The sequence below is a fragment of the Anomaloglossus baeobatrachus genome, chromosome 5, assembly GCF_048569485.1.
Source record: "Anomaloglossus baeobatrachus isolate aAnoBae1 chromosome 5, aAnoBae1.hap1, whole genome shotgun sequence".
Lineage (NCBI taxonomy): Eukaryota > Metazoa > Chordata > Amphibia > Anura > Aromobatidae > Anomaloglossus > Anomaloglossus baeobatrachus.
The window spans coordinates 10,402,183-10,514,650 of NC_134357.1; the positions used below are offsets into that span (position 1 = coordinate 10,402,183).

General features: G+C 47.2%; 2 protein-coding genes across 5 annotated transcripts in view; one reads left to right on the forward strand and one right to left on the reverse strand.

Annotated features, from left to right (window-relative positions):
• Positions 1–2,501: 2,501 nt before the first annotated feature.
• Positions 2,502–81,029, reverse strand: LOC142313198 (EF-hand calcium-binding domain-containing protein 6-like). 2 transcript variants are annotated; one of them, XM_075352180.1, is made up of 18 exons: positions 80,740–81,029; positions 76,858–76,946; positions 74,080–74,180; positions 73,444–73,521; positions 71,886–72,059; positions 68,696–68,815; positions 68,466–68,605; positions 68,123–68,268; positions 63,224–63,420; positions 60,275–60,382; positions 59,913–59,978; positions 57,831–57,941; positions 57,208–57,325; positions 53,476–53,600; positions 52,960–53,203; positions 24,891–25,060; positions 23,647–23,803; positions 2,502–3,586 (listed from the first exon to the last, which is right to left on the reverse strand). In XM_075352180.1, exons 1-18 carry the CDS (start codon positions 81,005–81,007, stop codon positions 3,365–3,367), a joined length of 2,634 nt encoding a protein of 877 aa, XP_075208295.1. In that variant the 5' UTR covers positions 81,008–81,029; the 3' UTR covers positions 2,502–3,364. The 2 variants fall into 2 exon arrangements, with proteins under 2 accessions (XP_075208295.1, XP_075208296.1); XM_075352181.1 differs by lacking the exons at positions 24,891–25,060; positions 52,960–53,203.
• A 19,118-nt stretch (positions 81,030–100,147) lies between these two features.
• GPAM (glycerol-3-phosphate acyltransferase, mitochondrial) overlaps positions 100,148–112,468 on the forward strand; it is a 57,883-nt gene continuing 45,562 nt past the window's right edge. Inside the window, exons 1-5 of one of the 3 annotated variants that reach the window (XM_075348215.1) lie at positions 100,148–100,198; positions 103,940–104,108; positions 107,275–107,397; positions 109,724–109,797; positions 111,705–111,818. In XM_075348215.1, the coding sequence (XP_075204330.1) occupies positions 104,007–104,108; positions 107,275–107,397; positions 109,724–109,797; positions 111,705–111,818 (413 nt within the window). In that variant the 5' untranslated portion in view covers positions 100,148–100,198; positions 103,940–104,006. Of the gene's footprint in view, positions 100,199–103,423; positions 103,444–103,939; positions 104,109–104,191; positions 104,296–107,274; positions 107,398–109,723; positions 109,798–111,704; positions 111,819–112,468 lie in introns of those variants that run through there. The other 2 variants (XM_075348217.1, XM_075348218.1) reach the window with 2 other exon arrangements.

Here is a 112,468-nt window from a genome sequence, read left to right on the forward strand (position 1 = left end):
GGCATATGGCCATATGACTGTGGCGAACTACGCCGGAAAAGTAAAAACGCCCTACCTACGATAGAATCTGTGGACGTCTAACTCGTCCATACTCATTGGTCTTACCTCTTCCCTTGATTCTTTTTTTTCTTTCTTCTTCCCTTGATTCTTTTTTTTCTTTCTTCTTCCCTTGATTCTTTTCTTTCTTTCTTTCTTTCCTCTTCCCTCGATTTTTTCTTTCTTTCCTCTTCCCTTGATTCTTTTCTTTCTTTTTCTTTCCTCTTCCCTCGATTCTTTTCTTTCTTTCTTTCCTCTTCCCTTGATTCTTTTCTTTTTTTCTTTCCTCTTCCCTTGATTCTTTTCTTTCTTTATTTCATCTTCCCTTGATTCTTTTCTTTCTTTATTTCATCTTCCCTTGATTCTTTTCTTTCTTTCTTTCCTCTTCCCTCGATTCTTTTCTTTCTTTTTCTTTTCTCTTCCCTTGATTCTTTTCTTTCTTTCTTTCCTCTTCCCTTGATTCTTTCTTTCTTTCTTTCTTTCCTCTTCCCTTGATTCTTTTCTTTCTTTCTTTCCTCTTCCCTTGATTCTTTTCTTTCTTTATTTCATCTTCCCTTTATTCTTTTCTTTCTCTCTTTTTTCCTCTTCCCTTGATTAGTCTTTAATATTTCTCTTTCTTTTTTCTTTATTCATCCTTAATCTTTACTTTCTTTCTTTTTTTTTCTTTCCCTTTTCACTTTCCTCTAACATTGCATGATTTCAAAGTAAAACCAAATTTCTTTTTTAAATAAATAATAAAGACACTAATTCTATTGACAGAAGTTTTTCTTTAAAATGACAACAGACTGCGTCTTCAATGTATCAACTTACTTCTCTGAAAAGCATGATTGGAAACAATGGGAATCTGTGATCTGCGTGAATCGCATTGTCTGTAAGTGACTGATCAATGTAATCTTCCCAGATGATCTCGCTGACATAAATACAATGTTATTGCCATCTGTAATCTGATCCGTCATTCAGGCTAAATGTATAAAACAAGCAGATGAATCTAGAATCTGCGCCTTTCAGGAGGTTGGGAGTTTGTATTTCAGCGCAGGTCGTCTATACATGTTACCATCTACATGAGAAAGGGCCAGAAATCGAATTCACTTAGTGCGAGCAGCGAGCGATAGTGAATCTGATAGAAGTGCAGGAATGAGGGACGTCTTTCTCTCTCCCAGGGTAACCGGAGCGGTTATATTCAGCTCATCCCGGACGGTTTTTATGTAACAACTTTTAATTAGATCTTGTGTTTCTTCTTTTCTTAAGTGAAGAAGAATAAAAGGTCCCGGTAAACATTGTATCATTGTCTGATCTCAAGGGTCTGGTCTATTTCTTTGGACCGATATTTGATAATGGATTGGCCACATTGGACTTTATTGACTGTGTATCAGTGATGGTCGGACGCTGCTTGTCCTGTTGATAAATGGAATATGTTCTGGGGGATTTGGTGCAAATAGATTCCCATTCCTGGAGCGACGTAACTTTTCCATTAGGCTGGATAATCAAAGCAAGAGGTGTGGGGCGGATCGCAGGTCCCAGAATACAAACCGGGTCCTGAGAATTGATTTGCACAACCTCTTATTCTGAGTAAACTCTTCTCAGCCACAAACCTTCCGGTATAATTGAGCGGACAGTTTGTGAATGATCTGCAGGGGAGACCTCACTCGCATTCAAGAAGTTCAGACTCTAAAGAGTCTGAGAACTGCCATTGAAGAGATCCTCTGACCGGATGAATTGTCCAGGGTGGAGGACCTGCCCTACATTGCATGAACAGCCCAGTGACCTACTCAGTAATGGTGTCATACCTAATATCTCCTGTGGTGGCGCTGCAGAGAAGCTGAGAACTTGATGTTGGGTTTTTTCTCAGATTGTAGCTGATCACTTGGGATTTTAGCAGCAGGGCAATCAAGTTATTTCAATGGGTGGCTGAAATAAAAAAGTAATTGTCATAAAGGCCAGAAGATGTCATCTGCAGTCTGCAGACAGATGGGTTCTGAGTTCTGACATTTTGAGCCTTCTCAGCACAGAAACCTGTGAAACTATGAGAGTCATTGTGGATATAAACTGACTATGATGTCGGCTTTTCTTAGCGGAACCAAATCCAATGACTATTCCGGATTTAATACGACCCATCTCCTTCTTGCTGCTCCAGTGTCTGCTCAGTGCGGGGTATTTTCAGGCAATGTTGGGCATTAGCTGTCAGTTATGTGTCTGCAATGAGGCAGAAATGTGAGCGCAGCTCTGGATGTGATTAAGACATCATTATTACTAAAGACTATAATAACAACCGTTATGATGTGATTGCAGCAGGTTTTGTTGGATTCCGTCCTGCAGTGCACAGGCAGCTCCGTTCCTGTAGTAGGGTCAGGTCCTTCTCTTTTGGGGATGTTGAGGTCAATGTAATGTCGGTAGTTTGGACACATTCCTCAGTGAACCATCCATAGGACGCAGAAGGCAGAAAAAGAAGCCAACGATTGCGGGTTCATGCTTTGTTTTAATCTGTATTGCATCAGTGTACAAATATAATAGAGACACAGAGCAGAAGAATGTATGTACAATATAAAACCTAAGTACCTCAAGAGCACAGACGTGGAAGGAAGGAAAGGGAAGAAGAGGAGGAAAGGTAAGGGAAGGAAGTGGGATGGAATAGAAAAGAGGGGAAGAAAGGAAAGGGAAGGAGAGGAAGGTAAGGGAAGGAAGTGGGAGGGAACAGAAGATAGGAGACGGAAGGAAAGGGAAGAAGAAAAGGGGAAGGAAAAAAGAGGAGGGGAGGAAAGGGAAAGAAGTCGGAGGCAACAGAAGAGAGGTGAAGGAAGGAGAGTGTTTATTCACAATTATTACCCACAGCAAGAACACACAACAGTCCCCGCTGTCATCATAAAACCACCAATGGCATCCCCAGGAAAGAGAAGAGGCAGGATGGATGGTCCTGTTATAATATGGGGGCACTGGGGCATTCACATGTATGGAGGCACTGTGGTAGTCACTTTTATGGGGGGCACTGTGGCAGCACATATGTGGCGGCACATATATGGGGGCACTATGGCGGTTACATTTATGGGGGTACTGTGGTTACAGTTCTGTGGACACTGTAGCAGTTATTGTTATTGGGGCACTGTGGATGTTGCAGTTATGGGGGTACTGTGCAATACACATTTGTGGGTGTGGTCCACATATAAGGAGTGGAGTTTCAGTGTTACACTGCATTTTCTAAAAGTTGGTAAGTATGGAGCCTGGCCAAAACCGAGACAGACGGGAAAAGTGAGAAATAACACCATCCCCTCCTACGCATACATAGGTAATATACTATGTATCACTCCGCTTCCTTCTCCTTTGTCTTCCCTCCTCACTTGCTCTTTCTGTCGTCTTTCAGCAGCCGGGAGTAGTCAATCTTCCCCACCAGATCCTTGTCGTAGTGAGACATGATGTGATAAATCTCCTCCTCATCCAGCACGATATTACACAGTCTCACCACAGATCTGAACTCTGGGAGGCTGAGGAGGCCGGAGCCGTCCTTGTCCATCTTCACACAGGACTGAAGAAGATTCCTCCACTCTGCGCTGGAGATCTATAGGGTTCAGGAGATACTTAATCAGGATGGTGACAGAATTAGATAGCGTCCTAGTGCTCACACAGTAAAGAACCCACATACTACTGCTTGTATAGTATACACACCACAGTACTACTGCTTGTGCAGTAAAGAACCCACAATACTACTGCTTATACAGTAAAAAACCCACAGTACTACTGCTTGTGCAGTAAAGAACCCACAATACTACTGCTTATACAGTAAAAAACCCACAGTACTACTGCTTTTACAGTAAAGAATCTTTACACTCTATTACACTGTTGTCAAAAGCTTTGTTTTCTGCAGATTTCCCACCTCCGAGGTGTGTAAACCTGAATGCTGATTGGATGAGGAGGTCAGGCGATCTGTATTTAAGTAATTAGGAGGTATGCCCTCAAGATGCCCTTTATCAGGGTGTACAGAATTATTAGCAGTTTGTTCTCAGGCAAAGCTGAGAAGTCACAGATGGTTCTCTGTCTACAGAGGACACAGCTCCCGGCACTGCTCAGATATTGGGGCCATCACACAACAGTAAAAGGTGAGGAGGCCAAGAGAGCAGATGGATGGGCCGTGGCTCGCTCAGTACCGGGTTCCGACCTCCACTTCTACTCAGACCCCAGTGAGGTGTAGGCCGGGTCCTGTAATGGTCCAGGATTATTACAGAGGAGCAAGTTGGAGCCATTCGAGATGAAGATGGATCAGAATCACCTCCCAACCTCCTGTCGGTGATTAGAAGACACTTTCCTCCAGCAGTGGAGCAGGAACAAGTCTGCGTCTCTCCAGAAAACCCCAATTGTTCTGCAGGACAAGACTCTATCGAAGCATCGGACGATTCTCTGCTTGGGGCCATTAAAGGCCTTAAAGATGGAGAATAATAACCCGGCCCCGTTCTCACCAAACCCTCCTGAGATACTTGTGGCCCTGGTTTGTGTGCTCAGATAACTTTGACCAAGGTTTCAGCCTTTCATTAGCCTATTAGGGTTATGGCTCGTTCACTATCATCAGGTGATAAAAATTTCACAGCTTTATAAAACCCTAGCCTCCTCTAACCTTGTGCCAAAAAACAGCAGTCATGAGATCTTCTAAGCAGCTGCCTAGCACTCTGAAAATGAAAATGGTGGAGGACACAAAGCAGGAGAAGGCTTTAAGAATATAGCAAAGTTGCCCTTTCCTGTGTGCGAAATATAAGTAAGAAATCACAGTGACCAGGAACAGTGGAGGCCAAGATAAGGTCTGGAAGACCAAGCAACATTTCTGTCAGAGCTGCTGGTAGGATTGCTAGAGGCAAATCTGAAGCCCTTCCTGACTGCAAAAGACCTTCAGGAACATTCAACAGACTCTGGAGTTGTGGTACATTGTTATACTGTTCAGAGACACCTGAATAAATATGGCCTTCATGGAAGAGTCATCAGAAGAAAACCTCTCCTGCGTCCTCACCATAAAATTCAGCATCAGAAGTCTGCAAAAGAACAGCTAAACAAGCCTCAGGTATTCTCGAAACAAGTCCTGTGGACCGATGAGGTTAAAATAGAAGCATTGGTATGTGTGGAGAATAATGCGGGCGTCACACGATACGATCTTTCGTGCAATCACATGAGCGATCATACCCACACCCGTCGTTTGTGCGTCACGGGCAATTAGTTGCCCGTGGCGTACAAAGTCGTTAAACCCCCGTCACACGTACTTACCTGATGAGCGACTCTGCTGTGGGCGGCGAACATCCACTTCCTGAAGGGGGAGGGACGTTCGGCGTCACAGCGACGTCACACAGCCGCCAGCCAATAGAAGCGGGGGGGCAGAGATGAGCGTGACGTAAACATCCCGCCCACCTTCTTCCTTCAGTATTGCCAGTGGCCGCAGGTAAGCTGCAGTTCATCGTTCCCGGGGTGTCACACGGAGCGATGTGTGCTACCCCGGGTACGATGAACAACCGGCGCAAAGAAGAATAAACGATTTTTTAAAATTAAACGACGTATAAACGATACACGATTTGTAACGGATTTGAGATCGTTCTGAGACGCTCGTAGGTGTCACACGAAATGACTTCGCAAACAATGCCGGATGTGCGTCGCGAAAACCGTGACCCTGACGACATATCGCACGATAGATCGTCTCGTATGACGCCCGCATAAAGGGCACAGAATTTCAGAAAAATAACATCTCGCCAACCATGAAGCATGGGTGTGGCTCAATCATGCTTTGGGGTTGTATTGCAGCCAATGGCAAGGGGAACATTTCACAGGTAGGGAATGAATGGATTCAATTAAATTTCAAAAAATTCTTGATGCAAACATAACACCATCTGTAAAAAAGCTGAAGGAGAAAAGAGGAGAAAAGAGGATTGCGTCTACAAATCGATAATGATCCTAAACACATGTCAAAATCCACTTTAGACGACCTCAAAAGTTGCAGATAAAGGCATGTGGAACATTACACGGGTAGAGGGAAAATGGTTCGGCCACCTGGATAAAAAAAAGCCCAAATAAAGATTAAAGCAGGACAGCTATACTTACCATGTGGCTGTCACACTGCTTCCAAGTCCGTTCATTAAACCTCATGAATATTCCCTGCTTCACTCGCCCACCCTCTGTGGCAGTATCTGTGATTGGTTGCAATCAGACTACCGGCGTGCGAGCGTCTGTGATTGGTTGCCCTCACACTAGCTGCCTAGGGCCCGTAGTGGAGTGTAAAAATTAATAAACAATTTTAAAAAATAGCGTAGGTCCATCGCATTTTGATACCCAGCGTAGATAAATAAAAAAGCTGAAGGCTGCAGCGCCCAGCTGTGTGCGTTATCTTGGCTATGTATCAAAATATGAGGGACCCTATGCTATTTATTTTTTTAATATTTAAATAAATAATTTAAAAAAACAGAATGGGGTTCCCCCCAATTTTTACACCCAGCCAAGCTGGGGCTAGTACTCTCAGGCTGGGGATACCCAAGGTTAATGGGCCCTCCCCAGCCTAAAAATAGCAGCTGCACCAGAATTGACACATACATTAGATGTAAAAATCCTGGGGCTTACCTGGCTCATGCTGACTGCCATCAAGTGTTGGCAATCGGGGTTAAATAAGGGGTTAATGAGAGCTGTGATTTATCTCAAGCCCAAGGTTACTAATCATGTAAGTAAAAAAAAATGAACTGAAAACATCTAGAAAAATACTTTATTTATAACAAAAAACCCCACCATCTTTCCTCAATTTATTAACCCCCAAAACACCCCTGCAGGTCCAACATAATCGACACTACGATGTCCCACAATGATCCCAGTTCTGCTACACATCCTGAGGCCGCAGTGTGCGATCACATAAAAAAAGAGAATTTTGTTGACTTACCGTAAATTCTTTTTCTTATAGTTCCGTCTTGGGAGACCCAGACCTTGAGGTTTAGCTTCTGCCTCCGAAGGACACACAAAGTACTACACCTTAAAAGTGTAGCTCCTCCCTCTGAGCTTATACACCCCCTGGTGAGCCAGTCCCAGCCAGTTTAGTGCAAAAGCTGAAGGCGAATAGCCACCCACAAGTAGAACAGAGCAAGAGCCGGAACAACCGGAGACTCTGTGCACGACAACAGCCGGGAAAAACACGCGGAACAAGGAAATTGCCAACAGGCAACAGGGAGGGTGCTGGGTCTCCCAAGACAGAACTATAAGAAAAAGAATTTACGGTAAGTAAACAAAATTCTCTTTTTCTTTATCGTTCCTTTGGGAGATCCAGACCGTGGGACGTTCCAAAGCAGTCCCTGGGTGGGAATAAACAGAAAAACTAAGAAGTAGGCAAAACCTAACTTCACAAATGGGCGACCGCCGCCTGAAGGATGCGTCTGCCCAGGCTCGCATCTGCCGAAGCATGAGCATGCACTTGGTAGTGCTTCGAGAAGGTATGCAGGCTAGTCCAAGTGGCAGCCTGACAAACTTGTTGAGCCGTTGCCTGGTGCCTAAAAGCCCAAGAGGCACCGACAGCTCTGGTCGAGTGTGCTTTGATCCCCGGCGGGGGAGGCGCCTGCGTTCTCTGGTAGGCGTCCGAAATGGTCGACCTAATCCAACGGGCTAAGGTCGGCTTAGAAGCAGGGAGGCCCTTGCGTCGACCTGTGGTTAGCACAAAAAGAGAGGTGCACCGCCTAAGCGCAGCGGTGCGAGACACATAGATCCGGAGCGCACGCACCAGATCTAAAGTATGCAGCGCTTTTTCAAAGCGATGAACAGGGGCCGGACAGAAGGAAGGTAAGGTAATGTCCTGGTTAAGGTGGAAGGGAGAGACCACCTTAGGAAGAAAGTCCGGAGTCGGACGGAGAGCCACCTTGTCTTGATGAAAGACTAAAAAAGGTGACTCCGAGGAGAGCGCAGCCAAATCAGAGACTCTCCTGAGGGAAGTTATGGCAACCAGAAAGGCCACTTTCTGTGAAAGACGATACAAAGAAACCTCCCTAGGAGGCTCAAAGGGGGGTTTCTGCAAGACTGTGAGAACCAAGTTAAGGTCCCAGGGGTCCAAGGGCCGCCGGTAAGGCGGAATGATGTGAGACGCGCCTTGCATGAAGGTGCGGACCTGAGCCAGCCGGGCGAGACGCCGCTGGAACAGAACTGACAGAGCTGAAACTTGTCCCTTGAGAGAGTTGAGGGACAGTCCCAGCTGCAGACCGTGTAGAGCTGTAGGGGGAAAAAGCGCAATAGGGTCTTACCCGGTATGAGGGTAGAGAGACAGAAAGAGGTACACTCACCTGGTAGGGTTGTGCAAGTCACAACTCCTTATGATCGCATGTGAGTGCCTTTTTGTGGTTTAGCAGCGGCCCCGGAATGCAGTATATAAAATATAGGTCAGGTAAAGAGAAAACCGGTTTAAATACCGCGCTAAAAACCACTGATGTTGTAGATGAAAAAGATTTCCTTTATTTCATAATTCTACGCGTTTCAGAGACATCTCCGTCTCCTTCCTCAGGAAAATAAATCATTACAAAAAAGGGGCAACAGAGCCTATATAAAGGAAGACCAGTAGCCACATATGCATTTGAAAAGTGAACAGCCCATATGACTCAGAGCCGATGACTCAGCGCCGCATGGAGAAGAGAAAAAAAAAAAAAAAAAAAAAAAAAAAAGGGGAAAGCACACATTAAATCAGCACAAATGAACCGAAGGAATTACCGTGAAATAACATGAACATCTCAAGGAGAAAATTAGTGGATCAGTGAAGGATCAATAAAAAACATAAAAATAATAATTATTGCGTGTTATTTAATAAAAGAGTATAAAAAGAAAAAAGTGGGGACGAGGGTAAAAGAAAAGCAGATGGTGTGCGAACCCAGAAAGTGTAGGTGATAGCACGGGGGCCAAACCTCTACACTAAACAGGAATATGGTTACTGTGGATTTGTACTTGGGGAAAGTGAACATAAATAATATGTGGAACAGGCACAAGGTGGTGGAATTAAAATACATAGAAAGTGCATATTTGCTAAAATAAATCTCTCTTATGTGTCTTTTGAATATATAAAAACGGCATATTTACATGTGAGAGGGACAGGAAGAGAAAAAAAAAAAAAAAAAAAAAAAAAACTTTTTTATTATTAAACTTGAGTTGCAAGAAAAAATTATATACATATATATACATATATACACACTTATATATATATATATATATATATATATATATACATACATACACACAAAAAAATATTAGTGGTGTATAGGGAATCGCTAGATTAAAAGTAATTGATATTTAAGGGCAAAGAATCGACTCCACTATGGAGCGGTTCTATAGAAAGGGAAAATTGTTAAAGCGTATGCGTGGGGAAGGTGACAAGAGTTTAATAGACTGAAAGGTAATGAAAAATCATAACCATGGGAAAAAAAGCTCAATACACCTGTGCTCAGCAGGTAGAGAAGAGGAGCGGTTCCCTGTGAAAGAGAGAGGACTGCTAGAGCGTGTGCATGATGGGGTGATGTGAGTTCGAAACAGTAAAACGTAGGTGCAGTAAGTTTATTTTTCACGGGTATGAACTCCTGCACTTCTTACTTGTCACCTTCCCCACGCATACGCTTTAACAATTTTCCCTTTCTATAGAACCGCTCCATAGTGGAGTCGATTCTTTGCCCTTAAATATCAATTACTTTTAATCTAGCGATTCCCTATACACCACTAATATTTTTTTGTGTGTATGTATGTATATATATATATATATATATATATATATATAAGTGTGTATATATGTATATATATGTATATAATTTTTTCTTGCAACTCAAGTTTAATAATAAAAAAGTTTTTTTTTTTTTTTTCTCTTCCTGTCCCTCTCACATGTAAATATGCCGTTTTTATATATTCAAAAGACACATAAGAGAGATTTATTTTAGCAAATATGCACTTTCTATGTATTTTAATTCCACCACCTTGTGCCTGTTCCACATATTATTTATGTTCACTTTCCCCAAGTACAAATCCACAGTAACCATATTCCTGTTTAGTGTAGAGGTTTGGCCCCCGTGCTATCACCTACACTTTCTGGGTTCGCACACCATCTGCTTTTCTTTTACCCTCGTCCCCACTTTTTTCTTTTTATACTCTTTTATTAAATAACACGCAATAATTATTATTTTTATGTTTTTTATTGATCCTTCACTGATCCACTAATTTTCTCCTTGAGATGTTCATGTTATTTCACGGTAATTCCTTCGGTTCATTTGTGCTGATTTAATGTGTGCTTTCCCCTTTTTTTTTTTTTTTTTTTTTTTTTTCTCTTCTCCATGCGGCGCTGAGTCATCGGCTCTGAGTCATATGGGCTGTTCACTTTTCAAATGCATATGTGGCTACTGGTCTTCCTTTATATAGGCTCTGTTGCCCCTTTTTTGTAATGATTTATTTTCCTGAGGAAGGAGACGGAGATGTCTCTGAAACGCGTAGAATTATGAAATAAAGGAAATCTTTTTCATCTACAACATCATTACTAGCTGCAGACCGGACTGTAGAAAAGACAGAAGAGTCGGCAAGGAGAACGGCCAAGGAGGATGGCCGGTAGAGCGACACCAGGACAGGAAACTTTTCCAAGTCCTGTGATAGATCTTGGCGGAGGAAGACTTGCGCGCCCGAGTCATAGTGGAGATGACTTCAGGGGGGATACCAGAAGCCGTCAAAATCCAGGACTCAAGCGCCACGCTGTCAATTTGAGGGCCGCAGAATTCGGGCGGAAAAACGGACCTTGCGAGAGTAGATCTGGACGGTCCGGGAGATGCCACGGCAGCATCTCTACGGACAGTTGGAGCAGATCCGGATACCAAGCTCGCCTGGGCCAGTCCGGTGCAATGAGGATGACTCGACGAACCTCCATTCTGATCTTGCGCAGGACTCTGGGCAAGAGAGCTAGAGGTGGAAACACGTAGGACAGACGAAACTGGGACCAGTCCTGTACCAGAGCGTCCGCGGCGAAGGCCTGAGGATCGTGGGAGCGAGCCACGTAAACAGGAACTTTGTTGTTGTGACGGGATGCCATTAGGTCCACATCTGGAGTGCCCCATTTGCGGCAGATCGACTGAAATACTGCCGGGTGCAGGGACCACTCGCCACCATCCACGCTTTGACGGCTGAGATAATCTGCCTCCCAGTTGTCCACGTCTGGGATGTGGACTGCGGATATGGTGGACCTGTAGTCTTCCGCCCATTGAAGAATGCGTTGTACCTCCATCATTGCCAGGCGGCTGCGTGTCCCGCCTTGATGATTGATGTAGGCAACCGCTGTCGCGTTGTCTGACTGGACTCGAATGTGCCTGCCCGCCAGCAGGTGGTGAAATGCTAGGAGAGCTAGAAGCACTGCTCTGGTTTCCAGCACATTGATTGAAAGGGCTGACTTGGACGGAGTCCAAGTGCCCTGTGCTCTGTGGTGGAGACATACCGCTCCCCAGCCGGATAGACTGGCATCCGTGGTGAGAATCACCCAGGACGGGGTCAGGAAGGAGCGCCCTTGGGACAGGGAGAGGGGCCGAAGCCACCACTGAAGAGAGCTCCTGGTCCGTGGCGACAGAGTCACTAACTTGTGTAAGGAGGAAGGCCGCTTGTCCCAACAGCGGAGAATGTCCAGCTGCAGGGGGCGCAGATGGAACTGGGCAAAGGGAATAGCCTCCACGGACGCCACCATTTGACCCAGCACCTGCATCAGACGCCTGAGGGTATAACGGCGGGGCCTCAGGAGAGAGCGCACCGCCAACTGGAGTGACAGCTGTTTGTTTAAGGGCAACTTCACAAGTGCCGGCAAAGTCTCGAACTGCATCCCTAGGTACGTGAGACTCTGGGTCGGAGTCAGAGTGGATTTGGGAAGATTGACAAGCCACCCGAATTGGGCTAGAGTGGCGAGAGTGAGCGAGACACTCCGCTGACAGTCTGCACTGGATGGAGCCTTGACTAGAAGGTCGTCCAGGTAAGGGAGCACTGCCAACCCCTGGAGGTGCAGAACCGCAATCACTGCTGCCATGACCTTGGTGAATACCCGAGGGGCCGTGGCTAACCCGAAGGGGAGAGCCACGAATTGGAAATGATCTTCTCCTATTGCAAAACGTAGCCAACGCTGGTGTGAAACTGCAATTGGCACATGTTGATAGGCATCTCTGATGTCGATAGACGCCAGAAAATCTCCTTGGGTCATTGAGGCAATGACTGATCGCAGAGACTCCATGTGAAAATGCCGCACCTGAACATGCTTGTTGAGAAGCTTGAGATCCAGGATGGGCCGGAAGGTACCGTCCTTTTTGGGAACTAGAAAGAGGTTTGAGTAAAAACCTCTGAACCGTTCCCGGGCGGGAACTGGTACAATTACTCCGTTGGCCTGCAAGGCTGCCACGGCCTGTGAGAAGGCGGCGGCCTTGGAGCAGGGGGGATTTGAGAAAAAAAATCTGTTTGGCGGGCTGGAAGAGAATTCTATCCTGTAGCCGTGAGATATGATATCTCTCACCCACTGATCGGAGACTTGTTGAAACCAAGCGTCGCCAAAGTGGGAGAGCCTGCCACCGACTAAGGACGTTGCTGGAGCGGGCAGAGAGTCACGAGGAGGCTGCCTTAGTGGCAGAACCTCCTGCGGTCTTCTGTGGACGCGCTTTTGGGCGCCAGTTGGATTTCTGGTCCTTAGCTGAGTTAGCGGACGAGGCGGAGGGCTTAGAGGACGACCAGTTGGAGGAACGAAAGGAACGAAACCTCGACTGAGTCCTACCCTGGGCAGGTTTCCTGGTCTTGGTTTGTGGCATGGAAGTACTCTTCCCGCCAGTAGCTTCTTTAATAATTTCATCCAGCTGTTCACCAAACAGCCGGGAACCAGCAAAAGGGAGCCCAGCAAGGTACTTCTTTGAAGAAACATCTGCCTTCCACTCTTGAAGCCACAAGATTCTGCGAATAACGAGGGAATTAGCCGAAGCCACCGCAGTGCGGTGAGAAGCCTCCAGCATGGCAGACATGGCATAAGATGAAAAAGCTGAAGCTTGAGAAGTTAAGGCAACCATCTTGGGCATAGATTCCCTGGTGAGGGAATGCATCTCCTCTAGAGAAGCAGAGATGGCTTTGAGAGCCCACACTGCTGCAAAAGTCGGGGAAAACGCGGCCCCCGCAGCCTCATACACAGATTTGGCTAGAAGGTCAACCTGGCGGTCAGTGGAATCCTTAAGGGAAGTGCCATCAGCCACCGACACAACGGTCCGAGCTGAGAGCCTAGACACCGGAGGGTCTATTTTTGGGGATTGAGCCCACTCCTTGACCACCTCAGGTGGAAAGGGAAAACGGTCATCAGAACCACGCTTTGGGAAGCGTTTGTCAGGACAGGCCCTGGGTTTGGTCACAGCGGTCTGAAAACTGGAGTGGTTAAAGAACACACTCTTTACTCTCTTAGGCGAGGTAAACTGGTGCTTTTCTGCCAGAGAGGGTTGCTCCTCTGACACTGGCGGATTGAGATCCAGTACAGAATTAATGGAAGCAATCAAGTCACTAAGATCTGAGTCACCCTCGGAAAGATCAATTGGGCACATGGTGTTAGCCTCCGAGCCCCCTATAAAGGCATCCTCCTCATCTTGCGAGTCAGCTCTTGAATCAGAGCCGCGGGATGAGGAGGGAGAGGAAACCCTACGGCTCCTCTTAGGAGGACGGGGTCTGTGCCCCGATGATGAATCCTCTGTGAGCTCCGGTGGACGGAGGTCAGATGATAGGGATCCAAAAGGACCCTTAGTAAGAGTATTAGAGGCACCCTGTGAAGGGGGCTGATGCATATTCATCAAAGTCCTGGACAGAAGTCCCATGGACTCAGCAAAAGACTGGGAGATAGACCTAGAGAAGGACTCTACCCAGGCCGGGGGTTCAATCACAGGTGAAGAAGCAGCCTGAGAGACCACTGGGGGTGAGACTCCAGGCTGTGGCACCTCCAAGTTAGAGCAGACATCACAATGTGGATAGGTGCTCGGTTCAGGCAGCAGGAGCTTACATGCAGCGCATACAGTATAAAGCTTTGGAGCCTTGCTCCTCGTGTGAGACATGCTGCTGGAGTGGGGTCAGCTTCTACAAAGAGAATGAACCCCAGGGAGTATATACAGAGGTCCACAACCAGAGACCGGCTGTGGCTTACCAGACCGCTGGAAGCGGTGTTGTGTGCCCTCCAGATCCCGAAGCCCGGACCTCCAATGCACAGCACCTCAGCAGGGATGCAGAGTGCAGGATGGCCCAGAGAAAATGGCCGCCGGAGCAAAGAGAGGGGGCGGGACGGGGGCGTCCCTATAGGAAAGCGGGATCTGGAGGGCCATAGAGACCTGCAGAGGAGGAGTCACGCCCAAGCAGTGGGGAGTGTCCCTCCCCTGTGCAGGACGGCCGCCGAGAGCAGCCGTGCCCGTCCCTCTGCATGAGTGACATGCGAGGGAATGGCCGCCGGTAACAGAAACTAGGCCTCCGGCAAAGCCGGGGCCTAAATTTGAGCAGCGCGGCCGATGCGCAGGCACCATCGGCGCGGTTCTCGGGCGAAAGCCAGAAAACCGCCGGAAATGCCAAAATAAATACAACAAACCCACTCTCCCCATACAATAAAGAACAGGGACCCTCAACATATTAACGTCTCAGGTACTTAGCTGCTGAGACGCAGGGCCAGGTCCCTGGGGATGAGTGCTCCGGACCAGCAGAATCCTAAAGGGCTGTGGACGGAGACCGGTGTCCAGCCAGGCATGGAGACCGCGCTGGCTCCCACTTCAAGCCAGAGCCCAGGAGGGATGGTGAAGGAGCACGGCATGTAAGGCTCCAGCCTTGGAAATCAACCTTACAACACCACCGACACAGTGGGGTGAGAAGGGACATGCCGGGAGTCCAGACGTGGACCCGCACTTCTTCAATCTCTTTCCAAAAAACAAAAAATCATATGATAATGCATGTGTGGATGTATGCCTCCTGAACACAAAGCGATAAACTGGCTGGGACTGGCTCACCAGGGGGTGTATAAGCTCAGAGGGAGGAGCTACACTTTTAAGGTGTAGTACTTTGTGTGTCCTCCGGAGGCAGAAGCTAAACACCAAGGTCTGGGTCTCCCAAAGGAACGATAAAGAAAAGTGATCAATCACTGTGGCCTGATGGAGCCGTGAGAGCAGTGACCTTAGTGAGTTCCCCTGAGGTCACAGCTGGTGATTCCCATGGACCCAAGCTGTGACCTTAGGTACACTGGCCTGAGGAGAACTCATTGCCGGATTACTGGATTAGGCTATGTACACATGTTGATTATTTAGTTGCAGACATTTATACACCAAATTTGCATCGCCTTGCAAAAGAAGGGAATTTTGTTACTTACCGTAAATTCCTTTTCTTCTAGCTCCTATTGGGAGACCCAGACGATTGGGTGTATAGCTACTGCCTCCGGAGGCCACACAAAGCATTACACTAAAAAGTGTAAGGCCCCTCCCCTTCTGGCTATACACCCCCAGTGGGATCACTGGCTCACCAGTTTTAGTGCAAAAGCAAGAAGGAGGAAAGCCAATAACTGGTTTAAACAAATTCACTCCGAAGTAACATCGGAGAACTGAAAACCATTCAACATGAACAACATGTGTACCCGAAAAACAACCAAAAATCCCGAAGGACAACAGGGCGGGTGCTGGGTCTCCCAATAGGAGCTAGAAGAAAAGGAATTTACGGTAAGTAACAAAATTCCCTTCTTCTTCGGCGCTCCATTGGGAGACCCAGACGATTGGGACGTCCAAAAGCTGTCCCTGGGTGGGTAAAGAAATACCTCATGTTAGAGCTGCAAGACAGCCTTCCCCTACGGGGAGGCAACTGCCGCCTGCAGGACTCTTCTACCTAGGCTGGCGTCCGCCGAAGCATAGGTATGCACCTGATAATGTTTGGTGAAAGTGTGCAGACTCGACCAGGTAGCTGCCTGGCACACCTGTTGAGCCGTACCCTGGTGCCGTAATGCCCAGGACGCACCCACGGCTCTGGTAGAATGGGCCTTCAGCCCTGATGAAACCGGAAGCCCAGTAGAACGGTAGGCTTCAAGGATTGGTTCCTTGATCCATTGAGCCAGGGTGGATGTTGCAGCCTGCGATCCCTTGCGCTGACCAGTGACAAGGACAAAGAGTGCATCCGAGCGGCGCAGGAGCGCCGTGCGGCAATGTAGATTCTGGGTGCTCTACACCAGATCCAACAATGCAAAGCCATTACATATCGATGAAATGGAGAAAAGGAAGGTAAGGAGATATCCTGATTGTGATAAAAAGGGGATACCACCTTAGGGAGAAACTCTGGGATCGGACGCAGCACTACCTTATCTTGGTGAACACCAGGAAGGGAGCTCTGGATGACCGCGCTGCTAGTTCTGACACTCTCCGAAGAGACGTGACCGCTACCAGAAAGGCCACTTTCTGTGAAAGTCGAGAAAGTGAAAACAACCCTCAGAGGCTCGAAGGGCGGCTCCTAGAGAGCAATTAATACCCTGTGCAGATCCCATGGGTCTGACGGCCTCTTGTACGGAGGGACAATGTGATAATCCCCCTGCAGGAACGTGCGTACCTGAGGAAGTCGTACTAGGTGCTTCTGAAAGAATACCGACAGCGCTGCGACTTGTCCTTTAAGGGAGCCGAGCGACAAACCTTTTCCCAATCCAGATGCAGGAAGGGGGGAAAAAGGAGACAATGCAAATGGCCAGGGAGACACTCCCTAAGCAGAGCACCAAGATAAGAATAACTTCCACGTCTTGTGGGAGATTTTGGCAGACGTCGGCTTCCTAGCCCGTCTCATGGTGGCAATGACGTCTTGAGATAATCCTGAAGACGCTAGGATCTCGGACTCGATGGCCACACAGTCCGGATCAGGGCCGTAGAATTCAGTGGAAAAAACGGCCCTTGGGACAGTAAGTCTGGCCGGTCTGAGAGTGCCCACGGTTGGCCGACCGTGAGATGCCACAGGTCCGGGACCACGACCTCCTCGGTCAGTCTGAGACGACGAGGATGGCGCGGCGGCAAGCGGAGCTGAGCTTGCGTAGCACTCTGGGCAACAGTGCCAGAGTAGGAAACACATAGGGTAGCTGGAACTGCGACCAATCCTGAACTAGGGCGCCTGCCGCCAGAGCTCTTTGCTCGTGAGACCGCGCCATGAAAATCGGGACCTTGTTGTTGTGCCGAGACGCCATTAGGTCGACGTCCGGCATCCTCCAGCGGCTACAGATTTCCTGACACCATACTGGGTGCAGAGGCCATTCCCCTGCGTCCATGCCCAGGCGACTGAGGAAGTCTGCTTCCCAATTTTCTACGCCCGGGATGTGAACTGCGGATATGGTGGATGCTCTGTCCCCCACCCACATCAGAATCCGCCGGATTGCCTGGTAGGCTTGGCGATGCGTGTTCCGCCTTGGAGGGCGATGTCTGCCACCGCTGTGGAATTGTCCGACTGAATTCGGATCTGTTTTCCTTCCAGCCACTGCTGGAAGGCTTGCAGGGCAAGATGCACTGCCCAGATTTCCAGAACATTGATCTGAAGGATGGACTCCTCTGGAGAGAGTCCTTGACCGTCTGAGAAGGGAAACGTTCCTTTCTAGGGACGTCGACTCCCCAACCCATTGGCAAAGCATGTCCCATTGAAGTGGACGCAGTGAAACTGCGCGAAAGTGACTGCCTCTGCATGAGGCGTCTTAAGGGGTGTGACTGGCCTTGAAGGAGAGACTGCACCCCCGTCTGTAGTGAGCGCTGCTTGTCCAGCGGAAGCTTCACTATCGCTGAGGGAGTGTGAAACTCCATGCCCAGATATGTCAGCGATTGGGTCGGTGCCCGATTTAACCTTGAAAAGTTGATGATCCACCCGAAACTCTGGAGAGTCTCCAGCGCCACGTTCAGGCTGTGTCGGCATGCCTCTTGAGAGGGTGCCTTGACAAGTGGATCGTCCAGTAAGGATCACAGAGTGACCCTGAGAGTGCAGGACTACTCCCACTGCTGCCCTGAACTTGGTGAAAACCCGTAGGGCTGTCGCCAGACCGAAGGGCAGGGCTACGCACTGAAGATGCTCGTTTTCAATAACGAAACGTAGCAAACGCTGGTGCTCTGGAGCAATCGGCACGAGGGGATAAGCATCCTGATGTCTATTGATGCTAGGAAATCTCCTTGAGACATTGAGGCAATGACGGAGCGGAGGGTTACATCCGGAACCGCCTGGCCTTCACGTGCTTGGTGAGCAGTTTTAGGTCCAGAACGGAACGGAAAAAGCCACCCTTTTTTGGCACCCCAATAAGATTGGAGGAAAAAACCGTGTCTTGTTCCTGAAGAGGAACAGGGATTACCACTCCTTCTGCCTGCAGAAGAGCATCGGCTCGGTGGGGGGGGGGGTGGGGGGGGGGGAAGCTGAAGAATCGAGCCGGAGGACGAGAACAGAGCTCTATCCTGTACACGTGAGACACAATGTCTCTCACCCACCGGTCTGTGACCTGTGGCAGCTAAATGTACCCAGAAGCGGGAGATTCTGCCACCAACCGCGGATGCGGGGAGAGAGAGCTGAAATACATGAGGAGATCGCCTTGGCAGCGGTTCCTCCTGCTGCCTTCCTTGGGCGTGAATGAGCCCGGCCGGAATCTGAGCCCCTCTGAGCCTTTTGAGCCCTTTTAGACGAGTACAATTGGGACTTGCCCAAGCCTGGGAAGGACCAACCTCGACTGTCCCCCTAGGACAGCATTACTAGGGTAAGTCGCAATGCAGACATTGCGAGGTTAAGGACACCACCTGCGGCACAGATGTACATGTGCTCAAGACCAGCTGCGCAAGACCCGCTGAAATAGGTTAGGGTGCCCATACGGCTGCGAATGCCGGAGCAACCGACACGCTGATAGCTTCACAGACAGATTTCAACCCGAGGTCTATCTGTCTGTTAATGGCATCTTTAAGTGAATTCCCATCTCCCCTGCAACTATGGATCTAGCCGCAAGCCTGGAGATTGGGGGATCCACCTTTGGACCCTGGGTCCAGGGCTGTACCACATCAGGGTAAAGGGATAACGTGCATCCTTAATACGTTTGGCGAAAACGTTTATCTGGTAAGCGTGGTGTTTCTGAACTGCGTCTCTGAAGTCAGCGTGGTCAGAAAAAGTACTCAATCTACGCATGAGTACTGAAAAAGGATTTCTCCTGCTGTGAAGCTGACTCCTCCACTGGGGGGGCTGAGGGAGAAATATCCAACATTCCATTGATGGACGCTATAAGATCATTCACTATGGCGTCACCATCCGGTGTATCCGGATTGAGAGCGGTGTCAGGACCAAAGCCCTGATCAGCTACGTCTGCCTCATCATACAGAGAGTCGTCCTGCTGGGACCTTGACCAGTGATGAAGCCTAGTGTCGTACCCAGCGAGCTAGCTTAGGCTGTCTGGGACTGCCGTCCGTGTCAGAGCCTTCACCCTGGAATGCCTGGGACCCCCCCGGAGTACTGAGTACGTTCCAAATGAGGGTGGCCAGGGAGCATTAATCAAGATTGCCCATGGCCTGTCTGGAGTGCAAAGTCTCCATCCCATGACAATCTCCGTCCCTGTCCCTGGACAGGGTTCACAGGTGGTTTCTTTGGCCACTTCTAGTAGAGACCCCGGCTGACCAAGTGCTACAGGGGAGCATTGCCCACAATGGGGGTCAGTGAAACCTGCCGGTGGAACAGTATCTGCAGGAAAAGCAGCATAGAAAGCCTGTGTTGCTTTTTTGCTGCTGTATTCTAGCCATCTATGCAATGTACAACATACAAGCATAAACACTTCAGCACATGCAATACAAGCAGCATAGAAAGCCTGTGCCTTGGCACCCTTGCTTTTTTGCTGCTGTTGTCCAGCCATCTAGGAGAATATAGCCCAGAGTAGCGACCGTACAGTGCAATGTATAGCATACAAGCATATATACAAATGAACACTTCAGCACATGCAGTACAAGCAGCCTATAAAGCCTGTGCCTTGGCACCCATGCTTTTTTGCTGCAGTTGTCCAGCCCTCTAGGAGAATATAGCCCAGAGTAGCGACCGTACAGTGCAATGTATAGCATACAAGCATAAGTACAAATGAACACTTCAGCCATGCACTACAAGCAGCCTAGAAAACCTGTGCCTTGGCACCCTTGCGTTTTTGCTGCTGTTATCTCGCCATCTAGAAGGTCATATAGCCAAAGATAGCGACCTACAGTGCAGTGTATAGCATACAGGCATAAAATACAAATGGACACTTCGGTAGGTAGTGGGGTCAGCACTTCAGGTGCTGCTTACCGCCCGCCTATAACGCGGGTGTGTGGTCGCCAGAGCCCTGTGTTGGTTGCCCAGAGCATGTCTCCGTTCCCCAGCTCGGACTGCGTGCAGGAATGGCTGCCGGCGTCCTTCTCCAGCTCGTGTGACGAGGGGCGGGCCGTGGGCGTGCCCCAGACAAGAGCGGGAAACTGGCGTCCCACTGTGTCCAGTGAAGGGGGCTGGAGAATGCAAAGCAGACTCCAGCCCTCGGCGCTGACTGTCTGTACAGTGTCCCGCCTCTCCCCTGACTGGCAGGGCTGGAGGCGGGAACGAAACGAAAACTAGGCCGCAAAGCCGGGGACTCGAGTAATAAGCGCGGCCGTCCATGTGCACGGCCAGCGCGGAAGTCCCCGGCGCACCACAAGTCCCAGCCGCGCCACAGTGTAAAAAACACCCAGCAACGGCCGGCGCGGCAGTTCCCAATACATAAAGTCACTCAGCAAAGCTGTAGTGACTAATAGCACGAGCGCTCTGCGCTGTTGCCCCCGGCGCACTAACACTCCCAGCAATGCTGGTGTGTGTGTGCGCGCTTGCCCGGGGACATAGAGTACCTTAATGTAGCAGGGCCTGTCCCTGACGATACTCAGCTCCATATCCAGCAGGTTCTCTGGGTCTGTGGATGGAGCCCGGTCTCAGTGCCTGGAGACCTGTAAGATCCCACTTCACCCAGAGCCCTGAGGGGGGATGGGGAAGGAAAACAGCATGTGGGCTCCAGCCTCCGTACCCGCAATGGGTACCTCAACCTTACAAACCGCAAGTGGGGTGAGAAGGGAGCATGCTGGGGACCCCATATGGGCCCACTTTTCTTCCATCCGACATAGTCAGCAGCTGCTGCTGACTAAACAGTGGAGCTATGCGTGGATGTCTGACCTCCTTCGCACAAAGCAGAAAACTGGTGAGCCAGTGATCCCACTGGGGGTGTATAGCCAGAAGGGGAGGGGCCTTACACTTTTTAGTGTAATGCTTTGTGTGGCCTCCGGAGGCAGTAGCTATACACCCAATCGTCTGGGTCTCCCAATGGAGCGCCGAAGAAAAACACACTGAAACCACATCAGAAACACATAGTTTTTGGTGGGTTTTTTTGCCATGAGATGCAGATTTGGTGGATAAATGTCTGCAACCAAATACTCAACATTTGCCCATAACTATTCCGTTAATTTGGCATTGCATTCAATGACTTCAACTGAGATGAGACCACTAAGTTCAATAAGTTCACCACAGATCAGTTTACCTGAGGTCACAGCTGGGGTACCATGGGAACCCCAGCTGTGACCTCAGGTGAAGAGATTGAACTCGATGACAAATTACCGGATCAGTCTATGTGCGCACGTTGAGTATTTAGTTGCAGACATTTAGTTGAGTATTTAGTGCAGCACATCGCCTAATCCGGTAATACGGCATTGAGTTCAATGACTTCACTTGTGGTGAGCTCACTGAGTTCAATGAGTTCACCTCAGGTCAGTTCACCTGAGGTCACAGCTGGGGTACCATGGGAACCACCAGAAAACTGACCAGCACCTTCCACAAATGTGAACAGGCGCCAACTGAAAAATCAACCTAACTACAAAAGGATATCCAATGGCACTCATCTATACTTCACTCATCCAGAGGCCTCCTAAGATGAATTGAGTATCCACTTCATCTAAGGACATCAATACTTCACTCAGGCCTCTTGATGAACCTGAAATGCAGGCGAAATGCGTTGAGGCCGCTTTTTGGATAACTTCTAAAGGAAACTCCTATTTTTTCTTTTCTATTTTGTACCTGCTTGACCTGTATCATATTTATATGACACTCAGAGTTTTTTTTATACATCTAACAGTTAACGCTTATTGGAGCTATTTTTTCTATCCCTCAGTATGGCATCATTTTTAGTGGATATATCAACTGCTATCATTGTTTTTGGTAGTATGGTTATTTTACCTGGCTTCATCAAGCTTGTTGCTTGTGGATAATTTGGTAACAGCAGCCCTTAGCTTATGGATTCGGAGGGTGAGTCGGCGGTGAGCGGGGGCGCCATTTGCGTTATCTAGGGTGCCAGCCTCTGCGGTCAGGTAGGGTCAGCTCTTAGAGGAAGTATTAGGGCAGGTGTTCATTGTATCTTATATCATTGTTTTTCACCTACTCCCCGTGCCTGTTATTTTCTGCATGAGTACCTTTTATGGAGAGTTGTTCATTAGGTGCACCCACTTACTGTGTTTTTAATGCATATCTAATAAATTGTATATTTTAGGAATTTTTATTTGTTAACTTATTCTTTGGAATTCTTCCTGTTTTGTTATATTGTTAGCCAGTGTTTTGGGAGTTAATAAATTGGAGAAAGAGGGTGTTTCTTTTTTTAAATAAAGGATTTTCTCTGTGTTTTGTGTTATTTCTTTTTACATAAACGATTAGTAATGGGGGTCACATAGACCCCTACCCGTTAGTAATCTCGAGCATGATGACGGCTGTGATTTATTGACAAAGCACAGCTGTAATTAACCCCAATAACCATAGACCTCCAACTCTTCAGAATACCAGCCCCTAGCTGTCTGTTTTATCTTGGCTGGGTTTCAAAATTGGGCGGTACAGCAAAATGCTTTTTAAATTATTTATTTATTTTTTTTAAATCCGCATTGGGACCCTCTTATTTTGATACACAGCCAAGATAACGCGCACAGCTAGGGGTTGCAGCCTGTAGCCGTATGCTTTAGCTGTGCTGGGTATCAAAATATGGTGGACCCTATACCATTTTTCCCATTTATTCATTTATTTTTACACTCCACTACTGGGCCCTAGATAGCTAGTGTGAGGGCAACCAATCACAGATGCCAGCAGTTTAACTGCAACCAATCACAAATGCTGTCCCAGAGGGTGGGCGGGGGAAGCAGTGAATATGCATGAGATTTCATGAGTGGACCCGGAAGCAGTGTGACAGCCGTGGAGAAACTCGGTAAATATAACAGTCCTGCTTTAATCCCCATTTTGCTTCCTTTTGCAACCCCTTAACCTTTACTAACTCTATTGTATAACACTTAGGTTTGGGTCCCTGTACACTTGTTTGGGGTTCTGCATCTGGGGTCAAGTTCAGGTTCAAGTTTGGTCCGGAACCAGAATTTTTTTTGTACATTCCAGACGGAGCTGCCGAACCCGATCATCTGCAGATTCATGCATCTCTAGTAGTTACACCAAAAATCCTGCACACAGAGATATTCGCCTAAGACAAAAGGCTTGTTTGGAAATATAATTAAAGAAATTGAGAAATAATCAGCTCCAAATAAATATTCGGCGCTAATAGTGATTAGCAATGATTTGGACATTCTCCAGCATCTTAGTTTTGGTGAATGTTTCCGGTACCTTCTGCCGCAGTTTGGTTGTGATGGCGTTAAGGCCGCAGTCTAGGGGCTGTTTGGGTGATGGCGCCTTTTCTTCGGTCTTCATTGTTTTTCTTCCACTTTGTGTATTCATGTTCCTTCCGGTCTGATAAGGCTGAAGAAACTTCACATAGGAAACTCTGCAAGAAAAAAAAAATCACAAAGAATCTAACAGGTAAAACGGCCAAATCTAAACCCATTTATTGTCCTGATCGCTCCTTATGAGACACAAGACCACAGCCCATATATACAGCCCCCCCCGGTGATGACATCACTGTTAAATTGACAGGTGATCAGACATGAGACCACACCCCTTATATACAGCTCTGCCCCACGGTGATGACATCACTGATATAATGACATGTCATTAGACATGAGACCACACCCCTTATATACAGCCCTGCCCCCTGGTGATGACATCACTGATATAATGACAGGTGATCAGACATGAGACCACACCCCTTGTATACAGCTCTGCCCCACGGTGATGACATCACTGATATAGTGACATGTGATCAGACATGAGACCACACCCCTTATATACAGCTCTGCCCCACGGTGATGACATCACTGATATAGTGACATGTGATCAGACATGAGACCACACCCCTTATATACAGCTCTACCCCACGGTGATGACATCACTGATATAATGACATGTGATCAGACATGAGACCACACCCCTTATATACAGCTCTGCCCCACGGTGATGACATCACTGATATAGTGACATGTGATCAGACATGAGACCACACCCCTTATATACAGCTCTGCCCCACGGTGATGACATCACTGATATAGTGACATGTGATCAGACATGAGACCACACCCCTTATACACAGCTCTGCCCCACGGTGATGACATCACTGATATAATGACATCACTCATCAGACATGATACCACACCCCTTATATACAGTCCCGCCCCCTGATGATGACATCACTGATATGACGTGGTCAGACATGAGACCGCACCCCTTATATACAGCCCCGCCACTGGTAATGAGATAACTGATATAATGAAGTGGCTAGACATGAGACCATACCCTTTATATACAGCCCCGCCCCCCGTGATAACGTCACTGATATAATGACGTGATTAGACATGAGACCACACCCCTTGTATACAGTCCCGCCCCCCGATGATGACATCATTGATTATATAGACTTGCGTCGGATGGATCAGCCCTTCCTTAGGGCTGTATGTCGGCATATACTACGTTCGTACCTGTTCTGCCCCTCACTAAACTTGGCCATGATGGTGTCGCACTGGTGTTTGGTCAGGTCTGGACTCAGATCTTGGATCTTATCAAGAAATTCTTCTCTAGTGACGTATCCAGAATTCTGGGAATCCAACTCTTTGAATTGGACCCAAAGGTCGTCAAGAAGAAGCTTCACCTGGATGAAAAGTAACATGGCCGCATGAGAGGAGGTGATCCGGGAGATGGACAGCCCGCCTCCGGGGACGTGCTCTGCTGCCGTCCTCTCCACATAACTAATCATTAACGGGCTGCTGAACAGTTTACATTACACCATTGTATAAAGTTCTGCATGTCTCCAATAAACGTTGGTCTTAATTCATTATTGCTTTTGTGTCTATTTTTTGTCTCATTTTTCCAGTTTTAAGGCTTCTTTTGCGTTAATTTTGAAGTATATTTTCTACTTTTTCATCTGTTTTTGTGTTGTGGGACGGTTTTTTGTAATAGTAAGGAATTGTAAAACAAATGTCAGAATAGCTCTGCGCCAGTTCTCAGCTATCAAAATGTCACAAATCTGGCACAAGGGTTATTTGCGCTAAATATCTTTGTGCTTGTCACATAAAACTGTTGCAAATTAAGATTTTTTACTAAGTTTTTCACTATGTCTTTAGAAAAATACAGCGGTGGACAAAACGTGACATAGTGTGAATCCGTCCTAGCGCTGCGTGATTTACAGATCGGAGTATAAGATCGGTCCGCGCCCCTCCCCCGCTCCGCGCCGTCTCAGGGCTCATTATTTAACAGTCCCGTCCGTGCCGTCTTCTCCGGTTTCTCGTTATAGATTCCACCTTGACCCCGCTCTGCAGAATAAAAGCTTTCTAATGATTAGAATCGGAGCGTCCCCCCCTTGGAGCGGCGGATCCATTATCTGATTCGTCCATGTCTTTCTTAACACTGCGGCCATTGTCCGCTCGGTGTCCTCCTTTTTGCAGCTCGGAGCAGACACATTGTATTGTAAATGGGGGCAGCGCCTCGGCCTCTCAGCACAAACACTAATGTACAGCTTATCGAGCCCAAGACTCGGAGTCCGATAAACCGTCCCCAACAGACTCATCGTTACAATGTATCACATTTATACCAATATTTACAGAAGATTCTTAAGAACTTTGGGAACTTTCTCATATACTTTTGTGCTTCATTCATCCACCATTATCTGTTTGCTGTCAATGAATGGGAATATTCTACTTCACATATAAACCTGTGCAGACCCAGTACTTCTCACAGCTGAGGGGCTGTTACAATTGTGGAAACAATCTCGAAAAATTCAGCGTCCAAAACTCCGTAAAGAAGGGAATTTTGTTACTTACCGTAAATTCCTTTTCTTCTAGCTCCTATTGGGAGACCCAGACGATTGGGTGTATAGTACTGCCTCCGGAGGCCACACAAAGCATTACACTAAAAAGTGTAAGGCCCCTCCCCTTCTGGCTATACACCCCCAGTGGGATCACTGGCTCACCAGTTTTAGTGCAAAAGCAAGAAGGAGGAAAGCCAATAACTGGTTTAAACAAATTCACTCCGAAGTAAAATCGGAGAACTGAAAACCATTCAACATGAACAACATGTGTACCCGAAAAACAACCAAAAATCCCGAAGGACAACAGGGCGGGTGCTGGGTCTCCCAATAGGAGCTAGAAGAAAAGGAATTTACGGTAAGTAACAAAATTCCCTTCTTCTTCGGCGCTCCATTGGGAGACCCAGACGATTGGGACGTCCAAAAGCTGTCCCTGGGTGGGTAAAGAAATACCTCATGTTAGAGCTGCAAAGACAGCCCTCCCCTACGGGGAGGCAACTGCCGCCTGCAGGACTCTTCTACCTAGACTGGCGTCCGCCGAAGCATAGGTATGCACCTGATAATGTTTGGTGAAAGTGTGCAGACTCGACCAGGTAGCTGCCTGGCACACCTGTTGAGCCGTAGCCTGGTGTCGTAATGCCCAGGACGCACCCACGGCTCTGGTAGAATGGGCCTTCAGCCCTGATGGAACCGGAAGCCCCGCAGAACGGTAGGCTTCAAGAATTGGTTCCTTGATCCATCGAGCCAGGGTGGGTTTTGCAGCCTGCGATCCCTTGCGCTGACCAGTGACAAGGACAAAGAGTGCATCCGAGCGGCGCAGGGGCGCCGTGCGGGAATGTAGATTCTGGGTGCTCTACACCAGATCCAACAATGCAAAGCCATTACATATTGATGAAATGGATAAAAGGAAGGTAAGGAGATATCCTGATTGTGATAAAAAGGGGATACCACCTTAGGGAGAAACTCTGGGATCGGACGCAGCACTACCTTATCTTGGTGAACACCAGGAAGGGAGCTTTGGATGACCGCGCTGCTAGTTCGGACACTCTCCGAAGAGACGTGACCGCTACCAGAAAGGCCACTTTCTGTGAAAGTCGAGAAAGTGAAAACATCCCTCAGAGGCTCGAAGGGCGGCTCCTGGAGAGCAATTAATACCCTGTGCAGATCCCATGGGTCTAACGGCCTCTTGTACGGAGGGACAATGTGATAACCCCCCTGCAGGAACGTGCGTACCTGAGGAAGTCGTACTAGGCGCTTCTGAAAGAATACCGACAGCACTGCGACTTGTCCTTTAAGGGAGCCGAGCGACAAACCTTTTCCCAATCCAGATGCAGGAAGGGAGGAAAAAGGAGACAATGCAAATGGCCAGGGAGACACTCCCGAAGCAGAGCACCAAGATAAGAATAACTTCCACGTCTTGTGGTAGATCTTGGCAGACGTCGGCTTCCTAGCCCGTCTCATGGTGGCAATGACGTCTTGAGATAATCCTGAAGACGCTAGGATCTCGGACTCGATGGCCATACGGTCAGGATCAGGGCCGTAGAATTCAGTGGAAAAAACGGCCCTTGGGACAGTAAGTCTGGCCGGTCTGAGAGTGCCCACGGTTGGCCGACCGTGAGATGCCACAGATCCGGGAACCACGACCTCCTCGGCCAGTCTGGGACGACGAGGATGGCGCGGCGGCAAGCGGAGCTGAGCTTGCGTAGCACTCTGGGCAACAGTGCCAGAGGTGGAAACACATAGGGTAGCTGGAACTGCGACCAATCCTGAACTAGGGCGCCTGCCGCCAGAGCTCTTTGCTCGTGAGACCGCGCCATGAAAATCGGGACCTTGTTGTTGTGCCGAGACGCCATTAGGTCGACGTCCGGCATCCCCCAGCTGTTACAGATTTCCTGACACCATTCTGGGTGCAGAGGCCATTCCCCTGCGTCCATGCCCAGGCGACTGAGGAAGTCTGCTTCCCAATTTTCTACGCCCGGGATGTGAACTGCGGATATGGTGGATGCTCTGTCCCCCACCCACGTCAGAATCCGCCGGATTGCCTGGTAGGCTTGGCGATGCGTGTTCCGCCTTGGTGGGCGATGTCTGCCACCGCTGTGGAATTGTCCGACTGAATTCGGATCTGTTTTCCTTCCAGCCACTGCTGGAAGGCTTGCAGGGCAAGATACACTGCCCAGATTTCCAGAACATTGATCTGAAGGATGGACTCCTCTGAAGAGAGTCCTTGACCGTCTGAGAAGGGAAACGTTCCTGTCTAGGGACGTCGACTCCCCAACCCATTGGCAAAGCATGTCCCATTGAAGTGGACGCAGATGAAACTGCGCGAAAGTGACTGCCTCTGCATGAGGCGTCTTAAGGGGTGTGACTGGCCTTGAAGGAGAGACTGCACCCCCGTCTGTAGTGAACGCTGCTTGTCCAGCGGAAGCTTCACTATCGCTGAGGGAGTGTGAAACTCCATGCCCAGATATGTCAGCGATTGGGTCGGTGCCCGATGTAACCTTGAAAAGTTGATGATCCACCCGAAACTCTGGAGAGTCTCCAGCAACCCGTTCAGGCTGTGTTGGCATGCCTCTTGAGAGGGTGCCTTGACAAGTGGATCGTCCCAGTAAGGATCACAGAGTGACCCTGAGAGTGCAGGACTGCTCCCACTGCTGCCCTGAACTTGGTGAAAACCCGTAGGGCTGTCGCCAGACCGAAGGGCAGGGCTACGCACTGAAGATGCTCGTCTTCAATAACGAAACGTAGCAAACGCTGGTGCTCTGGAGCAATCGGCACGTGGAGATAAGCATCCTGATATCTATTGATGCTAGGAAATCTCCTTGAGACTAGAGTTGAGCGCGGTTCGTGGTTCGTGGTTCTCCAGTTCTAGGCTCGAGTGATTTTGGGGCATGTTCTAGATCGAACTAGAACTCGAGCTTTTTGCAAAAGCTCGATAGTTCTAGAAACGTTCGAGAACGGTTCTAGCAGCCAAAAAACAGCTAAATCCTAGCTTGGTTTCTGCTGTAATAGTGTAAGTCACTCTGTGAATCAAACTATTATCACATTTCAGTGTATAGTGTGCGTGAACAGCGCCTTCAGATCACTGCTGTTTCTATAATGGCGATCGCCATTTTTTTTTTTTTTTTTCTTGTCTTCCTTCCCTAAGCGCGCGCGTCTTGTGGGGCGGGCCAGCATGTCAGCCAATCACAGACACACACACAGCTAAGTGGACTTTGAGCCAGAGAAGCAACGGCATGTGTGATAGGATCTGCATGTCACATGTCCCTGCATTATAAAACCGGACATTTTCTTCACGGACGCCATTATCTGCCTTCTGCGTCTTGGGTGTCAGACATCACTGTCGCAGCTCCGTCATCCTGAGTCCTATAGCCGATACAGCTGTATGCGCTGCATACACAGCGCTGGACAGCTTAGGGAGAGCACTTTATAGCAGTCCTTTTAAGGGCTCAAACCGGCAGGGTCAGAGTTAAGGTGACAGGTCCTGAAAACAGCGCCAGCGTCTGTGCAGCCCAGGTCAGGGATTTCCTCCCTGCATTTCACCATTAGGAGGGAATAGAAAGGCAGGCTTCCATTCCTCTACCCAGAGCACCACAATCCTGCCACTGTACCCTCCTGTCCTCTGCACACTCCAACTCATAACTAAGCCATTATACTAGCAAACACTCAGTGTACCTAGTGGCATCCTAAACGTGGCTATTGTACTTTGCTATAATCCCACTAGTGCAAAGACATTTGCAGAGCGCATCTGCCTGCGTTGCACACTCCAACTAATTATAACGAAGCCATTATACTAGCACACACTCAGTGTACCTAGTGGCATCCTATACGTGGCTATTGGACTTTGCTATAGTCCCACTAGTGCAAAGACATTTGCAGAGCGCATCTGCCTGCGTTGCACACTCCAACTAATTATAACTAAGCCATTATACTAGCAAACACTTAGTGTACCTAGTGGCATCCTATACGTGGCTATTGGACTTTGCTTTAGTCCCACTAGTGCCAAGACATTTGCAGAGCGCATCTGCCTGCGTTGCACACTCCAACTAATTATAACTAAGCCATTATACTAGCAAACACTTAGTGTACCTAGTGGCATCCTATACGTGGCTATTGGACTTTGCTTTAGTCCCACTAGTGCCAAGACATTTGCAGAACGCATCTGCCTGCGTTGCACACTCCAACTAATTATAACTAAGCCATTATACTAGCAAACACTTAGTGTACCTAGTGGCATCCTATACGTGGCTATTGGACTTTGCTTTAGTCCCACTAGTGCCAAGACATTTGCAGAACGCATCTGCCTGCGTTGCACACTCCAACTAATTATAACTAAGCCATTATACTAGCACACACTCAGTGTACCTAGTGGCATCCTAAACGTGGCTATTGGACTTTGCTATAGTCCCACTAGTGCCAAGACATTTGCAGAGCGCCTCTGCCTGCGTTGCACACTCCAACTAATTATAACTAAGCCATTATACTAGCAAACACTTAGTGTACCTAGTGGCATCCTATACGTGGCTATTGGACTTTGCTTTAGTCCCACTAGTGCCAAGACATTTGCAGAACGCATCTGCCTGCGTTGCACACTCCAACTAATTATAACTAAGCCATTATACTAGCACACACTCAGTGTACCTAGTGGCATCCTATACGTGGCTATTGGACTTTGCTTTAGTCCCACTAGTGCCAAGACATTTGCAGAGCGCATCTGCCTGCGTTGCACACTCCAACTAATTATAACTAAGCCATTATACTAGCACACACTCAGTGTACCTAGTGGCATCCTATACGTGGCTATTGGACTTTGCTTTAGTCCCACTAGTGCCAAGACATTTGCAGAACGCATCTGCCTGCGTTGCACACTCCAACTAATTATAACTAAGCCATTATACTAGCACACACTCAGTGTACCTAGTGGCATCCTATACGTGGCTATTGGACTTTGCTATAGTCCCACTAGTGCCAAGACATTTGCAGAGCGCATCTGCCTGCGTTGCACACTCCAACTAATTATAACTAAGCCATTATACTAGCACACACTCAGTGTACCTAGTGGCATCCTATACGTGGCTATTGGACTTTGCTATAGTCCCACTAGTGCCAAGACATTTGCAGAACGCATCTGCCTGCGTTGCACACTCCAACTAATTATAACTAAGCCATTATACTAGCACACACTCAGTGTACCTAGTGGCATCCTATACGTGGCTATTGGACTTTGCTATAGTCCCACTAGTGCCAAGACATTTGCAGAGCGCATCTGCCTGCGTTGCACACTCCAACTAATTATAACTAAGCCATTATACTAGCAAACACTTAGTGTACCTAGTGGCATCCTATACGTGGCTATTGGACTTTGCTATAGTCCCACTAGTGCCAAGACATTTGCAGAACGCATCTGCCTGCGTTGCACACTCCAACTAATTATAACTAAGCCATTATACTAGCACACACTCAGTGTACCTAGTGGCATCCTATACGTGGCTATTGGACTTTGCTATAGTCCCACTAGTGCCAAGACATTTGCAGAGCGCATCTGCCTGCGTTGCACACTCCAACTAATTATAACTAAGCCATTATACTAGCAAACACTTAGTGTACCTAGTGGCATCCTATACGTGGCTATTGGACTTTGCTATAGTCCCACTAGTGCCAAGACATTTGCAGAGCGCATCTGCCTGCGTTGCACACTCCAACTAATTATAACTAAGCCATTATACTAGCAAACACTTAGTGTACCTAGTGGCATCCTATACGTGGCTATTGGACTTTGCTTTAGTCCCACTAGTGCCAAGACATTTGCAGAACGCATCTGCCTGCGTTGCACACTCCAACTAATTATAACTAAGCCATTATACTAGCACACACTCAGTGTACCTAGTGGCATCCTATACGTGGCTATTGGACTTTGCTATAGTCCCACTAGTGCCAAGACATTTGCAGAGCGCATCTGCCTGCGTTGCACACTCCAACTAATTATAACTAAGCCATTATACTAGCACACACTCAGTGTACCTAGTGGCATCCTATACGTGGCTATTGGACTTTGCTATAGTCCCACTAGTGCCAAGACATTTGCAGAGCGCATCTGCCTGCGTTGCACACTCCAACTAATTATAACTAAGCCATTATACTAGCAAACACTTAGTGTACCTAGTGGCATCCTATACGTGGCTATTGGACTTTGCTTTAGTCCCACTAGTGCCAAGACATTTGCAGAACGCATCTGCCTGCGTTGCACACTCCAACTAATTATAACTAAGCCATTATACTAGCACACACTCAGTGTACCTAGTGGCATCCTATACGTGGCTATTGGACTTTGCTATAGTCCCACTAGTGCCAAGACATTTGCAGAGCGCATCTGCCTGCGTTGCACACTCCAACTAATTATAACTAAGCCATTATACTAGCAAACACTTAGTGTACCTAGTGGCATCCTATACGTGGCTATTGGACTTTGCTTTAGTCCCACTAGTGCCAAGACATTTGCAGAACGCATCTGCCTGCGTTGCACACTCCAACTAATTATAACTAAGCCATTATACTAGCACACACTCAGTGTACCTAGTGGCATCCTATACGTGGCTATTGGACTTTGCTATAGTCCCACTAGTGCCAAGACATTTGCAGAGCGCATCTGCCTGCGTTGCACACTCCAACTAATTATAACTAAGCCATTATACTAGCACACACTCAGTGTACCTAGTGGCATCCTATACGTGGCTATTGGACTTTGCTATAGTCCCACTAGTGCCAAGACATTTGCAGAGCGCATCTGCCTGCGTTGCACACTCCAACTAATTATAACTAAGCCATTATACTAGCAAACACTTAGTGTACCTAGTGGCATCCTATACGTGGCTATTGGACTTTGCTATAGTCCCACTAGTGCCAAGACATTTGCAGAGCGCATCTGCCTGCGTTGCACACTCCAACTAATTATAACTAAGCCATTATACTAGCACACACTCAGTGTACCTAGTGGCATCCTATACGTGGCTATTGGACTTTGCTTTAGTCCCACTAGTGCCAAGACATTTGCAGAACGCATCTGCCTGCGTTGCACACTCCAACTAATTATAACTAAGCCATTATACTAGCACACACTCAGTGTACCTAGTGGCATCCTATACGTGGCTATTGGACTTTGCTATAGTCCCACTAGTGCCAAGACATTTGCAGAGCGCATCTGCCTGCGTTGCACACTCCAACTAATTATAACTAAGCCATTATACTAGCACACACTCAGTGTACCTAGTGGCATCCTATACGTGGCTATTGGACTTTGCTATAGTCCCACTAGTGCCAAGACATTTGCAGAACGCATCTGCCTGCGTTGCACACTCCAACTAATTATAACTAAGCCATTATACTAGCACACACTCAGTGTACCTAGTGGCATCCTATACGTGGCTATTGGACTTTGCTATAGTCCCACTAGTGCCAAGACATTTGCAGAGCGCATCTGCCTGCGTTGCACACTCCAACTAATTATAACTAAGCCATTATACTAGCAAACACTTAGTGTACCTAGTGGCATCCTATACGTGGCTATTGGACTTTGCTATAGTCCCACTAGTGCCAAGACATTTGCAGAGCGCATCTGCCTGCGTTGCACACTCCAACTAATTATAACTAAGCCATTATACTAGCACACACTCAGTGTACCTAGTGGCATCCTATACGTGGCTATTGGACTTTGCTATAGTCCCACTAGTGCCAAGACATTTGCAGAGCGCATCTGCCTGCGTTGCACACTCCAACTAATTATAACTAAGCCATTATACTAGCAAACACTTAGTGTACCTAGTGGCATCCTATACGTGGCTATTGGACTTTGCTTTAGTCCCACTAGTGCCAAGACATTTGCAGAACGCATCTGCCTGCGTTGCACACTCCAACTAATTATAACTAAGCCATTATACTAGCACACACTCAGTGTACCTAGTGGCATCCTATACGTGGCTATTGGACTTTGCTATAGTCCCACTAGTGCCAAGACATTTGCAGAGCGCATCTGCCTGCGTTGCACACTCCAACTAATTATAACTAAGCCATTATACTAGCACACACTCAGTGTACCTAGTGGCATCCTATACGTGGCTATTGGACTTTGCTATAGTCCCACTAGTGCCAAGACATTTGCAGAGCGCATCTGCCTGCGTTGCACACTCCAACTAATTATAACTAAGCCATTATACTAGCAAACACTTAGTGTACCTAGTAGCATCCTATACGTGGCTATTGGACTTTGCTTTAGTCCCACTAGTGCCAAGACATTTGCAGAACGCATCTGCCTGCGTTGCACACTCCAACTAATTATAACTAAGCCATTATACTAGCACACACTCAGTGTACCTAGTGGCATCCTATACGTGGCTATTGGACTTTGCTATAGTCCCACTAGTGCCAAGACATTTGCAGAGCGCATCTGCCTGCGTTGCACACTCCAACTAATTATAACTAAGCCATTATACTAGCAAACACTTAGTGTACCTAGTGGCATCCTATACGTGGCTATTGGACTTTGCTTTAGTCCCACTAGTGCCAAGACATTTGCAGAACGCATCTGCCTGCGTTGCACACTCCAACTAATTATAACTAAGCCATTATACTAGCACACACTCAGTGTACCTAGTGGCATCCTATACATGGCTATTGGACTTTGCTATAGTCCCACTAGTGCCAAGACATTTGCAGAGCGCATCTGCCTGCGTTGCACACTCCAACTAATTATAACTAAGCCATTATACTAGCAAACACTCAGTGTATCTAGTGGCATCCTATACGTGGCTATTGGACTTTGCTATAGTCCCACTAGTGCCAAGACATTTGCAGAGCGCATCTGCCTGCGTTGCACACTCCAACTAATTATAACTAAGCCATTATACTAGCAAACACTTAGTGTACCTAGTGGCATCCTATACGTGGCTATTGGACTTTGCTTTAGTCCCACTAGTGCCAAGACATTTGCAGAACGCATCTGCCTGCGTTGCACACTCCAACTAATTATAACTAAGCCATTATACTAGCACACACTCAGTGTACCTAGTGGCATCCTATACGTGGCTATTGGACTTTGCTATAGTCCCACTAGTGCCAAGACATTTGCAGAGCGCATCTGCCTGCGTTGCACACTCCAACTAATTATAACTAAGCCATTATACTAGCAAACACTCAGTGTACCTAGTGGCATCCTATACGTGGCTATTGGACTTTGCTTTAGTCCCACTAGTGCCAAGACATTTGCAGCACGTCTGCCTGCGTTGCACACTCCAACTAATTATAACTAAGTTACATTGTCAGGGATATTTATTCTTTATTATTCTGCTGTTAATAAAGCTAGACCAACACTGCAATCTTCACCACCTCTCAATTTTTACTACCACATTTTCAGTCCACAATCTTGTCGCAATCAACATGAGTGGCAAAATGACAGATGCTGGTGGAAAGGGGAAGAGGCGTGGTGGAAAAGGCAAAAAAGGTTTTGTCAGTGGGGAAGGTGGCAAAGCTCCATTATCATCTGCTGCAGATAGACCATCTACTAGCAAAAGTAAGATGTCTACTACTTATTGTGGACAATCCGATGTGCTCCCTTTTTTACGGACACGAACAAGAGGAACAAAGGTAGATGATGGGCAAAAAAGGAAAATGCTTGAATGGATCTCAAGTGGTCCAACAAGTGCCCTCTCAGCCACTTCAAGTACCGCATCCAAAAAACACCAGTCCTCTGAGTTGTCATCCCAATCAAACTTGATTTCTCCCAGCTCTGAAGTCTCCATCAGCCCTGCACAGTATGGTGGAACTGAGATGGCTGAGTCTGCAGAGCTGTTCAGTCACACTATAGCCTGGGAATCAGAGGTCTGCTCCCAATCTACAGTGAGTACAGAACAGGAAATGGTCTGCAGTGATGCCCAGAACCTTTGTGACTCTGATTCAGGCCGTGAGGACCAAGTTTCTGAGCATAATGTTGACCCTTTGTCACAAACTGTAACACCTGTGGTTATAGACAATGAGGAACATACTGATGAAGATGAGACGCAGATACCCGATTGGGATGACAACTTAAATATTCGGTCAGGGCAAGAAGAGGCTCGGTCTGAGGGGGAGGGGAGTGCAAACACAACAATTGATGATGACGTTCTAGATCCCACCTACTGTCAACCCCCAGTCAGGCACTCGAGGAGGTCAACAGAGGCGGTGGAGGAGGATGCAACCGACGACGAAGTTACCTTGCGCCTTCCTGGACAGAGTCGGAGCACTGGTAGCACGTCTACAACTGCATCCTCAGCCACCACTCTGCCTATGAGCATTATTCGGGGTGGATCAACAGGTCGCATGGCCTCTAAGCCTTGCCTAGCCTGGTCCTTTTTTCACATCGAAAAAGATCGCCCAACTCATGTGATATGTAACATTTGTCATGATTCTGTTAGTAGAGGTCAAAACCTCAGCAGTTTGACAACTTCTTCCATGAATCGTCACATGACTAAATATCATAAGTCCCGGTGGGAAGCTCACCGTGCTGCAATGCGGCCTAGCGGAGCGAACCATCCACCGCCCGCCCCTTCCAGTGCATCCGCGCGCTCTTCATCTTCTAGGACTGTGGGGACAGCTGTCACACCTGTTTTTCCACGCAAAACTTCCACCACTGTAACCGCAACAGGCAGTTTGCTTGTAAGGTCGTCAGTTGGTTTGGAAGGGGAAACAAGTGAGTGTGTACAGCTCTCTCAGACATCGATAGCACCAACGTTGGATGAAGGCAACATCATGTCTCCGCCTGCACTTTCCTCACAAACCTGCATTTTTCCAGGGACACCCTACTCAACACCGTCTACACACAGCAGCCAGATCTCTGTCCCTCAGATGTGGTCAAATAAAAGGCCACTTCCTCCGACCCATGACAAAGCTAAGAGGTTGACTCTATCCCTCTGTAAGCTGTTGGCTACCGAAATGCTGCCTTTCCGCCTAGTGGACACACAGGATTTTAGAGACCTTATGTCTGTCGCTGTGCCCCAGTACCAGATGCCTAGTCGCCACTACTTCTCTAAGAAAGGTGTGCCCGCGCTACACCAGCATGTCGCACACAACATCACCGCTTCCTTGAGAAACTCTGTGTGTGAACGGGTGCATTTCACCACCGATACTTGGACCAGTAAGCATGGACAGGGACGTTACATGTCGCTGACTGGGCACTGGGTAACTATGGTGATAGATGGTGAAGGGTCTGCTGCACAAGTCTTGCCGTCCCCACGACTTGTGTGTCAATCCTCTGTCTGTCCAAGTTCCGCCACTGCTTCTGCATCCTCCACCTCATCTGGGTCCTCCACCTCCGCCCCAAGCCTGCCTGGTCAGGCCACCAGCATTCTCACTGCGCAGAAGGAATCACGCACCCCTCATTACTATGCTGGCAGCAGAGCGCAACGGCATCAGGCGGTCTTTAGCTTGACATGTCTTGGGAATAAGAGTCACACAGCTGAGGAGTTGTGGTCAGCTCTGCGGTCCGAGTTTAATAAATGGTTGTCTCCACTCAACCTGCAGCCTGGTAAGGCCGTGTGCGACAATGCTGCAAACCTGGGTGCGGCCCTTCGCCTGGGCAAGGTGACGCACGTACCTTGTATGGCTCACGTGTTGAACCTTGTCGTGCAGCAATTTTTAACACAGTATCCCGGCCTAGATGGCCTTCTGAACAGGGCACGAAAACTGTCTGCTCACTTCCGCCGTTCAAGCGCCGCAGCTGAGCGACTTGCATCGCTCCAGAAGTCTTTCGGCCTGCCGGTTCATCGCCTGAAATGCGATGTGGCGACACGCTGGAATTCAACTCTCCACATGTTACAGCGACTGTGGCAGCACCGCCGTGCCCTGGTGCAATACGTCATGACGTATAGCCTGGGCCAACGAGATGCAGGGGTGGGGCAGATCACCCTGATGGAGTGGTCTCAGATCAAGGACCTATGCACCCTTCTGCACAGTTTCGACATGGCGACGAATATGTTTAGCGCTGACAATGCCATTATCAGCATGACGATTCCAGTCATTTACATGCTGGAACACACGCTAAACACTATTCGGAGTCAGGGGGTGGGACAACAGGAAGGGGATGAGCTACAGGAGGATTCATATGCGCAAGACACAACAACATCACCAAGGTCCAGACGTTCATCATCACCAAGGCGCCAGGCATGGGAGCATGGGGTACAGGGATCAACAAGGGCGCATGGTAGCAGGCGAGATGTTGAGGAAGGTGCAGGAGGACATGAAGAAATGGAGGACGAACTGTCCATGGACATGGAAGACTCAGCAGATGAGGGAGACCTTGGTCAAATTTCAGTTGAAAGAGGTTGGGGGGAGATGTCAGAGGAAGAAAGAACGGTTAGCACCTCTATGCCACAAACACAGCGTGGACTTGGTCCACATGGCTGCGCAAGACACATGAGTGCCTTCTTGTTGCACTACCTCCAACATGACCCTCGTATTGTCAAAATTAGAAGTGATGATGACTACTGGCTTGCCACACTATTAGATCCCCGGTACAAGTCCAAATTTTGTGACATAATTCCAGCCATAGAAAGGGACGCACGTATGCAGGAGTATCAGCAGAAGCCATAGAAAGGGACGCACGTATGCAGGAGTATCAGCAGAAGCCATAGAAAGGGACGCACGTATGCAGGAGTATCAGCAGAAGCCATAGAAAGGGACGCACGTATGCAGGAGTATTAGCAGAAGCCATAGAAAGGGACGCACGTATGCAAGAGTATCAGCAGAAGCCATAGAAAGGGACGCACGTATGCAGGAGTATCAGCAGAAGCCATAGAAAGGGACGCACGTATGCAGGAGTATCAGCAGAAGCTGTTACTCGATCTTAGATCTGCTTTTCCACCAAACAACCGTGCAGGTGCAGGGAGGGAATCTCCCAGTTGTAACTTGACAAACATGGGACGGTCTCGTCATCTTCAACAGTCTACACGTACCAGTAGGACCGTATCTGGTGCTGGTAACAGCAATTTTATGGAATCTTTTCATAATTTTTTTAGACCCTCCTTTGCAAGGCCACCAGAGACAACAAGTCTGACACATAGTCAACGGCTGGAGAGGATGATACAGGAGTATCTCCAAATGAACATCGATGCCATAACTTTGCAAATGGAGCCTTGCTCCTTTTGGGCTTCAAATCTAGAAAAATGTCCACAGCTCTCCACTTACGCCTTGGAGATTTTGTCGTGTCCAGCTGCCAGCGTTGTCTCTGAACGTGTCTTCAGTGCTGCTGGGTGTGTGCTGACAGATAAGCGCACGCGTCTGTCCAGTGACAATGTGGACAGACTGACGTTCATCAAAATGAACAAGTCATGGATCCAGAAGGAATTTACAACCCCTGTGTCATCCTGGGGAGAGTAAATGCTTGTGGATTTGGAATGTGCTTGATGCAAATCTAGCTGTGAAGTGTACAACTAGGGCACAACTGCTGCCACTGAAGGGGTGGGTGTGTGTGGGGCCCAATTTTTGGAAAAAAAGGGAGACTCCGCTTGGAGTAACCCTTGCTTACATTGTTTTTAAAAGAAGCCAAGATGAACAGAGCTGGGATCAGGAAAGACTTTGCTACCTACCCCGGTGTCATCCTGGGGATGGATAAGAATGGCGTATTTTTGAATGTGCTTGATGCAAATGTAGCTGTGAAGTGTACAACTGGGGCACAACTGCTGCCACTGAATGGGTGGGTGTGTGGGGCCCAATTTTTGGAAAAAAGGGAGACTCCGCTTGGAGTAACCCTTGCTTACATTGTTTTTAAAAGAAGCCAAGATGAACAAGTCATGGGTCAGCAAAGACTTTGCTACCTACCCCGGTGTCATCCTGGGGATGGATAAGAATGGCGTATTTTTGAATGTGCTTGATGCAAATGTAGCTGTGAAGTGTACAACTGGGGCACAACTGCTGCCACTGAATGGGTGGGTGTGTGGGGCCCAATTTTTGGAAAAAAAGGGAGACTCCGCTTGGAGTAACCCTTGCTTGATGTGTTTTTAAAAGAAGCCAAGATGAACAGAGCTGGGATCAGGAAAGACTTAGCTACCTACCCCAGTGTCATCCTGGGGACGGTTAATTATGGCGTATTTTTCAATGTGCTTGATGCAAATGTACAGGGCCGGATTATAGGCGGGGCAGACGGGGCTTCAGCCCAGGGGCCCCCACCACAAGAGCCTCTGAGGGGGCCCCCACCACCATCTGTGTGTCCGCCATTTTATTAATGTTGCAGTGGTTCAAGACTGCACTGTACCTTTAAGGTATTTCAATCCCGGCCATCACTGTGCTGCAGACACGCCCACTGCACGCTGTGTGGGCTGCGCCTGCCAGGATGACGTCACCGCACTGCTGTTTCTTCCTGCCGTAGAGGAGCTTGTGGGAGGACCGGAGGTGTCAGTGGATCCCGGTAAGTATGAGGTCATTAATCATGGTGCCGGCCGGGCAGGAGACTGCAGTGAGGAGGGAGCAGGACGCCGCTGATAACTCCAGACCGGTTCCATAGTGTCAGCACAGCGGCCACTCTGCTCGGGATCAGTGTGAGTTATTGCCGGTCGCCGGAGTCTGAACTGCTGCAGATCAGGTCGGGCTGTCAGTGCCGGGTCATCGGCCTCATCCCTCCCCTGCAATAACTCACACTGATCTCCAGCACAGACATCACTACACAGAATCCTGCACTGATCACATCTGAGCCTGCAGCACACATTACACTATATGGCCCATATTACATATAGAATATGTTACATCCTGTGGGCCCAGGTGTGATCAGTGCAGAGGATTGTATATCTGTGCACATGGTATACCACATCCAGCGTACAGAGAGAGTAGTGTGATACACTGTGTATACACATCAGATGGTATATAATAATGTGTATATTGTATAACCTCTGATGTCTGTATCACAGTATATTGTGCACCAGTCATGTATTCTCCTGTACACTGTACAGGGGCGTACCTTTGGGGGGCATGCGGCATATGTTCCCCTGCACAGCAATCAGGGGGGCACCATTAAAAAGTGTGAGGCAGCAGTATGGTGGAAGACAATTGTAAGTGGAGAGTATTGGTGGAAAAAAGTGTGAGGGACATAGTATAGAGACTGGGTAGTGGGGGGGGGGGTGGGGATAAGAAGTATAGTGAAGGGGCAGCATGGTGGCCAGTGTGAGGGCACATTATGCTGAGGAGGGGGAATGTGAGCTGGTGGTACAGTATAGTGACTGCATAGTGAAGGAGGTAGGCAGTATAGAGAAGGGGCGGCATGGTGGCCAGTGTGAGGGCACAGTATGGAGGGCACAGTATGCTGAGGAGGGGGAATGTGAGCTGGTGGTACAGTATAGTGACTGTATAGTGAAGGAGGTAGGCAGTATAGAGAAGGGGCGGCATGGTGGCCAGTGTGAGGGCACAGTATGGAGGGCACAGTATGCTGAGGAGGGGGAATGTGAGCTGGTGGTACAGTATAGTGACTGTATAGTGAAGGAGGTAGGCAGTATAGAGAAGGGGCGGCATGGTGGCCAGTGTGAGGGCACAGTATGGAGGGCACAGTATGCTGAGGAGGGGGAATGTGAGCTGGTGGTACAGTATAGTGACTGTATAGTGAAGGAGGTAGGCAGTATAGAGAAGGGGCGGCATGGTGGCCAGTGTGAGGGCACAGTATGGAGGGCACAGTATGCTGAGGAGGGGGAATGTGAGCTGGTGGTACAGTATAGTGACTGTATAGTGAAGGAGGTAGGCAGTATAGAGAAGGGGCGGCATGGTGGCCAGTGTGAGGGCACAGTATGGAGGGCACAGTATCCTGAGGAGGGGGAATGTGAGCTGGTGGTACAGTATAGTGACTGTATAGTGAAGGAGGTAGGCAGTATAGAGAAGGGGCGGCATGGTGGCCAGTGTGAGGGCACAGTATGCTGAGGAGGGGGAATGTGAGACTGAGGTGCGGTATATTGACTGTATAGTGAAGGAGGTAGACATTATAGAGAAGGGGTAGTATGGTGGCCAGTGTGAGGGCACAGTATGCTGAGGAGGGGGAATGTGAGACTGAGGTGCAGTATAGTGATTTTGGTACTGAGGGTGAGGGCAGTATAGAGAGGGGCTTGCATGGGGAACAGTGTGAGGGCACAGCTCAGGAGGAGGAGTGTGAGGAGGGGGCACAGTATAGACATTTGGAGGTATAGTGGGTACACAATGTAGAGGCCTGTGTGAAGAGGGGGCCCAGAACTGAACGAATAGGCCATGTACCATAAGAATGACATTGTGTGGGTCATTTTGTGCAGGGAGCACAGTGAAGGGCAATTATTTATTCAGACACACAGTGTAGGTCATATATTTATATTTAGGAGCATTATAATCATTCTGCTATTTATTTTAAGGGCATAATGTCGAGATGTGCTGCAGAAGACCCGGGAGGTCTGCAGAGGGGAGCTGTAGATGTGAAAAGTCATCATGACGTCTGGACAAGATGGAGAAGAAAGAATAAGATGACTCTGATCAGAGAAGATGTCACCTACAAGGTACCTGGATGTAACTGTATGTGTGTGAGGCCCGTTTCACACGTCAGTGAAAAACACTGACGTTTTTCACTGGCGTGTAAAACACGCACATGTCCCTGCGTGTGCTGTGATTCACGGCACACGGGGGTTGTATAAGTGCAATCCGGGCTCCGTTCTCCGTGGCCCGTGATTGCACTTAGAAATCAACTCACCTGCGCCCGCTCCCGCTCTCCGTGGTGCTGAATCCTCCCGCGGTGCAGCATCCGGCCGGCGGTGACCCCCGCAGCAGCTGCTTCCGGGTCGGCTGTGTCGCGCATAATGAATATGCGTGACAGTAATCAGCCGGCTTAGAAGCAGCAGGGAGAACGGGCTGCAGAGGACATCGCTGGACGCCGGGTGAGTAAAAATGTTTTTTATTTTAAATGCACGTTTTTTTCTGGCACGTGTTTCACGGACCACACCACTGCGTAATCCGTGGGACATCAGTGATGCCAGAAAAAAATGGACATGTCTCCGTGCAGCAATCACGCACACGCGGGTACGCCGCACGGAGACACGTGCAGTGAAAAATCACAGACGCGTGAGCAGACCCATTCATTATAATGTGTCTGCGTATGTCAGTGATTCTGGTACGTTTAAAAAAAGCACAAACGTCCCAGAATCACTGACGTGTGAAAGGGGCCTGATACTCAATGCTTCTCATCAGGACTGTGGTTCCTCTATGGTCCAAATTCTGATAAATACTGATAACAACTCCCAGCATTTTCTTACAATTGTTAAGGACATACTGGGAGTTGTTAATTCATGTGATACAAATGTATATGGGGATGTGACACTACAATATATTGTTGTAGTAAATTTGGTACTGTAGTCATGTATTGGTGGTTCTGGTGATATATTCGTTTAGTGATGAGGGTGCTAGTGATGTATTTTGGTATTGCTTTTGGTTCTGGTGCTGTACACTGTGTGCAGAATTATTAGGCAAGTTGTATTTTAGAGGATTTTTTTATTATTGATCAACAACTATGTTCTCAATTAGCCCAAAAAACTCATAAATATCAAATCTTAATATTTTTGGCAGTTGGAGTGGGGTTTTTTAGATTTGGCTATCTTAGGAGGATCTGTTTGTGCAGGTAACTATTACTGTGCAGAATTATTAGGCAACTTAATAAAAAGCAAATCTATTCCCATCTCACTTGTTTATTTTCACCAGGTAAACCAATATAACTGCACAACATTTAGAAATAAACATTTCTGACATGCAAAAACAAAACCCAAAAAAATTAGTGACCAATATAGCCCCCTTTCTTTCTGATGACACTCAGCAGCCGACCATCCATAGATTCTGTCATTGCTTGATCTGTTTACGATCAACATTGCGTGCAGCAGCCACCACAGCCTCCAGACACCACAGCCTCCAGACACCACAGCCTCCAGACACTGCTCCTAGAGGTGGACAGTTTTCCCTCCCTGTAGATCTCACATTTTATGAGGGACCACAGGTTCTCTATGGGGTTCAGATCAGGTGAACAAGGGGGCCATGTCATTATTTTTTCATCTTTTAGACCTTTACTGGCCAGCCACGCTGTGGAGTAGTTGGATGCATGTGATGGAACATTGTCCTGCATGAAAATCATGTTTTTCTTGAACGATACCGATTTCTTCCTGTATCACTGCTTGAAGAAGTTGTCTTCCAGAAACTGGCAGTAGGTCTGGGAGTTGAGCTTCACTCCATCCTCAACGCGAAAAGGTCCCACAAGTTGATCTTTGATGATCCCAGCCCATACCAGTACCCCACCTCCACCTTGCTGGCGTCTGAGTCGGAGTGGAGCTCTCTGCCCTTTACTGATCCAGCCTCTGGCCCATCCATCTGGCCCATCAAGAGTCACTCTCATTTCATCAGTCCATAAAACCTTTGAAAAATCAGTCTTAAGATATTTCTTGGTCCAGTCTTGAGGTTTTATCTTATGTTTCTTGTTCAGAGGTGGTGGTTTTTCAGCCTTCCTTACCTTGGCCTGTCCCTGAGTATGGCACACCTTGTGCTTTTTGATACTCCAGTAACGTTGCAGCTCTGAAATATGGCCAAACTGGTGGCAAATGGCATCTTGGCAGCTTCACGCTTGATTTTCCTCAATTCATGGGCAGTTATTTTGCGCCTTTTTTGCCCAAAACGCTTCTTGCCACCCTGTTGGCTATTTGCCATGAAATGCTTGATTGTTCGGTGATCACGCTTCAAAAGTTTGACAATTTCAAGACTGCTGCATCCCTCTGCAAGACAGCTCACAATATGAACTTTTCAGATCCCGTCACATCTCTCTTCTGACCCATTCTGCCAAAGGAAAGGAAGTTGCCTAATAATTAAGCACACCTTATACAGGGTGTTGATGTCATTACACCGCACCCCTCCTCATTACAGAAATGCACATCACCGGATTTACATAATTGGTAGTTGGCTCTCAGCCTATACAGCTTGGAGTAGGACGACATGTATAAATAGTATCATGTGATCAAAATACTCATTTGTCTAATAATTCTACACACAGTGTATTTATGTACATTTTACTGATTCTGATCCTGTACACATGTAGCAAGCCATAATTTGTAAAATTACATGACCGCAAGGGTTTCTACATTATGTTAGTAGCATTAAAGGGGTTGTCCAGGTTTGTGATGAAAGTTTCTATGTGACTGCAGACTTCTGAATCCTCAGTGTGCACACTGCACACTATCAGGACTCTCCGATGCCAGCAGTGAGAGCTTGAGGGCATGTAACTATTGAGTGAGGCTGCAGACGTCTAATTTGAATGTGGCCGGAAGTAAGCAAATCGCATACTTGCAGTCCCATGACTACTTGCTCATGGCACGGGAAAATCATGACAGTGTGCAGTCCGCAAGCTGTGAGAATTCAGAAGTCTGCAGTCATATAGGATAACAACAAATTTTCCTTGTCGACCTGGACAACCCCTTTAATAATAAAAGTAAGCCCCGTAGCATGCCCAATCCAACAACCTGTAATATACTCAATGTAAGGATTTAGCTCTGCTTGCTAATTCCAGAAGTGGTCACATGACCACTTGCAGGTCATTTTAATACTTTGAGTCACAATTAGCTTCTCTTCCTGCTTCTCTTTATGGGCTGTAGTATTTGACTGAACATTGAGAGAATTAGGAAGAGCAGCTCATCGGCACGTTGCAAGTGTGAAAATAGTGTATGAGCGGTCACCTGACAACTACTCAAACCGCATAAGCCGTGTATAGAAGGGGGCGCCAAACTGACCTCCTACTCCATGGACAGGAAAACCTAGATCCACCTCTGATACAGTGTATGGCATACCGTGTACAGACCTCAGCTGCTATGTACTACTCTAGAGATAATACAATAGAGAGCACATTAGTATTTTTAGCAACCATTGCTGCCAGTGAGAACTTTCCCTTTCTGTATTTTTACTATTACTTGGCTGTCTTAACATTGGGATCAATAAAAAAAAATGTGAGTAACTTTCTATTTATAAGTGTAAATGTGAATGTGGCAGAACAGGATAAAATCCATGCTCAGTGGATTTATTTCTAAATGCTACGGTTCGCACTCTACTGTTATGGCTAAAAATGTTAACGTTATGGGGCCCCCACCAGATTTTCTGCCCAGGGGCCCCCACCAACCTTAATCCGGCCCTGCAAATGTAGCTGTGAAGTGTGCAACTGGGGCACAAGTGCTACCACTGAATGGGTGGGTGTGTGTGGCCCAATTTTTGGAAAAAAGGGAGACTCCGCTTGGAGTAACCCTTGCTTACATTGTTTTTAAAAGAAGCCAAGATGAACAGAGCTGGGATCAGGAAAGACTTTGCTACCTACCCCGGTGTCATCCTGGGGACGGATAAGAATGACGTATTTTTGAATGTGCTTGATGCAAATCTAGCTGTGAAGTGTACAACTGGGGCACAACTGCTGCCACTGAATGGGTGGGTGTGTGGGGCCCAATTTTTGGGAAAAAAAGGGAGACTCCGCTTGGAGTAACCCTTGCTTGATGTGTTTTTAAAAGAAGCCAAGATGAACAGAGCTGGGATCAGGAAAGACTTTGCTACCTACCCCGGTGTCATCCTGGGGACGGATAAGAATGGCGTATTTTTGAATGTGCTTGATGCAAATGTAGCTGTGAAGTGTACAACTGGGGCACAACTGCTGCCACTGAATGGGTGGGTGTGTGGGGCCCAATTTTTGGAAAAAAAGGGAGACTCCACTTGGAGTAACCCTTGCTTGATGTGTTTTTAAAAGAAGCCAAGATGAACAGAGCTGGGATCAGGAAAGACTTTGCTACCTACCCCGGTGTCATCCTGGGGACGGATAAGAATGGCGTATTTTTGAATGTGCTTGATGCAAATGTAGCTGTGAAGTGTACAACTGGGGCACAACTGCTGCCACTGAATGGGTGGGTGTGTGGGGCCCAATTTTTGGAAAAAAAGGGAGACTCCGCTTGGAGTAACCCTTGCTTGATGTGTTTTTAAAAGAAGCCAAGATGAACAGAGCTGGGATCAGGAAAGACTTTGCTACCTACCCCGGTGTCATCCTGGGGACGGATAAGAATGGCGTATTTTTGAATGTGCTTGATGCAAATGTAGCTGTGAAGTGTACAACTAGGGCACAACTGCTGCCACTGAAGGGGTGGGTGTGTGTGGGGCCCAATTTTTGGAAAAAAGGGAGACTCCGCTTGGAGTAACCCTTGCTTACATTGTTTTTAAAAGAAGCCAAGATGAACAAGTCATGGGTCAGCAAAGACTTTGCTACCTACCCCGGTGTCATCCTGGGGATGGATAAGAATGGCGTATTTTTGAATGTGCTTGATGCAAATGTAGCTGTGAAGTGTACAACTAGGGCACAACTGCTGCCACTGAAGGGGTGGGTGTGTGTGGGGCCCAATTTTTGGAAAAAAGGGAGACTCCGCTTGGAGTAACCCTTGCTTACATTGTTTTTAAAAGAAGCCAAGATGAACAGAGCTGGGATCAGGAAAGACTTAGCTACCTACCCTGGTGTCATCCTGGGGACGGTTAATTATGGCGTATTTTTCAATGTGCTTGATGCAAATGTAGCTGTGAAGTGTGCAACTGGGGCACAAGTGCTACCACTGAAGGGGTGGGTGTGTGTGTGGCCCAATTTTTGGAAAAAAGGGAGACTCCGCTTGGAGTCACCTTGCGGTGTTTTACATGATTTTAGAAGGGCGTGCCATGCCTATATCTGTGTGTCCTCCTCTTTTTCCTTGTCCAGCTGTTTTGTTTTCGCATGAGTATATGTCCTTGTCACTTTCCAATGTGTTTGAGTTGTTTGTCACCTTTAGGACACCTTTGAGGGTGTTTTCTAGGTGTTTTTCTGTGTTTGTGATTGCCTGCCATTGTTTCCTATGCAGTTCGAGTTCGGTTCGTCGAACGTTCGACGAACCGAACTCGAACGGGAGGTCCGTTCGGCGAACCAACCTCGAGCCGAACCGCGACCGGTTCGCTCATCTCTACTTGAGACATTGAGGCAATGACGGAGCGGAGGGTTACATCCGGAACCGCCTGGCCTTCACGTGCTTGGTGAGCAGTTTTAGGTCCAGAACGGAACGGAAAGAGCCACCCTTTTTTGGCACCCCAATCAGATTGGAGGAAAAAACCGTGTCTTGTTCCTGAAGAGGAACAGGGATTACCACTCCTTCTGCCTGCAGAAGAGCATCGGCTCGGTGGGGGGGGGGAATGTCCTGTACACGTGAGACACAATGTCTCTCACCCACCGGTCTGTGACCTGCGGCAGCTAAATGTCGCCAAGCGGGAGAGTCTGCCACCAACCGCGGATGCGGAGAGAGAGAGCTGAAGTCATGAGGAGACCGCCTTGGTAGCGGTTCCTCCTGCAGCCTTCCTTGGGCGTGATTGAGCCCGGCCGGAATTTGAGCCCCTCTGAGCCTTTTGAGCCCTTTTGGACGAGGACAATTGGGACCTGCCCGAGCCTGGGAAGGACCGAAACCTCGACTGTCCCCCCAGGACAGCATTACTAGGGTAAGTCGCAATGCAGACATTGCGAGGTTAAGGACACCACCTGCGGCACAGATGTACATGTGCTCAAGACCAGCTGCGCAAGACCAGCTGAAATAGCTTAGAGTGCCCATACGGCTGCGAATGCCGGAGCAACCGACACGCTGATAGCTTCACAGACAGATTTCAACCAGAGGTCCATCTGTCTGTCAATGGCATCTTTAAGTGACGTCCCATCTCCACTGCAACTATGGATCTAGCCGCAAGCCTGGAGATTGGGGGATCCACCTTTGGACACTGGGTCCAGCGCTTTACCACGTCAGGGGGAAGGGATAACGTGTATCCTTAATACGTTTGGAGAAAACGCTTATCTGGTAAGCGTGGTGTTTCTGAACTGCTTCTCTGAAGTCAGCGTGGCCAGAAAAGTACTCAATATACGCATGAGATACTGAAAAAGGATTTCTCCTGCTGTAAAGCTGACTCCTCCACTGGGGGAGCTGAGGGAGAAATATGCAACATGCCATTGATGGACGCTATAAGATCATTCACTATGGCGTCACCATCCGGTGTATCCGGATTGAGAGCGGTGTCAGGACCAAAGCCCTGATCAGCTACGTCTGCCTCATCATACAGAGAGTCCTCCCGCTGGGACCTTGACCAGTGATGAAGCCGAGTGCCGCACCCAGCGAGCTAGCTTAGGCTGTCTGGGACTGTCGTCCGTGTCAGAGCCTTCACCCTGGAATGCCTGGGACCCCCCCCCCGGAGCACTGAGTATGTTCCAAATGAGGGTGGCCAGGGAGCATTAATCAAGATTGCCCATGGCCTGTCTGGACTGCAAAGTCTCTATCCCATGACAATCTATCAGCCGAAACTGCAACTCCGTCCCTGTCCCTGGACAGGGTTCACAGGTGGTTCCTTTGGCCACCTCTAGTAGAGACCCCGGCTGACCAAGTGCTACAGGGGAGCATTGCACACAATGGGGGTCAGTGGAACCTGCCGGTGGAACAGTATCACATGCAGTAAAAGCAGCATAGAAAGCCTGTGTTGCTTTTTTGCTGCTGTATTCAAGCCATCTATGCAATGTATAGCATACAAGCATAAACACTTCAGCACATGCAATACAAGCAGCATAGAAAGCCTGTGCCTTGGCACCCTTGCTTTTTTGCTGCTGTTGTCCAGCCATCTAGGAGAATATAGCCAAGAGTAGCGACCGTACAGTGCAATGTATAGCATACAAGCATAAGTACAAATGAACACTTCAGCACATGCAATACAAGCAGCCTATAAAGCCTGTGCCTTGGCGCCCATGCTTTTTTGCTGCTGTTGTCCAGCCATCTAGGAGAATATAGCCAAGAGTAGCGACCGTACAGTGCAATGTATAGCATACAAGCATAAGTACAAATGAACACTTCAGCGCATGCAATACAAGCAGCCTAGAAAAACTGTGCCTTAGCACCCTTGCTTTTTTGCTGCTGTTATCTCGCCATCTAGGAGGGCATATAGCCAAAGATAGCGACCGTACAGTGCAGTGTATAGCATACAAGCAGAAAATACAAATGGACACTTCGGTATTTAGTGGGGTCAGCACTTCAGGTGCTGCTTACCGCCCGCCTATAACGCGGGTGTGTGGTCGCCAGAGCCCTGTGAGTGGTTGCCCAGAGCATGTCTCCGTTCCCCAGCTCGGACTGCGTGCAGGAATGGCTGCCGGCGTCCTTCTCCAGCTCGTTTGACGAGGGGCGGGCCGTGGGCGTGCCCCAGACAAGAGCGGGAAACTGGTGTCCCACTGTGTCCAGTGAAGGGGGCTGGAGAATGCAAAGCAGACTCCAGCCCTCGGCGCTGACTGTCTGTACAGCGTCCCGCCTCTCCCCTGACTGGCAGGGCTGGAGGCGGGAACGAAACGAAAACTAGGCCGCAAAGCCGGGGACTCGAGTAATAAGCGCGGCCGTCCATGTGCACGGCCAGCGCGGAAGTCCCCGGCGCACCACAAGTCCCAGCCGCGCCACAATGTAAAAAACACCCAGCAGCGGCCGGCGCGGCAGTTCCCAATACATAAAGTCACTCAGCAAAGCTGTAGTGAATAATAGCACGAGCGCTCCGCGCTGTTGCCCCCGGCGCACTAACACTCCCAGCAATGCTGGTGTGTGTGTGCGCGCTTGCCCGGGGACACAGAGTGCCTTAATGTAGCAGGGCCTGTCCCTGACGATACTCAGCTCCATATCCAGCAGGTTCTCTGGGTCTGTGGATGGAGCCCGGTCTCAGTGCCTGGAGACCTGTAAGATCCCACTTCGCCCAGAGCCCTGAGGGGGGATGGGGAAGGAAAACAGCATGTGGGCTCCAGCCTCCGTACCCGCAATGGGTACCTCAACCTTACAAACCGCAAGTGGGGTGAGAAGGGAGCATGCTGGGGACCCCATATGGGCCCACTTTTCTTCCATCCGACATAGTCAGCAGCTGCTGCTGACTAAACAGTGGAGCTATGCGTGGATGTCTGACCTCCTTCGCACAAAGCAGAAAACTGGTGAGCCAGTGATCCCACTGGGGGTGTATAGCCAGAAGGGGAGGGGCCTTACACTTTTTAGTGTAATGCTTTGTGTGGCCTCCGGAGGCAGTACTATACACCAATCGTCTGGGTCTCCCAATGGAGCGCCGAAGAAAATAGATATCTTTATTCTAATGTCAGTAAAAACAACGAAATGAAAAATTAGACATGTTTTCAAGTCTGTTTCCCTTATTTTCCTGGTGTGCACATTATATACTCTTTCCGGGCTGTTCATACTTCATGGATTGGTGATCTGACTTATTTTTTCATTTTGCTACTTTGTAACAATTGTATCCAGACTTGTTAATTCTCTATGAAGGCTGCCTTGAATTCTAGTTTGCTACAATGTATCAATGCAGAAGAATTCTATCAGTCTGGAGTTCAGGCTGCTGAGCTCACAGAGAATGGGATACAATTGTAACAAACCCTCAGCTGTGAGAATTATTAGCCTAGGATATGTTTAAGCCTCAGATATTGGGATTGTTCCCATTCACTGATAGAAAACAGCGATTTTAAAAAATGATCGGAAATTAAAGGGAACCTGTCACCAGATTTTTGGGTTCTAAACCAAAACTAGCACCTTAAGTGGCGCCTGTGCTGCATTCTGTAAAGGTGCATGCTGTCCCCGGCCCCCCCCTATATACCCCACAAATACCTTTATAAAATTTCCTGCTATGTTTGCTAATCATTGGGTCTGATCCAATGGGCGTCCTTGGTCGGGCCTGTGCCTCCTCTTGACACTGATTGCCGTCCTCCTTTGATGATTGATGTGGATGACATCTCCAGCACTATCCACGCAGCCAGGCAAAATCCCGCACCTCCGCAGAGACATTGTCAGCTCGCGCAGGTGCACCGATGTTTACGGCTCTGCCCGCAGTTAGGCAGAGTGAAATGTGCCTGTGCGCGCCGGCACATTGAGATTGAGATTTTGACTAACTACGTGGAGGACATCAAAGGAGGACAGCATTCAGTGCTGAAAGGAGGGACAGGAACCGCAAAGTAGGACGCCCATCGGACCAGACCCAACGATTAGCATACATGGCGGGAGATTTTATAAAGGTATTGTGGGTTCTCCAAGGGGAGTCAGGGGACAACATGAACCTTTACAGAATGCAGCACAGGCGCTGCTTAAGGTGCTAGTTTTGGTTTAGCACTCAGAAATCTGGTGACATGTTCCCTTTAAACCCCAATAGGGAGCATTTGTTTCCGTTCTATGCCAGAACTGGCATGAAAAAGTTGTAAAATTTGGCACAAGGGGCATTTGTGTAGATACTTTTCTTTTTTCTCTTTCTGGTGGCCCCACGGTTCATGGATGGAGTAGATTGTAGTTTTCGGTACACTTATAAGATTTGACAAATTTATTATGAGGCTTGAGTCTATCAATCCTTTTGCCACACCTTATGCCAGCAGGTTTTTGGTTCAAGTCTGGCATATGCCAGGGAGCAATTTACTATGTTTTTCTGTCCTGAACTCCAATTTCCTTAACATTAAGTGGTTGAAAACATAAGACAATCATTTCCATAAACTGCAACGCAAACTGAGAGCAGAATTACTGCTCATGACAAATGACATTTTACTGAATCAGAGATGGGGGCGCTGTTGTATTGGTGTCTATGGAAAAATGTCACTGTCTGTGGTGAAAAGTGGTACTGCAATTCACATATGTAAGCGTCCACGCTCTGCTCTGTAATGCTTAAACATGATGGCTCCTCACCTTTGTCTGCAGGAAATTTGCAATGATCTTGGTGTCAGAGTTAAGCTTCAAAGAGCGAATATGGCAATCAACGTCGCCTCTCACCGGAGGAGAAATTTTAGCATTCGGGAAGCATGAAGAATTTATGGAAAAACCAAAATGACGGACGAACTGCAAGAAGTCAACCGTCTGGTCTTGGTTAAGTATGAGGGTCTTCCAGACTCGCCGTACTTCCTCTCTGGAGATCTCTGGACTGACATTACACCTGCAAAGCAAGATTGTAGCGTTTTCGAGAATCAGATTTCGGGTCATATTGCGTAAGTTTCATGGTAGAAAATCTGGAAATCCAAACACTTCTCTAAGTTTTAGAACATTTTCACAAAAATGAGAATATTTTCATTTTATATTGGCTGTGTAACCTCTCCCTGACCTTATGGAGTCCTAAAAAAGGCAAGAAGTAGTAAATGGTGGCGTTCTGGGCTTATTTCAGGGTTTACCCCCCCGTGCAGCCCCTGACGGGAGCACTTACGCACTTACCGTTTCAGCAGCTGATACAAGGTTTCCGCCGTCATTCTCCGCGCGTTCCGCTCGTCCATCTCGTTGAAGTTCAGCTCCAGAGTCTCGTAGTCGTTCTTCACGAAACGTCTGATGATTTCTGTGAGCTGCAAAATGATGAGAAGATGAGACGATGCCACCGGAGACACAAATAATCCAGTCTTTTCAGTTTCCGGCAACAAATCCTGTACCCAGCGATGTCCTGTCCAGTGCTGGAGCAGATCTGAGACATTACTGATTCTTTGTGCTGATCACTATGGGGCAGTCTGTGTCACACTGCCATGGAGGAGACCAGGGTTATGTGGGCTTCATGTTTATGACTAGGGCAGCTACCGACACAAAAGATGGAAACTGACAGAAAAAGACCCGAAAGTACAATTATATGACGGTGTCCTCTGCTCTTCTGTATATTTAAGGGTTGCTGCAGCTCCTATCACCAGTATCGAGATGTGAGTGATGCCGGTGACATCACATCTACTAGAACCTTCTGTCACAGCTGCGGCTCAGTCAGTCTCTGCCTGAAGCCGCAGTGATCAGTCACGTTCTGTAATGTGACTTCAGTATATAGCAGAGCCGGGATCAGCACGGGACCTCTTGCGGATTACGTCAGACCTGCGTGTTTTGGGGGTTAATAAATTGGAGAAAGAAGGTATTTTTTTTTTTTTAAATAAAGCATTTTTCTGTGTTTTGTGTTTATATCTTTTTTACTTACATGGTTAGTAATGGGGGGGGTCTCATAGGTCCCTACCAATTACTAATCCAGGGTTTAGTGGCAGCTGTGATTTTTTAAAAATTACAGCTGTCATCCTTTTATATTACCATGATTGCCACCACACCAGGGCAATCAGGATGAATGGGTAGAGTGCCAGAATTGTTGCATCTAATGGATGCGACAATCCCGGGCGGCTGCAGGCTGCTATTTTTAGGCTGGTGGGCTCCCAATAACCATGTGCCTCAACAGCCTGAGAATACCAGACCCCAGCTGACGGCTTTATCTTGGTTGGGTATCACAATTGGGGGGGACCATGTCATTTTTTAAAATTATTTATTTAACTAATTAAAATAAAAGAAAAAACGCATGTGGTGTCTCGTATTTTGAAACCCAGCCAAGATAAGCATGTGGCTGTGGGCTGCAGCCTGTAGCCATATGCTTTATCTGTTTTGGGTATCAGTATACGGGGGACCGAACGTAATTTTATTATTTTGTTTATTTTTCTAGTCCATTAAAGGACCCAGAGAGCCTTCGGGTCCCCTAATGGACAACCAATCAGAGACACCAGCAAGTCGGCAGTCTGACTGCAACCAATCACATACACTGTCACAGACAGAAAGAACCCGAACAGGAACCGGACCTACAGGTAAAAGTTTATATTCAGCTCCAGGACCCGGACACCCGATGTTTAGTACGAACCCCAAAATTTACAGTTCTGGTTTTCTCATCTCTAGTTAAGACTTTCACTCTTATGATTCCAAATACAAGGTACAAAAACAAACAGGAGACCCTGCTCCCCTATAACGCCCTCTGAAGCTGCAGCTCCCTCCTGTCTCTCCTTTTTCTGTCAAACACATAGTGATAGCATGAAGGACACTATTTAGTAGTAATAAGTGTGAATCCAGCACTGGGGAGACATAAAACACTTTCTAGAAAGTAGCAGAAAGGAGGAGGTTATACAAGATGACTACAACCCACCCCAACTAACCTTTCGTTCAAACATATAGCAGCAACATGAAGGATATTATACACTAGTAATATGAACTGTTGCTGTGAATCCTGCACTTGGGTGAGATAAAACACTTACTAGAAAGCAGCAGTGTCTGTCTGTAACCCCTCCTCTCCACCTCAGTTTTGCTGCCATTGCCCCTTCTCCTCTCCACCCTCCATATACATGTTTAGGAGGCAGCTGTAACCTGATCTCTAAGTGGAGCTGAAGATATTTTTGCTCTCAGCTTAATCTACCTGATGTAACGTTCGCCGCTGGAGATGGTGCTGCGGCGAGCTAAAGTGGACCCACTGGACCACAGGGGATCCCCGGGCCTACGCATACATGGGTAGAGGACCGAAACGGTAGCAGTTGACCCCCAGGACAGGGGCAGACACAGGAGCAGACAGGACTGAGTCTTAAGTGCAGGCAGGGACCACCAGGGTGGCTCAAGGCAGACAGCAAAGGCAGGACAGATAGGCAGTCTCAAGCACCAACAAGGCAGGATGGACTGGTAGCAGGTACAGGCAGGAACAGGACTGGAACCAGGTGCCAAACTCAACTAAACTTAGGGTGTTGAACAGGCACCTCCCATACTGGGAGCATGCCTTAAATACCCAGTGCCTCTCAATGATAGGCTGAATTGCACTTCCTAGTAGTTGTGGCTGGCCCTTCAAGAGAGGGGTAGTGGCGCGTGCACACCCCCTTGGAGCACTCCCAGAGGTCCTGTGATGTGCAGACAGACTCCGGGACAGGGAGGGAGGGGGCACCCATGTGGAGGAGCGCAGAGATGCTGGGCAGCATAGGGGGAGCCGGCTGCATCGGTGAGCGACAGCGCGTCCCTGCAGGAGGAGAGAGCAAGGAGTGCAGGGACGCAGCACTACACCTGATTTCCCAGTGAATTTGGATGAGCTGATCAGTTTAGGATACAGGGGAGGAAGACAGAGGATGTGATTACTGGAGAAAGACGTCTCCTGTCCTGTGTATAGAGGGATAATACAGTTAAAGCGAAGTGACTGATTACATCAGGAATTATTGATAAACGGATTTCAAACTTAAATACAATTTAATCAATTTTTTTAATAGTTCTGTATGAAAAGACACTAAAGTCTTCACACTAAAGCCTGCTTTACACGTTACGATTTCGCATACGATATCGTATGCGATCGTAAGCGCCCCCATCGTATGTGCGGCACGTTCAATTTGTTGAATGTGCCGCACAAACGATTAACCCCCGTCATACGCACTTACTCGTCCATACGACCTCGATGTGGGCGGCGAACGTCCACTTCCTGGAGTGGGAGGGACGTTTGGCGTCACATCGATGTCACGCGGCAGCGGCCAATAGAAGCGGAGGGGCGGAGCTGAGCGGGACGTAAACATCCCGCTCACCTCTTTTCTTCCGCATAGCCGGCGGGAGCCGCGGGACACAGGTAAGATCTGTTCAATGTTCCCGGGGTGTCACACACTGCGATGTGTGGTACCTCGGAAACATTGAACAACCCGACGTGCAATTCTTCAGGATTCAACGACGTATATGTGATGAACGTTTTAACGTTCAATCGCAATCGCACGTAGCTGTCACACACTGCAATGTACCTTACGATGCCGGATGTGCGTCACTTACCACGTGACCCCGCCAACACATCGTAAGATATATTGTAGCGTGTAAAGCGGCCTTTAGGGATAATTATATATCAATATTTCCTGTTCTTTCAGGGAATCCATATTTGCACCAATAATGTGACTCTGACCGCATCTTTTGCATTGAAGCACCTGTCATTGTAATTCTGCCTGTGATGCTAATGAGCCTGCTGAAAAGACTTTAATAAAAAAAAAAAATCAGGAAGCACAAAAATTACGAAATTACCCCAGATCTTCATTTGAAACATAAAAAAAAAGAAAACAATTTTCAAAAATGTATTTAGCATAAAAGCCTGACCTAAAGACTGGGCATTTTTCTGATGATACATTCCCTTTATTAATTCCCATACAGAACATGTGGGCCCTGTACCTGCTCCGCGCTGCGCTCTCTCGTTCTGCTTCCAGCACTGTTATTGGTCACTTTTGCTTTTCGGCTGCAGTCGGTCAGAACCGTCTCACGTCCGTCCCAGATGCTGAGATTCCCATCTCTGTAAGTGCAGAAATACTTTTCTTTATTTTACCTTTGACTTTATGCACAGCTCTCGAGGCGGCAGAACTCCATGCTGCAACACATCTGCCGATCACCAGAGATCCAGGAAACTCCACATCTTCCATAATGAATGGATGCAACAAGAAAAGAAAACCAGAACAAAAAGCAAACCGCAAACAACAAGTAATCAAAGTACCACACCTCTGCTGCACAGTACACTGCTGATTGTGCTGCTCTGTTACCAAAGAAATTAAAGAAATCAAGGAGATCAGTATTCCTCTCGAGGAATGGATGAGGCCAAAAATATCAATAATAACAGCAATTAACTGTTTAACCACCAGAGGGCGAACTCGACAGATTTAATCAGATTTTCCATCCGCCCGGAGACAAACTAATCACAATAGTCACATTGTATCCAGCAATAAATGTTTCATATTGAAGAAAAGTGTATTATCTTCCACCGGCAGCAATCACTAATCTCACTAATTGCTTTTATTTCTTACCTGCTATCGAACCTGGCCATAAACTCCAAATATCTGATATCTCCAAGATGATTAATGGGTAACTTCTCCATCAGATAGGAAAATTCTTCATCTGTTACCTTTATAGAAAACCTACAGAAAATCAGAGAGATTCTCCATTATATGCAGTGTTATAGTAGTTATATTCTTGTACATAGGGGACAGTATTATAGTAGTTATATTCCTGTACATAGGAGCAGTATTATAGTAGTTATATTCTTGTATATAGGGGGCAGTATTATAGTAGTTATATTCTTGTATATAGGGGCAGTATTATAGTAGTTATATTCTTGTACATAGGGGCAGTATTATAGCAGTTATATTCTTGTACATAGGGGCAGTATTATAGTAGTTATATTCTCCTACATAGCAGACTGTATAATAGTAGTTATATTCTTGTACATAGGGGCAGTATTATAGTAGGTATATTCTTGTACATAGGAGGTAGTATTATAGTAGTTATATTCTTGTACATAGGGGCAGTATTATAGTAGTTATATTCTTGTATATAGGGGGCAGTATTATATTCTTGTACATAGCGGGCAGTATTATAGTAGTTATATTCTTGCACATAGGAGGTAGTATTATAGTAGTTATATTCTTGTACATAGGGGCAGTATTATAGCAGATATATTCTTGTATATAGGAGGCAGTATTATAGTAGTTATATTCCTGTACACAGAGGGCAGTATTATAGTAGTTATATTCTTGTACATAGGGGCAGTATTATAGTAGTTATATTCTTGTATATAGGAGGCAGTATTATAGTAGTTATATTCTTGTACATAGAGGGCAGTATTATAGTAGTTATATTCTTGTACATAGCGGGCAGTATTATAGTAGTTATATTCTTGTACATAGCGGGCAGTATTATAGTAGTTATATTCTTGCACATAGGAGGCAGTATTATAGTAGTTATATTCTTGTACATAGAGGGCAGTATTATAGTAGTTATATTCTTGTACATAGGGGCAGTATTATAGTAGTTATATTCTTGTATATAGAGGGCAGTATTATAGTAGTTATATTCTTGCACATAGGAGGCAGTATTATAGTAGTTATATTCTTGTACATAGGGGCAGTATTATAGTAGTTATATTCTTGTATATAGGGAGCAGTATTATAGTAGTTATATTCTTGTATATAGGGGGTAGTATTATAGTAGTTATATTCTTGTATATAGGGGGCAGTATTATAGTAGTTATATTCCTGTATATATGGGGCAGTATTATAGTAGTTATATTCTTGTAAATAGGGGCAGTATTATAGTAGTTATATTCTTGTACATAGGGGGCAGTATTATAGTAGTTATATTCTTGTATATAGGGGCAGCATTATAGTAGTTATATTCTTGTAAATAGGGGCAGTATTATAGCAGTTATATTCTTGTACATAGGGGACAGTGTTATAGTAGTTATATTCTTGTATATAGGGGCAGTATTATAGTAGTTATATTACTGTACATAGAGGGCAGTATTATAGTAGTTATATTCTTGTATATAGGGGCAGTATTATAGTAGTTATATTCTTGCACATAGGAGGCAGTATTATAGTAGTTATCTTCTTGTACACAGGGGGCAGTATTATAGTAGTTATCTTCTTGTACATAGGAGCAGTATTATAGGAGTTATATTCTTGTACATAGAGGCAGTATTATAGTAGTTATATTCTTGTATATAGGAGCAGTATTATAGTAGTTATATTCTTGTATATAGGGGGCAGTATTATAGTAGTTATATTCTTGTACATAGGGGAAGTATTATAATAGTTATATTCTTGTACATAGAGGCAGTATTATAGTAGTTATATTCTTGTACATAGGGGGCTGTATTATAGTAGTTATATTCTTGTATATAGGGGGCAGTATTATAGTAGATATATTCTTGTACATAGGAGCAGTATTATAGTAGTTATATTCTTGCACATAGGAGCAGTATTATAGGAGTTATATTCTGTCTTTACTATCAGGTCATGTAATGTACAGACACAGTTTGCATTGTATTGTGTTTTGTGATCTCTTGGGTGGATTTGCTGCACATAACTATATTTGATGAATAAATTTACCTTCTTTCCAGGATTTCTCTGAAATCTTTCTGGCTGACAGTCTGCAGGTTATTTTTATCCACTCTTCTGTAAGTATAGAAGACATGTCATGTTAGTAATTTTTATCTTTCGGGGCGTGTATGTATATTTTGGCCACATTCCTGTTCTGGTTTCTCTAATGCTCAGACCGCCATGTATACAATCCATGCAATCTATGGATGTGACAAGTTTCATACGGGGGTGAGTTACAGTATTGGCAAAGGAAGCCATTGCTTCTCGGTGTTGACCTTCCCATCCACAATACTGGCAGGTGGAGCAGTTCCTCTATGACGCTGTATGTCGTCACTATGTGACAGTTCAGCATTACAGTACACAGCTCTCACCTAAATTCAGAAAGGAGAGAGTTAAAGTCGGTGTGGAGAAAACGTAAGAGTTTGTCGTGCGCCGCGCCGGCTGTGGATAAAGAGCTGGAAGATTCCTCATTCCCGGACCTGGATGAAACAGAGGATGAGAAAACAAGTTATTACCACTTCTACTCATTAGAATATCTGTATTCAGGAAGATGCAGCCGCCATATTAATGTCATTGTGTGACATAGCGTCTCATAATGCAAACGAGTGGCAGAAAGTTGGACGCAGCTGGTCCCAGTATTATGGGGTGACAAGACAACATTATTTCCCTTTTATTCGCTGCAATGTAGGAGCGATCTGTGTCCATGCGACCTGTGTTGTGGCCAATAAACACAAGACTTATTCTACACAGACACTGAACCAGCAGCGTCTGCAGGTAGACATGACTATCTGCAGACTAAGGGTACCGTCTCACTAAACGACGTATCAGCGATTCCAACCACGATATGACCTGGTCAGGATCGCTGGTACGTCGCTACATGGTCGCTGGTGAGCTGTCAATCAGGCAGATCTCACCAGCAACCAGTGACCAGGCACCAGCCAGCAGCGACTCGTGGTAACCAAGGTAAATATCGGGTAACTAAGCAAAATGCTTTGCTTGGTTACCCGATATTTACCCTGGTTACCAGCGCACACCGCTTAGCACTTGCTCCCTGCACTCGTAGCCAGGGTAGACATCGGGTTACTAAGCAATGTGCTTCGCATAGTTACCCGATGTGTACTCTGGCTACATGTGCAGGGAGCCAGCACTGGCAGCCTGAGAGCGGCGTATGCTAGTAACCAAGGTAAATATCAGGTAACCAAGCAAAGTGCTCCGCTTAGTTACCCGACGTGTACCTTGGCTACGTGTGCAGGGAGCAGGCAGTCGGCGTCTGGCAGCGGCGGACGCTGGTAACCAAGGTAAATATCAGGTATCCAAGCAGAGCGCTGTGCTTAGTTACCCGATGTGTACCTTGGTTACCAGCGTCCGCAGCTGCCAGACGCCGGCTGCCTGCTCCCTAGACATTCAGATCGTTGCTCTCTCGCTGTCATACACAGTGATGTGTGCTTCACAGTTGGAGAGCAACGAGCAAAAAATTAACCAGAGCAGAGTGTAACGAGCAGCGATTTCACAGCAGGAGCCACGTCGCTGCTCAGTGTCACACACAGCAAGATCGCTGATGAGGTCACTGGTACGTCACAAAACCTGTGACTCAGCAGCGATCTCGATGGTGATCTCGCTATGTGAGAAGTAGCCCTAAGGCTATGTGCACACAGTGCGTTTTTGCGCGTTTTTCGGGTGCGTTTTTGGCCTCAAAACTGCATGACTTTGCTTCCCCAGCAAAGTCTATGAGTTTTCAATTTTGCTGTCCGCACACAACTGTTTTTTTAAGCTGCGTTTTTGAGCTTGGACAAAAAATGGACATGTCAATTCTTTCCTGCGTTTTTCTGCGTTTTCCCCCCATGCAATGCATTGGAAAACCGCAGAAAAACGCAGAGATCAAAAACGCAGCAAAACGCAGCCAAAAACGCACCAAATCGTGGTAAAAACGCATGCGTTTTTGCCGTGTTTTTTTGACGCGGGTGTGTTTTTAGCGGCCAAAAACGCAGCGTCAAAAAAATCGCAGTGTGTGAACTTAAGCTGGTGTCACACTAAACGACAGCGACAACGACGTCGCTGTTACGTCACCATTTTCGGTGACGTAACAGCGACCTTGTAAGTCGCTGTTATGATCGCTGCTTAGCTGTCAAACACAGCAGAAGCAGCGATCATAAGGTCGCTGTGCTACATGTTCAGAGAGCAGGGAGCCGCGCTTAGCGCTGGCTCCTTGCTCTCCTGCAGCACACATCGGGTTAATTAACCCGATGTGTGCTGCAGCTACATGTCACAGTGCAGAGAGCAGGGAGCCGCGCGCACTGCTTAGCGCTGGCTCCTTGCTCTCCTTGCTACAGTATACATCGGGTTAATTACCCGATGCATACTGCAGCCACATGTCACAGTGCAGGAGCCGGCGCTGGCAGCAAGAGCGGAGGCTGGTAACCAGCGTAAACATCGGGTAACCAGGGAAAGGTCTTCCCTTGGTTACCCGATGTTTACGCTGGTTACAGCTTACCGCAGCTGCCAGTGCCGGCTCCTGATCGCTTCATTTCGTCGCTCTCTCGCTGTCACACACAGCGATGTGTGTGTCACAGCGGGAGAGTGACGACCAAAAAATGAAGCTGGACATTCAGCAACGACCGGCGACCTCACAGCAGGGGCCAGGTCGTTGCTGGATGTCACACACAGCGACAGCGACGGGACGTCGCTGCAACGTCACAGAAAATGGTGACGTAGCAGCGACGTCGTTGTCGTCGTCGTTATGTGTGACACCAGCTTTAGCCTAAAACCACAGTAATGTGTTATCTGCAAAGACACTGAATTAGCAGAGTCTGGACGAAGAGATAGCTTAAGACAATGGGAGGGAATTATCTGCACAGACACTGAACCAGCAGCATCTGCAGGGATAAATCACTCTCTACAGCCTATGATCACAGCACTGCGTTATCCTGAATGACACTGAATCAGCAGAGCCTGGACGAAGACATAGCTAAGACTATTGCAGTGAATTATCTGGGCCTGAAAAGAAGTATGAGCTCCAGAAAAAAAAAAAAAATCAGTGCATATTCTGGTGTAGAAATAGAAACAGTGCGGCTGGCAATGATACTTCAGCCTAAGACCTCCGCATTGCAGACACTGAACCAGCAGGAGCAGCCACCAGACTACAACTAAGTGCATCAGTGACCTAGCAGAACTCTGAGCACAGCTCTGGTTGTGACTAGAGTATAAGAGAAGGAAACAAAAATGACAAAGATGAGATGATTGAAAAGATCGAGCACCAATCATGAAAGTCAGGTCCTATCTAATCCCAGTGTTTGTCCCATGATACAATGCCAGGACCGTACCCCCAGCCCGGGTTTCGGGGGACCTTGCACCCTCTTCCAGTCTGACTTCGGGTTTGAAGACACTGCAGGAATTCCAGGTAATTGACAAGATTTAGCGTCTCGTCCAGTCCACAGCGAGATAAGAAATGACCCAACTGATCCCTGGAGAGATGGAGATGAAACGTCGCCAGGACTTGGAGGAAGCTTTCTTTTGTTACCTGAGAAAAAACAATGCAGAGCACAGTTAAGGTCCAGTCACACTAAGCAACTTACCAGCGATCCCAACAACGATAGGGATCGCTGGTAAGTTGCTAGGAGGTTGCTGGTGAGATGTCACACTGCGACGCTCCAGCGATCCCACCAGCAACCTGACCTGGCAGGGATCGCTGGAGCGTCGCTACACGAGTTGCTGGTGACCTCACCAGCAACCAGTGACCAGCCCCCAGCGCCGCGTGGAAGATGCTGCGCTTGGTAACTAAGGTAAATATCGGGTAACCAACCCGATATTTACCTTGGTTACCAGTGCACGCAGCTACACGTGCAGAGAGCAGGGAGCAGCGCACACTGAGCGCTGGCTCCCTGCTCTCCTAGTTACAGCACACATCGGGTAATTAACCCGATGTGTACTGCAGCTACATGTGCACAGAGCAGGGAGCAGCGCACACTGAGCGCTGGCTCCCTGCTCTCCTAGTTACAGCACACATCGGGTTAATTAACCCGATGTGTACTGCAGCTACATGTGCACAGAGCAGGGAGCAGCGCACACTGAGCGCTGGCTCCCTGCTCTCCTAGTTACAGCACACATCGGGTTAATTACCCGATGTGCGCTGCAGCTAAATGTGCACAGAGCAGGGAGCAGCGCACAATGCTTAGCGCTGGCTCCCTGCTCTCCTAGTTACAGCACACATCGGGTTAATTACCCGATGTGTGCTGCAGCTAAATGTGCACAGAGCAGGAGCCGGCACTGACAGTGAGAGCGGCGGAGGCTGGTAACAAAGGTAAATATCGGGTAACCAAGGACAGGGCTTCTTGGTTACCCGATGTTTACATTAGTTACCAGCCTCCGCAGAAGCCGGCTCCTGCTGCCTGTACATTTAGTTGTTGCTGTCTCGCTGTCACACACAGCGATCTGTGCTTCACAGCGGGACAGCAACAACTAAAAAATGGCCCAGGACATTCAGCAACAACCAACGACCTCACAGCAGGGGCCAGGTTGTTGCTGGATGTCACACACAGCAACATCGCTAGCAACGTCACAAAAGTTGTTCGTTAGCAGCGATGTTGCTAGCGATGTTGCTTAGTGTGACGGGGCCTTTATGGGGACGTCCAAGGATTTCTGGAACCAATCAAATTGGTTATTTCAAGGATAAAAAAAATGAACAACCCGGAATACAAAAATGGCAGTTAAAAAAAAAAAAGATTTAAAAAGTTATGTAATGTAGAATGCAGTAAGCACAAAGAAAAAGAATAATTACATCTGATATTAAAGGAGCCACAATGGAAAAGGAGACGAGAGGGAAGAAAAAGAAGGAGAGAGTGGACAAAAAGACTGAAGGAACCAAAAGACAAAGACATATCACTGTATGTGAGCGGTCAGTGTGCGGCATGTGTGCAGTGTGAAGACGGAGAATGTGTGCAGCACATGAGCAGTGAGTGTGCAGCATGTACATAACAAGCTCGCGGCACATGTCCAGTGTGAGAGCGGAGAATGTGTGCAGTGCTGGAGCAGTGAGCGCGCACCACGTGTCCAGCATGTACATAACAAGCTCGCGGCACGTGTCCAGTGTGAGAGCGGAGAATGTGTGCAGCGCAGGAGCATTGAGTGTGCGCCATGTGTCCAGCATGTACATAACAAGCTCGCGGCACGTGTCCAGTGTGAGAGCGGAGAATGTGTGCAGTGCTGGAGCAGTGAGCGCGCACCACGTGTCCAGCATGTACATAACAAGCTCGCAGCACGTGTCCAGTGTGAGAGCGGAGAATGTGTGCAGCGCAGGAGCATTGAGTGTGCGCCATGTGTCCAGCATGTACATAACAAGCTCGCGGCACGTGTCCAGTGTGAGAGCGGAGAATGTGTGCAGCGCAGGAGCATTGAGTGTGCGCCATGTGTCCAGCATGTACATAACAAGCTCGCGGCACATGTCCAGTGTGAGAGCGGAGAAAGTGTGCAGCACAGGAGCACTGAGTGTGCGCCATGTGTCCAGCATGTACATAACAAGCTCGCGGCACGTGTCCAGTGTGAGAGCGGAGAATGTGTGCAGTGCTGGAGCAGTGAGCGCGCACCACGTGTCCAGCATGTACATAACAAGCTTGCGGCACGTGTCCAGTGTGAGAGCGGAGAATGTGTGCAGCGCAGGAGCATTGAGTGTGCGCCATGTGTCCAGCATGTACATAACAAGCTCGCGGCACATGTCCAGTGTGAGAGCGGAGAATGTGTGCAGCGCAGGAGCATTGAGTGTGCGCCATGTGTCCAGCATGTACATAACAAGCTCGCGGCACATGTCCAGTGTGAGAGCGGAGAATGTGTGCAGCGCAGGAGCATTGAGTGTGCGCCATGTGTCCAGCATGTACATAACAAGCTTGCGGCATGTGTCCAGTGTGAGAGCGGAGAATGTGTGCAGCGCAGGAGCATAGAGTGTGCGCCATGTGTCCAGCATGTACATAACAAGCTCGCGGCACATGTCCAGTGTGAGAGCAGAGAATGTGTGCAGTGCTGGAGCAGTGAGTGTGCGCCACATGTCCAGCATGTACATAACAAGCTTGCGGCATGTGTCCAGTGTGAGAGCGGAGAATGTGTGCAGTGCTGGAGCAGTGAGCACGCACCACATGTCCAGCATGTACATAACAAGCTCGCGGCACGTGTCCAGTGTGAGAGCGGAGAATGTGTGCAGTGCAGGAGCAGTGAGCACGAACCACATGTCCAGCATGTGCATAACAAGCTCGCGGCATGTGTGCAGAGTGACAGCGGAGAATGTGTGCAGTGCTGGAGCAGTGAGCGCGCACCACGTGTCCAGCATGTACATAACAAGCTCGCGGCATGTGTCCAGTGTGAGGACAGAGAATGTGTGCAGCGCAGGAGCAGTGAGCACGCACCACATGTCCAGCATGTACATAACAAGCTTGCGGCATGTGTCCAGTGTGAGGACAGAGAATGTGTGCAGTGCAGGAGCAGTGAGAGCGCACCACGTGTCCAACATGTACATAACAAGCTCACGGTATGTGTGCAGTGTGAGAGCGGAGAATGTGTGCAGTGCTGGAGCAGTGAGAGCGCACCACGTGTCCAACATGTACATAACAAGCTCGCGGTATGTGTGCAGTGTGACAGCGGAGAATGTGTGCAGTGCTGAAGCAGTGAGCACGCACCACATGTCCAGCATGTACATAACAAGCTTGCGGCATGTGTCCAGTGTGAGAGCGGAGAATGTGTGCAGTGCAGCAGCAGTGAGTGTGTGCACCATGTGTCCAGCATGTAGACAACAAGCTCGCGGCATTTGTCCAGTGTGAGAGCGGAGAATGTGTGCAGCGCTGGAGCAGTGAGTGTGTGCACCATGTGTCCAGCATGTACATAACAAGCTCACGGCATGTGTCCAGTGTGAGGACAGAGAATGTGTGCAGCGCAGGAGCAGTGAGTGTGCACCACGTGTCCAGCATCTACATAACAAGCTTGCGGCATGTGTGCAGTGTGAGAATGGAGAATGTGTGCAGTGCAGGAGCAGTGAGCACGCACAACATATCCAACATGTACATAACAAGCTCGCGGCATGTGTGCAGTGTGAGGACGGAGAATGTGTGCAGTGCTGGAGCAGTGAGCGCGCACCACATGTCCAGCATGTACATAACAAGCTCGCGGCATGTGTGCAGTGTGACAGCGGAGAATGTGTGCAGCGCTGGAGCAGTGAGCGCGCACTACGTGTCCAGCATGTGCATAACAAGCTCGCGGTATGTGTGCAGTGTGAGAGCGGAGAATGTGTACAGTGCAGGAGCAGTGAGCGCGCACCACGTGTTCAGCATGTACATAACAAGCTCGCGGCATGTGTGCAGTGTGACAGCGGAGAATGTGTGCAGTGCAGGAGCAGTGAGCGCGCACCACGTGTCCAGCATGTACATAGCAAGCTCGCGGCATGTGTGCAGTGTGACAGCGGAGAACGTGTGCAGTGCTGGAGCAGTGAGCGCGCACCACGTGTCCAGCATGTACATAACAAGCTTGCGGCATGTGTGCAGTGTGAGAGCGGAGAATGTGTGCAGTGCAGGAGCAGTGAGCGTGCACCACATATCCAGCATGTACATAACAAGCTCGCGGCATGTGTGCAGTGTGAGGACAGAGAATGTGTGCAGTGCTGGAGCAGTGAGCGCGCACCACATGTCCAGCATGTACATAACAAGCTCGCGGCATGTGTGCAGTGTGACAGCGGAGAATGTGTGCAGTGAAGGAGCAGTGAGCGCGCACCACGTGTCCAGCATGTAGATAACAAGCTCGCGGTATGTGTGCAGTGTGAGAGCGGAGAATGTGTACAGTGCAGGAGCAGTGAGCGCGCACCACATATCCAGCATGTACATAACAAGCTCGCGGCATGTGTGCAGTGTGAGAGCGGAGAATGTGTACAGTGCTGGAGCAGTGAGCGCGCACCACGTGTCCAGCATGTACATAACAAGCTCGCGGCATGTGTGCAGTGTGACAGCGGAGAATGTGTGCAGTGCAGGAGCAGTGAGCGCGCACCACGTGTCCAGCATGTGCATAACAAGCTCGCGGCATGTCTCCGGCATTTAAGCAGCACATGTACGGTTTGTGTCCAGTGTTCATTTATACAGGAGCCATATATACTGGAGATGATGAGACCCTCGTGGCTCCAGTCGGATTTTTCTCTGACTACGGACCCCCATCACTCCCTATAGGGCCACCGCACAGGCGATTGTTATACTCACCGCACCAGATCCCTGTGGGTCGAATACTGAGAATTCCCCTCTCATGGCTCGAGCCCCTTCTCTGAACTTCTCTTTTAGCCACTTCTCTATACTCAGAGATAATTTCCGTTCATTTCCAGTTTTGGAGACTTTTCCATTGGTTGTTCCTGTGAAGGTGAAGGGCACGAGTCACTTTATTATCGGAGCTTTGTTATTATTTTCCAGTCACATCTGAAGCTGCTTGTTGTGATCAGAATTCTGGATGCAGCTTTGGTTGTGACTGGAGAAGAGGACGTGATGAATGAAGATAAGGAGAAAGTAAAGAATACAGTGTACATGGCTGCCTTGTGACATAATGACATACTCATCTGCCGCGGCTCTCGGCTGTCGGACACCTTCTGCAGCGCACACAGTAGGACGCTGCGCTTCTCCTCGGGTCGCTTCGTACCTAGGTGACATTGTAAGTCATCGAAGCTCAGAACAGACGTTTCATCTTTGACATATCTGTAAAGTAACCATAAAGAAACATAGATGATAATAAGGAAGGAGGAGACCCTGGGCCGCAGAGCTTGCACTCCGCAGCGATTCACTGACCTGCTCCACAGCTTTTTATATTCCTCTTCTGACATCTTTATTCCAATCTTGGTCAGGACACTTTGGAGTTCAGTAGTGTTTACACAATCATTCGGAAAGAGTTTCAACAGCTCAAAGTATCTGTAATTGATAACAAAAGCAGTAAATGCACAAATCACAATCAAATCAATTTGATAGTGTATTTGTAGCCTGCAGTACCACTAATGACCACTGTCTGGGTGCAGACATTCCATATACACCAATACAACAGCGCCCCCATCATTTATTTAGCAGAAATAAAAATATTATTTCTATACTATAAGTGTAGAACAGAATCTCCTACAGATCTACACATCAGATGCATGCGGCAAATCTATAGGATGAGGTCTTCATTACTGAACAGATAGGTTTGGGGTCTGGAGGGATCAGCGGCTGCAGGACTCAGCTGGCGCTTTCCATTTCTAAGTAACACATAATGGACTAGAGATGATGACAATGGACGTCCACGGAGCAAACCGGGAGAGGTGACAGAAAGTCGGGTCAGAACCAGAGAGTCCAGAGAACAGCAGAATCTGATACTAAAAGAGCAGCGTCCAGGATCAGGGTCAGGCAGAGATGTCAGTCAATGGGGTTAAATCCAGAAGGTATAAATGGAGCAGGAGACGGGTCAGAGCACAAAGGGTCAACCCAATACTACACAGATTGGCCGCCAAACCCAACAGAACCGTCATTACCATGCAGAACATCTGTACCATTCATGGCTCACACTGCCCAGCAGAAGGGGAGAATATTAACATTGGTGCATACTGGGCGGCGAGTACACTGTCAGCACCACCTAAACTGGAACAGCCATGCCAAACAGTGGAGGCCACCAGTGTGCTCAAAAGTGGAGGTCACCAGTGTGCTCAAAAGTGGAGGCCACCAGTGTGCTCAAAAGTGGAGGCCACCAGTGTCACCAACAGTGAAGAACACTAAGGTGCCCAAGAATGGAGGACACCAGCGTGCACAACAATGGAGGACACCAGAATGCCCAACAGTGGAGGCCACCAGTATGCCCAACAGTGGAGGCCACCAGTGTCCCCAACAGTGAAGAACACTAGGGTGCCCAAGAATGGAGGACACCAGTGTGCCCAACCATGGAGGACACCAGGGTGACCAACACTGGAGGACACCAGGATGCTCAACAGTGGAGGACACCAGGATGCTCAACAGTGGAGGACACCAGGATGCTCAACAGTGGAGGATACTAGGGTGCCAAAGAGTGGAGGTCACCAGCGTGCCCAACAAAGGAGTTTATCAGTGTACCCAGCAGTGGAAGACACCAGGGTATCCAACAGTGAAGGCCAGCATTGTACCCAACAATGGAGATCACCAGCGTGCCAGCATTAGAGTCCACTAGCGTGCACAACAATGGAGATCTCTAGCATGCCCAACACTAGAGGCCACCAACAGTGAAGGCTACCAATGTGCCAGTCAGTCAAGACTAATAGTGGAGGCCACCAGCATGCATAACAGTGGAGGACACCAACAGTGGAGGCCACCAGTGTGCCCAACAGTGAAGGCCACTATCATGCCCAACAGTGGAAGCGCAAAAAGGAGGGGAGCCAGCACTGCTTATGAGTGGCATGCAACAATGAAAAAATAAAAAATGTAATATTCACAAATTCATTCCTACTGTAACAATTCAATGAGATTTTTTGCAAATAATTGATCAATGATTTGAGCCCCCCTGCCCCGTCACGGCAAATCTCTATAGGGGGATCCCTACACTATATTTATAATATATATACGTACCATAAGGTCTCGTGTAATGCGCAGGACCATATAAGAACACTGCCACACACACTGGCACCTGGGCTGCTTTATTCGCAGTTGTCAGTCCTGGCAGCATGGGAACGGTTCAGACATGTCTCGGGTAAGTGGTGTTCTTATATGGTCCTGCGCATTACACGAGACCTTATGGTACGATAATAATATATAACATAGTGTAGGGACCCCCCTATAGAGATTTGCCGTGACGGGGCAGGGGGGCTCAAATCATTGATTAATCATTTGCAAAAAATCTCATTGAATTGTTACAGTAGGAATGAATTTGTGAATATTACACTTTTTATTTTTTCATTGTTGCATGCCATTCATGAGCAGTGCTGGCTCCCCTCCTCTTTGCGTCCAACAGTGGAAGCCACCAGCATGCTCAACAGTGCAGGTTACCAAGAGAGGAGGACACCAGCGTGCCCAACAGTGGAGGCCATCAGCATGCCCAACAGTGGAGGCCATCAGCGTGCTCAACAGTGGAGGCCATCAGCGTGCTCAACAGTGGAGGCCATCAGCGTGTCCAACAGTAGAGGCCATCAGCGTGCCCAACAGTGGAGGCCACCAAAGTGCCCAACAGTGGGGACCACCAGGGTGCCCAACAGTGCAGGTTACCAAGAGAGGACGACACCAGCGTGCCCAACAGTGGAGGCCATCAGCATGCCCAACAGTGGAGGCCAACAGCATGCCCAACAGTGGAGGCCATCAGCGTGCCCAACAGTAGAGGCCATTAGCGTGCCCAACAGTAGAGGCCACCAAAGTGCCCAACAGTGGAGGTCACTAGCGTGCTCAACAGTGAAGGTCACTAGCGTGCTCAACAGTGGAGGCCAACAGCATGCCCAAAAGTGGAGGCCACCAGTGTTCACCACAGTGAAGGTCACCAGCGTTACCAGCAGTAAAGGTCCCTAGCAAGCCCAACAGTTATGGCCTCCAGTGTGCACAACAGTGGAGGCCACCAGCATGCTCAACAGTAGAGGTTAGCACTGAAAAGCAAGGGCAAGACAGTTTAGTACAGAAGACTTGACTGACAGTATTGTGTTTTGGAAAACAATTGAGTTGTTAGCCACATTGGACGGAAGGCACATTGGGTGAATTATTGGAAATCACCTTGTCAGACACATTGATTGTCAAACATATTGGTTGTCAGAAACAATGGTTGAAAGACACAGTGGTTACACTGACTGGAAGACACATGGGTATTCAGACACATTGTTTGAAAGTCACATTGATTACTTTGGTTGTCAGACATATTAGTAGGAAGTCACATGAATTGTGGTTGTCACACACACTGGTTGTCAGACCCATCAGATGAATGACACACGAGTTGTCAGATACACAGGTTGTAAGGCATAGCGTTAGCCCAGCCCTGACACTATGGCTCCTGTGAGCCTCATATGACCTGTTACTAGCCATGTCCTTCAGCTGCAGATGAACCTCCGCTGCCGTCTTCAGAGACGTCTTTTGTTTCCTCCTCATGGGGTCCAGCCATTCTGGGGGAGACTGATCCTCCTCCAGCTTGAAATGCTCATAGAAGGCATCAAATGTGATAACTGGCTTCTCTTCCAGGTGAAACCTGCGAGAAGTAAGTAAAACTCCCACCAGTCAGTAAGAAGAATCCCACCAGTCAGTAAATAAAAATCCCACCAGTCAGTAAGAAGAATCCCACCGGTCAGTAAGTAAAACTCCCACCAGTCAGTAAGTAAAAATCACACCAGTCAGTAAGAAGAATCCCACCAGTCAGTAAGAAGAATCCCACCAGTCAGTAAGAAGAATCCCACCAGTCACTAAGAAGAATCCCACCAGTCAATAAGAAGATTCCCACCAGTCAGTAAGTAAAAATCCCACCAGTCAGTAAGAAGAATCCCACCAGTCAGTAAGTAAAAATCCCACCAGTCAGTAAGAAGAATCCCACCAGTCCGTAAGAAGAATCCCACCAGCCAGTAAGAAGAATCCCACCAGTCAGTAAGAAGAATCCTACCAATCAGTAAGAAGAATCCCACCAGTCAGTAAGAAGAATCCCACCAGTCAGTAAGAAGAATCCCACCAGTCAGTAAGTAAAAATCCCACCAGTCAGTAAGAAGAATCCCACCAGTCAGTAAGAAGAATCCCACCAGTCACTAAGAAGAATCCCACCAGTCAATAAGAAGATTCCCACCAGTCAGTAAGTAAAAATCCCACCAGTCAGTAAGAAGAATCCCACCAGTCAGTAAGTAAAAATCCCACCAGTCAGTAAGAAGAATCCCACCAGTCCGTAAGAAGAATCCCACCAGCCAGTAAGAAGAATCCCACCAGTCAGTAAGAAGAATCCTACCAATCAGTAAGAAGAATCCCACCAGTCAGTAAGAAGAATCCCACAAGCCAGTAAGAAGAATCCCACAAGCCAGTAAGAAGAATCCCACCAGTCAGTAAGAAGAATCCCACCAGTCAGTAAGAAGAATCCCACCAGTCCGTAAGAAGAATCCCACCAGTCAGTAAGAAGAATCCCACCAGTCCGTAAGAAGAATCCCACCAGTCCGTAAAAAGAATCCCACCAGTCCGAAGACGAACCCACCAGTCCGAAGACGAACCCATCAGTCAGTAAGAAGAATCCCACCAGTCAGTAAGAAGAATCCCACTAGTCCGTAAGAAGAATCCCACCAGTCAGTAAGAAGAATCCCACCAGTCAGTAAGAAGAATCCCACCAGTCAGTAAGAAGAATCCTACCAGTCAGTAAGAAGAATCCCACCAGTCAGTAAGAAGAATCCCACCAGTCAGTAAGAAGAATCCCACCAGTCAGTAAGAAGAATCCTACCAGTCAGTAAGAAGAATCCTACCAGTCAGTAAGAAGAATCCCACCAGTCAGTAAGAAGAATCCCACCAGTCAGTAAGAAGAATCCCACCAGTCAGTAAGAAGAATCCCACCAGTCAGTAAGCAGAACTCTCCCAGGTCTGTAACATTGAGGATGATGAGGACCGACCTGCACAGGAGCTGCTGAAACACCGCGGTATTAATGAAGCGTCCCAGGAATGTAGTGAGGATGATCAGTAACGATTCCCTATAAAAGAAAAAACGTGATCAGTCAGCGCCACCTGAAACGGCTGATAACAGTGAACAACAGATGGCATCCAACCTTTCCATAAAACATTTCCTATCTAATAGGATTTTCTGGGCTATTACAATTGTTGAAAATATAAACACTAAAGATTAATTTACTCCACGCTTCCTGCTTGTAAACTGGAGCTGTGCACCAATATGTCAGCCAAGGAAAGCCGGGCAGACGTGACAGCGGCAATGACTGCAGATCACCCAGCTTTCCCAGGACCAGATACATAGAAGGCATTATCTTCTGATAACATCAGAATCACTGACCAGTGCGGACACAGACAGACGGACCCCTGTGCAATCTAATAGCTCCTGATAATGCACAATTCCACCTGCTGTGGGGGGTCTGTGGCCCCCGTTACTCTTCTGCCCCCGCGGCTGCACAGGTTGCACCAATGATCCGTCCACCCCTGGGTTAGACCCTGCAGAGATTCTTATGCACTTATCTACATAGAGTTCTGCCCTCATATTACAGCGCAGGGACATAGGTGAGAAAAGTGGAAAAAAGTACCGGGTTATTCTTCCTCTGCCTTCTGGGTCATGTGACAAGAACAAACGCTTCAGGTTGTAGAATCCGCCAGAATGTATCTTCTCCAACAACTGACACCTCAACTGACATGACAACACAAAAAGTAAATAGAATGGAACGCTTCACTATACATGCATGATCCTGAGCTATATCCTGTATTATACTCCAGAGCTGCACTCACTATTCTGCTGGTGCAGTCACTGTGTACATTACATTACTGATCCTGAGTTACCTCCTGTATTATACTCCAGAGCTGCACTCACTATTCTGCTGGTGCAGTCACTGTGCACATACATTACTGATCCTGAGTTACCTCCTGTATTCTACTCCAGAGCTGCACTCACTATTCTGCTGGTGCAGTCACTGTGTACATACATTACATTACTGATCCTGAGTTACCTCCTGTATTATACTTCAGAGCTGCACTCACTATTCTGCTGGTGCAGTCACTGTGTACATACATTACTGATCCTGAGTTACCTCCTGTATTATACTCCAGAGCTGCACTCACTATTCTGCTGGTGCAGTCACTGTGTACATACATTACATTACTGATCCGCAGTTACCTCCTGTATTATACTCCAGAGCTGCACTCACTATTCTGCTGGTGCAGTCACTGTATACATACATTACATTACTGATCCTGAGATATCTCCTGTATTATACTTCAGAGCTGCACTCACTATTCTGCTGGTGCAGTCACTGTGTACATACATTACATTACTGATCCTGAGTTACCTCCTGCATTATACTCCAGAGCTGCACTCACTATTCTGCTGGTGCAGTCACTTTGTACATACATTACATTACTGATCCTGAGATATCTCCTGTATTATACTCCAGAGCTGCACTCACTATTCTGCTGGTGCAGTCACTGTGTACATACATTACATTACTGATCCTGAGTTACCTCCTGTATTATACTCCAGAGCTGCACTCACTATTCTGCTGGAGCAGACCCTGTGTACATACATTACAGATCCTGAGTTACAGTGCCTTGCGAAAGTATTCAGCCCCTTTGAATTTTTCATCCTTTCCCACATTTCAGGCTTCAAACATAAAGATAAAAATTTAATATTTTATGGTGAAGAATCAACAAGTGACACAATTGCGAAGGTGAATAATATTTATTGCTTATCTTACATTTTCGTAAAAAATAAATAACTGAAAATTGTGGCGTGCAATATTATTCATCCCCTGTAAGTGAATACTTTGTAGCGCCCCCTTTTGCTGCGATTACAGCTGCAGTCTCTTGGGGTCTGTGGCTATCAGTTTTGCACATGGAGAGGTGAAATTCTCGCCCATTCTTCCTTTGTAAACAGCTGGAGCTGAGTGAGGTTGGATGGAGGCGTTTGTGAACAGCAGTTGTCAGCTATTTCCACAGATTCTCGATTGGGTTCAGGTCTGGACTGTGACTTGGCCATTCTAACACCTGGATACATTTATTTGTGAACCTTTCCATTGTAGATTTTGCTTTATGTTTGGGATCATTGTCTTGTTGGAAGACAAATCTTAGTCCCAGTCTCAGGTCTTCTGCAGACTCCAACAGGTTTTCTTCAAGAATGGTCCTGTATTTGGCTCCATCCATCTTCCCATCAATTTTACCATCTCCCCTGTCCCTGCTGAAGAAAAGCAGGCCCAAACCATGATGCTGCCTCCACCATGTTTGACAGTGGGGATGGTGTGTTCAGGGTGATGAGCTGTGTTACTTTTACACCAAACATATTGTTTGGCATTGTGCCCAAATAGTTTGATTTTGGTTTCCTCTGAGCAGAGCCCCTTCTTCCACATGTTTGGGGTCTCCAGGTGGCTTGTGGCAAACGTTAAACAACACTTTTTAGGATTATCTTTGAGAAATGGCTTTCTTCTTGCCATTCTTCCATAAAAGCCAGATTTGTGCAGTGTACGACTGATTGTTTTGCAATGGACAGACTCTCCCACCTCAGCTGTAGATCTCTGCAGATCATCCAGAGGGATCCTGGGCCTCTTGGCTGCATCTCTGATCAGTCTTCTCCTTGTGTGAGATGACAGTTTGGATGGACGGCCGGGTCTTGGTAGATTTGCAGGGGTATGATGCTCCTTCCATTTCAATATGATCGCTTGCACAGGGCTTCTTGGGATGTTTAAAGTTTTGGAAATCATTTTGTAGCCAAATCTGGCTTTAAACTTCTCCACAACAGTATCACGGACCTGCCTGTTGTGTTCCTTGTTCTTCATGATGCTCTCTGCGCTTTACACAGAACACTGAGACTATCACAGAGCAGGGGCATTATACGGAGACTTGATTACACACAGGGGCTTATATTTATCATCATCAGTCATTTAGGACAACATTGCATCATTCAGAGATCCTCAATCAACTTCTGGAGGGAGTTTCTGCACTGAATGTAAAGGGGATGAATAATATTGCACGCCCCAATTTTCAGTTATTTATTTTTTACAAAAAAATTAAAATAAGCAATAAATATCGTTCATCTTCACAATTGTGTCACTTGTTGTTGATTTTTCACCATAAAATTTAATTTTTTTATCTTTATGTTTGAAGCCTGAAATGTGGGAAAAGGTTGAAAAATTCAAGGGGGGGCGAATACTTTTGCAAGGCACTGTATATCCAGTATTGCACTCCAGGGCTGCATTTCTGAGCCAGTAGAATAGTGATTGTTGCTCTGGAGGGTAATGTAAGGTAATACATCATAATGATTAGATTCACGTGACGCCATGTAGTGATTCTGGTACACTGCACAGGGGGCCGTCACTCACCTCTTCGCACTGGGTCTGTATTCGGGGGCTTGTGTTCTCCTTGGATCCATCCTTCTCTGCGGTTGCTTTTCTTTCCTGGTGTTTCCTGCCTGTAATGGTGATTGGTGATTGTCCTTATATTACATACTGTGGGGGGGGATGAGGCCTTGAGCGTCTGTTTCTACCCCATCTGAGGTGCAGTGACGGCCACTACTGGGGGGCACCGACCTCCCACCCTGGAGCAGACATTTACTGTTCTCTACAATATAGAGAAGATTTAGACATGGGCCGTAATGTAATGCTCATGCTCGGCAGCAACGAGCGCGGTTGTAACCTTAACATTGCGCTCGCTGAATATTACACAAATCTTCCGGATTCAGAAAGTGAATGTTTTTCATTTATATAATGAAATGTTACATTAGTTCCTCACTATTTTCAAGATCTCTGCTTGCTGTCATTTTATTCCTGGGGATAATCAGCTGTACTGATGATATGATGGATGTCAGGAGCGCAGCTCTTGCAGGACAGGCCTCTTCCCACCTCCTTGTCTGTCCTCTTGTGGCTGTAAATGGCACAGACGTGACATTTTCCGCTCCGTGCTACTGTCAGTTGTCTAATGACACCGCAGCCTCGTACTAGAAAGCAATAATATAACTACTGGCATCTGCTTCAATACTTTGTCACGCGCTCTATATCTATTCCCGGAGAGCTTGATCTGGCGGGCTGTGTGCAGAAATATTCACACCTTTCACATACATGACATACCTGCATTGAGTGAACCGCATCCTATTAAAAATCATTTATATGTCTTCAACCTTAAATGGGTGTTCCAGTAACACCAAGCTGTGCTCTGTGCAAATAGTAGATGATGGTCAGCAGATTGGTGGTCTTATAATTGAGACCCCCACCTGTCTCCAGAATAGAGCACTTGTGTGAATGGAGCTATTGTGTTACCGGGAGTGCGGCGGCAGTGCGACCTCAGCTCCACTGTCTGCCATACTGGCGATCAATGGGGGCGTCTCAGTGTTAATACCCCCACCATAGCTGCTGCCTAGGACTTTTTTATCTTAAGTACACGTATTTTGGGCCAAACATAATTTTGGTAATGGAGGTTGATTAACATTTTTGAACCGTTTAGCTTTTACAGACTCTTTGTTTGCCTGCACATTGCTGGCTGCAGAATGAGCTGAGAATGTGTCAGGCAGCGCAATATGATGGATGAGTTTAGGAAAAGTTTAATCTGCTTTTTTTTAGGTGATTTTTGACCACATAAGGCTATGTGCGCACTAGAAGCTGACTTTTTCTTAAGGAAAATCTGGACCCTCTGAAAGAATCCTGCACTTGTGGTAAAAAAACGCACCAAAACTGCACCGAAATCTGCGTGCGGTTTTGCTGCGGTTTGGTGTGGTTTTGGTGTGGATTTGCCGCAGATTTGACGCAGGTTGGTCCCTGCGGGTTTTTACCATTATCAATGGCAAAAACTGCAGAAAAGAAGTGACATGCACATTAATTCCGCAGCGGTAATTCCGCGGGTAAATCCGCAGGGATAAAAAAAAACACAGCGTGCGCACAGCATTTTTTTTTTATACACATAGGTTTTGCTGGGGAATGACTGCAGCAATGTTAGACACATTTTCTGCAGCAAATCCGCGGTAAAATTTGCGGTAAATCCACAGCGTGCGCACATAGCCTAAAAGTTCAGTTCAACTTCAATATGGTGATGTAAGACATAGTTCACACGTCCAGTAATCATCAGTTAGAACTGATCCAGCAGATATCAGTTTTGCAAACAGAATTTTTTCGTCTATTTTGAAAAAATTGATCAGTTTTTTTAACATTGAAAACTATGGAGGAGTACGGACCTGTTATCTGATCACTATTTATCTTCCATTTCAAACTGATCCAGTAAGAAAAAAACGTGTTTTTTATAAAAGCAAAAAAAACCCCTAGATGATAAATAGCAATTAGTTAAAGCTGCTTTCACACATCCGTTTTTTGCTGTGCGGCACAATCCGGCACTTTGCAGGAAAAACGCAACCGTTTTTATTTTGCTGCCAGTTGCGTTTTTCCTGCATAGACTTTAATTAGTGCCGCATGTCCTTGCGTTCGGTCCGGTTTTTGCCGCATGCGGCAGATTTAGCCGATGCGGCGGCCGGATGGAACGTTGCCTGGCACGTTTTTTTGTGCGGCAAAAAAAACGCATCGCGCCGCATCCGGCCGATGCGGCGTTTTTCTCAATGCATCCCTATGGATGTCGGATGCGGCGCGATGTGGCAAAAACCGCATCCGGCCGCCACATGCGGTTTTTGCCACTGCGCATGCTCAGTAGCATGCCGCAAGCGGCAAAAACCGGACGGGCCGCATGTGAAAAACTTATGCAAAGGATGCGGTGTTTTCACCGCATCCGTTGCATAGGTTTCACAGCCGGATTGAGCCGCACGGCTCAAACCGGATGTGTGAAAGTAGCCTAACAGATCCGTTCTCCATAGACTCCAGTGTTAAAAAAGACAGATCTGGCAAAAATCAATTTTTTCAAAAAGGACAAAAAAATTGTGTTTGCTGGATCCATTCTAAGGGACGATTACTGGACGTGTGAACTACGCCTAATGCATAGAGAAGGTTAGAATGAGACAGATAAGGTGGGGCTCACACTTGTACAACGCTCTCTGCCAAGCACTACATTTGTTTTCTTTTATCAGAATCCTGAAAAAGCTGTATTCCAATGGAACCGCGACAGATAGTCACTTAAATGAGGCGGAGAAAGTCACATGCACAAAATGTGATATGTTTCCTGCATGTTGGAACTAAATCAATGCTGTCAAGATGGAGGCCAAACAATGACTATGCTGGCTTCATTCAAGTGACTGGCTCCATGGGGACGATGCTGGGGTTCCTGTCAGAGGTGCAGTATTTTGACAGAAACTCCAATGTAGTGCTCAATGGAGAGCACCGATTAATGGGTATGAAGCCTTAAAAAGTTACAAACTCTCCGTCAGAAAGAGCTCACTGATAGATCCTTTCTTAACTCATTCTGCAGCCAGCAATGAAAGAGCAAAAAACCTGTGAAAGCGAAGAGGTGCAATATTTTTAATGACATTCAATAGAGATGCAGACATTTAGGGAAAAAAATGTCCACGAAAGTGTCCAGATCTTTTAGATCTCCAAAAATTATACTAAATTCACTAAAACTCAAGAAGCATCTCAGTAAATCTGAAGCCCAGATTTTAGGGATAGTTTGCTCCACTCAATGCCGCATCACACTGTGTGTTGTGCAGAGGGAGGCCTTACCCCCTGTGACCCCTGAATCCACATGCCAGGCTCTGCCCCTGTGACCCCTGAATCCGTGTGCCAGGCTCTGCCCCTGTGACCCCTGAATCCGTGTACCAGGCTCTTCCCCTTGCCCCTTGTTACACAGTGGATCACTTTTCCCTGGATCCTATCTTTCTGCTATAGTTTTTTTTTCATATTCTCTCCATTTTCAGGATCTTTGCTTTATTAGAATACATCTCCAGGTTCAGAGGCTGAAAACCAGTACAGATCTATGCTGCTCACAGCTGAGGGTCTGTTACAATTTATCCAGTCGAGACCATCTCAGTGTGATACATTCTGGACTCCAGACTGATACATTGTAACGATCGGGGCAGGAGACCGGTTTGTGCAGAAACCTCACAGAGGATTTTATAGACTGGATACAATTGTAACAAACCCTCAGCTGTGAACTGCATTAGGTCTTGAAGACACATGAGACTTTAGCTTGCAATGCCGTGTGTGAATTCAGCTTTAGTTTGTTTTTGTTTTCAGACTCTGAATGTTTCCATTTCCTGACAGTAAACAGAGATCTTGACATTGGTGAAGTTACTATTGTGCCACATATACATGATGGTGGTTATGATCCTGCTTTACCAGTATGGACCCACTGCTCCAGCTGCCTCCAGTCGTCCGGCTGCTCGGTCCGGAGGGTCTTGAGATTTCTTTGCAGGTCGGAGTCCCCCCGCCCCTCAGATCTGGAGAATCCTCGTACTGAGGGGCGCAGGACGGGGCGCGGAGTCCCTGGCAGCCTGGACTGGGCCATGAATGAGCGCAGTGTGATCCGCACTGACCGGACACAAGAGCAGGAACCTCCAGAACCAACAACAAAGTATCTCTGGAAACAGGAGACAATGGTCACCATGGAGACGCTGAAAATGTATCCTCCACCATACACACAGCAATGTCTGCTGGCCACACTGCAAGCCACACATACAAAGTATCACACAAGAGGATGAGACGACTCAGCAGATAGTATCACACAGGAGAGGATTAGATACACAGCTCAGCAGATAGTATCACACAGGAGAGGATTAGATACACAGCTCAGCAGACAGTATCACACAGGAGAGGATTAGATACACAGCTCAGTAGACAGTATCACACAGGATAGGATTAGATACACAGCTCAGCAGACAGTATCATACAGGAGAGGATTAGATACACAGCTCAGCAGATAGTATCACACAGGAGAGGATTAGATACACAGCTCAGCAGACAGTATCACAAAGGAGAGGATTAGATACACAGCTCAGTAGACAGTATCACACAGGATAGGATTAGATACACAGCTCAGCAGACAGTATCATACAGGAGAGGATTAGATACACAGCTCAGTAGACAGTATCACACAGGAGAGGATAGATACACAGCTCAGCAGACAGTATCACACAGGAGAGCATTAGATACACAGCTCAGCAGATAGTATCACACAGGAGAGGATTAGATACACAGCTCAGCAGATAGTATCACACAGGAGAGGATTAGATACACAGCTCAGCAGACAGTATCACACAGGAGAGGATTAGATACACAGCTCAGTAGACAGTATCACACAGGAGAGGATTAGATACACAGCTCAGCAGATAGTATCACACAGGAGAGGATTAGATACACAGCTCAGCAGACAGTATCACACAGGAGAGGATTAGATACACAGCTCAGTAGACAGTATCACACAGGATAGGATTAGATACACAGCTCAGCAGACAGTATCATACAGGAGAGGATTAGATACACAGCTCAGCAGATAGTATCACACAGGAGAGGATTAGATACACAGCTCAGCAGACAGTATCACACAGGAGAGGATTAGATACACAGCTCAGTAGACAGTATCACACAGGATAGGATTAGATACACAGCTCAGCAGACAGTATCACACAGGAGAGGATTAGATACACAGCTCAGTAGACAGTATCACACAGGATAGGATTAGATACACAGCTCAGCAGACAGTATCATACAGGAGAGGATTAGATACACAGCTCAGCAGATAGTATCACACAGGAGAGGATTAGATACACAGCTCAGCAGACAGTATCACACAGGAGAGGATAGATACACAGCTCAGCAGACAGTATCACACAGGAGAGCATTAGATACACAGCTCAGCAGATAGTATCACACAGGAGAGGATTAGATACACAGCTCAGCAGATAGTATCACACAGGAGAGGATTAGATACACAGCTCAGCAGACAGTATCACACAGGAGAGGATTAGATACACAGCTCAGTAGACAGTATCACACAGGATAGGATTAGATACACAGCTCAGCAGACAGTATCACACAGGAGAGGATTAGATACACAGCTCAGTAGACAGTATCACACAGGAGAGGATAGATACACAGCTCAGCAGACAGTATCACACAGGAAAGGATTAGATACACAGCTCAGCAGATAGTATCACACAGGAGAGGATTAGATACACAGCTCAGCAGACAGTATCACACAGGAGAAGATTAGATACACAGCTCAGCAGATAGTATCACACAGGAGAGGATTAGATACACAGCTCAGCAGACAGTATCACACAGGAGAGGATTAGATACACAGCTCAGCAGACAGTATCACACAGGAGAGGATTAGATACACAGCTCAGCAGACAGTATCACACAGGAGAGGATTAGATACACAGCTCAGCAGACAGTATCACACAGGATAGGATTAGATACACAGCTCAGCAGATAGTATCACACAGGAGAGGATTAGATACACAGCTCAGCAGACAGTATCACAAAGGAGAGGATTAGATACACAGCTCAGTAGACAGTATCACACAGGATAGGATTAGATACACAGCTCAGCAGACAGTATCATACAGGAGAGGATTAGATACACAGCTCAGTAGACAGTATCACACAGGAGAGGATAGATACACAGCTCAGCAGACAGTATCACACAGGAGAGCATTAGATACACAGCTCAGCAGATAGTATCACACAGGAGAGGATTAGATACACAGCTCAGCAGATAGTATCACACAGGAGAGGATTAGATACACAGCTCAGCAGACAGTATCACACAGGAGAGGATTAGATACACAGCTCAGTAGACAGTATCACACAAGAGGATGAGACGACTCAGCAGATAGTATCACACAGGAGAGGATTAGATACACAGCTCAGCAGATAGTATCACACAGGAGAGGATTAGATACACAGCTCAGCAGACAGTATCACACAGGAGAGGATTAGATACACAGCTCAGTAGACAGTATCACACAGGATAGGATTAGATACACAGCTCAGCAGACAGTATCATACAGGAGAGGATTAGATACACAGCTCAGCAGATAGTATCACACAGGAGAGGATTAGATACACAGCTCAGCAGACAGTATCACAAAGGAGAGGATTAGATACACAGCTCAGTAGACAGTATCACACAGGATAGGATTAGATACACAGCTCAGCAGACAGTATCATACAGGAGAGGATTAGATACACAGCTCAGTAGACAGTATCACACAGGAGAGGATAGATACACAGCTCAGCAGACAGTATCACACAGGAGAGCATTAGATACACAGCTCAGCAGATAGTATCACACAGGAGAGGATTAGATACACAGCTCAGCAGATAGTATCACACAGGAGAGGATTAGATACACAGCTCAGCAGACAGTATCACACAGGAGAGGATTAGATACACAGCTCAGTAGACAGTATCACACAGGAGAGGATTAGATACACAGCTCAGCAGATAGTATCACACAGGAGAGGATTAGATACACAGCTCAGCAGACAGTATCACACAGGAGAGGATTAGATACACAGCTCAGTAGACAGTATCACACAGGATAGGATTAGATACACAGCTCAGCAGACAGTATCATACAGGAGAGGATTAGATACACAGCTCAGCAGATAGTATCACACAGGAGAGGATTAGATACACAGCTCAGCAGACAGTATCACACAGGAGAGGATTAGATACACAGCTCAGTAGACAGTATCACACAGGATAGGATTAGATACACAGCTCAGCAGACAGTATCACACAGGAGAGGATTAGATACACAGCTCAGTAGACAGTATCACACAGGATAGGATTAGATACACAGCTCAGCAGACAGTATCATACAGGAGAGGATTAGATACACAGCTCAGCATATAGTATCACACAGGAGAGGATTAGATACACAGCTCAGCAGACAGTATCACACAGGAGAGGATAGATACACAGCTCAGCAGACAGTATCACACAGGAGAGCATTAGATACACAGCTCAGCAGATAGTATCACACAGGAGAGGATTAGATACACAGCTCAGCAGATAGTATCACACAGGAGAGGATTAGATACACAGCTCAGCAGACAGTATCACACAGGAGAGGATTAGATACACAGCTCAGTAGACAGTATCACACAGGATAGGATTAGATACACAGCTCAGCAGACAGTATCACACAGGAGAGGATTAGATACACAGCTCAGTAGACAGTATCACACAGGAGAGGATAGATACACAGATCAGCAGACAGTATCACACAGGAAAGGATTAGATACACAGCTCAGCAGATAGTATCACACAGGAGAGGATTAGATACACAGCTCAGCAGACAGTATCACACAGGAGAGGATTAGATACACAGCTCAGCAGACAGTTTCACACAGGATAGAATTAGATACACAGCTCAGCAGACCGTATCACACAGGATAGGATTAGATACACAGCTCAGCAGATAGTATCACACAGGAGAAGATTAGATACACAGCTCAGCAGATAGTATCACACAGGAGAGGATTAGATACACAGCTCAGCAGACAGTATCACACAGGAGAGGATTAGATACACAGCTCAGCAGACAGTATCACACAGGAGAGGATTAGATACACAGCTCAGCAGACAGTATCACACAGGAGAGGATTAGATACACAGCTCAGCAGACAGTATCACACAGGATAGGATTAGATACACAGCTCAGCAGACAGTGTCACACAGGAGAGGATTAGATACACAGCTCAGCAGACAGTAGCACACTGGATAGGATTAGATACACAGCTCAGCAGACAGTGTCACACTGGATAGGATTAGATACACAGCTCAGCACACAGTATCACACAGGAGAGGATTAGATACACAGCTCAGCAGACAGTTTCACACAGGATAGAATTAGATACACAGCTCAGCAGACCGTATCACACAGGATAGGATTAGATACACAGCTCAGCAGATAGTATCACACAGGAGAGGATTAGATACAAAGCTCAGCAGACAGTATCACACAGGAGAGGATTAGATACACAGCTCAGCAGACAGTATCACACAGGAGAGGATTAGATACACAGCTCAGCAGACAGTATCACACAGGAGAGGATTAGATACACGGCTCAGCAGATAGTATCACACAGGATATTATTAGATACACAGCTCAACAGACAGTATCACACAGGATAGGATTAGATACACAGCTCAGCAGACAGTATCACACAGAAGAGGATTAAATACACAGCTCAGCAGATAGTATCACACAGGAGAGGATTGGATACACAGCTCAGCAGATAGTATCACACAGGAGAGGATTAGATACAAAGCTCAGTAGACAGTATCACACAGTAGAGGATTAGATACACAGTTCAGCAGACAGTATCACACAGGAGAGGATTAGATACACAGCTCAATAGACAGTATCACACAGGATAGGATTAGATACACAGCTCAGCAGACAGTATCACACAGGAGAGGATTAGATACACAGCTTAGCAGACAGTATCACACAGACTAGGATCAGATACATAGCTCAGCAGACAGTGTCACACAGGAGAGGATTAGATACACGGCTCAGCAGACAGTGTCACACAGGAGAAGATTAGATACCCAGCTCAGCACACAGTATCACACAGGAGAGGATTAGATACACAGCTCAGCAGACAGTATGATAGGATTAGATACATGGCTGAGCAGACATTATCACACATAACTTCAGATACAGCAGCTCAAATGACAGTATCACACATGACAGGCTTAGATGCACCAGTTTTGTATTGTCATTAAATCTGTGTTGGTCCTCGGGGGGTTAATCGCTTTCTCCTGATTGAGGCCGATTGAGGAGAATCTCTTGGGCCATTTTGGACAAACAACCTTTGTCTTCTTTGTCCCAGTGTAGAAAGCATTGAGCGTCTGTCGGGGGACTGCGGCGAGGGGAACGGGGCTTTCACATCAGATGTTTCCCCAGTAACCTCAACCGGCGAGAACGACACAAAGAAGTAATTAAAATGTGGCCTAAATATGAGCGAGAATGGATTCCTGCAGATTACATTCTTCCGTCAGCGGTAATGTGGGGTCCATGTGCAGGTGGGGGACTACAAGTGACAAGTAACAGCAGCACATCGCACCGCGCAGGTCGTCACTCAACTTTGTGCAGCTATTAACTGCACATTATGCCATTCTGATGTGTTTAGACACTTTTTGCAACTCATGAACAAAGAAGTGTGGCTTAGAAAAAGGTTTGATGATATTGGGTGTGGCCTAAAATATGAAAAAAGCACAAAGTTATTCACAAAAAAGTGTCACAATGTAAAATGAAGCAACAAATTTACCATCCAACATGAACCAAATGCAGCTGTATTCAGACTGACCATATAATGACCAGCATTAATGATCTGCTCCAAAGACTGGCAGAAGAGACAAGAAGGAAGAGCGGTGAGAGGAAGACAGGAGGAATGGAAGGAAAAGAGGAAGGAAGGAAGGAAGCAAGAAGGAGAGAATGGAAGGATACAAGCGTAAGAAGATGGGCAAACTGCCACCTTCACCCTTGAAGATACAAGTACGACCCCAGTAAGGCGCAGTGGAAAAGGCGGCCTGCCCAGAGGAAAGCGGGTGGAAGTATTGACCAAACAGGATGGTGAGCTTAACAGAACGCCATCCAGAGAAAGCTGGAGCAGTGATGTAGGACGCCGAGCGATGAAAAGGCCAGCGCCATTAATCTGCTGGGGTTTGAGTGGAAGGCAGTGCTACATGGTGGCGTACCGGGAAGTCATGATGACAAGAGGAGGCCTACTGCTCGATCAGCCGACTGTTGAAAATTTAGGACGTGGTCAGTGGCGGCAAATAATGGTGCTTACAGAGGAAGTGGTAATGCCGGGTAGGCTAGGTTCACATTTCCATTGTTTTTCAACAGTCACATGCGTTGCTTGACGCTTGTGACTGATGCGTTGTACAACGGATTACAGGAATTGGCATTCATTGTCGGACTCCGTTGTAAAACGTGAGAGAGAGAGTGATCGCTGATCGCTCTCATTAGCCGGCCGCCGGCTTTTGAGAGCAAACAGATGATCTCCCGGTGGCCGGCTAATGAGAGTGATCAGCTGATCGCTCACAGCAGCCTGCCGCCGGGTGAACAGCTGATTGCTTACAGCAGCCGGCCACCGGGTGAACAGCTGATTGCTCACAGCAGCTGGCCGCCGGGTGAACAGCTGATCGCTCTCATTAGCCGGCCGCCGGGTGATCAGCTGATCGCTCACAGCAGCCAGCCGCCGGGTGATCAGCCAATCGCCCACAGCAGTCTGCCGGCGGGTGAACAGCTGATCGCTCACAGCAGCCGGCCGCCGGGTGAACAGCTGATCGCTCACAGAAGCCGGCCGATCAGCAGATCGTTCGGCTGCCGAGAGAGAGCATGCACAGCGGAATCAAAAGGATTCCGCTGCTCAAAAAAAGCTACATGCTGCGTTCCTGCCGCATGACGGTCAGTCGGGCGGAGGATGCAACGCAGCATCATCAATCACAATCCGCCACTCATACAAGTATATGGGAACAACGGAATCTGCCAAACGGGTTCCGTTGTTTACCAGAGCCGCGGATTGTGACTGATACAAATTGACGGAAATGTGAACCTAGCCTTATCTGGAGACACCATGTTGTGCTCATTGCATCTCCCAATAATCGGGACAGTTCCAGATTCCTGAAGGTCATGATTTAGTCGGACCCCGGACTCCCTACAGTGGTAACCAAGGATGTCTGAACTTGTTTACTTCCCCAGTTTTGCGGCACTCATTGAACATTCCCCTACTGGATTGAAGCCGCGAGAGGGTTGTACTCCTTCCGCTAAGGACTGGGCCCAATCCAGGATGGACGTTACACCTAAGGCACTGTGTGCCTGTCTCATGGACAACAGTGAGTGAAAGAACTGTGCCCCTGTCCTAAGCACTGATGGGGGAACAATGGACTGTGTTCTTGACGTTGGCTTGAGGGCCTCTGCCATAAGAAGCCAAGTCAATCTGAAGGAGTGGAGCCAAGTTCAAAATAAGAGACTCAGATGGTCACGGTTCTAGGGTCTTAATCAAGTAGGACCAGGTCTGTATTGCTCTTGGGAAGCTGTTTGGTATCTTCCAGGTTCCGGATGATCGAGGACGGCCATCATGAAAGAACGGGAAAATGAAAGAAGATGGACATAATGCCACTTTCCCCTTTGAAGACACATGAATTGCTATGGTGTATAACGTGTATTGTGACGTGTTATTAGTGACAGATTGTATTCTGATCAACAGTAGGGAGAGTTAATGTTTGAGACTATCCCAGAAAGGGAGGGGTTAGAGTAAAGGGACAGAGACAGTTTCAGAAGGTAAGAAAGGGCCCAGCATTCAGTGGAAGCAGACCTACGGTCTGACTAGTGAGCAGACCTACATGATGTGGATGTCCCTGATTTGATTTTTCTGGCTAACACGGTACCACAATATTACCCTGTATTGCACATCGCCTGATATGAGAGGAAACGGAAGAGTGGATAGCATGATCCGGAAAAAAAGAGAAAACTGACCAAAGGAAAGTGATCAACTGAAGATGGGTCCTGGAACAGGAGGCCCAGCAGTACGGCCCTGAGAGGGGTGACGGTACAAAACGAGTTGCATATATTTAGTATATTTGATTTTTGTTTCATTCTCTTTTGTGTTTTTTCATTGCAAGCAAAATAAATGAAGATAATAATAACAACAAAGAATTTGTGATTGCAATCATTTTCAGGAAGAAGCTGAGTATTATCTGACAGAACTGCAGGGGTGCCAATACTTTTGGCCAGCACTGTGTATGTATATATACAGTTAGGTCCAGAAATCTTTGGCCAGTGACACAATTTTCGCGAGTTGGGCTCTGCATGTCACCACATTGGATTTGAAATGAAACCTCTACAACAGAATTCAAGTGCAGATTGTAACGTTTAATTTGAAGGTTTGAACAAAAATATCTGATAGAAATTGTAGGAATTGTCACATTTCTTTACAAACACTCCACATTTTAGGAGGTCAAAAGTAATTGGACAAATAAACCAAACCCAAACAAAATATTTTTATTTTCAATATTTTGTTGCGAATCCTTTGGAGGCAATCACTGCCTTAAGTCTGGAACCCATGGACATCACCAAACGCTGGGTTTCCTCCTTCTTAATGCTTTGCCAGGCCTTCACAGCCACAGCCTTCAGGTCTTGCTTGTTTGTGGGTCTTTCCGTCTTAAGTCTGGATTTGAGCAAGTGAAATGCATGCTCAATTGGGTTAAGATCTGGTGATTGACTTGGCCATTGCAGAATGTTCCACTTTTTTGCACTCATGAACTCCTGGGTAGCTTTGGCTGTATGCTTGGGGTCATTGTCCATCTGTACTATGAAGCGCCGTCCGATCAACTTTGCGGCATTTGGCTGAATCTGGGCTGAAAGTATATCCCGCTACACTACAGAATTCATCCGGCTACTCTTGTCTGCTGTTACGTCATCAATAAACACAAGTGACCCAGTGCCATTGAAAGCCATGCATGCCCATGCCATCACGTTGCCTCCACCATGTTTTACAGAGGATGTGGTGTGCCTTGGATCATGTGCCGTTCCCTTTCTTCTCCAAACTTTTTTCTTCCCATCATTCTGGTACAGGTTGATCTTTGTCTCATCTGTCCATAGAATACTTTTCCAGAACTGAGCTGGCTTCATGAGGTGTTTTTCAGCAAATGTAACTCTGGCCTGTCTATTTTTGGAATTGATGAATGGTTTGCATCTAGATGTGAACCCTTTGTATTTACTTTCATGGAGTCTTCTCTTTACTGTTGACTTAGAGACAGATACACCTACTTCACTGAGAGTGTTCTGGACTTCAGTTGATGTTGTGAACGGGTTCTTCTTCACCAAAGAAAGTATGCGGCGATCATCCACCACTGTTGTCATCCGTGGACGCCCAGGCCTTTTTGAGTTCCCAAGCTCACCAGTCAATTCCTTTTTTCTCAGAATGTACCTGACTGTTGATTTTGCTACTCCAAGCATGTCTGCTATCTCTCTGATGGATTTTTTCTTTTTTTTCAGCCTCAGGATGTTCTGCTTCACCTCAATTGAGAGTTCCTTAGACCGCATGTTGTCTGGTCACAGCAACAGCTTCCAAATGCAAAACCACACACCTGTAATTAACCCCAGACCTTTTAACTACTTCATTGATTACAGGTTAACGAGGGAGACGCCTTCAGAGTTAATTGCAGCCCTTAGAGTCCCTTGTCCAATTACTTTTGGTCCCTTGAAAAAGAGGAGGCTATGCATTACAGAGCTATGATTCCTAAACCCTTTCTCCAATTTGGATGTGAAAACTCTCATATTGCAGCTGGGAGTGTGCACATTCAGCCCATATTATATATATAATTGTATTTCTAAACATGTTTTTGTAAACAGCTAAAATAACAAAACTTGTGTCACTGTCCAAATATTTCTGGACCTAACTGTATATAAAACAAGGGAGGAAGAAGGAACATAGGTGCCAAAAAAGAAGTATCTTTGAGTTTACCCAACGTTCTTAAATGTTCTATTAGGAAAAATTTGGCGCTAAGGTAGGTAATGAATGCCAAAAAAACAAGAAAGAGATTTCACTTAAACTCCCCCCCCCCACAAATGTTCATTTTGGTTCTAAAGCCTGCTTTACACGTTGCAATTTCGCATACGATAGCGTATGCGATTTGCAACGCCCCCATCGTATGTGCGGCACGTTCAATTTGTTGAACGTGCCGCACACACGATTAACCCCCGTCACACGTACTTACCTGTCCATACGACCTCGCTGTGGGCGACGAACGTCCACTTCCTGGAGTGGGAGGGACGCTCGGCATCACAGCGACGTCACGCGGCAGCGGTCAATAGAAGCGGAGGGGCGGAGTTGAGCAGGACCTAAACATCCCGCCCACCTCCTTCCTTCCGCATTATCGGCGGCAGCCGTGGGAGGCAGGTAAGTTCTGTTCAATGTTCCCAGGGTGTCACACACTGCGATGTGCGCTACCACGGGAACATTGAACAACCACACGTTCAATTCTAGAGACAGGTACGACGTGTATGCAATGAACGTTTTAATGTTCAATCGCAATCGCACGTACCTGTCACACACTGCAATGTACCTTACGATGCCGGATGTGCGTCACTTACGACGTGACCCCACCGACACATTGTAAGATACATTGCAGCGTGTAAAGCGGGTTTTAGAGTAAAGTGAAAGCGTGAATATACCAGATTACAAGTATTGGAGGAGGATCAGGTGAGTGCTGATCAGTAGCCATAAATGTCAGCAATTACCGTATCTGATGATTATTCCGGTACAGATCACATTCATTATCTGACTTGTTCTAGAATTGAGGGTGGAGAACTCTGGAGATTCCTGGACAGAGGCGGCAGGTTCATTCTTTCCTGATGTCACAAGAAGGGGGGGCGCAGTAGACCTTGTAATGGGAGTGGGGACTTTTTAAGTCCATATTGGCTTATAATTGAGCTGCACTTTACAGTTCTGCTGGTTGTTATTGGAGACAGTCAGTAAGCAGCTCTGTACCCTGTATAAGATAAGACTCTATAATGCCAGACACCAGCACAGTGTGCGGACCCTGAATAAGCAGGGAAGTCTGCAATTACTTTTAGCAGAAGACTCCATCCACTTTAAGTTTGTACTCAAAAATTAGGCTCCTTTCACATTGCGTTTTGCCTTACGTTCACAGATCCGTCCGAACCGCCCCCTCCCCCCCCTGCAAAGCGTGTTTTGGACGCATGCGCCGGCAGGGCCATTGCCTGTAATGGAGCACACTAACTTAGCGTGTGCTCTTTTTTGTACCATTTTTGCACATACTGTATATGTTTTCTGCAGACGGACACCCGAACGTAGCCGTCTGCAGAAAACGGATATGTGCAAAAATGGTACAAAACAGAGCACACGCTAACGTAGTGTGCTCCATTACAGGCAATGGCCCTGCCGGCGCATGCGTCCGAAACACGCTTTGCAGGGTGGGGGAGGGGCAGTTCGGACGGATGCCCCGACGGGACCTGTGTACGTAAGGCAAAACTCAATGTGAAAGGAGCCTTACACAGTTAGGCCCTGAACTATTTAGCTGGTGACTGAATCTTCATGATTTCAGCTCTGCAGCTCTCTATTTTTTATGTGAAATGAAACAATTGAGATACAATTGGAGTTGAGACTTTCAGGTTTAACAAAATATCCTTTGAATCATTTAGGAATTGCAGTCATTTTTCTACAAAGTCTCCTCATTTCAGGGGCTCAAAGTAACTGGACAATTACTCCCAGTGTCTGATCGTCTCCTGAGCTGCCCCTTGCAATACTTCCAGCTCTGCTACATCCTCCTGGTGCTAGAGTCTCCACCCGGCTATGGCATGACCAGACTCTGCCGGAGTTTTATCACCTGTCTCCTGCGAGTGTTGCTTCTCTGGCGTGTCCTCTGCCAGTAGTGGATATATTAGGCAGCGCCTTTCTCCACATCTTGCCTGGGCTTAGGTTCTAATCAGTCTGCTCCTAGTCCCTGCCTGGGTGCTTTATCGTTTAGTCTCTCCTCTTACCGACCCGGCTAGCTTATCCGTTTATTTGACCTCTCCGCTCCTGACCCCGGCTTCGAACATTGAACCTGTGCTGCTTGCCCCATCATTGGACCTCCTCTCTGTCTTTGCCCTCTGTATTTTGCATTCGTACCTCGCTTTGGTCAGCTGCTGCAGGTCCAGGGACTGCCCTGGAGTAGTACCTGGTGACTACTCTAATGGCTCAAACCTATCCTCACTATCAGAGACCTAATGACCAGAACAGCAGGTAGCCACTTAGTTTCGCCCCTGCAAGGTAAAGCTGGGTTCACACTAAGCGACAGCGACAACGACGTCGCTGTTACGTCACCATTTTCGGTGACGTAACAGCGACCTTGTAAGTCTCTGTTATGATCGCTGCTTAGCTGTCAAACACAGCGACGCAGCAGCGATTATAACGACGCTACATGTGCAGAGAGCAGGGAGCCGCGCTTAGCGCTGGCTCCTTGCTCTCCTAGGTACAGTACACATCGGGTTAATTAACCCGATGTGTACTGCAGCTACATGTCACAGTGCAGAGAGCAGGGAGCCGCGCACACTGCTTAGCGCTGGCTCCTTGCTCTCCTTGCTACAGTATACATCGGGTTAATTACCTGATGTGTACTGCAGCCACATGTGCACAGAGCAGGAGCCGACACTGGCAGCAAGGGCGGAGGCTGGTAACGAAGGTAAATATCGGGTAACCAGGGAAAGGTCTTCCCTTGGTTACCCGATGTTTACGCTGGTTACAGCTTACCGCAGCTGCCAGACGCCGGCTCCTGCTCTCTGCTCGCTTCATTTCGTCGCTCTCTCGCTGTCACACACAGCGATGTGTGTGTCACAGCGGGAGAGTGACGACCAAAAAATGAAGCAAGACATTCAGCAACGACCGGTGACCTCACAGCAGGGGCCAGGTCGTTGCTGGATGTCACACACAGCGACAGCGACGGGACGTCGCTGCAACGTCACAGAAAATGGTGACGTAGCAGCGACGTCGTTGTCGCTGTGTGTGACACCAGCCAGTGATGCAGTGGGTCCACACCCACCACCGTCACACTAAGGGCAGTGTCACACGCTACGATATATCGAGCGATATGTCGTCGGGGTCACGGATTCCGTGACGCACATCCGGCATCGTTAGAGATATCGTAGCGTGTGACACCTCCGAACGACTGTGAACGAGCAAAAATACTCACCTTATCATTGCTCATTGACACGTCGTTCATTTTCATAATGTCGTTCCTCCTTCTGGGCGCCGGTTGTTCATCGTTCCCGAGGCAGCACACATCGCTCCATGTGACCCCCGGGAACGATAAACACAGCTTACCTGCGTCCCACCGGCAATGCGGAAGGAAGGAGGTGGGCGGGATGTTTACGTCCCACTCATCTCCGCCCTTCCGCTTCTATTGGCCGGCCGCTGTGTGATGTCGCTGTGACGCCGAACGTCCCTCCCCCTTCAGGAAGAGGATGTTCGCCGCCCACAACGTCGTCGTCCGGAAGGTAAGTGTGTGTGACGGGGGTTAACGACTTTGTGCGGCACGGGCAACTAATTGCCCATGACGCACAAACGACGGGGGCAGGTACGATCGCTCGTGCGATCCCAGGATCGTACCGTGTGACGCCGCCCTCTATAATTTGAACCTCCCACTTCTGTCTCCAAGACTTCTCTTGTGCTGCGTCAGTTTTCTGGAATGCACTACCCTGGATAATCCGATTAATACCTTGCCCCCACATTTTTAAGAGTGCTCTTTAGACCAGCCGCACCCCTCATTTCATTAATTTAACTCTTTACTGTTCCCCTTTTCTAATTTTTCCTCTGAATCTTGTTTGTCGTACTCATCTGTCTCCATGCCCTCCTGCACAAATAGCACATGGTAACTCTGTATTAGACAGATCCGGGCTGATGACGAATCCAGCAGCTTTATAAGGAGACCCCTATTAATTATAGTGATGTCCAGACCAAACATGACAACACTTTTTTACCAATTTTGTCCCGCCATCACCTTATAGATTGTTTCTTGTGAGCAGCACACTCACTCCTCCTCTAACGGGTGATGTATGTGTTACTTTGTATTGCTTTTATTGTCTGTACTCGTCACCCTCAACTGTAAAGTGCTGCTGATTATGTTAGCGCTATCGAAATACCTTTATCATTATAATATTAACTGTCACGGTAAAAATTTTGGGTAAAGATAGCTAATAATATCTTCATACAGGGTATCCAGAGACGGTGCCGTATTAGCTGTATATCAGTGCCGATATTAATGAATCAGACAATGACCACACAAGACATGTTCTCTGTTTGAGCTCAGGCTTGCGTCTGAAACCCGTATATTCTATAGTTCAGATTTTAGTATTACATTTCAACCTTCAGACATGTACAAAAAGTATTAATCTGTCTTGTCTTACGCATCGAAGCTGCATAGGGAAGGTTGGGGAGTGTAGGTACCCACATTTCATCCCATAGATGGCACATTCCTTCTTTGTGTGGAACTACTGATAAGCATCAATATTTTCTTTGTTCATTGTTTATACATTTGTTCACTTATCCTTGGTAACCCCTTCATGACTATACAGCTTAGAATTATATTATGAGTCTATGCGATGGCTACATAGACAGACAGATAATTATGCAACTATATCTACATTTTGATTATTTACATACACAGATATTCTTATTACGTTTGAACAAACAAGCTACAGCTCAGACCACCTCCACATTTATCTCTGAAGCAACAGAATTACGAGTTCAGCTCTGGAGATACACTGCAGGCTGAGACACACTGCAGCTCAGTCCCAATCAGCAATGATAACCATGAAGAGCTCAGCACTATAGGTCATATTACTCATTGAGCGGCTCCTTCTCTCTGGGGTCTAGTTCAGGAACTGGAAACAAACAATCCCGTTCTCACTCCACATTGGTGGGTCTGTTACATCCAGTCTCTCCTGACTCAGGACCCGCAATGTCTTAGGGCAGAGCTGTCAATCACACTGAGCCCCTCTTCCGTCAGCTGCAGACCCTATATGAAGCATTGCTCTCCTCCTGTATAGGGTGCTTGGTCACATTTTCCCTCTCCTGATGTTTTTGGTTATTTTTGCGCTGTGTTTGGTTATGATGATGGTTGTGCTTGTTGTGCGGTGCAGCAGCTGGTGCCGGTGATTTATTATAGATGACAGAGGAGCCATCGGAGACCTGAGCTCAGCACATTCAGGGGAGTAACATGGTGATCATTATAGGGGGGCACGGTGTACAGCCACCTCCTAATGTGACTCATCAGCACTTACATCCTATATACTGGATGAGAAAACACGGTAATTGCAGGAGACGAAATGCAGCGCAGAGACATTACCAGACCTCAGGGTTTGTACTCTGCTGCCCATACCGCAGAGACACCACCCGCTCCATTATTGGGCAGAGTTATGGCTGGTGCAGAGGTGGATAGCGGCTGTGCGTACAATCAAGTCCTCACACAGGGGGGTGGCTGAAAGGGATTTATAATGTCATGGTAATCAATTATAGGCACATTATAGGATAAAAAGTTCTGTAACTTTTCAATATATTGTCATGGATAGAGATGTAGTTGCAGTAATGTAGAATATAATATAGAGGGAGGAGGGATATGTAGCTGCAGTAATGTAGTAAATGATAGATAGGGGGGAGGGAGATGCAGCTTCAGTATTGCATAAAATAATAGGGGGAGGAGGGAGATGTAGCTGCAGTAATGTAGTAAATAATAGATAGGGGAGGAGGGAGATGTAGCTGCAATATTGCATAAAATAATATAGCGGGAGGAGGGAGATGTAGCTGCAGTAATGTAGTAAATAATACAGGTGGAGATCTAGCTGCAGTAATGAAGAAAATAATATAGGGGGAGGAGGGAGATGTGGATGCAGTAATGTAGTAAATAATATAGGGGTGGAGGGAGATGTGGGTACAGTAATGTAGTAAATAATAGTGGGAGAAGGGAGATGTAGCTGCAGTAATGAAGTAAATAATACAGGTGGAGATCTAGCTGCAGTAATGAAGAAAATAATATAGGGGGAGGAGGGAGATGTGGATGCAGTAATGTAGTAAATAATATAGGGGAGGAGGGAGATGTGGGTACAGTAATGTAGTAAATAATAGTGGGAGAAGGGAGATGTAGCTGCAGTAATGAAGTAAATAATAGGGGGAGAAGGGAGATGTAGCTGCAGTAATGAAGTAAATAATAGATACGGTAGGGGGAGATGGGAGATGTGGCTGCAGTAATGAAGTAAATAATAGACAGGGGGAGGAGTGAGATGGATCTGCAGTAATGTAGTAAATAATATAGGGGAAAGAGGGAGATGTAGCTGTAGTAATGTAGTAAATAATATAGGGGGACAAGGAAGATGTAGCTGCAGTAATGTAGCAAATAATAGATTTTTGGAGAGGAGGGAGATGTAGCTGCAGTAATTAGTAAATAATATATAGGGGGAGGAGGGAGATGTAGCTGCAATACTGTAGTAAGTAGTAGTCAGGAAAAAGGGGGAGGAGGAGGATGTAGCTACTGTAGTGTAATAAATAGTAAACAGAGTAGAGGAGGAGAGAAATGTAGCTGCATTAGTGTAGAAAACAGAAGAAAGAATAAAGGGGGAATGTAGCTGCATTAATGTAGTATATAGTAGTTACAAGAGAGAGCGCGGAGGCAGATGAAGCTGCAGTAATGTAGTAAATAGTAGATTCTGCAGAAGGGGATGAAGGAGATGGATCTGCAGTAATGTAATAAATAGTAGACAGATGACAGAGAGAGGTAAAGCTACAGTAGTGAACGACATTGTAGAAAAAAGAGAAGGGGAGGAGGGAGAAGTAGCTGCAGTAATGTAGTAAGTAATATAGGGGGAGTAGGGAGATGTAGCTGCAGTAATGTAGTAAATAATATAGGGGTAGGACTGGGAGACGTAGCTGCAGTAATGTAGTAAGTAATAGACAATATAGAAAAATAAAGCTGCAGTTTCTTTTTGCCACCCATATGTGGTGCCCCTGTGGCTCCAGTCACCACAGAGTACTCCACCTCATTTAGGGGGCGGTATTCGCCTTGGGTAAGGAGGGGGTCAGGTAAGGAGAGGACAGAAACCTGGTGGACATGACACAAGGTGCCGCGTTACCTCACGTACTCTGCGCTGAGAGGACAGAAACCTGGCGGACACTGACATGAGGCGCCATGTTACCTCACGTACTGTGCGCTGAGAGGACAGAAACCCGGCGGACACCGACATGAAGCACCATGTTACCTCACGTACTGTGCGGAGAGGACAGAAACCTGGTGGACATCGACATGAGGCGCCATGTTACCTCACGTACTGTGCAAAGAGAGGACAGAAGCCTGGCGGACACCGACATGAGGCGCCATGTTACCTCACGTACTGTGCAAAGAGAGGACAGAAATTTGGCAGACATCGACATGAGGCGCCATGTTACCTCACGTACTTTGCGTGGAGAGGACAGAAACCTGGCGGACACCGACATGAGGCGCCACGTTACCTCACGTACTGTGCGTGGAGAGGACAGAAATCTGGCGGACACCGACATGAAGCGCCATGTTACCTCACGTACTGTGCGTGGAGAGGACAGAAATCTGGCGGACACTGACATGAGGCGCCATGTTACCTCACGTACTGTGCAAAGAGAGGACAGAAATTTGGCAGACATCGACATGAGGCGCCCCATGTTACCTCACGTACTGTGCGTGGAGAGGACAGAAACCTGGCGGACACCGACATGAGGCGCCACGTTACCTCACGTACTGTGCGTGGAGAGGACAGAAATCTGGCGGACACCGACATGAGGCGCCATGTTACCTCACGTACTGTGCGTGGAGAGGACAGAAATCTGGCGGACACCGACATGAGGCGCCATGTTACCTCACGAACTGTGCGTGGAGAGGACAGAAATCTGGCAGACATCGACACGAGGCGCCACGTTACCTCACGTACTGTGCGTGGAGAGGACAGAAATCTGGCGGACACCGACATGAAGCGCCATGTTACCTCACGTACTGTGCGTGGAGAGGACAGAAATCTGGCGGACACTGACATGAGGCGCCATGTTACCTCACGTACTGTGCAAAGAGAGGACAGAAATTTGGCAGACATCGACATGAGGCGCCCCATGTTACCTCACGTACTGTGCGTGGAGAGGACAGAAACCTGGCGGACACCGACATGAGGCGCCATGTTACCTCACGTACTGTGCGTGGAGAGGACAGAAATCTGGCGGACACCGACATGAGGCGCCATGTTACCTCACGTACTGTGCGTGGAGAGGACAGAAATCTGGCAGACATCGACACGAGGCGCCACGTTACCTCACGTACTGTGCGTGGAGAGGACAGAAATCTGGCGGACACCGACATGAGGCGCCATGTTACCTCACGTACTGTGTGTGGAGAGGACAGAAACCTGGCGGACACCGACATGAGGCACCATGTTACCTCACGTACTGTGCAGAGAGGACAGAAACCTGGCGGACACCGTCATGAGGCGCCATGTTACCTCATGTACTGTGCAGAGAGGACAGAAACCTGGTGGACATCGACATGAGGCGGCATGTTACCTCACGTACCGTGCAAAGAGAGGACAGAAATTTGGCAGACACCGACATGAGGCGCCCCATGTTACCTCACGTACTGTGCGTGGAGAGGACAGAAACCTGGCGGACATCGACATGAGGCGCCACGTTATGTCACGTACTGTGCGTGGAGAGGACAGAAAACTGGCAGACACCGACACGAGGCGCCATGTTACCTCACGTACTGTGCAAAGAGAGGACAGAAAACTGGCAGACATCGACACGAGGCGCCACGTTACCTCACGTACTGTGCGTGGAAATTTGCCCCCGAATTTGCGCTGGGCACACGGGCAGATATCGCCATGGCGCCCTGGCGTGGTACTGAGAGATGATGAGACGCTTCAGGCCGTGTTCACACAGCAGATCTGTACAAGAAATTTCTCCTAAAAATCTGAGCAACAACTTGAAGTTTTATTCAGGCACAAGGGTTTTTTATCCCACTCAGAAGACACAGAAATGTCTGCAAAATATTGAAAGTATATTTTAAAGGGCTTCATTTTACCTGCAGTCTCCACAGATCCCCACCTGCTACAGCGCTATACTGGCAGTCACACTGAGGGCAGCTGCCCTCACTCGTCATGGCGGCGGCGGATGAGGCCGGCACTGGTGACGTCATCCCACTGCGGCCGCAGGGAGCGGGACAGGCGCTGAGGGCGCAGTGCAGCTGCGGGAGCGGAGAGGTGAGTGTGCGGCGGAGAGGCGGGAGGTCACGTGTCCGATAACACCGAAATATTGTGTCCCCTGCACGATGTGATGGAGTCTTTGAGACCCCCATAACCTCCCCCCGACCACCACATGGACTGCGCCGCCTCACTGATACATTGTATCCTCTGCTGAGAACTGTACATGTGGGATGTGCCTGACAACTCCGGACCTATAGCATGTCCCTGCCTGACAACTCCAGACCTATAGCATGTCCCTGCCTGACAACTCCGGACCTATAGCATGCCCCTGCCTGACAACTCCGGACCTATAGCATGTCCCTGCCTGACAACTCCAGACCTATAGCATGTCCCTGCCTGACAACTCCAAACCTATAGCATGTCCCTGCCTGACAACTCCAAACCTATAGCATGTGCCTGCCTGACAACTCCAAACCTATAGCATGTCCCTGCCTGACAACTCCGGACCTATAGCATGTCCCTGCCTGACAACTCCAGACCTATAGCATGTCCCTGCCTGACAACTCCAAACCTATAGCATGTCCCTGCCTGACAACTCCAAACCTATAGCATGTGCCTGCCTGACAACTCCAAACCTATAGCATGTCCCTGCCTGACAACTCCGGACCTATAGCATGTCCCTGCCTGACAACTCCAGACCTATAGCATGTCCCTGCCTGACAACTCCGGACCTATAGCATGTCCCTGCCTGACAACTCCGGACCTATAGCATGTCCCTGCCTGACAACTCCAAACCTATAGCATGTGCCTGCCTGACAACTCCAAACCTATAGCATGTGCCTGCCTGACAACTCCAGACCTATAGCATGTCCCTGCCTGACAACTCCGGACCTATAGCATGTCCCTGCCTGACAACTCCAAACCTATAGCATGTCCCTGCCTGACAACTCCAAACCTATAGCATGTCCCTGCCTGACAACTCCGGACCTATAGCATGTCCCTGCCTGACAACTCCGGACCTATAGCATGTCCCTGCCTGACAACTCCAGACCTATAGCATGTCCCTGCCTGACAACTCCAGACCTATAGCATGTCCCTGCCTGACAACTCCAGACCTATAGCATGTCCCTGCCTGACAACTCCGGACCTATAGCATGTCCCTGCCTGACAACTCCGGACCTATAGCATGTCCCTGCCTGACAACTCCGGACCTATAGCATGTCCCTGCCTGACAACTCCGGACCTATAGCATGTCCCTGCCTGACAACTCCGGACCTATAGCATGTCCCTGCCTGACAACTCCGGACCTATAGCATGTCCCTGCCTGACAACTCCGGACCTATAGCATGTCCCTGCCTGACAACTCCGGACCTATAGCATGTCCCTGCCTGACAACTCCGGACCTATAGCATGTCCCTGCCTGACAACTCCAAACCTATAGCATCTGCCTGCCTGACAACTCCGGACCTATAGCATGTCCCTGCCTGACAACTCCGGACCTATAGCATGTCCCTGCCTGACAACTCCAAACCTATAGCATGTCCCTGCCTGACAACTCCAGACCTATAGCATGTCCCTGCCTGACAACTCCGGACTATTTGTATGTCCCTGCCTGACAACTCCGGACTCCTGTACCTGCCTGATAACCCCGGACCCCTGTATAGTGTGTGCCTGCCTGATAACCCTGGACCCCTGTATAGTGTGTGCCTGCCTGACAACTCTGGACTCCTGTATAGTGTGTCCCTGCCTGACAACCCTGGACCCCTGTATAGTGTGTGCCTGCCTGACAACCCCGGACTCCTGTATAGTGTGTGCCTGCCTGACAACCCTGCACCCCTGTATAGTGTGTGCCTGCCTGACAACCCTGGACCCCTGTATAGTGTGTGCCTGCCTGACAACTCTGGACTCCTGTATAGTGTGTCCCTGCCTGACAACCCTGGACCCCTGTATAGTGTGTGCCTGCCTGACAACCCCGGACCCCTGTATAGTGTGTGCCTGCCTGACAACCCTGGACCCCTGTATAGTGTGTCCCTGCCTGACAACCCCGGACTCCTGTATAGTGTGTCCCTGCCTGACAACTCCGGACTCCTGTATAGTGTGTCCCTGCCTGACAACCCCGGACCCCTGTATAGTGTATGCCTGCCTGACAACTCCGGACTCCTGTATAGTGTGTGCCTGCCTGACAACCCCGGACCCCTGTATAGTGTGTGCCTGCCTGACAACCCCGGACCCCTGTATAGTATGTCCCTGCCTGACAACCCCGGACCGCTGTATAGTGTGTCCCTGCCTGACAACTCTGGACTCCTGTATAGTGTGTCCCTGCCTGACAACTCTGGACTCCTGTATAGTGTGTCCCTGCCTGACAACTCTGGACTCCTGTATAGTGTGTCCCTGCCTGACAACTCTGGACTCCTGTATAGTGTGTCCCTGCCTGACAACTTCGGACCCCTGTATAGTGTGTGCCTGCCTGACAACTCTGGACCCCTGTATAGTGTGTGCCTGCCTGACAACCCCGGACTCCTGTATAGTGTGTGCCTTCCTGACAACTCTGGACTCCTGTATAGTGTGTGCCTGCCTGACAACTCTGGACCCCTGTATAGTGTGTGCCTGCCTGACTACCCCGGACTCCTGTATAGTGTGTGCCTTCCTGACAACTCTGGACTCCTGTATAGTGTGTGCCTGCCTGACAACCCCGGACCCCTGTATAGTGTGTCCCTGCCTGACAACTCTGGACCCCTGTATAGTGTGTCCCTGCCTGACAACCCTGGACTCCTGTATAGTGTGTGCCTGCCTGACAACTCTCTGTCCATGGGTGCAGTGTACATCGTGTCCTCTGCTGCTGCCCCTGTTCACACTCCTCCTGCATTGCTTTTCCATTGCATCACCTCCCTGCATGTGGCCTGTGTGACTGTAGCAGTGAATATATTGTTCTGCCTGACAACTCTGCAGCAGCCCCCCCCCCCTGCATATTGTATACACCACGCCCCCCCCTGCATATTGTATACACCATGCGCCCCGTACCCCCCCCTGCACATTGTATACAGCGGCCCCCCTGTGCGCTTTATACAGCAGCCCCCTATTCCTGGGTGTATTTCTAGGCTGTGATCGCCCCCTCCTCATATGTGACCTTGGAGTGACCGTCCCCGCAGGAGCTCGTCACCTTCTCACAACCTCTGTCCTTTTCATTGTCTCCTTGTCCTATGAATGTGGAATGTTGTATGATTGTAGCTAGTATTCATCTGCTGATTGTGTGCAGAGTATCCCGGTGCAAACCTCTGCTCTGAACCTTTGTGCGTTTTTCTGTCCGTTTGCAGTTATTTTGGCTTCTGTCGGGGCAGTGCTCCGGACCCGTGTACTGGGTCGCAGTCCTGTGCCTGTTGCTGGGTCTGACGGGCACAGAACGGGCTTTATTCCACCATCTGCTCCAGGACAATTTGTTGTGTTTTCAAAATCGATACAATTTTTGTTTTATCTTTTGTTAAATATTATTGTTTAGCAAAAATAAATGTGGGGGTATTTTATGTTTTTAGTTGATTTTTAAATTTAATTTTTAACTTTTATATATTTAAATATTTATTTTTTATGTTATTTATGTTATACTATTTATTTATTTAATACATAGAACATTTTTTCTTGTTTTTTTTCACTCTTCTCTTATTACTGCTCTGCAGCCATACATGTCACTTTCCCTCCCGGATGGTGGCTGAGTGCCTTATACTTATTTGTCTCTTTTCACACAGTGACTGTTCCCTTTTTCTTTCTTTTTATAATATGGTCTGTATTGTTTTCTGGCCCCAGGAGGAGGCGGCGGGTGGTGGAGGAACAGCTGTGGTGACAACAGGGGAGGCTTCATCCTTGGAGGAGGATGGAGGAGGCCGGATATTCCCTGGGAATGGCTGACATATCCTATCTGCCCAGCTCAGTGGATTACACACGTGGAAGGCTGAAAAACTGCAGTGAAGAATGGGTGAGTGACGTCTGCGCAGCGATATACGTCACGCTCTGATACTTTGCTGCTGTTAATATCCTCTGTGAGGTTGGATGTAATGCTGGGTTGTTAGTCTAAGCTGTCACGTGTCCAATCTGACTGCATCCAGCTAATAACCGGCGTCTTGTGCTGTGACTGTGACCTTATCGCCATGTATTGGGATCTTGTAAGTGTCTTTACTTTCTCCTTATAGTTCATTATTGCAGAAAGTTCCCTGTTTTCTGAATATGTGCATTGTACGTGCTAATAAAGCCGTAATCTGACAGAAAGTATCAGTGCCGGCTCCATAAATATGGCGTTCAGCCTGAAAACTGCCACCGTTTTGATAAAGCTTCTGAGAAATGATAATAGATCTGTGGTTTATTAACGTTAATGTATTGTGTTAAAATTTGCAACATTTTGAGTAATGTATAACATTCAGGCAGTCCCGGGTGCAGATATGATAGGTCTTGCAAGGTGCTGCTATATCTGTCGGTAAAGATGACAGTAAGATGGGATTTTGGAATCTGTGCTAATAGGTCACTCTGGCTGTGGCCTCCAGCCTGGGATCTTTTTACTTTTGATGGTTAGAATAGACTGCGGGAGCCTTGAAGATGTGTTTCAAAATGCAGTGGTAAAAAGTGTAATCTTATCTATACAGTATATACAGTCTATATTGATCAAAATTTCCGTATAAAATCATCATTAACTGTCAATAAATATCAAAAAACCTTTAAGAATCCATAGGGATACAATAAATAAAGGAAATGATGAAATTGAGATTAAAATTAATATTTTTATTCAATAATTAAAATAAATATTTATTACAAATCTATAGAAATACTAGGCAGGAGAAAGTCCCATAAATTATAGCAGCGGTTTACCAGGAAAATAAAGTGCTTTGCACCCCCTGAGGAAAGCATCGCTGAAACGCGCGTCGGGGCATAGCGGCATGCTTTGGATCATTTACTGACCAAACAGAAGGTATAATTTCCTTTACAGATCAGTACATCTTTACACTTTTTATTCTTTTGATTTATAGGATATTTATACCATATCTATTTCATATATACTATATCACTTTGATATTTAATTTTGCACTGTGCACTTTGGATAAATATCTGTTTATCATATATAACAAATAATAGTAGCCATTGCATTAAGCACTTTATTTTCCTGGGAAACCGCTGCTATAATTTATGGGACTTTCTCCTGCCTAGTATTTCTATAGATTTGTAATAAATATTTATTTTAATTATTGAATAAAAATATTAATTTTAATATCAATTAAATCATTTCCTTTATTGTATCCCCATGGATTCTTATTTAAAGGTTTTTTGATATTTATAGTATATACAGTCTCTGTTATTTTGACCCCAAATTTTGGGTTGTGTTTTCACACGTTCCCCTGTGGATTGTAGGTCGCCCCCCGTTGACACACAATGCTGTTAAGCCCTATATTGCTTTCATGATAAATAAATGATATCCTTTATATTGCACCAAAAACGTCCAAGAGACTCGCTTCATATTAAGTAATGGGACGATTTCAGGGTCGGTTCTATGGGTACGCTGCTTCTTCTGAATCAGGCCATAGTAATGCCCTGCCGCCCAAGGTTCGGAACCAGCACCAATATTTATACTAATGGTAGTGTATTTTTAGATTACTGTATGTATGAAGTTGATATTTGTTCACAGTATGGCAGTATTTTTGGCATTGTGTGGCACGGTGACTTGGTACTGTACAGTGTATTATTGGATAGCGTATTATTGGATAGCGTGTAGTGGTGGCACTGTATATAGAGGTGCTGTTCTCCCATCTTCTTGCACTGACATGGTACTTATATTTAGGCAATGTTTGGTCACTTGTACATAGTTGGGGAAACCATCAGAAGGCAGCGGTGTAGGTGAGTGGAGCAGGAGCCCTGGGGGCTGTGTCGGGGGGTTACTACAGGTCACGCTGCTTGGCTCAGGATATTTAGATATGATCAGGGCAGAATATTGAATTATGTCCTGGGTGAAGGAAACCCTGCAGCTATGTCCAAGGTGCAGACAGGGCACCATCTAGGTCCTCTTTGTACCCACACCTGTGTGCCAGCTTTGGGGTCTCTGACGTCTAAAGTTTATGATGTGAACTGGATATTACTTTGGTTAATTGCAGAATCCTCCCTGCTTTCCTCAATCAGCACTACAAACAGTCCTAAACCCCTTTTGTGATGTAATTGGCTCCATTTGTCGCACTAATTTATGCAAGTTATTAACCCTATAATATTACAATCCAATAACAATCCCAATGAAACCAGAAATCTTAAGATTGTATTTAATTGAGAACAATTCTTTTATGTTCCTCCTTGTGTTTATACCATTACATGCTGAATTACTGCCATATAGTGCTAAATACCGCCATAGATGGCTACAATAATGTGGAAATAGTGCCCGAATAATAACTCCAAACTTGACTACAATAAGACCGCCATACAGTGCTTATGTAATAAACTTGACAGTATCTGCATAATAACTTCACAACAGAAATACCATACTGTTCTGAAATGCTCATATACTACCATGTAGTGCTAATATAAACTTACTGTACCCATAAAGACTTCCACACTAAGCACAATACTACTGCCCTACCATGCACAGATACTGTCCTGCCACAATCCAGTGCTAATGGCCAGTGCCCTCATATTACATGCATACTGATTCTTCTTAATGAAATTATACCATATCCCAGTGTGTATATTTCTAATCTCAAGGTAGTTTTCCTCAGTGCCATGAGATGGGCAGCACGTGCTGAAAGTCCTCTGTGCTCCTGTGGGAAGTATAGGGGGATTCTGCAATAGAAGGACAGAGCCCAGCGTTCAGGCAGGGCTGGGATTTCTGGCAATTCTGCATTGGGGGAATTGCCATCCTCACTTCCAAGCTTATAGAGCGACTGCCTAAGGACCAGGCGAGCAGAGACGAGGACGTCCTAATGTTCTCATTTCTAACTTAAAGGGGTGTCTCTATACACTGGAGAACTAGGACCCTACAAATCGCTGATAAGGGGCCCCATCCCTCCAACTCTATGGGAAGTATAGATACAACTGACATCAAAAAGTAGAAGGGACACAATGTAACAGCTTTGTGTTGTTTACTAATACATTGTATCTGTGTTCCTCTGTCTCAGGGCGAGCGTTTCTCCAGCCCGGCCGCCTTTACCTCCTCTACACTGAAGTGGAAGGAGACTCTGCTGAGCAGAAAGCGCCCGTTTGTGGGCAGGTGCTGCTACGTCTGCACGCCGCAGAGCCGGGTAAGAGGGTTAAGATGGATTGTGTACGGGCCGATCGGGGTTAATGCCGGCGCACAGCATGCAGAAGATTCCTATGTGCTTGTCCTGGAATAGTAACCGAATGTTACACTTTATTACTTCTACATTTCTCTGTATTATTAAAGAGACACACAACCTGGAATGTAATTAAAGGAAAGGAAGCAGCACTGGCAATATATATAAAAAAAAGAGGGCGAGAACGCCAATCATTACTCCAACACTCACAAGCAGCAACAGATATAGAGTGAGGCAGCGCAGACAGTGACAGCAACTATTAACCCATGTCTTAGGTTCATATCACTGCAAGTGCTGCCTCCTGTCCAGCTGGAATCTCTAGAGTATAATACAGGAGGTAACTCAGGATCACTAATGTAATGTATGTACACAGTGACTGCACCAGCAGAATAGTGAGTGCAGCTCTGGAATATAATACAGGATGTAACCCAGGATCAGTAATGTAATGTATGTACACAGTGACTGCACCAGCAGAATAGTGAGTGCAGCTCTGGAGTATAATACAGGAGGTAACTCAGGATCAGTAATGTATGTACACAGTGACTGCACCAGCAGAATAGTGAGTGCAGCTCTGGAATATAATACAGGAGGTAACTCAGGATCAGTAATGTATGTACACAGTGACTGCACCAGCAGAATAGTGAGTGCAGCTCTGGAGGATAATACAGGAGGTAACTCAGGATCAGTAATGTAATGTATGTACACAGTGACTGCACCAGCAGAATAGTGAGTGCAGCTCTGGAGGATAATACAGGAGGTAACTCAGGATCAGTAATGTAATGTATGTACACAGTGACTCAACCAGCAGAATAGTGAGTGCAGCTCTGGAGTATAATACAGGAGGTAACTCAGGATCAGTAATGTATGTACACAGTGACTGCACCAGCAGAATAGTGAGTGCAGCTCTGGAGTATAATACAGGAGGTAACTCAGGATCAGTAATGTAATGTATGTACACAGTGACTCAACCAGCAGAATAGTGAGTGCAGCTCTGGAGTATAATACAGGAGGTAACTCAGGATCAGTAATGTATGTACACAGTGACTCAACCAGCAGAATAGTGCGTGCAGCTCTGGAGTATAATACAGGAGGTAACTCAGGATCAGTAATGTATGTACACAGTGACTGCACCAGCAGAATAGTGAGTGCAGCTCTGGAGTGTAATACAGGAGGTAACTCAGGATCAGTAATTTAATGTATATACATAGTGACTGCACCAGCAGAATAGTGAGTGCAGCTCTGGAGTATAATACAGGAGGTAACTCAGGATCAGTAATGTAATGTACACAGTGACTGCACCAGCAGAATAGTGAGTGCAGCTCTGGAGTATAATACAGGAGGTAACTCAGGATCAGTAATGTATGTACACAGTGACTCAACCAGCAGAATAGTGAGTGCAGCTCTGGAGTATAATACAGGAGGTAACTCAGGATCAGTAATTTAATGTATATACACAGTGACTGCACCAGCAGAATAGTGAGTGCAGCTCTGGAGTATAATACAGGAGGTAACTCAGGATCTGTAATGTATATACACAGTGACTACACCAGCAGAATAGTGAGTCCAGCTCTGGAGTATAATACAGGAGGTAACTCAGGATCAGTAATGTAATGTATGTACACAGTGACTACACCAGCAGAATAGTGAGTGCAGCTCTGGAGTATAATACAGGAGGTAACTCAGGATCAGTAATGTAATGTATGTACACAGTGACTACACCAGCAGAATAGTGAGTGCAGCTCTGGAGTATAATACAGGAGGTAACTCAGGATCAGTAATGTAATGTATGTACACAGTGACTACACCAGCAGAATAGTGAGTCCAGCTCTGGAGTATAATACAGGAGGTAACTCAGGATCAGTGCAGGATATGTAATGTATGTAGACAGTGAGTGCAGCTCTGGAGTATAATACTGAATGTAACTCAGGATCAGTGCAGGATATGTAATGTATGTACACAGTGAGTGCAGCTCTGGAGTATAATACTGGATGTAGTGGAGGATCAGCAATGTATTTACACCATGTCCTATTGCAGCGTTCCCCCAACTCCAGTCCTGACGCTCCACCAACAGATCATGTTTCCAGGATTTCCTTATTGCACAGATGGTACAATTATCACCTGCACGTTACAAGGGGAATCCTGAAAACCTGATCTGTTTCTGGCTCTTGAAGGGTGGCGTTGGAGATCTCCGATTTAGTGGATACTTTGCAGGTCGTTGCTGATAATTATATAATCCATATTTGCTGTCAGTTTCTGATTTGTAATTTTTATAATATTTGTTCTTTATTTTCAGGATAAGTTTTATAATCCCAGCATCCCATCCCTGGGTCTGCGTAATGTTATCTACATTAATGAGACCCACACCCGGTACGTGACAACGTTAGAGATTATTTATGACATGTTGTTTTAGTAGCCGTGGACGCCGGATTGCCAGGATCAGTCCATGGATTCCGGCTGCTTATTTTTCTTTCTATTTATTGTATATTGTTTGGATTTTGTTTCTTCCTTTGTTTCCTTGGTTATCCCCAGGAGTTCTGCACTTTCTCTTTTATGACTTTACCTTTCTGTTGTCCTCATTTGTAGCCTCCGCTCCCCACCCCCCTCGCATGTACAGACGTGATGTTCTCTGCAAATATTTGCACTTTATCACTTTATTATGTACACCAGACCTTACACAGTTAATAATTACAATGAATTATCTCCATCTGAACTTGACTGTTTAACATCCCGGACTTGACCCGGAAGATGCAGCATTATAGGAAAATGTTCTATAGGGTTATGGAATGAAGTATTTGGTTACATTGTTAGTTTTTTTTTACTTTTCTCTCTTTTGCCCTGTCTTCTGTGCAGTCAGAATGTAGGATGCAGCCAGGTTTAGACAACGGATTATAGGAGAATATTATTACATAGCTGATTAAAATGTCCCTGGTGGTCTGAGGATCTGCAGGGGTTAATACCATTGATGGAGGTGGTCTATGGTACCGGCTCTTGGCGTTGTACGGCGATTCATGGCCAGGAGGACCGGATGATTATCATTATAACATTGTATTATCGTCAGTGCATTTGATATTTTAGTAACAATATCATTGATACATTTTATATTGATTTGTTGCACGGATTTTCCATTTTTCATTAAACGTTGGCACTGACAATCGCTCACTGACAATCGCTCACTGACAATCGCTCACTGACAATCGCTCACTGACAATCGCTCACTGACTCTCACCCTGTTCAGTGTAAATGGGTGAATGGCAAAGACTGGAGAAATGTAGTGCACCCATTAACTGAGTGACGATGAGGATGGGGGGAGGGGGGAGTTATTTTAAACACTAGGTCACCAGGATATAGAAGCCCCATTTATTATACTTATTCCGCTATGGATTAATATATGTCTTTGCCATTCACCCATTTACACTGAACAGGGTGAGAGTCGGTGAGCGATTGTCGGTGAGCGATTGTCGGTGAGCGATTTGTCGGTGAGCGATTTGTCGGTGAGCGATTTGTCGGTGAGCGATTTGTCGGTGAGCGATTTGTCGGTGAGCGATTTGTCGGTGAGCGATTTGTCGGTGAGCGATTGTCAGTGCCGACGTTTTAATGTAAAATGGAAAATCCGTGCAACAAATCAATATAAAATGTATCAATGATATTGTTACTAAAATATCAAATGCACTGACGATAATACAAATTCATAACGATAAACATCCGGTCCTCTGGCCATGAATCGCCCGCTGGCCTTCAGCTTGTGCGGACTGTGCAGGTCTGAACAGCCGCTCCGTTCTCACCGTGATCAGGCAGAGCTATCTATGAGCGCTCTGCCCAATCATTACTGAAGTGGTCCCTTCCTGACTCCAGGCTTTAAGATGCAGCGACTTTGTAGCCAGATAATTTGTGGATAGTATCGCTGCCTGATACTGTCACATCGCTGCTGCTGGAGGCAATGCCGCTCTCTGAAGAAGGGGACAGGGAAGAGCCACTGGTACATTTCCAATAAGCTGGCATGCAAATATTTAGCTTTCCTGCAGAATTTCCAGATTTGGTGCCAGATTAATGGAATTTCTGTTTGTTCTTTCGTGTTTTTTTTGGGGCAATGAGATTGTTTTCATTCTGCACCTTTCAGGGCAGGTGCCTGATCCGACCAGTAGATGAGCGCCGGCCGGGGGGTGTTGTGTCCTCACATTGTACTGATATGTGTGCACAGATAACACAGGTCTCGCTGTGACCCCCGCACATCACCCCGCTCATCACCCCACTCATCACCCCGCTCTCTCTCGCAGGCACCGCGGATGGCTGGCTCGTCGCCTCTGTTATGTGCTCTTTGTCCAAGAGCGAGATGTCAACAAGAGCATGTTCTGCAGCAACATGGCGGAGACGGTGCTGAACCAGAGCAGGTCAGGACACGGGAGCCGGGGGTAATGGTTAACCAGGCTGTGGTCACTCATTGTATGCTGACACCTAAAATGTTCCCATATGGCGCAACGGACCCGCCGGGGTCTCCTGAGGTCCATGAAGCTACAAAACACTGGAGGGAAATGTCATACATTTTTGCAAATTTAATTTGGCTTAAAGGGATCTGTCAGTGGGATCCACCCCCCCCTAAGTAACGTGTAGGGCATGGAAGGAGGAATAAAATGACACCTTGATATCTGCAATCCAATGTCTTATCCCTGAGAAATTAAACCTTTTTTAAATATGTAAATGAGTTGTTCAGATCTCTGGGCCGGACATAGATCTTTCCGAGTCTCCGCCTCCAGAGAATATGGTGAATAACAAGGGGGCGTTACCAGTGTGAGGCATGTAATGACTGACAGTTTGCTCTTCTGACCTACATGTCTCACACTGGTAACACCCCGTTATTTACAATGATCTCTAGAGGTGGAGTCTCATAAGATCTATGTCCGGCCCATAGATCTGAACAGCTCATTTACATATTAAGAAAATTGTGGATTTCTCTGGAATAAGACATCGGGTCGCAGATATGAAGGTGTCATCTTCCCGTGATCTGCTGCCCATATAGACTGCTCTATATAGTATTTATGAC

Excerpts from the sequence above, each read along its gene's own strand:
- LOC142313198 (XM_075352180.1), bottom strand. The coding sequence starts at position 81,007 with ATGGTGACCATTGTCTCCTGTTTCCAGAGATACTTTGTTGTTGGTTCT. Across the intron at positions 53,601-57,207 it reads GAGAGCGCAGCGCGGAGCAG|CTCACAGAAATCATCAGACG; the intron begins GTACAGGGCCCA and ends ATCATTTTGCAG. Across the intron at positions 25,061-52,959 it reads CAAATTTCCTGCAGACAAAG|GTGAAGCTTCTTCTTGACGA; the intron begins GTGAGGAGCCAT and ends CTTTTCATCCAG.